General features: G+C 40.9%; 4 protein-coding genes across 7 annotated transcripts; all 4 read right to left on the reverse strand.

Annotated features, from left to right (window-relative positions):
* Positions 1-23,135: 23,135 nt before the first annotated feature.
* Positions 23,136-53,893, reverse strand: RAB8A (RAB8A, member RAS oncogene family). The gene is made up of 8 exons (XM_036738677.1): positions 53,304-53,893; positions 49,914-49,974; positions 48,123-48,183; positions 46,744-46,821; positions 35,784-35,873; positions 27,898-27,963; positions 25,802-25,852; positions 23,136-24,928 (listed from the first exon to the last, which is right to left on the reverse strand). The coding sequence occupies exons 1-8, from the start codon at positions 53,644-53,646 to the stop codon at positions 24,836-24,838; spliced, it is 843 nt and encodes a 280-aa protein (XP_036594572.1). The 5' UTR covers positions 53,647-53,893; the 3' UTR covers positions 23,136-24,835.
* Positions 53,894-59,541: 5,648 nt separating this feature from the next.
* TPM4 (tropomyosin 4) lies at positions 59,542-96,330 on the reverse strand. Of its 4 annotated transcripts, none has more exons than XM_036757683.1 (9): positions 96,048-96,320; positions 87,169-87,294; positions 77,952-78,085; positions 73,738-73,855; positions 72,765-72,835; positions 71,454-71,529; positions 67,733-67,795; positions 67,579-67,648; positions 59,542-61,209 (listed from the first exon to the last, which is right to left on the reverse strand). In XM_036757683.1, exons 1-9 carry the CDS (start codon positions 96,159-96,161, stop codon positions 61,127-61,129), a joined length of 855 nt encoding a protein of 284 aa, XP_036613578.1. In that variant the 5' UTR covers positions 96,162-96,320; the 3' UTR covers positions 59,542-61,126. The 4 variants fall into 4 exon arrangements, with proteins under 4 accessions (XP_036613578.1, XP_036613590.1, XP_036613583.1 ...); XM_036757688.1 differs by lacking the exon at positions 59,542-61,209 and adding an exon at positions 65,586-65,840 and having other exon boundaries at positions 96,048-96,330; XM_036757695.1 differs by lacking the exons at positions 87,169-87,294; positions 96,048-96,320 and adding an exon at positions 86,418-86,763.
* Positions 96,331-111,740: 15,410 nt separating this feature from the next.
* LOC118832919 (olfactory receptor 1361-like) lies at positions 111,741-112,682 on the reverse strand. The gene has a single exon (XM_036740314.1). The coding sequence runs from the start codon at positions 112,680-112,682 to the stop codon at positions 111,741-111,743; it is 942 nt and encodes a 313-aa protein (XP_036596209.1).
* Positions 112,683-143,165: 30,483 nt separating this feature from the next.
* Positions 143,166-144,107, reverse strand: LOC118833404 (olfactory receptor 1361-like). The gene has a single exon (XM_036740759.1). The coding sequence runs from the start codon at positions 144,105-144,107 to the stop codon at positions 143,166-143,168; it is 942 nt and encodes a 313-aa protein (XP_036596654.1).
* Between the last annotated feature and the right edge of the window lie 72 nt (positions 144,108-144,179).

Below are 144,179 nucleotides of genomic sequence, written 5' to 3' on the forward strand. Positions count from 1 at the left end.
ATGTTTCTTGAGGGAAGGAATTGTTTCTTTTTTGTGTTGGCATTCATTAGTATCTGGCACATGATAAATACTTAATAAATGTTTGTTGAATGAATGAATAAGTTAAAGGAGTTTTTCCATATGTCTTCTCAAAGGAGTCCATCCAACATGTTGCAATATTCTCTCGTGGGATACTAGTGCAATATGCTATCTGTCTCTTATTTTCATAACACACTGACTAAAACAACATGTAGTATCTCTTTTTTCCTGCCTCTTCATTTTGTGCTTGTTCTATACAAATTGGCTGGGCTCATCTAGGCTCCCACCTGCGAATGTACAGGTGGGAGGAAGAATCTTGGCTTTGGAAAAGGAGAAAGGGAATTCATATGATACTTGCTGCGTGGAGATGAACTGAGGGGAATCACCCAATCAATTAAAAATTATTGTGCTCCTGGCAAATGCCAACCACAGTGTTAGTTGCTGGAGATAAAAAATGAAATAGTCCCTACCTTTAAGGATCACGGACTTGGGCGCAGGTGAACAGGGGAGCCACAAAAATGACTATTATTAGCATGGAACCAGCTTGCTTCTTATTCTCCAGTTGGTTTCCTGTGACTTTAACAGCTAGGCTGTGTGCTCTTTGGACAAGTAGAGAAAACACGCAGAGCAGAGCTGAGGGCAAAGAGAGAGATGGGGCTCCATGTGAGTAGGAATTAATTCCTCATCCAGATTTCCAGCAGAGCTGAGCAAAATCCACCTGAAGAAACTATAAGCAATTGGCTGGCCTGAATTCCTGAATCACCTCTTCTGGTGGAACCCTTACCTCAGGAGGTTTTGTGGTGAGTAGAAAATCCCAGAGTTGAACATCTCTGTAAACTTTCCATGGAAGTGGCTGGAGAACTGAGTTCTTGGAATTGGTTTTGCCTTGTGACAAAGGAGGGTAGTTACTTGGTTTTCAAGGAAATTCCAATTCTGGTTGCTTTGATATATTTGGTTTTATTCCTTTCAATGTTATGATTTAACAGCTATACCCAGTTTACTTTTGTGATTGATTTTAATTAAAATGCAGAAGAATCAGAAAAAAGGCCAGAGTTCCTAGTGGGTGAGGGCATTATGAACTATGAATCTTATTGCATCAAGTCAAACCTCAACTCACTAAGCCTGTGGTTTTCAAATTTTATATAGCTATTGTTTTCTTTTTATGGGAAAACAAAAAGATTGGGCCCACCTCACACTTTTCATAAAACTATCCATGCAAAGCACTTTCTCAGCCTTTATTTTATTAAAATAAAACTAAGCATTATAATTTTAACAACATATGAACGTATAATAAGAACATAACAGATAGTTACTGATAAAATATTTCAAAATTTCACTGTTTGTAACTTATCCAGATATGACACTAGGTGGCACTGACAAGCAAGGCAGACTGAGCTGTCAATCATCCCTTAAAGCAGATTACCAGTTTGAGCATACTCCAGGAATATGCTCCTCTCTCTTTGCATGAATGGAACTTCTCTAGACCCTCACTCCCCTTCTCTTCCAGAAGATGTGGCTATCTTTCCAAATACAGAATATTTTTAAAAAATGAATACCTCACTACACTCCTGTCTTTTGTCAGATACATTTTTAAAACTATCTCAATCATGAGTTCTTGAGCCAGGTTGTTAATGTTTATTACTGGTGCCCTCAATTTTTCCTAACAGTTCCAGCCCCAGGGTCCGGCCTTGTATCTTAAACAGGGGATACTCTCTCTCTGGAAAAGAGATTCCACCTTCCTCTCTCCCTTATCTTCTATTTGTACTTGTTGCAAGACTCTGGACTTCCTTTTCCAGAGTAAGCCTGAATACCTGGCGCCTAAGTCTTCTAAGGGTTTTCATGAGGGGACAAATATAGTCAGGCTTGCTCTGGAAAAGGGATAGCTTTTATTTAATGCTATTAGTTTGAGCCCCTATTTCAGGATATTCCCCCATAGTTAGCCACAAGTAATTAGCACCACATTTCCATTTAACCAATTAATGTCAATAAGATTTTTAAAAAGAATATTTATTGTGAAGATATAGCAAGGCCAGAATTACAAACATTCCCCTCCAACATCTGTACCATCTTAGTCCCTAGGGAGAGTAAACTCACAAAAATTAAAGTGATTTATACATAGCATTTGAACCACCAAATTCACTTCCAAATATGGCAGAGCCACTGGATACATCCTTGTCTCAGTTGTCAGTGGTCTGGATTACTTATTCAAGGTCTTGCTACTGAGCCCCTCATGGCTTCGCTTATGGGTGGGCTGGAAGGAAAACTGAGGATGGACTCTGGTTCCTGGACATCAGGTCCATTCTGACTGGTTTTTTGAGGCTCACTGGGTTGTAGTGGTTTTCAATGCTTCCTTATCTGAGAGCAAGAAAGAGCAAATACAAAGAGGCAAAGAACAGGGGTCTGAATTCACAGGTCACATGCTGGTTCCAGATGGGGAGGGCCAGAAGCTTTACTCCTCTTAGGGTTGTCTTTGGTGCCTTAACAGTAACCAAGAGAGTCACTCTGACTGGTTAACGCATTTTAGCATGCCATTTCTGGGTTCACAACCAATCAGAAAGGTTCTTCCTCACCACATGATCAGTGAAGTGGAAGCAGTTATGGAATGCTCGTGCATGCTCCAAATCAGGGCACAAGGCCCTTCCGTAATACATTATTATGTCTTCCTGGAAGCATGCTCCTTAGACTCTTCTATCTGGAGATTGCATTAACTAAGTACACTATGCCTGCCCACTAGCCACCTGTTATATTACTATTAAATAAAACACAAATATAACCTATATCAAATTGCTTGCCTTCTTGTTGAGGGTGGAGGGAGAGAATTTGGAACTCAAACATTTAAAAGATAATGTTAAAAATTACTTTTGCATGTAATTGGGGAAAAATATTAAATAAAACAATTAAAAATAAATACAACTGGATGCTCAGCTACTAATTTATGCTTGCCAGCAGATTTTTTTTTATGGTAAGTAAATAAATTATTAATTGAAAGTAAGAGACAAGGAAGAAAAAAGTTTGTATGGCTACTTGGATAAATGGAAAAGGATCAAAAGGATCAGTTGTCTTTCCTAGGAGGTGAAAGGGGTTGGCAGGTTCTCACCTCCCTGAGGCTGAAAATCTCAGGTTGATCTACTTTTTTCACTGGTATCTCCTTGGAACACAGAAATAGTCATGATCCTCCAGTACCCATCAGGGTTAATGTGTCAATAGTGGGCCTCAATTCCATATTGCATTTGTCTTGCGTGCATTTTTTGCCTGCATGAAATGGCTTACTCTTTGATTCTGCTTACTTTGTGGAGCAGTGAGTGCTGGCATTGGAGTCAGGAAGACTCATCTTCAAAGCTGACCTCATACACAAGTTAAGTGACCTTGGGCAAGTCATTTTACCCTCTTTGCCTCAGTTTCTTCATCAGTAAAATGAGCTGGAAAAGGAAATGGCAAGTTACTCCAGTATCTTTGCCAAGAAAACCCCAAATGGGGTCATGGAGAGTCAGACAGACTGAAAATGAATGAACAACAACAATCCACAATGATCAAATATAAAGGAAGGCAGATCTTGGAAGTCTGGGCACTGCCTATTTAGCTAGACAGGTCCATCTTTCCAAGTTTCCACCATTTTAGGTATATATGGCCAAAGTTAGCCTATAAAAGCAAAAAACATAATAATAATGTCACCACTGTAATGGGCAGACTTAATTTTGGGCACAAGGCAGCCAGGTGGCACAGTGGAAAGAGCACTGGGCCTGGAGTCACAAAGATTCATCTTTGCAAGTTTAAAACTGACCTCAGACACGTAATAGCTGTGTGACCCTGGGCAAGTTGCTTAAACCTGGTGCCTCAGTTTCCTCATCTGTAAAATGAGCTGGAGAAGGAAATGGCAAACCACTTCAGTATTTTTGCTAAGAAAAACCCAAATGGGGTCATGAAGAATTGGACATGACTGAGCAACAATAACAAAATTTTGACTGCATAGGTTCTCAGAACATGGTGTAATTGATATTACTAGTCATCGTTAAAAGAGATAATCAGGGAAACTACATTTTGCTAAAAATACCATAAACAACAAAGTAATATCAAAAATTTTCACAGAAAGTTTCTCTGATAAAGGCCTAATTTCTCAAATATATAAGGAACTAAGTCAAATTAAAAAAAAAAATAAAAGCCACTCCCCAATTGATAAATGGTCAAAAAATATAAATAGGCAGTTTTCAAAAGAAGAAATCAAAGTTATCTATAGTCATATAAAAAAAAAAACCTGTTCTAAATCACTAGTAATTAGACAAATGCAAATTAAAACAACTTTGAGGCATCATGGCATACCTATCAGAAATGACAAATACTAGAGGAGATGAAGGAAAATAGGTACATTAATGCACTGTTGGCGGAGTGGGGAACCGGTCCAACTGTTCTGGAGAACAATTTGGAACTACACACAAAGGGTTATCAAACTGTGCATGCCCTACGACCAGCAATATCACTGCTATGTCTGTACTCCAAAGAGATCAAAGGAAAAGGACCTATATGTACAAAAATATTTATAGCAGCTCTTTTTGTGGTAGCAAAGAATTAGAAATTGAGGGGATACCCATCAGCTGGAGAATGGCTGAACAAGTTATGGTATATGAATACAGTGGAATACTATTGTGCTATAAGAAATGATAAGTAGGATGCTTTCAGAAAAACCTTGGAAGACTTACATGAAGTGAGCAGAACTGGGAGATCATTTTACACAGTAACAGCAATATTGTAATGATGACCAACTGTGAAAGTCTTGGCCATTCTGATCAATGCAATGATACAAGACAATTCCAGAGTGCTCAGGATGAAAAAATGCTATCTACCTCCAGAGAGAAAACTGATGAACTCTGAGTACAAACTGAAGTATAATTTTCTCACTTTCTCAATTTTTTTTTGCTTTTTTTTCTATTTGGCTAACAAGGAAATATATTTTGTACAATTTCACAGGCATAATGGAAATAATTTTGCTTGACCTATCAGTGGGTGGGAGAAGAGTGGGAGAGAATTTGGAACTCAATTTAAAAAGGAAAAATGTTAAATAATAAAATTTTTAAAAAGAGGGGAAAAAAGAATTAGTGGGCCAAAGGATAAACCATATAAACTATTGACAATTATGTGAAGGAAAGTGATAATGATGAAATAACATACCAAAATTTCTGGAATACAACTAAAGCTATCCTCAGGAGAAAAATCATATCCCTACAAACATACATTAAATAATGGGGAAAGAGAGGATTAATGAACTGAATATTCAGTAAAAAATGAAAGCCAACAAGTAAACAAACCTAAAATAAACACAAAAGAGCAGATGTTAAAAATTAGAGGAGAAGTTAACTGGAAATCCAAAAAAGTATTAAAATGATGAATAAAGCTAAAAGCTGATTCTTTGAAAAGACTAATAAAATTGACAAACCTCAGCCAATCTGATTAAAAAGAAGAGGACAGAAAGTCAAATCAATAAAATAAAAAACAAGCAGGGTGAAAAAAAGAATAATTAGAACCCATTATTCATAATTTTATGTTAACAAAACTGAGAAAAGAAATAGAGGAATACCTTCAAAAGATAAAACTGACAGAAAATCAAATAGAGATCTTAAATTACTGAATCTCAAAAAAGGACTTTGAGCTAGCTATAAAGGAAATTAAAAAAAAACCAAACCAAAAAAACCAAACAACTGATGCTGATGGATTCACCAGAGAATTCTATCAAATTTTAAAATAATAGTTACTATCAATACTACACAAGTATCCTCAAAAATTGAGAAAGCATCTTATTAGATTTCTTTTATGAGACAAGCATAGTTCTAATACCCAAACCAGGGAAGGAGAAAACAAAGAAGGAAAACTATAGACTAATATCATTAATGAATATAGATTCAAAAATTTTAAATAATATCCTGTCAAACTGACTGTGGCAATTTATGCAGGAAGTCATTCATCATGACCAAGTTGGATTTATGCTAGAGATGCAAGAATGGTTCAACATTAGGAAAACAATCAATATAATTAATCGTATTTTTAAAAAAACAAACATCCCAAACCAAATAATTGTGTCAGTCAATGAAGGAAACACCTTTGGCAAAATATGACATTCTTCTATGCTAAAAAAAAATGCTTACAAAGTATAGATGTAGAGAGTCTTTTTTAGTATCATAAAAGTATTCTTTTATTTTTATAAATAAAAAGCAAATATCATATGCATTGGGGATATACTAGAATTTCTTTCAATAAATACAGGAGAAAAGTAAGGAAACTCAGACCCAGAAAGATCAAATAACTTGTCAAAGGTCATATAACTAGTAAATGGCAGACATAATTTAAACTCGGGTCCTCTGACTCCGATTCTAGCACATTTTCCATTGTACCATGTTGCTTCTCATTTGTATAGCACTATTTGTTTAGACACTCTTAAACTGACAGAAAGAAGGAAGGAAGGAAAGAATGAAAGAAAGAAAGAAAGAAAGAAAGAAAGAAAGAAAGAAAGAAATGTAGTCAGTAAATCCCAAGTTAAGTGGGCAGCTTCTGGCCATCAAAATTTACCTTCCTTTGGAGAGGAGGAGGAGAGGAAGAGGGAGAGGGAGGGAGAGGGAGAGGGAGAGAGAGAGGGAGAGGGAGAGGGAGAGGGAGAGGGAGAGGATGAGCTGAGTTACTCAACTAGCTGGGTCCCCATTCAGGCAGCTAGGTTTTTTCTTTTTCTTTCTTTCTTTTTCTTTCTTTCTTTTTCTTCCTTCCTTCCTTCCTTCCTTCCTTCCTTCCTTCCTTCCTTCCTTCCTTCCTTCCTTCCTTCCTTCCTTCCTTCCTTCCTTTCTTCCTTCCTTCCTTTCTTTCTTTCTTTCTTCCTTCCTTTCTTTCTTTCTTTCTTTCTTTCTTTCTTTCTTTCTTTCTTTCTTTCTTTCTTTCTTTCTTTCTTTCTTTCTTTCTTTCTTTCTTTCTTTCTTTCTTTCTTTCTTTCTTTCTTTTCTTTTTCTTTCATAAAACTTTAAACCCAGTTCACTCTGAGGCTCATAGACTGGATCACAATAGGTCCTTGCCCAGGCTCCACTTAATGGGTATTTTGGGCCCTCCAGTGTCAACGGTAACCGTTTCTCTTTGGAATAGCAACCCTGAAGGTTTTCCCCTCCTAGCTTGATTTTTTTTTCTTTTTTTCTAATTAAAAGGGCCCGGGTCTCTCATTACATCCTGGGTCATCTCCAGGCATCCTGGTGCATATCTGGTCACTGGATCCAGATGGCTTTGGAGGAGAAAGAGAGGCTGGTGACCTTGCACAGCCCTCCCTCATTCAAATCAAAGTCAACTGCAAGTCATGTCATCATTTCCCTGATGCCATGGTCCTCTGAAAATGAAGGAAAAACACCTCAATTGATAGGCACACCCTTTGTTTCTAGTTTTTTACTACAACAAAAAGTGCTGCTATGTTGTTGTACAGGGGGTCCTTTCCCCTTTTCTTTAATTCTTTGGGGGTGTATGCTTAATAGTGATATATCTGGGCCAAGGGGTATATACAATTTAGTTACTTTTTGGGTATGCTTCTATCACAGGGGTGCCTGAGATTGGCTGTTGAGATACTATTCTTTATGAACATGTCTAGTGAGTTTATTCTGTTGATTCAATCCTCATAGGAATTTGAACATATGTAGGCTTTGTTTCTTATCAGCTTACCACATGAAAAGGGGGTATATGGAGTGATCAAGTAGCACTTTTGGTGTAAGGGCTTGCTGAGCCCTTTTTAGGACTGCTCATTCACTTTTGGTGTTAGGTAAATTCCTAGATATTTTCAAAGAATTATAGAATTTGAAGGTTGGAAGGGACCTCAGTGGTCATTTGATTTAACTAAGATGTAAGAGGGCTCCTTACTGGTGGGTTGTTGTCCTTTGTTCTCAAAGAGGACCAAAATGACATCACTATGTTGGAGTCAAGGTATAGTATGTCTGACTGTGGTTGATGAGACCGATATGAGCTTGGAAGGCTCTACCACAGGTTGGGCATGAATATTCCACATGAACATTTGGAATGGAGATGTCTTTAAATTTGTGCATCTGACATTGCTTTTGAACTACTGCAATTCTGCTTTGCTCAGGGCACGCTATGCTGGGTGGTCCTTCGCCAGTGTCTTCCATGCTGTGCATTTGGTTTTAAAGTTCTTCAGAGAGACTTTGAGGATATCTTTGCATCATTCCTGGCCTCCATATGAGTACTTGCCTTGTGTGAGCTCTTCATAAAATAGTCTTTTAGGCAAATATACATTTGGTATTCTAACAATGTGGCCAGTCCATCAGAGTTTCACTCTCTGCAGGAGAGTTTGAACGCTTTGCAGTTACACTCAAGAAAGGACCTCAATGTCTTATACCTTATCTTGTTAGACGATCTTCAGAATCTTCCTAAGACATTTCAAATGGAAGCAATTCAGTTTCTTGGAACGGTGCTGGTAGACTGTCCAGGTTTCACAGGCATACAACAATTAGGCCAACACAATAGCCCAGTAGACACTCAGTATGGTAGTCAGTCTAATACCTCTTCTCTCCCATTCTTTCCTTCAGAGCCTCCCAAACACTGAGCTAGCTCTGGCAATGCGTATGTCAACTTCATCATCTATGTGGATATCCCTGGAAATTATGTCGCCAAAAGAAAGTGAACGTTCACAGCATTTATAATTTCTCCATTTGCTGTAACTGATGGTTCCAAATATAGATGGTGTAGTGCTGGCTGGTGGAGAACTTTTGTTTTCTTGGTGTTAATTTTTTAAGCCGAAATTAGCACAAGCAGCAGAGAATCGATCCATACTCTGTTGCATCTCAGCCTCAGGGGTTGCACTGAGTGCACAATAATCCATGAGCAAAAAAAAATCATATACCAGTTCTCCCTCCACTTTAGTCTTAGCTTGTAGCCTTTTCAAGTTAAATAATTTACCATCAGTGCAGTAGCTGACCTTGATGCCATTTTCATCCTTATTGAAGGTGTCTGTCTGAAAATAGACATAACAAGTAATCATCTAATCTCTACTCGAAGACCTCTGGGGAATGCATTGTGAGAGATGGGTAGAAGTTAGGGAAAGTTAGATTTCCACAGAAGAGTTAATTGAGTTCCACAGAATAATTAATGAAGTGTCAGCTTGAACAAAGAAGGAGTAAAAATTAACCAGGATGAGGGTCCCCAGTCAATGGGAATAGAGTTTGTGGTTTTGCAGAAACTGCAGATCTAGGATGTTGGGAAAGCTGGTCTAAACTGGTCAGATAACAGTCAGGGTTGAAGAGAAAACTGGGTCAAATGGCTACCACGCATGCTTAGTTGGCTAATTGAATATTACCTCACATACCCACAGGGAGGAGTTTTCCGCCATTTTTGAACATGGGATGTATGTTGAGGAGGGGGGAACATACCAAAGAGTTTCATGTTGGGGGCGTATAGGGAAGATTGTGACCTAGAAGGGAGCAGACCAATCCGTTCTCTGAAGGGAGGTACTGAGCTGATGGTGCATCAATCTATGTCAGTCTAACAGAATAAAGTTGGCCTCACTTCTGTACTCTCCACTCCCCCTTCCTAGAGGAGGGTGGAGTCTGCTCCTGGCCAGGAACATTTACTAATTCCTTTGAATTCCTCAATAATAATAAATTGCCCTTGATATCTGAATTTCAGTGTCAAGCATATTTCTAACAGCATCTGTTCTTAAAGCAGTCCATTCTACTTTTTAGCATCTCTAATTGTTAAAGTTTCTCTTGACATCAAGTCTAAATTGGTCTCTTCATAGTTTCTACCCATTACTCCTAGCTTCTGGGGCCCCAAAGGAAAACTTTAATACATCCTCTCTAATTCGGTATCAAACTCAAATAGAAATGGATCCCTGTAGGCTGCATATTTGCTTAGAAAATCTCAAATTAACATTATCTATGTCAGGGGTGGGGAACTTTTTCATGTCGAAAGGCTACATTAATATTTAGCTGTAATCAAATAAGGCCACATTCAAGAACTTCAATTAGATATACTTAAAAATGTACATTATTTTTGTAAAAGTCTAACCACTACATAATTAATAATTTCAAAATTGAAAATTATTTGTTAACTTTAATGTTAACTAACCTTCTAATGACTTTGTTGTGTCTGTTTTTTGTTGGAAAGGATTTGAATATTTGGTTGCAGCATGGAGGTCCACCATTTCAGTTAATCTTCTAGATGAGTATCAGTCATTTGTGACTTTATGGGCCTCTTGATTTGGGTTATGTAGGAGAATGTAGATTGTCAGCAATAAATGGTTGAAAAGCAAGAAAGCATTTTTTTGGGCATGTTGCTGAAAGTGTGGGTATTCTACTGCATTTTTCCATACTTCATTTGGATCATTCTTAGCAGCAAACAATGACTTTTAAATGTCATTTACTGAGAGCTCAATCAATTCCATCTGTAGTTCTTTAGGTACCTTGGTGATATCAACTATGTGAGACTGAAATTCTCATTTGAGTCTGATATCCTGATTCTTAAAGTCCATGAACCTTTCATTGGATTCTCCAATTAATAGGTCTACAACAACTGTGTATTCTTCAAATGATTTCCATATATCATCCTGCTAGCTATGGAAAATGTTCATCTGAAATTTCCTTTTGAAGAAGTATTTTGAAAAAAAAAGATTTTTTTTGAAATGCTTGGATTTTTTTTTGCCACATATATATATAGATTTAGTTTTACCTTGCAAAGAAATATTCAAGTCATTTTGATTTGGTATTATATCACACAGAAATGTAGCATTCCTATAGAAATCTTCTTTAAATAATTCACATTGCTGATTCTGTTCTTCATAAAATTTCACTATCTGTTCCTGCAGAGATAAAGTTTTGGCTAATACTTGTCCCTGTGACAGCCAACACACTTCAGAATGATATAGTAAATCCACATTGAATACTCCTTTATTCAACTTAATCATATTACGAAACTGATGATGCCGTGCTGCATTTGCAAAGATATAGCTAACAATACTTACAAGTTGTTGCAAAGCATCACTTAAAATAGTAGCTCTAGCACAGAGATTTTGCTGATGCAAGATGCAACGAAAAGAAATGAGAGCATCTGGATCTGTTAATGCTTTTTTTTTAACCTGTGCAATAAACCCTTCATGTTCCTGTCATGGAAGGTACACCATCTGTACATATAGTCACTAAACTTACCAAATTCAGTCCAAATTCATGATATTTATCTTGAAAGTTGTTGAAGATGTCGATTCCCCATGTTCTGTTTCCAAGAGTGCCCAAAGTGAGTAACTCTTTATAGCAAAGAAAATCTTCTGTTATGACCTGAATGAAGTATAAAACCTACACCAAGTCAGTAATATCAATTGATTCATCCAAAGGGACTGAATAATATATATTTTTCCTTTGAAGTACTGCATGGTCGTTCTGTTAAGTTGAAGGCTAATTCATGCTGCTGATCAGTTATGGTGCTCTTTGAAAGAGGCAGTCGTTTGTACTTTGGAAACATTATCAGGGTCTAAGCATCCTACAGCTTTGAAAATGCATTCATTCACAATTTCTACATCACTGAATGGCTTCCTTTTGTCCCCTCCCCCCCATCCCCTCCCCCCAGTATATAGCTACTTTATAGATAGTCTCAGTGGCATTATTTCCAGGTCTTACTGCCGCTTGAAAGAATTGTCTTTGCTTTTGCTTTTGATCTTTTAATTTCTGCAATACAACCTTTCATGCCTTTCCCTCTAATCTAAAATATTTGTGGCCTTTATGAGTGTTATAATGCTGATGAGCACTGAATTTCTTTAATGTTGATATTACAGCATCACAAAGCAAGCAAATCATCATATCTTTAGCAGAAACAAAACAATATTGCAATTCCCATCCTCATTAAATAAAAATCTATTTTCTTCCTTCAGTGTTCTCTTGCTCTTCTTTGGCATGATGGGCTGTTATGCAGAGGGAATTGAAAAAGCTGTGTAGCTCAAGCTGTGTACAAATTGCACTTCAAACAGAAACTCAGTGCACCAGTGTCAACAGATGATAACAAGCTGGCATACTAGAACCCCATAAACTCTCACCAGCCAGCTTCATGTGGTAGTGGCACCAGTCAGGTGGGGGAAGTTAGAACTAAATAATGAGCTCAGCAGCCATCAATTTAGCCTTTATGTCTTACTAATGTTCTAATTGTGCCAGTCAGTCTGGGAGGATTATTTCACTGAAACTTATTCTATTCTTTGGCATCTTAAAAATGTTCATTTTAAAAATAAAATATAAATATAAAAGATGAACAAAAATGTATTAATAAAAATAAAAGATTTTGTTCTGTAAAATTTGGATTCAATCAAAAGGCCATACTTACGGATTTAGAAGACCACACGTGGCCTTAAGGCTGCAGATTCTCCACCCCTGATCTATGTTGCATTGTATTTTTACTTGTTTTATTAAGCATTTCCCAATTACATTTTAATGTGACTCAGGTGGAATTCAAGAATTTTTTTGGCTTGCTTGAAACCTGTGGGCCATAAATTTGACACATCTGTTCTATATGACAGGCCTTAAAATACTTGAAGCCATTTATTTTGTATTTTGTAGTTGCTTTGAATGCAATTTATTTTTCTATCTCTTCCTACTAAGTTTTGTTGGTAATATACAGAAGGGCTAAAGACTTTTGGAGGTTTCTTTTATATCCTGCTACTTTAGTAAAGTAATTAACTGATCCAATTAATTTTTAGATGAATTTTTAGGTTTCTCTAAGAAAAAAATCTTGGCAAAAAAGTGATATATTTTTTCTCTTTAACAACTTTTATTTTATTTATTGTGACTTATTGCAATAGATGAGCTGGAGAAGGAAATGGCAAACTCCTCCAGTATCTTTGCCAAGAAAACCCCAAATGGGATCACAAAGAGTTAGATATGACCAAAACAATACAACAATAAATGTTCTGTAAATGATGTTTACTAGTTCTGCTTTAAAAAATTGTTTTTTTATTATTATCTGCCCTATCTCTGTGCCCCGATTCACAGTCAACTGCTCTTCAGTTTTCTTTCTCCATTTTGGCTTTCATAATGGTATTAAGAACATTTTTATATCATGGAAGGAATCCAATAGGATCTGTATGTTGCTATTTTTGCAGTTTATATAACATTGGAATTTTCTTTGAATGTTTGATAGGTTTAAGTTATTAATTCATCTGGTCCTGGTTTTTTCTTCTTCCAAAGTTCCTTTATGATATATTTAATTCTTTTTTTTTTTAAATCTGAGATTGGGTTATTTAAATTCTCTATTTCTTGCTCTGTTAATATGGTCATTTTATATTTTTGTAAATATTAAACCATTACATTTAAGTTGTCATTTTCCTTGACATATAGCTAGGCAAAATATTTTCCGACAATTTTCTTTATTTCTCCTTCATACTAAATTTTGCTCCAGCCCCTTATTTTAACTCTGTATTAATCTTGATGTTTCAGGGATTTTTCCCTTGTAAACAGGATACTGTTGGATTCTGCTTTCTAATTTGTTCTGCTGTCCTCTTCAGTTTTATGGGTGAGTTCACCCCATTCACATTCATAGTCACGATAATTGTGTATTTTCCTCCATCTTGTTCTCTTATACTTTTCCTTCTCTTTTGCTTCCTGGACTCCTCTTCACAAAGACAAAGTTGTGTGCACAGCATTAGTTGCTTGATGCAACCTACTTCTGCTCTCTCTCTTCTTTTCTCTTCTCTTCTCTTCTCTTTGTCCATATACTAATCACAGGTTCTTATTCTTCCTTTCTTTCAATTCCTCTTTACAATCCATTCTCCAAGGTTGGAGTTTGTTTTGCTTATAACTAATCCCTCCCTAGAGGAGGGAAACTGAGACATCTATCTCACTCTATTTCTTCTTGTTTTCCTGTCCTTCCCCCCTCCCCCAAACAATCTTTTTATTTATGTGCTTTTCAGGTTTCCTGAAAAAATAATTCTATATTTTATTGAATGTTTTTATTATGATTATTGTTTTTAATTGTTTTATTCATGCACTGAACTTTGACTCAGGAAGACCTGGTTTCAAATCATGGAGTCAAGATTCCCTATCCACTCAGACACTTTGTACTCACTCACTGTGCCCACGTCCTTAATGCTTTCCCTTACATTCTCTGACTAGGCAACCCTGGTTTCCTAAGACTCTGCTGAGGTTCTATCTCCTCCAGGAGCCTTTTCCTAGTCCCCTCCCCTTTATTGTTACCTTCCATCTACTCTATTCATTTTGTGTTGATTTACACATTGTCTTTCCCATTAGAATGTAAGCTCCTCAGAGCTCAACATAATGCCCAATATATAGCAAGTGCTGAGTAAATTCTTTTTAACTAATTGATTGTAGTTAACAGATTAAAATCAGGATCAATAACTACTAGTTATCAGAGGCAGATTTAAGTTTAATATGAAGAAGGCATTTCTGACAATTAGACCTTTCCAAGAATTAAATGAACTCCTTCACAAAATTAGAGTATTCCTTCCTGTGGAAGTATTCAAAGATACCACCCAGCAAAGATGTGCAGTGATTAACCTGTAAGGTTACATCCAATTCTATGGTTCATAATTATATGATTCTATCACCTGAAGATCCTTTCCTAAAAGCAGATTTTGCCTGAGGATTGGAGAGAAGAGGGAGAGTTTTAAGACACTGAATGCTTGAGAATAGTGGGGAAAGTCAGAGGGACTTCACCAAGTGCAGCAAGACATAGAAGCTTGGTCTAACACCTTGTCTATTTGATAATTGTGTCTTGACTCAGGTCTTATGCTAAGTAAATGGTTAAAACTTCTAGCAATTGTGAATATCCTTCATAGTACTACTGGGTGTGTGGTTAAGGGTAGAACACTGCTCCTCCTTATTACTATGCCTCTGCCCCCCCCCCAACTCAATGCATTGTCTTCTACCTCCCAAAATTGAATTTTGAGCAGGGTTTATGTCTTTAGCCTCTTAGAATTATAGAATAATACAGTTAAGGGACTCAAGAAGCCATTGATCCACCCCCTCACTTTACTTTTATAGAAGAGGAAACTGAACCCCAGGATGGTTATGTGAATTGCCCAAGGTCATATAGTAGCAAACATAAAAGGCTGGATTTTTCTTTAAAGTCAGGCAGTCAACAAACATTTATTAAATTCTGTCTTAGACACTGCAACAAGCACAGTATACAAAGAAAAAAAAGTCCTTACCTTTATTCTCATTTCCCTGTTGAGCTGAATTTATTTTTACACCATATTCTTTGTATGTATTTATGTTACCATCTTTTGGCTGGTTCAAATGATACCAAACCCCTTTCCCCCTTCCTTATTTATATAGTCCTGAGCACATAGTTTATGTGAGATAGTAAATTCCCTCTCCTTTCTTTTCCAGTGTATTTTTCCCTCCCTTTTGTTGTTCTTTTAAGATCATCAAAACATAACCACATTGGTCTCAGGACCTTTGTATTATTTACTCCTTCTATGACTTTTAAAGACATTAAAGTTCTGCAGAGATATTTGTTTCTTCTCCCCCTATTAGAATATAAACACTCCATCCTTGCATAGTCCCTTCCAAATGTTCAAATGTACTTACCTTTTTACATTTTAAAAAATTCCCATGCTTGCATTTCAATGTTTCTAACTCAGCTCTGGTTTTTTTCATCAGGAATATGTAGAAGCCCTCTATTAAAGACCAAGGGCTATAGGATTATCCTAATTTTTGCTGGGTAAGTTATTCTTGGTTACAAGCTTGCCCATTTTGTCTTTTGAAATACTGTATTCCGAGCTTTCCTCTCCTTGATTGTGGCAGGAGCCAAATTTATTATTTTAAATGTGGTACTTGAACTTTTTCTTTTTGTGTACACTTTTTTTTTTATTTGACCTGGCAGCTCTGGATTTTGGCTATGATGCTTCTCTGAGTTTTCATTTTTAAGTTCTTTCTGGGGTATATTTTATTATATTCTATTTTTCACTTTGCCCTCTGGTTCTGATAGGTCTGGGAAATTTTTATACATTATCTCTTGAAATATGATATCCAAACTTTTCTTTTCCTCCAGAAAGTACGATCATTCTCAAGATTTTTTTTTAAACCTAATTTCCAGGTCTGTTGTTTTTTATATGAGTATCTTTTATTTCTTCTACTTAAATTTTTTTTAACTTTGTTTTAATTTTTCTTGTTATCTCATGAAATCATTAACTTCTATTTGGTACATTCTAATTTTCAGGGAATCTGTTACTTTGGTAAAGTTTTGTACCTCTTAACATAAACTGTTAATTCTCCTTTCAAGTTGTTCCTATAGCTCTCTCATTTATTTCCCAGTTCAAGAGATCTCATTTTCATTTATCATTTGATTTTAAACTCTAGCTTCATTTCTTCCAGGAATTCTAATTGACTTTATGAACAGGCTGTGTTTTAATTTGAAGCTTTGTCTGTAGATATTGTCAAGTGGTTCTCTTCCTCTGGGTTTGTATCTCTGGTCATCTGCTGTCTCTGGTTCTTGCTCCTTATTGTGGGTATTTTTTTTTTTTGCTTACTCATTCATTAGGTTTTACTTTTCATATTGGAACTTTGTCTTCGGGCTAGGCTCTGTGCACTTCTGGAAGTAATGTTGAAGCTTTTTTGGTCTTGACTGGTATTTGGGGGGCTTTTGCTGCTGTTTTTATTGGGTATCAAGTGCTATTTTTTTTTCAAAGATCTCAGAGGTAGTTCAGACCAGGGAATTGCAATTTACCCTAAGCAGTCTTATCTAGGACAAAGACTCACTGCTGGCCTATTGATTTGAGCTTTTCAAGCTCCTGATACAACTGCAGCCTTGCCCTGGGTTGGAGTTCTAATAGACTGCTTCCGGATCCTTATTTGGATGCCCTGTTTGGAAGACCTGGCAGGTTCAGAGGGATAAGACTGCAGGTACTTCCTTGGTCTGAGCCCCTTGCCCTCATTACTCAGTTGTAGGCCCCAGCCTTGGTCTGTGGGTTGAATCACAATTCTGATTTAGGGCTAGAGCCACATAGATGTTGATCACTTTTTTTCCTTCTCCTTGCCTAGTACATAACTTCAGATTCAGTTCATGCTGGATGGCAAATGCCACCCACAAGTACTTTGCCTTGATCCACGGTCGCAAGCCTCTCTGAGATTTAGCTTAAGGATCAGAGAAACACAGCTACAAGTTGGTTCTTGTTTCTGCTCTTATCAGGGTACACAGCTTCAGGACCCACCTGTGCTAGATTGGGAACCTCATTTCTTGGCCCCCACCAAATCCCTGTGCTGGAATTCTTTGCATGCTCCTTCATGGATGGATTCCCAAGTACCTACAGGCCTCTGGCTATTTCTGGATACATGTTGATCTGGGCTGAAAAAATTCTTCAATCTGATTTCTCTTTGGATTCCTCAATCATTACTTGGTCTGGTGTTCTTCTTTCATCTTTGTTGGACCAGTGGTAGGAAATAGCTAGGTTTTATTGCTTCCTTCTACTCTTCTATCTTCATCGGTTTCATTTATTCTTTTAATTTTTTTCCCCAAACTCATTTTTTTATCTTTATTTTTTCCTATCTTATAATCTTTGCTAAGTCATTTGAAACAAACTAACAACCCTCTGAAGATCTGTTTGTAGTTGGGGGATTATTCTCTTCTAGGTTTGCCTCTTGGACTTCTCTTAATTCATCGTGCTAATTGTGTTTGGTGTTTTCTTCTGTTTACTCATGTTTGCAGCCTCAATTCTTGGTTTAGGATTTTGTGTTTGGGTCAGTCCTCTCTGGCACACTTGGAAGGGCTAGGTAGAACTTGTTTGGCCCTGTCTCCTTCATAGTCTGTAGTTGCTGACAGTCTAGATAAGGTGGCTGGTGTTAGGGTCCCCACTGTCTCAAACCTTGATCTCTGTCTCAATCCTAGTGGCTCAACACTGTGGCACCAGGCTTGAATTAAATCTCTTTCTCTGAACAATCCTTAATCAGGAGTTGGTTCTGTCCTCTGCCAAAGATTCTCTAACAATTCTGAATGATATGTTGGAGATTTTCTTAGGCCTCTTGCATAGCCCTCTGCAACGGTGGTACTCAGGTGTCAAATTGTTCTCATCATGGTTTCCAGTGTGATTGCATTGTCACATGGGCACACATTTTTTTTTTTGTTATCTCCTACCTGTTTTCTGATAAGATGGGGTTGGCATCTGGCTTCAAGAACTTGATCACTGGAGCTAGTGCAGGCTTATAGCATCCCTAAATGGCTGTCATATCTATTTGAGGGAGTTTGCTGGCTCCACTTCCTTTTCCACCTCTGCTAGGTCCTAGCCAGATTGCTGGAATTTGCTTATATTTCCCTAGTGCCATCCTCTTCTGTCCTGCCCCTTCCTTATTTACCTTACCTTGTTTACCAGTGACTTATCTAGTTTGATCCTTCACCATCTTCTGATCATCTTTTCATGCAATTGTAAGCTGAATGGAAGAAGTTATTTTTTGTTTCCTTTTGGGTTCCTTTTAGCATTGGTCTTTTCAGGGCCATATTAAAATATTTGCTGGAGCTTATGTGGCAGCTCTACAAACCTTCACACCATCTTAACCAAAAAGAAAACATACTTTAAAAGCTTCAAAGTGATACCTGGGCAAATTGAATTTGGTATCCATTCCTGAATTTTGTGGATTTGCTGCTTGTTCTTCTTTTTCAATTTCTCGTAAATTTTTCTATAAGATCTTCTGAACTATAGTAATCAGGCTTTACTTTTGTTGTCATAGAATCCAAAATCTTGCTCCTGTGCTCATTTTCCCCGTTTTTGTCGTTTTGTTTCGAACATTTTGTACTTTGATTAAATGGCTTTTCATTACAATTACTTTATATTTCCCATTGATATTTACGGATTGTTGTTTCATTATCTTCTTGGCTAAAATTTCTTAGTTGCATTCAGGCCTTTATTTCATCTCTTGATACTTCTGCTAATTTTCTTTGTTCCTTTGCTTATCCCTTATCCACAGCCTGTGGAATTTGGTTTCATTTCTTGTGCTTCTGTGGGTGTTGTTTGAATACTTTTTTCTTCTGGTGTTTTTGCTGCTGCTTCCCATTATTTTGGAACTTTTTTTTTAATCATTTGAATATTTTTATTTCTAAACACTTTGAAGATTTATGTTATTCCTTTTCTTACTTCCTTTCCTCGTTTCTTATGTGTAATATTGTGATACTAAGCCCTTCTTCAACCTCTTGCTCTTCTATCTTCCCAGAAGCCTAATAACTCCATTTTTAAAAACAAGGATAGCAAACTTATTAGCATAGGTTTTGAAGAATTCTTTGTCCCTTAGAAAACTGGAACCCACATTTACCCGTCTCTAGTCCTGAGGCATTCTGATTAAGCTGATTTTTTAAAAAGTCTAATGCTTTTTTCCCCCTAAAAAAGTTAAATAATCACACTCACAGATTCTTTCACCTCAGAGGATACACTTGGGATGTACTACCCTAGAAGTATAACCTCGTGTCAAAATCTTCAACAAAGGTGACAGCGCTGAACAATAGAGAACAACAGATTTGGCATTAGAGGACCTAGGTCTGAAATTTGGCTCTGCCAGCTATAATCTCTGCGATCTTGGATCAAATAAATCTCTTAACCTTCTTAGATCTTAGTATTGTCGTATGTGTAATGATGAGGCTGGACCTGACCTCTAAGGTCCTTTCCATCTCTAAATACATGATCCTAAGTATTTATTGATGTTTTTTCTCTGTGCCCAAGACTATATTGGGGGCACTGTGGAGGGAACAGAAGGTGGAGTTTTAAGTCTATTGAATAAATGAGACACTTAGAAGAGGGAAACTGCATAAAAATACAAAACCATATGTGCTCACCAAGCAAGTAAAGGCAGAGTTCAGAAGGAAGAAAACAAGGATTTTTATAGTGCCTATTTTGTTCCAGGCAATGTGTTAAGCATTTTACAAATATCATTTCATTTTAGCCTCACAACATCCTTGGGAAGAAGGTGCTAGTATTATATCTCCATTTTATAGCTGAAAAAACGGAGGCAGAGATTAAGTGACTTATCTAAGGTCACGAAGCTAGTATCTGAGGGTGGATTTGAATTTAGGTCTTCCTGACTCCAGGCCCAGTGGTCCTTGCATCGTGACACCTACATCTAAGGGGGAAAGATCACTGTGGATTGGTGTGGTGAGACTTCCTGGAGAAGTTTGAACTTGAAATGAACAATGAAGTATGGAGAGGAAGAGGAGACCATTTAATATGAAAGGAATAGATTTGAGTAAAGCAGTGGAAGACAGGATATGATATATGTGGAACACAGTATCTGTTTGGCTGTAGTATGCTATGTATAGAGAGGGAAGCACGAGGAGATAAGCATAGTTGGGACCAGACTGTACAGGCAAAGGAATCTGGACCTTCTTCTACAGGCCAAGAGCTGCTGACAGATTTTAAGCAGATTAAAAACCATCAGTTTCACCTGTGTCAAAGCATTCAGGTTCATTTTTAACCAGTGTTTTCCAAAGCCCAAATCTCCTAATAACTTTCAGTTTGCTGAACAAGGCCACCTGTTCCTTCAGGGCCAATGACCACAGGTGTAGCCCTGCAAAGGAGGGGGTGTAAATTATTCACCAGCCAGAGCACTCCCTCCCCCCTTACCTTTTGACCCTACCTAGTTCCTGGACAGCTCAGCCTATGTTCCACCAAGAGCTTACAAAGAAAACAGGTATACCTTTAACCTTATTCTATCTGATCGGGAGAGGAGGGCAGATAAGATTCAGCAGGAGAGGTAGAACAGGCAAAAAGCACTGTGTTGGAGGTCCAGCTTTGGCACTGAGCTAGATAGCTATTTGAAGTCTATTTCATCTATAAAATGATGCTTATAGGATGAAATAAATTCTCTATTTAATTTTATTCTTAGCTATCAGTCTCTTCCAGCTTTAACCTTCTATGTTGAAAGGACCACTCCCTTTTGTGACATACTGGACATGAGATGAGTGATTGAAACTGTGGCTGGTCTTGCTGTAAGCAAGAATATGTGCTAGGCAAAAACTGTTCGGAAAACTGGAAAATAGTATGGCAGAAATTGGGCACAGACCAACATCTTACTCCATATACTAAAATAAAGTCAAAACGGGTTCACAATTTATATATAAACGCTGATACTATAAGCAATTTGGGAGAGAAGGGAATAGTTTACCTGTCAGACTTATGGAGAAGGGAAGAATTTATGACTAAACAAGAGATAGAGAACATTATGAAACGCAAAATGGATAATTTTGATTACATTAAATTGAAAAGTTTTTGTACAAACAAAGCCAATGCAAACAAGATTAGGAGGGAAGCAGAAAACTGGGAAAGAATTTTTACAACCAGTGTCTCTGACAAAGGCCTCATCTCTAAAATATACAGGGAACTGAGTCAAATTTCTAAGAATACAAGTCATTCCCCAATTGATAAATAGTCAAAGGATATGAACAGGCAGTTTTCAGAGGAAGAAGTTAAAGCTATCTATAGTCATATGAAAAAATGCCCTAAATCACTATTGGTTAGAGAAATGCAAATCAAAACAACTCTCAGGTACCACATCTCTCCTGTCAGATTGGCTAACATGTCAAAACAGGAAAATGATAAATACTAGAGATGTGGGAAAATTGGAACACTGTTGCATTGGTGGTAGAGTTGTGAACTGATCCAACCATTCTGGAGCGCAATTACGAACTATGTCCAAAGGGCTATAAAAATGTGCACACCTTTTGACCCAGCAATACCACTTCTAGGGCTGTATCATACAAAGAGATCATACAAGGGGGAAAAAGGACCCGTATGTACAAAAAATATTTATAGCAGCTCTTTTTGTGGAGGCAAAGAACTGGAAATCAAGGGGATACCCAACAAATGGGGAACGACTGAACAAGTTGTGGTATATGAATGTAATGGAATACTATTGTGCTATAAGAAATGAGGAGCATATGGACTTCATAAGAACCTGGAGAGACTTAGATCTGATGACGAGTGAAGGGAGCAGAACCAGGAGAACATGGTACACAACCAAAGACACATTGCTTCTGTGATGACTAACTTTGATAGACTTGGCTCTTCTCAACAATGCAAGGTTCTAAGACAGCTCCAAAAGACTCGTGATGGAAAAGGCTGTCCACATCCAGAGAAAGAGTTATGGAGTCTGAATGCAGATGGAAGCAAACTATTTGCTCTCTTTTTTTTATTTTGGTTTTGTTTCATCTTTCTCATGGTGCATTTCATCGTTTATTTTTTCTTTTCAACTTGATTATTGGGAAAATAAGTTTAATGTGAAGGTATATGTAGAACTTATATCAGATTACATGCCATTGGTGGGGGAGGGGAGAGGAGAGGGAGGGAGAGAAAATTTGGAACCCCGAAACTTGTGGAACTGAGTGTTGTAAACTAAAAATAATTAATTAAAAAAAAAAAAGAATGTGTGCTAGGAGGGGCTATCCTTACCGAGGTAGATGCACTATGGCAGTTGCCCCCTCCATAGCCAAGACTTGTTTTTTTTTTTCCTAAACTCTATCCATAACTATGAATGACCCACAAACTTCCAATGGGGAACCTTGAAAGAAATAGAAACTCTGAACTTTTCCTTGATTTGCCAGCCAGCTATGCACGACAGAGTCAGAGATCACATGCCACTGCCTGGCATCCTACCTGTAGCTGCCACCACTGCCCAGTTGTGCCTCTGAGCTGCAAGGCCCAGGTACACATAAGCCACATGAGTACAGGATGATAGGGCTTCTTTGGTAACAGGAGAGGCGCAAGAGGGAGATAACTGAGACATTTAAACCGAACCACCAGCCCAAACTTTGACCTCTCAGCTACTTTTATGGCTGCTGCTCTTAGTTTATGGAAACCTCTGCTCCAACAACCAAGGGACTAGAATCACAATCAATGAATCAATTAACAAACATTCATTGAAATATTAATACTGTTTCAGAGAAGCAGCTCAGTGTAATGGAATAACTACTTGACTGGGCATCAGAAGACCTGGGTTCAAGTCCCTACCTCTTGGTAGCTACTTGACGGTGGGCGTGTCATTTGACCTTTCTAGACTTCAGTTTGCTCACCTAAAAATAGATACCCATCCTGCTTGCTTTCTAGAGGTGTTATTGGGCTCAAATGAGGTGAACAAAGTTATGTTAAAAATCCATTATGACTATTCTTAAAAGGAGACAACGGGAAATAAAGTCCATTAACTTTAAAATGAGCTTTAATTTCTTTTCCTTAAGTGCATTTATCAATGTAAACAGAGCATGTTAGAGATTCCAGTGAATAGCAGGATACTGTTGATATGTTTGTTTTAATTCAGAAACTATGGAACTATGCCAATGACTTGATTGAGACAGCAGCTTCTAAACAACTTAGTTGTTGACATTACCTCCAATCTAGTAAACTACTTTCAATTGTACAGGCTCTAAGCTGAAAGCCACTAGCTGTCAAAGAGAACCTAATAATGATAATTAAAAAACAAAACAAAAACCCCAACCCCAAACTGTTTTACTGTTAGTATTTCACATTGGAATGTGTTGTGTGTCACTGCCACACATGGAGGTGGGAATGGGGCCTGCGGAGAGGGCTCCTCTTCCTGCCACGGCCATTTGGAATAGCAGACTCCCCAATCGTCTGTACCTGCTCTTGGAAATCAAAGACTGAATCACTTCATGGCACTAAGAATTTAAAAAATAAATCTCTGCTAAAAAGGACATCCCATTTGGAGATAAGGGTGACCTGCTGCCTAGCATGGGGCTGTTTGTGTTTGTATACATGAGGAAGAGCATGTTTTACCCACCTAATACCCCCGACTGGAGGTGGGGGAGGAACATTGGCCATTCTAGTTTTTAAAGGTTAGAGAGGTAACCCCTTCCCCCAAATCATAGGCAAAGAAGGAAGTGGGTAGAGGTCCCTGGGGTGATCTTTGTTTCCTAAGTCATGTGAAGATCACCATCAGGAGTTGCTTATACCGCAGCTGGAAAGGCATTATTTTAGACAGTGAAAGGTCAGAGATCACAGATGCCACTGAGGGGCCTGCAGATAACAAGAAACTTCAATGGATTATGGACAAGAGACCGAAACCCAGGCACCAAAGAGGAGAAAACCAGTATTTCCCCCTTGAAACACTCTCCAAAGAATTCAATAAATTCATGCTTCACTTTGGTTTATTTTTATAAAACATTTAAAAAATGGATTTGATTTGGTAGATTGTCCAGAACTATGAATGTAGCCTTGTGACCGAATAGTAAAGCGTAATTTGGAAAGGCCCAGGTTGAGGCTAATATATTCCCCACTCTCAACAGTCAGCTCACTGCTGCTTAAATGAGTGACTTTTGTAGTGGGTCCTGAGACAGAAATGCTTGTGAGATAAATGCCTGAGTCCATGACTGTACAATGGGCGCATGGGGATCATGTATACAAACACCTTTAATCAGTATTGGCATTTAAGTGCCCTCATGAGGACTCTTCTGACCAGACTGGTTTTCTTATTGGAGTTTAGACGTGTTCCAGATACAAAAAAATAAAAAGAGACAAAACACACCAAAACACCAAACCACCCTCAGAGACTGAATCCTGTTAGAAAGGTGCTATTGTTGGTCAGTTTTCAACTGTTTCTCTTCACTGGTCAAACAATGCTGGAGCCGATATGGCAAACATTACAGGAAAAATAGTAAATTCTTAACTTATTCCATCTCCAAAGTTGGAAAAATCAGACCGTTACTAAAATAAACAATTTCTCAATTTCGTTCCGGCAGCTGGGGTCCCGCAGCGGCCACGGAGCCATGGGGCGGGCGTGTTGGAAGGTGGGAAGTCCACAGATAGAGGAAAACTCACTCGGAACGGGCACAGTCCAGTTCAGCTGAGCACAGGCTCAGGTTAAGGCGGTGTTCCTCACAGAAGAACACATCGGAAAAAGCTGCTTTTCCTTTGTGGGTCGGGGGTGATTTTGACGCCTTGGTTGTTGCCTTGTGGACTATTACCCTCCTGAAAAATAGAAAGGATTTTTCCCACAGTGAAAAAGGGTGAGCTAGAAGAAAAGACACTTGAGTCAGTATAGATGAGAACATACCCCTAGTGCTCAAACAATTCTTCCTGCATGTCCCCATAAAGAATTCACTCCCACCTTCCATCTTGGACTAGTTCAACCTCCCCTCTCTTTGAAATCTCCAGGGGGCACACCAAAATGGAGTCCAAGTTGGGTATGGGGAAGCCAGAGTGGTGTGGCACAGAGAATAATGAACTAGGGAGAGTCAGGAGAAAAAGGATACCAGATCAGGGAAAGAGAGTTGGGCTGAAATAGAACTGAAAGGCCGTCCAGGAGAGCTTTTCTTATTCTATACAGGAGGAAACTGAGGGCCAGCAAGGCTTAATGCCTTGAATCTGCCACTGTTCCCCTGGGTGACTTCTCTTTGCCTCACTTTCTTCATCTGTGAAATAAGGCATTTGGGTCAGATGATCTCTGAAGCACTGGATGGCCCAGACATCTTGTTCCCCAGCTCCGTCATTCTATGTTCCATATGTTGGCTAAGAAGGCCACAGCCTTGCTTACTTAGCAAGACGATGACGTAAGGCTGAAAAGTGAAATGGGAACCTTTTTCCCTGAGTTCTTACAGCAGCTGCCTATGGAATTGAACACTGTTATTACTTTCAGGTTTCTCTATTTAACACAGCAAATTCCCAGCTCAATTTTCCACATGGATTTGGCAAGCCCCAGTTAATTTTACAGGTAGTGAGGAAACATCTGCCATAACCAACACTTTATTGAAGAGAGAACTTGTCCCCAGGGGGTAAATGGGAAGTCTGTCATTATTTTACCGCAAATATACTTTCCATGATCTGGAATGAATCATTACTCACCAATTTTTTGTCCATTTTTGCTTTGATGTCTCTTGCAAGAGTGAAAAATGCCTAGAGTAGGAAAGAAAAGTTACTAACCATACTGCATAAACAGGAAGTTACAAATGACTTAAAATCCATTTGAAGACTTTCTGGTCTATCAGTTAAATACCATGTTCTTCCTCAGAGCGTAGCTTACATTCTTACGAAAATGCAAAACAAATTGTGATAGTTTAGGGTATGTATATTTACATTTTACAGTCTATTTCTTTCCAATCTCTAATCGCCTTACAGGAACAGGTCCAAACTCTGGTCTGGCATTCAAGCTCCACCACAATTTGGGTCCAAACTAATTCTATGGTCTTATCTCCTAACACTCTCTACAATGTACTTCATGCTCTGCCAAAATGATCTCTTCATTAAGTGTGTAACATGAACTATAATATTTTTCATTTTCATATCCCCAATGCCAGAGTCTCTTAAACAGTAGGTAAGCAGTTGAATCTATTTTCTTCATCTATGCCTTTGTCCATGCCATTCATTCTCCAACCCTGATTCTCCCTACTTCTATTCAAATCCTATCCATCATTCAAGGAAGGCCTAATGAAATTTCACCTCTTCCTCCAGGAAAGGCTTTTCCTGACTACCACAGTCCAGAGACATCTCTCCTTCCTCTGATCTGCCTTCAGCACTTATTCTGTACCTCTCATTGGTGGTTTCTTATTACTATTAATTATCTAGATGTATCTCTGATTTATCCAAATAGACCGTTAACTCCTTGACAGCAGCAATTGAATTATGCTTGTTTCCCTGGCAGTGGCTACAACACAGGACCTTAGAGGCAGCAGGCCCCAAGTGAATATTTGTTGACTGACTGTCTCCACGCCACTTTGCACCATTGTTTAGCTCAGTTTTCCACCTAAAGAACTGGCTTTAGAAAACACGGAATTTCTCAGGGCTATCAGAATGGAAGGACATATACTATACTACATACACTATAAATCACTTGGCCTGGACAAGGCTGGGAATCAGTTCAACGTCATTTGTAGCCACCACAATTTTATAGCTGTATTATTATTTAAGGGTGACAACAACATACATTATTGAATTTGATCTTGCAAACAACCCTAAGTCTGGTAAGAGGTGTTATTATCCCTATTTTACAGATAAAGAAACTAAGGCTAAAGGAAGTTAACTGGCTTACTTGAGACCAGACAGCTACTAAGCTAAGTTTACTCCGAATACTCTCAAATATAATATGTGTTTTCTCTTCTAAGAGAATGTAAGCTCTTTGAGATCAGAGACTATTTTGTATTTGTCTTTGTAACCCAGCCCCTAGCAGACTACTCAGCACAAAGCAGGCACTTAATGTATTTGCTGATCAAAGTGCCAGGGGCAGAGATGAAACAAGTCTCTTAAGGTCAAATTCAGGGATTTTCCCAATATACCCAAATTGCCTCATAAGTCAAAGTGTAGAGTATTTACCTAGAAGACCAAGGGAAACAAAGGGCAGTTCTACTAAACAGTGTCACACCGAGTGGTTGGAGCAAGAAGCCTTTATATATTTCTTCTAATCCATGGAGATAAGACAGATCAATTTAATCTCTTAACTCAATTTGTGTCATAGAATTAAGAAAACTGCCCCTTAAATCTATTAACTCATACATTGACTGCCAGTGAACAAGAGTCTGATAACAAAACCAGACTTTGGCAAATACTCTCTTCAGGTGATAAGACAGGAAACAGATTTTAGCCAAAACCCTAGGGTAAGTTAAATTCCTTGGCAAGCTCAGGGTCAACCTACAATACTAGCAGGGGAGGGGGTGGGGGTGGAGTACGGCAGCAGGCTATGGGTATTGGGGATGGGACAACAGATCAGGAACAGGAATTGAGTATTACACAATCTGAATATAATTCTTGAACACATCCATTTAGTAGAACCCCCACCCCCCCCAACCCCCACTGGAAATATGTCCCCAGGAATATCTGGCAGCTATTTTAAAAGCTATGATCATAAGTGATTAAAGGGGCTTTAGCTCCAATTTGGGTGTTTGAGTAAGGTAGGACAAACTGTGGTGGGCAGATTAATGTAATATATGACTATGTGACATACTCACACTCTCTACATTGATATTGGCCTTTGCGCTGGTCTCCATGAATTTAATTCCATAATCAAGTGCTAGCTGGAAGAAAGCCATAGAACACAAGACAGGTCAGTAAGCATTAGCTCATATTTCTATTAATGCTTTAAGGCTGATTGTGTTTTTCTTGTAACTTTGTAATGTAGGTGGTACAGGTATTATTCAATACTTCCACTTGAGTTATTACAGTAATCCTCATTTTACAGAAGAGAAAACTGAAGCTCTGGGAGATAATATAACAGAGACAGGACTCAAATTCAGGCTATGTGACTCCAGATCTGGCTGTCTCTCAATGCTCAAAGAAATATCCTTCCATATTAGAAATTAGATACAGTCAGTGAAAAATTCAACAAATGGAATGGAGGGGTTGCAACTTGGGCACAGATTTTTTTCCCCCATCATCCCTGACCAAAGAAAGGGTTTCAAAAGAGAAAGGAATATTTGGGAAATGAACAGTTAAAAAGATGGCATCTGAGAACAGGATTTAAACTTCTGGACCATAGCTTAAAATACTGGCTAGGGATCAGAAGACACTATGTATGTTGCCAGATCAAGCGTGGCCACTCATTTACCACCTTGTTAAACACAGGCATTTCTACTACCAGCCAACCAGATATAGTGCTATGTAAGTCAGCATGGTCCAGGTAATAGACGATGTCTGCTGTCCAAGAACCAGCCAAGCTAAGCACAAAGAGGCTCATCGCCAGAAAGCCAGACACTAGGTGATAAATTCTTTGATCATGGTTATCAAAGAGAAAAAGAGATGGCTTTCAATCTTTCCCATATGGTTCCCTTCTGATTCTGTGCAGCAGTGGTGGCAGAATAGGGGGAAAAAAAAGGGATGCAGAGAGATGGTGCTAAGAATACACAGATTTAGACCATGTATAAATAACTGTTGGTAAGTTCTTTAAATGTGAGCTCCGGCCCAGTAAGCAATGAGCTGACATACTACTAGGGGAGCTGGATTACATTAGTATTAACATTACCACTAAAAATGAAACCACAAGATACAAGAAGTTGTAGCTACAAGGAAGGATGGTTCAGAGGTTCTGCTAAGAGATGTGGCAAGTAAAGGTATTTATAGAACTGGTTTTATTGTGAATCCAACGGCAACAAGAACGACTTCATGTGACACGATTAGCCTATACTCCATTTCCTGTCTCTGTGCCTCCACACAGGCCAGTCTCACACTCAGAATGTACCTCTTCCTCACCTTGGCTTCAGAGAAACACTCCCTTCAAGAAGCAGCTCAAGCATCAACCACCTTCTAAAAGAGTAAAGGCCTTTCCTGCTCCCAACTGCTAGTGTTCTACTTCCTTCAAACTATTTCATGTAACTACCTGACACAAACACACATGCTGTCTCTTCCCATAGAATGAAAGTCCCAGACTGCAAAGACTGGTTCTTTTTTTGTCTTTGTATCTCCAGCATCGAGCACATGTTGTTGTTCAACCATTTTCAATCCAACTCTTTGTGACCCTATTTTGGGGTTTTCTTGGCTTGATTTTAGAGATGATGAAACTGAGGCAAAGAGGGTTAAGTGACTTGCCTAGGGTCACACAGCTAACATATGTCTAAGGACAGATTTGAACTCCTGAAGATGAATCACCCTGACTTCAGGCCTGGTGCTCTATCCACTATGATACCACTTAGCTGTCCTACATCTAGCATATAGTAGGTACTTAATAAATACTACTTGACTGGTTAATCCCTCTAAATAATGATTAATTCATAGGATGGTGAAAAAGATTAGATAATTTGGCTCAGGACCAAGTAATGAAAGAGGCCAAAGGTTTGTAGATTACACAGAAGCTGTAAACCTAAACATTCTGAATACTTTCTTCAAGAAGGTGCTGGATAGGGTAAGCACCAAATTATACCGACCCTACTCACCCCCCCAAAAAGAAAAGACAATCAATCAACTAGATCTTAGACAGAAAAAAAAATGATAATCAATGTGATCTTATGAATGTGTGTACTGCCAGACCATGACTTGTTTGATCAAAGATCAAAATCAATAACAAATCAGAAGAATCTGGAATTGAAGAAGTTATAGCACGCTACCAAAACAGATCCAACCTAACTGATATAAATAAGCTACTGATACTGAAAAATGGGACATGTATAAAGGACAAGACATAGACTGTTCTCATTTGCTCAGGAAGTTTAGCCAATATAAAGCAAAGCCAAAAGAAGCTAGAAAGTCCTTCAAACACTCAATCTCCTTGTCAAGCACAGAGTTGTGGCAGCCCAAGGCAACAATGGTTTAGAAAATATGAACTCTACTGCAAAATCTTATGGAAGATAGTAGAACACTAGGAAAACACTCTAGAAATAAACAGTGAAGTATTAGAGGCTAAAACAAGTTTGCAGAAAACTTAGCATGACTTTCCCCAAAGTATTTAAGGATGAATCTGGAAGGACAACATAAACTGATGAAAAATGGAAAAGATCTATTAACATTTCTATGACAAAGTAATCTTCTCTATAGATGGAGGCAGCATATTGGACCTTTAGCTGCAATCCATTCAGGAGGTGATAATGTTGAGGGATCTAATCTCAAGGCATCTGAAAGTGGAAACTATGGGAACCCCCCGCAGGTATTATTACCATCAAAAAAGGTCATCAAGAAGGCACTGACAACTACCATTCATATGTCTACTTTCCCATTTTTACAAAAGCTTTGTAAGAATAATTTATAAGTGTACTGAAGCCATTCTTGATGAAAATACAAAATGACATTTGTGATATTCTATAGCAGACTATAACTTCATAGTCATGCAACTAACAAAAGGTAGAATACAGGACACCACTGGGCTTAATATCTGACAAGTAAAAAAAATGTTTCATTTGGAAGAATGAAATTATATCTGAAAGGTTCTCTAACAAGATGTCTTTCACGCATGTTAAAATCAGATTACTTGAAAGGCACAACAGATAACTTTGTATGATGACCCTCTCAGGATTCATTGGATAACTCCAGTAGGAGTAGGGATGTAAGTGGTCATCATGCATCTGAGAGGGGGCTCTCCTGTTCTTTGGCTCATTCCTAGTGGAACCCCAGGAGCCCACTGGGATCTGGGCTACTGTGGGTAGACTGGGGAGGGGAAGGTCCTGGTGGGCTCCGTGATAGATTGCATAGTATTACCAATGAAGAACTGTAAGCAAGAAGTGGTGCAAGATACTAAAGAGTTATATAATCTCCTCTTTCCTAAAGGCCCCGGGCAGGTAGAATAGAGATACCAAGTAGAGATACGTTGTGCTACACTGATACCTGCATAGCATGAGGAAACCTAAGAGTATGCTTTGTGAGCCACTTTGGCAGATTTATGGATGGAAGGTCATGGACAAGAACTGTAGAGAATAAGGAAGCAAGGATGGGCTGTGATCTGTGTATGTGGAATGAGAACTCGCAGTGATCCATTCAAGTAGCAAAGATTTGCAAGGCCATTATACTAGCCATTCGATAGCCTCCCTAGGGCATTTTCTCTGGTGTCCTGAAAAGCTTTAGATAGCACTCTTCCAGATGTTAGGAGGCTGTCGTTGTTCAGTCAGGTCCCTGTGGACCACAGCACACCAATGTTGGCCATGGGGTTTTCTTGGCAAAGATATTGGCGTGGCTTGCCATTTCCTTCCCCAGTGGATTAAGGCAAACAGAGATTAAGCGGCTTGCTTAGGGTTACATAGCTAGTGAGTGTCTGAGGCCAGTGCTTTATCCACTGAGCCACCTAGCTGTCTCCTCTTAGGTTAGGTTATTTACCTCCTAATGGAGCAGCCCAGGGCAACGACAAAACTCTAATTCATTTGCTGCAAGAATACAAATATGTTGAAGATTTTACAACTGGGCAAAGTTAAAGGTGGTTCTTGGGAAAAAGATTAACAACAGGGTTCCATTTTCTAAATGAAAAGACTGAGCATTTTCTTGGCCATTCATCTCTCCCAATGTCTCACCTCTGGTAAAACTATTCTTTGCTCACACTGAAACCTGGCATCAGTATTTTCTAAGGCTGTGACCTTTGCTGTGACTTCTCTAGTCCTGACCCCATGGTTAGTTAGTCCAACTCTACACTGTCCACGAACCTTGAATCCCTCACCCTGCTGCTCTACTGCCTCTTATCCCTTGACAAACTTCAACCCAAGACTATTGTACCATCTGCCTCCTCTGATCCTATTCATGTGCTGCTGAAGAAAGCTGGAGGAAGTCACACAACCATGCTAACTGGATACATTATAAATTCCCATAATATTATCCAACTTTATCTGGGCCCCCAATGCAGCAAGATACTCCTTTATTCTCCCGATTCCTTTGTTTGCTCCCCACAAAAAGCTTCTGCACTTCTTTTTTATTCTAAACTTAAAACACTGATTAAAACCAGCATTTCTACACATATTGTAGAAGATGACAGGATTCCATGTAAAACTGTGAATCTCTCTTAGGTAGAGCTTGTTTCTCAAGTACATAATAAATCCAACATGTAACTTTCAAAGTCATCTTGTTTGTGATTGTTTCTGTTCTTTTTTTTTTGGGGGGGGGGGTTGGAGGGAGGAAGGAGACCTCTATTGCTTTTTAAAATCCCCCTTCCAAGTTTAAAAGAAAATCATCCTACACTTTCTCAAACCTTCTCAATCCCCCCACGGAAAGGCCCCCTTCTCTCTTGACTGAGACACTTACTTTACTAAGAAAATTGAGGCTATTTACATATCTCCTCCTTCTCTGTCATCCTTACCCACCCCCACAGTCTCTGACAATGAGGAGGACTTTCTCCTGGGAAGGCCAGTGGCTCTACATGTGTACTTGACCCCATCCCTTCCCTTTTCCCATCCCATTCCTTCAGTAGATTACAACTCCAATCTCCTCCTACTCTCTAATATTCAACAGATGTACCCGGTCGGTGGTGGAGCCTTCTGAGCTTGTACTGGTCTGATCAGCCACAGTCCAACACACTGTACCCTGACCCCAACATGGTGATGTCATTTTGGTCCTCTTGGAGAACAAAGGACAAAAACCAATACTCAATATCTTCTCTATTTTCTTCCCCTTTGCCTTCAAACATGCCTAAATCTCTCTCATCCTTAAAAACTTTCATTAGGCCTTACCCTATATCAAACTATTATCCCCTCTCTTTTCCTTTCCTCAGATAACACTAAGGAAAAAGGTATCCGCCTTTACTTGTCTCCACTTCCACTCTTCTCACTTGATTCTAAACCCTCAACAATATGGATTCTTACCTCATCACTCAACTGACACTACTCGCTCCAAAGTTACCAATGATTTTTTAATTGCCAAATCTGTCTTATTTTAAGTCCTCATTTTTTTTTAACCTATCTGCTGCATTTGATACTGATGACCACCTTTTCCTTTCTCCCTTCTCAAAGCTTCTGGGCTCTGGTAATAATACTCTCTCCTTTTTCCTTCCCTAACCACTCCTCAGTTTCCCTTGATGGTTCATCATCCATATCACATCCACTACATGTCAGTGTTCCTCAAAGCTCTGCGTTAAGCCCCCTACTCTTCTCTCTATATACATTGTCTAGGTGACCAGAGCAGCTCCCATGGGCTTATCATCTCTATGCAGCTGTTTCACAGACCTACACAGTCTCTCCCCACAACTTTAATTCCACATTACCAATTGCCTAGTGTCATTTCAAAGTGGTTGTCCAAATCCATATACCCTAAACAAACCCCATTATCTCTCTTCCCAAAACCATATTCCTCTCCCTACATTCTCCATTTCTGTTGAAGGCATCACTATTCTTCCAGTCTCCCAGGTTCATAACTCTGGCATTATCCTGGATTCCACACTCTCTTTCATCATATCTTGCTATTTCTACTTCCATAACATCTCTTACGTCTGACCCCTTTTTCCTACTCAAACAGCTACCACCTTAGCTCATGATCTCATCATCTCTCATCTAGGTTATCGCAATGGCTTCCTAAAATTGACTTCTCTTCATCAAGTCTCTCCCTAATCCAGTCCATTCTCCAAATTGCTGCTAAGTTGATTTTCCTTGGGCAGTAGTGATACATTATTCCACTTCTTATGGTGGGAGCATTATCTTAGAGTTCTGTCACTGCTTATCTCCACCCTTAACTCATTCCCCCCATGAAAGTCAGGCTAATTTTTCCTTAAAAAGTATGGAAACCATCCTCAAGACTTGATTGGCTCAGGGGACTAAAGTCACAGGCCTCCTGTGTAAAGATACAGCCTCCTGGTCACCTAAATACAAATCAGCGACAAGGAGTTTCAGGTGCTATCTGATGGGCAATCATGGGCAACTCAGAAGCTGCGGAATTTTGCTCAGCTGAATCAGTTTACAGTGTCCTCACTACACATTCTTGTGGAATATTTTTCATTACTAAACTTAAGCGAATTTTCTTTTGTTAAAAACCAGTTCAGTGTCTCATTTCATCCCAATACTGAACACAGACTATCATGGGGTTGGCCTGAGTCACATCCAGCACAGAAACAAGGCCTAGCCCAGAATATACTTCCTTACTCAATAAACTCCAGTGGCATTCCAGAATCAACTGTAAACTCCTCTGTTTAGCTTTTAAAGTCCATCATAGTTTTTCCCCATCCTACTTTCCCAGCCTCATAGTCCATTACTTACATCCCCACCCTCTTTGTATTAGCCAAACTGGTCGTCTTCTGATTCTCACTCAATAATGTATATCCCATCTCAGTGCTTCTGCACTAAGTATTCTCCATGGCTGCAAGGCCTCCCCTCCTTCCCTCTACCTCAGAGAATCTTTTTGTTCCCTTGAGATGCAGCTCAAGCACTATTTTCTACCTCAAGCTTTTCCTGATACCTGAAACGGTTTCATTTATAATATCTGTGTCCCTAGCACATTGCCGGGCACAGAGTGGGCATTTAATAAATAAATGGCTTACTGAGTACTGATTGTTTGTATAGTAGATCCAACTGGCTTTCTGAGGTTACTCTGGCCTGTCTAGGTAAGTCTTGATTACTCATATAGAAATCAAGTTTAAAAATATTCATTAGTGCCTACTACACACATGTAGAACAGAGGATGGCCTCAAACATATCTGGAGGGTCCATGGAGTGTTTGTGGTAGGAGATGGAAAAGAATTCCATAGTATGTAATGGAGACAGATAATATTCTTTGTATCCAGAATGGCACAGCTAAAGCAAACTGCTCAAAATGGAATTTAAGCCCTAAAATCTTCAGGAGCCAAATGGTGATAATGTGGAGGTCAACAAAAAGCAAAGTGATGTGATATTTGGGAATCATCTGAAAATGTTAGTCAAAATGAGGAAAAAGGAAAGGATTTCAGTTTTGAAAGCAAGGCAAAGGTTTGCATTTTTACTTTTCTTTGCAGTTAATAACAATGAATACCATACCACTGGCAGTGCATAGGTATCTTATCACTTCCACTCCTTCATTTGGAGCTCTTGTGAGTTAGGCAGGGGATGTATGAAACACACATAAAGTGCCAAATAAGTGCTATTATTATTATTTTCCTTTCCATCTCCCTTATCCAAAGAAGGAAACTGTAGCTCGGAGAAGTGAAGAGGCTTTTCCATCTTCACACAGCTACTAAAAGGAGAGGTAGGGCTTGAGCTTAAGTCTGGTGCTCCTCTTACGTGACTACTGTAAAGACCTATGCTCTTGCATACATGTACACACACACACACACACACATATGCACAAACACACACACTTGGGATAAAGCAACCATCTTGCAAGCTTGTGATTGAAGTCAATAGATGGAGGACAGTTTTTCATTTTTAGGAGGTGGGGAAGAAAAAATAACTTTTAAAATACATTTATAAAAAGTCAACACAGCTCTACAAAAGTGTCATTATTTAAATGTGACAGGACAAAACATCGTTCCTACCTTTTCCCCTCGTTCTTTGGAAACTTGTCTTCTTTCATTCACATCACATTTGTTTCCAAGTATCATCTTTTCCACATCTGCAGAGGCATGCTAAAGGAGAAAAGAGCCAACAGAATCAGGTGAACATCAGTTTAGTCTTCAGACAACTTTTTTCAAGAATTCTAACACTTCAAGAAGGGAGATACCATAAAGAAATTGGGGAGCACGGAACAGTTTACCTGTCAGATCTATGGAGAAGGGAAGAATTTATTAACAAACAATAGACAGAGAGCATTATGGGATATAAAATGGATACCTTTAATTATATTAAATTAATAAATTTTTGCACAAACAAAACCAATGCAGCCAAAAGTAGAAAGAAAGCAGAAAACTGGGGAGAAAATGTTTAAAACATCTCTTTGATAAAGGCTTCATCTTTCAAGTATACAGAGAATTGAGTCAAATTTATAACAATGAGTCATTCTCAATTGATAAGTAGGATATGAACAGTTTTCAGATGAAGAAAACAAAGTTATCTGTCATCACATGAAAAAATGCTCTAAATTACTACTGATTAGAGAAACACAAACTAAAACAACTCTGAGGTACCACCTCACACCTATCAGATTGACTAATATGACAGAAAAGGAAAATGAGAAATGCTGGAAAGAATACGGGAAAATTGGAACACTACTGCACTGTTAGTAGAGTTGTGAACTAGTCCAACCATTCTGGAGAGCAGTTTGGAACTATGCCCAAAGCACCATAAAACTGTACATACCCTTCAACCAGAAATATCACTACTAAGTCTATATCCCAAAGAGATTTAAAAAAAAAAAGTAAAAGGACCAAATGTACAAAAATATTTATAGCAGTTCTTTTTCTCGGGGCAAAGAATTGGAAATTGAGGGGACGCCCATGAACTGGGGAATGGTTGAACAATTTGTGGTATATAATTGTGCTAGAATACTATTGTGCTATAAGAAATGATGAGCAGAATGTTTTCAGAAAAACCTAGAAAGACCTAAAGGAACTGATACAAAGTGAAGTGAGCAGAACCAGGAGAACACTGTACACAGTAACAACAATATTGTACAATGATCAATTGTGAATGACTTAGCTATTCCCAGAATACAAAGATCCAAGATAATTCTGAGGGATCTATGATGAAAAATGCTATCTACTTCCAGAGAGAGAACTGATGGAATCTGAACGCAGATCAAAGCATACTTTTTTTTTACTTTATTTTTCTTGTTTTTTCCTTTGTTTTCTTTCACAACAATTTTGTTTTGCTTGACTGTACATATATAACTTTGATCAAATTGCCTACCTTCTCAATGATGGGGCAGGAGGAGGATGGGAGAGTATTTAGAACTTGAAGTTGTCAGAAATGAAGGTTAAAAATTGTTTTTACATGTAATTGGGAAAAATAAAATATCAAAATCCCCCCTACCCAAAAAAAGGAATTCTAACTCATAACAGTGCTCCAAAACCACAACTGGCTGGGAAGGAACAAAGCTCTCTTCATGTACTCTTGAGTGTATAAAATGTATTTGTAGACTCTAATCATGAACATGTGTCAGATGCTTATCACTAAGTCTATTAAATGGCATGCATGAAGTAACGGAATTTGATTAAAACCAGTTTTACTCTTGATTTGAATAAAAGGGATGAAAAAAGAGAAAGCTACTGGCTAATATGAAGGCACCAGACCCATATGAATGAAAATTCAACATTTTATCAACTGGAAATTTCATCCAATATTGCTTCATCAGTATAGTGATGGTTAGGATAAAGATCTTGAGGCACTGCAATATAAGATGCCAAATGTATCTCAGCAAAGATAAATTTGGTTTAGTTTGTGCTGAGCATATTCTCATTGTTTTGAGGACTGGTAATCCATGGAAGACATATATGATTATGACTATGAAATGGATCGGGAAACTTTCAGAAAGGTGGTAAAAAGAGACACAGCACTTCTGTTTCTTGAAACCGCAACAGTAGCCTCCAATTATGGCACCAAGAAAGAGGAAGAGGAGGAGCAGGAAGCAGATTATACACCACCTAAATACTGAATCTGTAGAGCAACCTACAACTTTAAAAATGCTTTCACATATGTTATTTAATTTTACCCTGGCAACCCCTGGTGAGATTAAGGTAGGAATTATTAGCTAAATGAGGAAACTGAGGAGCATTAAGAAGTTACTTGTCCAAAGTCAAACTATCATTAAGAGGCAGAGCTAGGACTGGAATCCAATCCAGGAGTTCTGATGCTGGGTTCAAACTTAAGGATAAAAGCAAATACAAAGAATTAATGTTAGCAACTTCCAAAGGTATCACAGAATCATAGATCTAGTGATGGCAAAGCTCTCAGAAATCACCTTAGTACAGCCTCATTTTACAGATGATGAAACTGGGCTCAGGGAGATCAAATTATTTGTCCATGGTCACAAAGAACATTTAACTAGACTCAACAAACATTTATTAAGCATTTGTGTCAGGCAGAGTGCTAGGCACTAGGGATATATATAAGATGAAAAACAATAGCCTCTCTTCTCAAGAGCTTACAACACGTACACAAAAAACGATACAAAGAATGTTATATGAGCAATGGAGAGGTCCCAAAAAAGTGCTCTGAGAAAATCTGGGGGAGATTATTTTCATTGAGGTGGCAGAACTCAAAGAAAGCTTTAGGGAAGAAGTAACATCCAAGCTGGACCTTGAAGGAAGAGATCATGAAGAGCAAAGAGTCCATTTTGGCTGGAATATAGAGTATATAAAGGGGAATAAGGTGAAAGAAGGATAGAGAGGTTAAGTGGAACTTAAGTAAAAGCTATAATAAAAAGGCTATGAGCTGGCATAGTTTCTAGAGGTACTAAAACAGGAGTGAAGAATCTGAGGAGGAGAACTGAGGCAGCAGAGCCTGAGCAGTGATGCTGAAAGCTACACTAGGTGGCTGCAAAACTCTAACAGATGACAATTTCATAAGAGAAACTCAAGAACTTAGAAAATAGATCAAGGAGCTTCATGATTCAATAAGAGCACCAAAAGAGATAGGACACAAACAAATAGAAGAGAAGAGTGAAGAAAGCAAGACCGAAAGAATGTATACACTGGCTATAATTATATAAATAAAAGTAGTAATGAAATCTGGAAAAAAATAAACAGAAAAAGTTCAAAGGGGGACAAAATAACAAAGATGATTTTTGTTATTACTTTGTTAAAATTAATTTACTTAAATATTTTTTTTAAAAAAGCAAACTACAAATACTGGAGGTTTATGGTTTTAATTTTTTTGTTTGGTTCTTATTTGCATATTTATGTTTGTTGATGGTGGTTAAATTTAATTTTTAAAAAGGAAAAAACAAGAAGATGGAAAAGGCCAGCACTACAGAAACCAGATTAAAGAACATTTTCCAAAACTTATGGATGGCCTCAGACTGAACATGAAGAGGGTCACAAAGTCTCTTCTATGAATCATCCTGAAAGACAGCCCTCCAGACACTTACCTGGCAAGTTTGCAAACTTTAAGAGACAAAGATGGCATTTTCCAAGCTGCCAAGAAGAAAGGAGAGAACATTTAGAGATCTGAGGATAAGAAATGACTTGGGACATGCCCCAAAGACCTTCGAGAAGAACAGGACAGGGGCCAGTGTAGGGGAGAGGGAGAAACCCAGAAAGAGCAAAAGAGAAATAAGAGTTATCCCACTAATATAGTACCAAGCCAGAAGACACAAACAGATGACCTTATTTCAAGCTCATTTTTAGAATCAGAGAATTGCAAAGTGACTTTAGAAACTATTTCAGGACTTTGTGGAAATGAAGGAAATATTTTGTTAAAGTCTCACATCTACACTGATCAATAAAAGAAATTATGGAGACCTGAAAAAAGATGAGACATACTCAACATATAAAGACAGGAAGCCAGTGGAAAAAAAAATCACACAACAGTGTGAAAATGTCAAAGATAGAAATGAAACAAAGATATAGGGTTAGCTCCCAAAGCTAAATGCCATATTATCCCTATATAAATCTCAAGGTTTTTCAAGTTAGCAATAAAAAGCAATGGTCAGAAATAAAATATGTGCAAAATCATTAAAGTTAAAAATGTTAGAAAGTGAGCAAAGATTTTTTTGATCTGATTTATGGGAAATTTAAATATTTAAATTTAAAATACACTATAGAAACTGTGTAAAGAGAAGAAAAAGCCAAGAACAATAAAGATAAACTCACAGAGTGAGTAGAAACCTAATTTGATAGTAAATGGGCCGAATTCCCCTATTAAAATAACAGGCAGGGGGAGTTACTATTGGTTGGATTTTGTCTTTAACCTCAATTTGTTGCCTGTGAGAGCAATGGACTTAGATTCAGAAGAGTTGGGGTTCAGTTCTGGCTCAGCCACTCCTTTGTTGGGTGACTATGGTCAAAATCATTATCCTTCCCTATCTGAAAATGAGAGGTTTATATTGAATCTTTAAGGGTCTTTAGAATTACAATTAAGGCAGGAGTGACTAACAGATAAAGTAGACGACAGAGCAAAAAGCACTACAACACATATGAGGACACTGTAACATCAAACACTGAAAACCTAGTAATATTGAATCTCCCTGGTCCAGATGACACAGCAACAAAAAAAAACAAAAAACAAACCAGTAATGAAAGACTGTGCACTTTGGACAAAGAAACAGAGAGGAATATGATTGTAACTAGAGACTGTAATATTAGAAAATAACTTACCAAGTAGACAAAGAATTAATAAATGATTAGAGAGCTGAATAACACAATAAATAAGGTGGAGTTAATTGACATGATGAAGAGGTGGCCAAGTGAGGGAGTGGAGGGAACACTGGCCTGGCAGTCAGAAGACCTGTGTTCAGACTGTGCCTCTAATTTGCTGTGTGATCTTGGGCAGTTACTTCCTTTCCCTGGACCTTAGTTAGGAACTTGGACTAGAGTGATCTCTGAGGCCTCAGCCAGCTCTAAATTCTAAGATACTACACTAGGATATAAAAACATGCTTTGTAAGTGGGGAAAAAAAGGGCAGAAATTCTATACACTATATTTGCAGACTAACCTACATAAAAAATAGAAACAACAAAACACACGATTAAAAGCTACGAAGCCGCATGAAAATTTAAAAAGTCTTAATTCCTGGTCAAAAAAGAAAGACAGAAAGGGGCAGCTTGGTGGTACAGTGGATAAAGTGCTGGCCCTAAAGTCAGGAGGACCTGAGTTCAAATTTGACCTCAGGCACCCTGAGCAAGTCACTTAACACTGATTGCTTCCCAAAAGAGAAGGAAAAGAGGATAGCCAGATAACAACAAAATACTTAGGAAAACAACAAATCTAAATAACACATGAAGGTTTATAGAATGTTGTCAAAGCAGAATTAACAGAAAAATTCCTTGCTCTAAGAAAAAAAGAGCTAATGAATTTCCTGTTTAAAATAACTTTTGAATAGCACCACTTGACAAATCAAAATAAAATAGAAAAATTAAAATTAAAAAACAACAACTAGGAACAGCAATCTCTGTCCTTCTCCAGGGCTTAATTTTCTCACAAGGCAAAATGAAGGGGCTGGACTAGACAGACTAAAAGAGCAGCAAGGTAGAATGGAAAAAGAAGAATACTTGGGTTCAATTCTCAACTCTGACACTTCTTAGCAGTTTGCCCATGGCCAAGTCACTTCACCTTTATGAGCATTAGTTTCCTAATCCATAAAATGGACATCACATTTGTATTACCTACCTTCTCTGTAAATGGTAAAGCACTATAGATCCAGGCAGCTCTACCAATTGGGAAATGCTATGAATGGGGCACAGTGTTTTTGCCTTTCTCCATATCTCCAGGCAGGGCTTAGCATAGTGTCTGGCAAATAGTAATTACTTAAAAAATGCTTATTGGCTGACAAAGAAGCTCATTACCAGCTTGCCTGCAGGGTGATAAATTTTTTGGCCATAGCATCCCTGCAAGACCACATACTAAGTCCAGTGTGGAGACTATGATTAGTGGAATGTCTCAACCATTAAAACCATACATTTTTGAAGTAATGAGATACAAAAATACCAATGGAATTTTGAGGGATCAGATTTACGATTTCATCAGTACCTGCTCTACAATTTATAGTCTGAGTTGCCCAGGGCATCAAAAGATTAAGTGACTTGCACAGAGTCACAGAGCTAAGATGTGTCTGAGGTGGTACTTGAACCCAGGATATCCTGACTCTGAAAAGCCAGCTCCCTATCCACTACCCCATGCTGTTTCTCATTAACAGGTTACTCCCTAGAATTAGACAGCGATTGCAAAATGTATATAGGAGACTAAGTGAGCAATAATATTAAGGAGACATCTGGGAGGAAAAATGAGGATGGAGGACTTGCTCTGCCAGATATTAAATTGTCCTACAGAGTGGTAATTATTTTTTAAAAATATGTTATTAGATGAAAAGAGAATAGAAAATCTGGAATTAGAACCCAAAGCATACAGAATATTATAGTATCAGCAAAATCCCAGGTCACGAAATACTGGAGGATTCTTTACTTAAAAAACAAAACAAAACAAACTACTAGGAAAACTGGATAGCAGTATACCAAAAGAAACTTGGAATGGATCAACAATCTAAATGTTAAAAAAATAAGAAAACTGAAAGGTGTAATGGAATTACAATAGTAATTGTAAAGAGGAGGGAAATTCTTAGTCATCCAACAAATAGAAAAAATTATAGGAAACAAATTAGATGGATTTGATCATACTGACATTCAAACACTTATTAAGCAGCCACCATGTTTTTGCAGAACAAAGAGCAAGGTGTTCAGAATACGAAGAAAAGAAACAGAACAGGAAAAAATAATTTTGCCATAAATATGTCTGATAAAAATCTGTCATTCCAATTTACGAGAATAAGATTCTTTCCTCAATATGTCAAAAGGCAGAAAAAGGTAGCTCTCCAAGGGAAACTGTGCCCCCCCCCCCACTACTACCAATAATCACCTGAAAGTTTGTTCAAACATTCTAATAACCCAAGGAAATTTAAGCAACTCTGAAATATCTCAATTATTAAATTGTTAAAAGTTGATAAAAAAAATGGTAAAATTCAGTGCTAGTGGGGTTGTATAGAGAAGAAGGGTAATGGAATGGCTGGAGAGCTGGACTGGGGAGTCTGAAGGCTTTGGATCAAATCCCACTTGAGACAATTTTTAGTTGTGCAATGATCCTGAGCAGTCACTTAAATTCTCAGTCTCAGTTTCCTCATTTGTAAAATGGAGATATCTACAATAGCACTTATGTCATAGAGCTGAGCTGAGAATAAATGAAACATACACAAACCACTTTGCAAACCTGAAAGTACTTTATAAATGACAGTTGTCACTAACAGGCACATGATTACACTGCTGCTGGAGGCTAAGAATTGCCACAGTCTTTTTTACAAAGCTACAGAGCATTCCACAGAACTGTTTTGTTTATACTCTTGGATCTAGTAATCTTACTACTAAGACCAAATCTTAAAGAGGTTTTATTTTTACCAGAAGATATCCTGCAAAAGTGTGGAATATGAAGGCAACAGAAATATTATGCTATAAGAAATGATATTAATGAAGAATCCAAAGTACTATGGGGAGGTTCATATGAAGTTATGCAGAGCAAAGAAAGCAGAATCAGAACAAAGGGAAAAAATCCTATATATACAATATGCACATTTTTAAAAGATTAAACAGACATAGCTTCACAATCTTTTTATCATTATTTATATGTCAAGAATGTTTGTTTTTCTTACTAAGCTTATATTTTCCTTCCTAAGTTTATACTAAAATCAAAAAAGAAATGAAAGTTCTCTCTAAAGTCCTTTCCAGCTTTAGCATTTTATGTTTTTAGGGAATAAACAAATGGAAAGAACCCCACCCCCCACCAGCAAAAATGAAAAACAACCATAAATCAAAAGTTGATTCTTTGAGAAAAAAAATTTAAACACAACCCAATAAACCATTAGCTAAACTGATGAAGAAAAAAAAAGAAAATGTGAATTAATAAAACCAGTAGATTATAGCAAATACGAAAATTATTACAAAAATTAGAAAGTACAATTATTCTTCTCAGTCCAAGGTGGATACAACTGATAACAGAGTAGAAAGAGATGACTAGGTACTTCCCTCTCACTGTCTCCCCCTGCCCCATCCCAAGAAAAGAATTTGGCACTGATAAAGTAATAGAAAATAATTTTGGAGATTGAAGGTGCTTAGAGATGATCTAGTCCAACCCTCCCTATTTCACAGACGAGGAAAAATGAAGTTGTAATAAAAGGAGTTAAGTTGGTCAAGATCATATAGCTAGTAAAGTGACAGATCCATAACTAGAACTCAGGTCTCCTAATTCCCAAATTAGGGCTGAGCCACCTTGATTTGCTCCTCACCCCCCCACCCCCACTCTCTATTGATAAAGAAGAAATATTCCCCATTCTAAATCAATGCTTCAAAGATATCAAAAAGGTTACACAATATGATATTAGGAGCTAAATCTTATTTTAATTCTCAAACCTGACAAGGGGAGCAATGGAAAATGGCAGTTCAAACATACTTAATGCGCACACACGCAAAAATCCAAAGTAACATGTGGGCAAACAACATACATATTTACTTCAAACTACTACTCCCTCTGGCCAAACTGGCTTTCTCTCAAATGGAAAGCTCCTTGAGGTCAACGATCTCAACTCTTTCATCCTTACTTAGATCTTCACCAGCTGGCTATATGGACTCTGGCATTTAATATTTGCCTTTCAATGAACATAAGGCTAGTGTAGGTTATCATATTATTCAAAAACCAGTAAAAATCCTATCATTACCTCAACAGATAGTTGAGAAAATAGTCAAGAAGATTCAATATCTAATCATGATGAGAACTTTAAAAAAAAAAAGGGTATGGAGGATCTAGTCTCTTTAGAGGGTAATTAACTTTCTGTTCTCTGGTCTGTAAAATGAAGGGGCCAAACTAGACGATATCTTAAAGAGCCCTTTCATTTTTTGACATTTTGTGTTCTTGTATAAGTCTCCCTCTGACCCTGGCATGCTATAAGAACCAACATAATAATAATATAGATGCTAAATAGAACTAAGATAAACTATAGAACAAAACAGAAAAGTCCTAGGTTAATTCTCCTGAAAAACCAGCAACAGGTCAAGGATGCCCCAATTATCATTTGTATTTGATATAGTGGGGGCAGCTATAAGAGATCAATAATGGGTACAAACTGAGTTAAATTTAAAAATTACTTTTTGCAGATGACATCATTGTACATGTAGAAAAACTGGGGAAAATAAATTTTAAAAATCACTAGAAGTCAAAAGGGAGTTCAGCAAAGCTGCAGGGATAAAATAAATATACAAATCTCAATTCTAATACTGTTACTTTAGTGACATAAAGCTAGAAAAATGCAATGAAAATAAGAAATTCTACTCAGAAGTAACAAAAAACCATTAGGGACACAAATATTTTTTAAAAAGAGAAATTATTTGTAATGATAAATAGTTATAGAGTTATATGATTATAAGGCACTTTAGCTACATTATTTGATTTTCACACCAATCTTGTGAAATGTATTAAATATTATCCCCATTTTACAGATGAGGAAAACTAAAGCCTACAAAGGGTAAATGACTTGCCCACAGTGACAGCTGATGGCAAAGCTGGGATCCTAATTCTGGTTTCCTTACTCAGAGTCCTCTGTTCTTTCTACTTGCCCAATCTGCTTCTCTTAAAAAACAAAAAACTATGGAAGACTAACTGAAGAACCAAAGGAAGTTGTGAATAAAAGGCAGCAGAAGTCATTTGTTCTGAGCTAGAAAGCCTTTGCATAGAGGGGCTGATGACAAACTGTATCTGTTGTCTGAGGACCAGACTAGCTCTATCTGGACAAGTTCATCACTAGAACTCCAAGTGATGAATTTCTGTTGGCCCACAGCAATGCATGAAGCTGTCTGCTAAGGTGCAGAGGAACTGTCCTTGGCCTGAGTCAGGAAGCACCAACACTAGGATGCGGTTAAGTATTAAAGTGTGAATAAAAGCAACAACTAATCAGAACACTCCATTCCTTGGAAAATAGCCTTTACTGTACATGCTAGGATATGTGTTTTATTTCGGGAAAAACAGCTCTTCTAGTCAGCTTTTGACAGACCTACATCAAAACCTATTTCCTGTAGCCATACTCATTCACCTGTCTAGTTTATGGTCTGATGGAGACAGACATAGCGTTACGGCTCATCTACCTTGAACGAATGGACTTCTGAAATTCAACTATAAGTTAGTAAACATACTCCCCCCTGTCTAGTTGCAATGCATTTCAGCAAACTCTACATCCCATGAGCCTGAAGGAATGAGTGTGGCGAGAGGAAGGGGAGAAGCAGTAAGAATTTTCAGTTTTAAGGCTCCTATCAATAGAGATGTGACAATACTTTCCTGTGGCTTTATGACCGACTGAAGTCCTCTCACTGAACTTTAGGCCTGAGACACCTCCCAGTTAGTCATCAATGAATGCTAGGTGATATGCTGTTTCAAGGTCATTTCTGTCCAAGGGACATATTGTTCCGGGATACCAAAATTCTAGCTCTAATTTTTTGGACTAATAAAGTTTTATTGGGAAAAGAAAAAAGGTAGCCCTGCCTACACCAGGTAAAAGTAGCAGTTTATATTTTTATAATTCATTAAAACTTCAAAAGCACAAATATTAGCCTCATTGTACAAATGAGCCTCCAGGAGATAGGGTAACTTGCTAGCTGGTAGTGGAGCTAGAATTTGAACCCAGATCTTCTTACTTCAAGGCCCGTGCTCTTTCCACTACTCGACCCAGCTAATTTCCTCATGATCACCAAATAAAAGTACTAAGATTAGGATCCTAGTTTACGTGAAATCAGATAAAACTGAATCATTCATTGACTCACAAACATTTTAAAATCCCCATATAATTTAAATGTACCAGGAATTAATTAACTACCTCTTCGATGTTCCGAATCCAGTTCCGGATATTATCAAAAGATTTCTCATTGGTGATGTCATAAACCAGCATGATGCCCTATAAAAAGATAAATTAATAAATGCCTCTGTTAAAAAAGCTAAGAAATCTTGAAAGTTGAACCCATATCCCAATGGTATTCTATGACCTCAACCTAGTACTCACAACCCTCGCAGCCCTTCTGTAGGTGGAGATGGGAATCAGTGAGGAAAAAAATGGTTTATGTGGAGATATGCACATTAAACTGAGCTCAGGCTAAAGCAGAAAGGACCAGAAAAACTGGCTGTAATGAAGCAACAGGGGTTTGAAAACAAGCCAAATGGCTGGAATAAATAGGATATGGGCAAGTTCAGCTTGGATTATCTGACACTGTACTTTCATTAAAGAACAAAAGGGGATCTCATCAGCTGGGAAAAATCACTGTTTTGAATTGTTTTATTATGAATAAATCAATAATAGATAGGAACAGTAGAGTGTAGTGAAGAGAACAATGGAGTCAGGAGCACCAGGTTCTGGTCCCTGCTCTTGTTACTTGTTAACTATATAACCACAGGCAAACCAGGATTAGAAGAGCTCTAAGCTCCCTCCCAGCCTCAAAGCTTTGAGGCTACGATTTCAACTGAGATGCGGTTTCCTCACCTATAAAATGGAAGTAATAATTATAAGTTCCTGAAAACAATTCTGCCTAGCTTACTAATGGCTTGAATCTTAAATAACTACTTTGCAGTTTACAAAGTATTTCAATCCTGAAAGCCCCATGAGGTAGACTGCATAAATATTATCACCCTCATGTTACAGATGAAGAAACGGGTTCTGAGATAGGAAGTGATCTGCCCAAGGTCACACAGTGTCAGAGGCAGGCCTAGAATCCACTTCACAAGATCACAGGTTTAGAGCTGGATGAGACTTTAGGGGCTATCTCGTCAATCCCCTCATTTTATAGATGAAGAAACTAAGGCTTAGCAAGCTCAAATGGCTTGCCTGTAGAAAGTGACTAAGCTGGGATCTGAACCAAGGTGCCTCTGATTCTAAATCTCGCCCTTTCTGTCTTGTGCCACTCTGGCCTTCTGACTCCATGTTCAATGTTCTTTCCCAATTCTACTAAAGTTTCTTTACAGATTTAAAATGATTACATCCTTTTTCATTTTCTTCAAGGGTCTCTGTCAAGCATCACCATACTCTTGAGAACACATGAAAAAAAACACCCATACTCTCCATAGCTACATTATTCAAAAAGCTAATCACTCTATAGCCAATTCTTTAGAAAGAGGCTTTTTCTTTCTAAGCACAAAATATTCGGTAGTTTTAAGGTCTGTTCACTCAAAGATAAAAGACAATTACAATTTTTTTAAAATCCATACCATTGCACCTCTGTAGTATGCAGTTGTAATTGTTCGAAACCGTTCCTGACCAGCTGTGTCCCTAAAACACAGAGATTAGAGTTTTTTAAAATGTCCAAATATTCACTCATTTTCATGAGGAAGGGTTCAACAAACATTTATTAATCATCTATAGTATACAGAGAACTGTGTTAGCACTGAGAGCCAAGAGAAATTTTAGCTAATGGCCTTTGCCTTATAATAGAGGAATATGACACACAGCTAACTATAAAACAAAATAACACACAAGAGGGTACTAATAAAGGCTATCTGGGGTCCAAGAGGAAAGTCAATATTATAATATAGGGAAGGCTGGAAAATATTTTCATTGAGAATGCATTTAAGCTAAGCCTTAAAGGACAGGTTGGATTTCAACAAGAAGGGTGGGGAGATGGTGTGTTTAAGGGGTAAAGAACTGTGTATAAAAAAGGCACAAAGCAGGAAAGTGAGGGGGATGTAAAGGGGTGACAAACTGTCCGATTTGGCTATGGTAAAGAGTCTGTTGAGGAAAACAGTACAAGACAATGCTGGAAAAGGTAAGGCCCTGAATGTCAGGAAAAAGAATTTGATCTTTATTTGGCAAAAGGGGAGCTACCAAAGGATTCTGAGTAGAGGAGTGACATGACCAAGTCTATGCATAAGGAAGAGTAATCAGGCAAGAGTGTGAAGGGCAGAAAATTGGTGAAGGGACTGGGCTTGGGGATATGAGTACTCTGTTGTCTCACAAGAACAATATATGGATATTACTGAGTAATGCAAACCTGGGATCATTTATGTTAAAACTCAACCATGCTTATCTAGCACAATGCAGGTATTTAAAAAAATTCATCAAACTGAGTCAAATCAATCTGGGAAACCTAAAACTAACCTTGATCTGTTTGCAACATCTGTTCAGATGTTAAAATCTGAGTACTATTCTGTCAGAAATGTCCATTCTTGGCAGCAAAACAAAATGTATAAATCATAGGTATGCCTAAGTACGCCAAGAATTCATCTACAGTATTCTTAGGTCCAAGGTTTAGAGTCCTGGCCAATTTGGCACATTTTATTGCATTATGGGAATTCACTCCCAAAGTCCTGAAAATGAAAATATGTATTTTAAGCAAGAGATGTCTGTTTTTATACTTTGCTTTGGGATTTCAGGAAAACTGCAAAGTAATGTTTACATCAGTGATATTGCTCTCCTTGGATCTTCAACAAGAAAATAAAGTAGAATATGAAAAAGCCAGTCTATTATGCACTGATATGATCCAAACACAATGTGAGCTAGTGTTACTTCTCTACCCTGGTGAGAGGCAGATACAGGCTTTCCCCCAAATTAAACACAAGTAGACAGGGATGACAGTCCAAGCCCACATGGAAAGAAGGGTATATCCAGCTAGCTCTTGACAATCTTGGAATGTTATCCGATTGCAAAAGTTCAGCTTAAAGAAAACCCAAATGGAGTGCTCAAAAAGTCCCAGTAACACAAAGCCTGAGAGCCAAAGGGAAAATAGCTCCTTTGAGCTGGGTGTGAAACACAAGACTCTTTTGAAGAAAACCTGTTTGTTCAAGTGACTAGCCAGAGTTGTGTAAACAATTAGACTTGGTCAACATATTTAAGGGAGGGAGAGGGGGAAAAGGAGAAGCTCTGTAAGGGGTGCTGCCCTACTTCACTGACGCTGAATTCTTCAAATCAATATGCTGTAGAAATTAAAGGTACTAGCTAAATGCATCAGTAAACACAAGATAATTTTGTTTAAATAAGAGTATTAATCATATAAAGATTCTTACCATATCTGTAGTTTAATTCTTTTGCCATCTAGCTCTATGGTTCTAATTTTGAAGTCAATGCCTTAAAGAAAAAAAGTGACATTACTAGTACATTTCAGAAGTTCACTATTGCGTTTGTAATGTGTTTTCATTACAGCTTCCAAGCCTACTTTTCATCTCAGTGAAACCAACTGCACATCTCTAACTCAGCTATCCAAACTGTACATTTACAAAAGTCCCTGTGGGGCTATATGAAATGGAGCCTGAATGATGAGAATTGATTCTACGAGGATAAAGAGCCAAGCTTAAATGATAAGAGTCTTAAGGGTAACAAAAAGAAAGTATATATAATAAAATAATGGTAAAAACCACAGCAGACAATTAGTCCAAAGCAACAGAAAAGACTATCACATCATACTGCTAAAAGCAAACCACCCTCCCCTGCCTTCCATCATATTATAAGGTATGACTGCTAGATGCTGATTCTAATTAAACTCCTCTTCACTTTTGTGCCGAGAATCTAAGGGACATGTGATCAGAGGTGATGAATTTGTACTGCCCTTAAGGCAACACTTTGTTTCATACTTTTCTTCGGTTTTATTAATACCATAAGCTTAATTAAGAAGTGTCATTTATGGGGCTTAAGAATCAGGCCTAATTATAAAGTAAAGAGACAAGATAGTGTAGTGGATAGAGCTGGCCTGGGAGTCAGTAAGACTTGAGTATGAGTCCACCTCAGTGGGCCTGTCACCAAGCAGCTGTGCTCCTGGGCAAGTCTCAGTGGTCCTGGCAACTCTCTAAGACTATAAAAGCCAGAGTGTCAATCTGTACTAGTGGAAGGACTTTGCTTTTAGGGAATTCTCCAAAACTACAGAAATCACAGGTTCGGTTTCTACTCTCCCCTCTTCCTTCAAATTACAACCTAACAAACCTTCCTGCCAATACAGAGATTCAAGATAACAGAGAAACTAAACTTCATTGAGCTAAGAGTACCGGTATGTAGGGTCTAGGTTGAGCTTTGTCACTACTCTCTGGGTAACCCAAACCAAAAGTCATTCTCTGGGTGGACTTTGCATCAGTGAAATGAAGGGCTGGAATGAAATGCCCACTGCTGCTTGAAAACACTAGGATTCCTAAATGAAAACCCCAGAGTGGATCTCAGTAGCACTGGTAAGGAGCTGGAAAACTTCTAAGCTGAAGTCTTCAGGCAGTAAGTAGAACTGAGGTCTAGGTTAAGTACTAGCTATGCTACTACCACATATGTACTATTTTCTGACTTGCAGGGAAGTGAAGAGTCTTTAACTTCCACTTTTCAGATGGTTTTAAAGAAACCAGAATGAATTAGTAAGAAAGAAACATATGATCAGAATGGGACAAAAATCACTAAACCTTCGGTAATGCCTCAGCCTTTAAGAATAGGAAGTTTCAGAAAGTCCAAGAGGGCAGAGACCATTCTGTCACATAATATGCTTTGGAACTGGAAGGGACGTCAAAGGTCGTCTAGTTCAACTCCTTCACCACTTTTGGCATCCCTACCCCTTAGCACAGTGCCAGCTAGTAGTAGGTGCTCCATGTTTTTGAATTGAATACAGATGAAAAAACCCAGAGAATTAAAGTGACTTCCCCAGGGTCACACAGGTAGTTAAACAGCAAAACCAACCAAGATGTAAAGTCCAGATCATCTGACTCAAAAAGTCAATCTTTTCAATGCACTACTCTGCCTCTTCACTCAGCAAATTTCTGAATGGAACCAGCTCCATCCAAGTCACTCTAAAAGCTAGAAGTGCACTGCCAGCAGCTCCATATAAGTACCCACTATTCAATACCTTTCATATTCACATCTTTATTCAACAAGTCTCATTTGCTGTCAATGCAGGAGCTTTCTAAATTGAAAGTCCCTCTATGGAGTAACAGCAGGACTTTCTGAGCATGAAGACAGGGAAGTCTGGCTGAAGCTGATTAAGGTGCAGTGGGGTGCTTTTATCTGATAGTCATCTACTTTTGATGACACAAAGGAAGGTACTATCACTTCATCTTAGCTTCAGGACTACTTTAACCTTATAATAATGAGATGGCTGGAAACAGGAACTAAGGTTACTGGCTCTCAACAAATGTCATACATAAACCATAAAGGGCCATACAAATGTGAGCTATTATTAGAGAAACTGAGAGAACATTTAATCCAATCCCTTCATTTTACAGATGGGAAAACTGAGGCCCAGAGAGGGGAAATAACTTGCTCAAGGTCACAGAGCTAATGATAGAGCCAGAATTAGAACCCAGGTCTTCTGGCATTCTTTCCATTATATACTACTGCTACTTCTAGTGATCTCTTTGGAAATGGGGAAGTCAGAAGGGAAAAGCTGGGAAGTGAGAGGGGAAGGACACTACAATGGTATCTTCTGGGTTTCCAGGCTCTACTTCCACTTCTATTGCCAAAATATTTAACAGAAAACAGAACCGTGGTGCTCATAGGTGGAGTTCAATCTGAGACTAGTTACTGGCAGAAAGAGCTCTAGACTTCCAATTCATGCCTTGTAGGTGCTTAAGAAACCTTTGGGGACCTGGAAAGAATTAGCAGTCTTATGTCACTAGTCTCAGCAATGTCACTGACTACCTATCTCTTAATGACCTTGGGTAAATTATTCCTCTTCTCTGGGCCTCAGCTTCCCGATACACAAAATAGGGTCGGGTGGTACAGAATTGGACTAATGGATCTCAGATGCCAGATTTATCATAGTGTCTGAGGCTGGGGAACCCAGTGTAGAGAGCACACGGCATCCCTGGGGGGATGGGGATGGTGAAGTGTGCCCCTGGCTTCGTGTGGGCATGGGAGGGAGAGCCCTAAGGAAAGCAACATAAAAGCCCATTGTAAGACCCTCCTGTCCCCTCGGGTTGACTGGCCCCACCGTCAGCCTTTGAAACTGGGAAAGAGGGGAAAACTGATGCGCGATAGCTTCCCAGCTACTTGGTTCCCCTGATCCTGTCCCAGCCATCCCAGGTCCTACCCTCCCACAGCCAGTATCCCCCCAATTATGGAGAATGAGGTGGGAGCTGTTCCTCCACCATCACCCTAATTCCGTTGTCCCCCCTATCCCTTGCCAGTACTGCCTGTCCTCAGTCACATCGGTGGTTCCTTCTCAGTCGCCGCGGTGGTTCCCTTCCCAGCCCGCCCCTCACTGAGCCCCGGGCCCCTCTCCGTCACCCCGGACCTCTAGTTTCCCTGCTGTTCCCTCCCAGCCAGCGCTGTTGCTTCTCAGTCCCCACCCCCGGCCCTAGTTGCCCCGTTCCCTCTCATCCCCACTGTGGCTCCCCCTCGGTCACCCCCGGGCCCTGCCGGCCGTCCCCGACCCCATTCCCTCCCAGCCACCCGGGGCTTCACTTCTCGGCCCTTTATCCCGGCCCCGCTACCTATGGTGGAGATGAAGGTGGAGTTGAAGGCGTCCTCGGAGAATCGGAACAGGACACAGGTCTTCCCCACCCCCGAGTCCCCGATCAGCAGTAGCTTGAACAGGTAATCGTAGGTCTTCGCCATATTACACACTATACCTCCTCGACGGGAAGTGCCGGCGGCGCCTAGACACTGGACGCCGCCCTTGTCAATCTGCGGCGCGCCCGCCCACGATTGGCCAAGATCCCACTGAGCGTCACGGCAGCCACCGCCCACCCCTCGCCAGGCCCCCGGACTCTTCGGCGGGCTCCGGGAAGAAGATGGGGAGACGAAGCAGGAAGCAACCCTGAGCGTGCCTCCCATTGGCTAGGATCGCGTTCACTTCGACAACACGGCCTCAGGATTGGCCAGAGATACAGACTCGAGGTTCAAATGGGGACTGGAGTGAGATGGGGTGGAGGCGGGGACAGGGGGAGGGAGGGTGCCGCTAATTCCCCGAGCTGAGCCCAGAGACCCCGCCCTTGCCCTCAGCTGGGCGGGGGAGACCCAGCCTGGCTCCCGCGCCCCGAGGCGAGGCTCCGCCCCTTGTATGGGGCGCGGGAGGAGAGTCACGTGAGGGGAAAGGGCGTGGCCCGGGAGAGGGGCGGGGCGCTGAGGGGGGAGCTCCGGGGCTCGGAGCAGCCGTTAATCGTTCTCCGCAGCCGTTAACTGAAGCTGCCGGCAGGAGGCGGTCGGCCTCTCCTCGGCCCCCGCCGGGGCTGAAGGAGGGAGGAAGCGGGTTCTGGCGCAGGCTTGAGGCAGCCGGCAGTAGCCCCAACCCGTGGTCCCCGAGCCGTCGGCCGGACCCCGGAGACCAAGGCTCCTCCGCGAGGCCCCCGCCCCTCCGAGGGCGTCATGCATCTGTCCATCCATCCATTCATTCATTCATTCATCCATCCATCCGTCCGTCCCTTCATTCATCCATTGTTCTATCTTTTTTTCTTCCGCCTTTGGTTTCCTTCGAATTCCTTCCTCGACACTGTAGCAGCTTCTCTGTAGCTTATTCTCATAAAAGGCCCTTAGGGCACCGAGAAGTTCTGTGACCTATCCAGGGTCACATAGCAAATAGACTGCATGTCCGAGGCGGCCCCTGAACTCCTAGCCTGGTCCTCTTAGTGCAAGCCAGGCTGCATCTGAGGATTTTATATTCATTGCAGTGGAATGTTGAAGTCAGATCCTCCCTTCCTTCCTCCCTTCCTTCTCTCCCTCCCTCCCTCCCTCCCTCCCTCCTTCCTTTTCTTCCTTCTTTCCTTCCTTCTTACCTATCAGTCCTGCCCTCAATTCTTTCTGACCCACTAATGGTCACACCTCCATCCTCAGAGCTTCAACTTCCAGGGTGGATTTTTTTAAAAGGGTCATTCTCTTCAAACAGCTTCGGTGGTTGCCCATTCCCTACCAGTTGACAGATATACAAGTTGGCCTGGCAGGCCCTCTGTAATCTGACTTCCCCTTTTCAAATGAAAGGAGTTTCAGACATAGACACATAAGTGAAATATGTATAGCATCTCATGATAAATGCATTAGAGGTGCAAAACAAATCGCTGTGTGAGGGAGATTGTTGACTGCCCCCTCCCTCCCACCAGGGAAAGCTAGCTAGAAGTGGAATTTGATTTGAAGGTGAAAGAATGAATTGTGTTGTGTCCCTGTTCCCATCCCAATTTGTTTTTAATGGCACCTGTGATTTCACTGGTATGAACTGGGAGGGAGGAAATGTGCATTTAGAGAGGCACCTGCTCTGCTCTGAAGTCTCAGGGAGGGGGCGCAGAGAGGTTAAGTGGCTGCCTATGGTGAAGCAGCCAGTTTGAACTGGAGGCTGTAATTGAACAAAGGTCATCCTGACTCAGGCTAGCTGTCTACAGATTACACCATTGTCTGTTTCTTTCGTCCCATACCCTCTTCCACCATTACTCTGTTTTTGTGTTGTGTCAGACTCTTACACCCTATGGTTTCACTGATATAAGGAACTCCCAAATGAGGGAACGCTCTCTACCAAGCATGTTGGCTCCTTTTCTGTAACTTAAAGTCTTAAGAGAGTTGACTAAAATATGGAGAAGTTGAGTCACACAATCAGTATGTATCAGGCAGCACTAGAACTTGGCCTTCCTAGCTCAAAGGCCAGAGCTAGCCCAAACTGCTCCACCCTGCCTTTCATATCTTGTAAAGTCAATAAGCATTTACTAGAGTGCCCACTGAGGCATGGGGCTAAACTCTGGGAATACAAAAAAAGACCAAAACAGCCCTGTCCTCAAGGAATTTACAATCTAATGGGGAGACCACGTGCAAACTATGTATAAATAGGACTATGTATAAATAAGATAGATATTGGAGAAATTGGAGATAATCTCGGAGGGAGGAAAGGCATTAGCATTAACAGGGAACCTGGAAAGGCTTTTTACGGAAGGTAGGATTTTAGATGGGACTTTAAGGAAGTTGGGAAAGCCAGGAGGCAGAGTCGAGGAGGGAAAGGATTCCAGGACTGGGGGACAGACAGCCAGTGAAAATGGACAGAGACTGATCTCTTAGGATATGGAGCTTTTTATTTGAGGAACAGCCGGAGCAACCTGCACTGTTAAGTAGACCAGTGTCACTGGATCACCTCTTTGGGGGAGTAAAGTAAAATAAGACTGGAAAGCTAAGAAGGGATCAGATGATGAGGGCTATAAAACCCAAACAGAGGATTTTATATTTAACCTGGAATCTGAATGAAGGGGAGGGGGGGTATGTGATGTAATCAGACTCTCACTTTAGGAAGATCATTTTGATAAATGAGTGTAGGCTGGGGTGGGGAAGGACTAGAGGCAGCGTGACCAACCAGAAGGCTTTTGTGAGGTGATAGGGACTTAGAGCAGGGTGACAATATCAAAGGAGAGAAGGGGTCTATATAAGAGATATGAAGGTAGATATTAACAGATTGGATGTGGGGGTGAGAATGACATCCGTATTGCAAGCCTGGGTGACTGGGAAGATGGTGGTGCCCTTGATAGGGAAGCTGAGAGGGAGGTCAGTTTGGGGGAAAGATAATGAATTAAGTTTTGGATACGTTGAGTTTAAGATATCTATGGGCCATCCAGTTCTGGATGTCCAGTAGGCAGTTGGAAATATAAGGAAAGTCAGGAGAAAGGTTAAGACTGGATAAATCTGAGAATCATTTACATAGAGATGACAACCGAACCCATGGGAGCTGATCACCAAGCAAAATAGTATAGAATTAGAAGAACCTTGGGGGATGACTGTGTTTAGTAGGCATGATGTGATCATTATCTTTGGAGAGAGTTGTTGCAGGCAAATGATGGGGAAAACCAGATTACAGAATTATGAGAGCAAGAGGAAAGGAAATAGAGGCATCGGTTGCAGATGGCCTTCTCAAGTACATTAGCCACAAAAGGGAGGAGAGATGGGATGATAACTAGGGAGGATGGACAGAACAAGTGATTTTTTTTTTTTGAGGATAATTGAGATCTTTGTAGGCATCGGAGAAGTCGCCAATGCATGGGGAGAGATTGAAGATTAGTGAGATCGAGGATGATAGAGGTAATAATCCGCTGGAGAAGGTGAGATGGAATGGAATCACTTTTGCATGTAGAAGCATTTGCCTTGCTTGGCAAGAAGGGCTGCCTCTTCATATGAGACAAGAGTAGAGAAGATAGTAGCAGAAGGCATCTGAGTGATGTGAGATGAGGAAGGGAGAAAAGGGTGTTTTTTTTTTTTAGTGAAATATGTGGCAAAATTCTCAGCTGAGAGGGTGGGGAGAGAAGCCACGAGAGGTGTGAGGAGGGATGAAAAGGTTTGCAAAAGCCACCATAGTAAGCAAACCTATTGATGAGGTGTAGAAGGCAGGGACAACCAAAAAGCTATTTCGATACCTTGGCAATCACCATGCCAAAATGAGGACCCAATTGTATGTACTTATACATGTACATACTTTCTCTTCAATAGAATGTAAGCTACTTGAGAAGAGAAACTATATCATCATCATTTTCTAGTGCTTTGCACACAGTAGGCACTTAATGTGGACTGATTGATAAGAATTCAATAGGCCAAGGGGGAAGTGAGATCATTCCAGACAAGGGAATTGAGAGCAAGGGCATGGAAGTGAGAGGGTAGGGTTGCTTCAGGAGACAAGGGGAAGAGTACCAGAAGAGGATAGAACAGGTGTTCATTTAACAGACAATGAATGCAGCCCTACGTTGTTCAAGGCACTGTGGGAGATGGAGGTGAGGGAAAAATGCTTATAAAGAAACTGTCTAGAATCCCAGAATCTCAGAGTTTGGGAAGGAACTCAGGGATTCCTTAAATCAACCTGGACCGGTTTCTTTTGCATGTACAACATTGCCGACAAGTGGTAATCCCACTCCAGCTGGAAGACTTTGACCTCTGGGGCACCCACCCACTGTATGGCCCAAGGCATCCCAATCTAGTTTTGCTCATTTCTCATCATTAGGAAGTTCTCCTGGTTGGGAAGCTCAAGTTTCTCTTGAACTTGAACTTGTTATCTGCCTGCTGGACTTCCAGGTGTGGAAGATACCTCTTAACATGTTTATAGTGCACTCACAAACTTTCCCCTTGAACTTGCCTATTGAGGTTTGTAATATGGAGTCATCCTGGACTATTTTTCTCTCTTTCATCCTGCCCTTTAGCTTTCTCCAGTCTAAACAGCCCCATTTTCTTCCACCAGTCCTGGTATGGCATGAATCCAGGCTTTTCATCATCTTGTCCTTTTCTGGAAGTTTTCCAGCTTACCAATATCCTTCCTAAAATGTGACATCAGAACTGAATCAAGTACTTTAGATATGATCTGTCTAGAGCAGAATGCAGCAAGTGCTTAATAATTGTTAACTGATACCACTTCCACAGTTCTGGACAAAATGCCTGTTTTTTTTAAACATTTTTATTGATATATTCTTTTTATATCACCTAACTTTCCCTATATATCCCTCCTTTTTCCTCCCTCCCAGAGAACCATCCCTTAAAATAAAGAATAAGAGAAAAAAAAAAAGCTAGTCAGCAAAACTAACACAATCAAGTCTGACATATGGAATGTTCTACACCCATAGTCTCCTATATCCATGAAGAGCAGTATTCTTTTTTCTTTTTAAGTACTGGCATCTTTAGTTTTTACATCACCTACATTTCTTAATATTTCTCTTCCTACTCCTTTTTCCAGAAAACCATTCCTTGTAACAATAAAAAAAAAAAAAAGTCTGCATTCATTGTGCCCCCACCTCTGCAAAGAAGGGAGGTGCATTTTCCTACCTCTGCTTTGGTGGTGTTTGGTCACTAAGTCTCTTTTAATGCAGTCCAAGACTGCATTAGTTTACTGCCATTATCACAGTGTTGACTCATGGGGAGCTTGCGGCCCATGAAAAAATATCTAGAGATCTTTCTCAGATGAATTGCTGCCTAGCCATGCCTTCCTTATGTTGTACTTGTTTGTGAAATTCATTTTTTTTTTATCTTTAGTGGAATATTTTCCATGTAAGCCCTATTAAATTGCATCTTATTAGATTTGGCCAATTTTACAACCTGTCAAGATATTTTGCCTTGACTGTTGTCACTTGTGTTAGGTATACCTTTCATAGAGCAGGGGACATGACGTTGAATTGAAATGGAAAGTGTTCCCCAGACCACTCCAGTAAATTTTGAGTGGTTCTGCCTGTTTTCATTTCTAAGCCATTTACATGAAAGATCACAACTCTTTGTAAGATCTGGCGTTTGATACATCCAATTGAAAGGGCTCTCTCCCTCCTCTGAACTCCTGTTTTCCCTACCCTTATCACATATTACTTTTTATTACTTTTTGTATCCAGGTATTTCTCCCCTATCAGAACATAAACTCCATTAGAGACCGTGTCTTCTTAGTACCCTACAGTTGGTGTTCCAAAATAGTTTGCAGAAGAGATGAAATAATGCATATTGGGCCTGTCATTTTGTTGTTTCAGTAGCGCACAGAGTAAGATTCCAAATAAAGATGAGAAGTAATTGTAAACTAAGATCTACATAAAAAAAAGCATTCTTGTTGTACTTTATTATCAGTTTTTGGTGTCTACCTAGCTGAAATGGCTCTTACATGAAAAAAAGTGGATATAGATGTTTTCATTTATGATTATAATTGATATTTCATTTAAAAGTGTCCATTGATAATTTAAGAATTCAGCATTTCCATGTATTTCCCCCACCACACACCCACACATACTACACCACATAAAAAAAAACTCAAAATAGTTTATGTAAAAATTTATTTGACCAAAAGCTAGAAAAAGTGATACTATTACATATGATACATTTGGTAAAGATCTAAATGAAAAGCACTGGTTTCATTCAGCTTCACATTTCCTAGTGTGTTTCTGGGTAGTGTGATGCTTAATAAATAGGAATGAGGACTGGGATTATATGCTAGAAGCAGGGTAATTTTGAATCACAACTGTAAACTTGAGTCTTCATATCTGTTCCACACTATTGTGGAATAAGGAATGTTTTAGCACTGAGCTGTACACAAGGAAACCGTTTAGCAACAACAAATAGGCACTGTCCATTTGATTCTCTGAATCCAGTTAAATCAGGAGGTTTTTGGTCTTTATTAACTTGGTCCCCAAAATAGGGATTAAAATCCCTCTGAAATAGAACACTCTTCTGTTTGCCATACTACGGCAGTCTAAAATAAAATTAAGACAATTCAAATTTTATTTCTCCCTTTAGTGACAGTGAGGCACCTTTAGCCTTGTATTTCTAGCCAACAGATTCATGGACACAGAAAGTGGCACGGAAAAGGGTTGGATTCAATGATAGGAAACACTATCATGCTACAACCATCGGAGAGACAGGCTGCCATATGAATTTCCACTGAATTGCTGGCTGACTTTGTTACTGATGCTCAGCCATACAGAAATCAGCGAACAGAACAAACATCGTTCCTTATTTGGAATGAGACTTTCAGTTGCTTTGCAGAAGTCAACTCCTAAATGAGAGTTGATAAAATAATAGTATTTTACTGGTATTTATAGTATTTATACTGGTCCAAATATAGGCCGATCTCCCCTAAAATCCTAAAATGATACCCCTTTTAAAGGAAAAAAAAGGCTAGGCATATAGTGAAAGTAACATCAATTGTAGGCCACATTTGGGTTTTTATACAAGCCATTTATATTTGGACCAATACAAAAATGGAGCCTCAAGTATTCATACAGAAAAAAATATAGATGTTGTCGATTATCTTTAAAAAGTATTTTCTCAGTGACTGCTCAGAAGATGTTTGCCCTGCAGTATGGAGTGGGAGGAAGGGCCACAATAATTAGGCCATTCTTTGTGGTTTATGACTTCCTAAAACAACCTTTTCACTACAGATGGAAAGTCCCCACCCGTTTTATGAGATGGTCCCTGCCCTTCTGTTAAAAGGCTCGGGGTGACTTGGAATGCTTGTGCTCTTAAATCAACCCAGGCATGATCCAGTAGCTCAGTTGGGTTCCCTGCTATTGTCTAGAGTGTAACAGAATGCCCTCAATCTTGGAGATTCTGGCCTAAGTTAAATACCCTGCCTGCCTAAGGAAAAAACAATGCAATTTAAGGATAAAAAAAATGCAATTTAAGGATAAAATTCAACTAGAAGCTTTAGTGTGCTGTTTGAAAGGAGGAACTAGATTTAACTGGTGCCCAAAGCCTCTCTGATAACAAATATTGGTCAGGTATTCATAATTTGATTGACATTTCCAGTAAAGAAAAGATGCAATAATAGAAGAAACTTCTTACAAGGGAAAGGGACAACATGGAGTTCTTGAGTTTCTGGCAAACAAAATTCTTCTTTTTTGATTCATATACAGTTAAGTTCGTTTAATGTTTGATCCAGTGTCTGATGTAAGCCCACGTTCTCTTCTTTGGCCTGGGCAAGTTTTTCTAGTAGGGATTAAGGATGGGGAAAAAAGAGTTAAAACATATTTAAAAAAATTTAAACCCACCCAAGCTTATCAAAAGACCTACTTGGGAAATCATAGCTGCCGTTAACCAGCTAAACAGAAACTCATGTCAACTATGTCACCTTCACTGCCAGACTGAACTTTCATCAGATAACTTTTACTACTTGAGTGATTTCAAACTTGGTCCTCCCAGGCACAATGTTAAACATATTTTTTTTTTTGCAGGGACCTGCAATATTTGTTACTTCTTGTTCTTTTGGCTAAAAAGCACAATCCTGTAATTCATTATTTTCTCCTTTAAGAGTACTGAAAATAGCCCTAGAGATTCCAATTCCAATTTTTCTCCACTGCATAGATATGTAGATCACTGCAAATGTGTGGTTCTCTGGCCTCTCTATATAACCTTCAATACTGCAAGGATGCATGATTTCATTGTTGCAGGCATCTTCTCCAACACAATAGCCCCTTTACACCTCAGTAGACAGTCTTTGTGAGTTGTTATGACAAAAAAAAAATCACTTGGTGGCTAGCCATCTGGTGACAAATGAGCCTTTCCATGCTTACTGATGCTGGTCATCAGGTAACAGACACAGAGTTTCTCACCAGTCCTACTCCAAAAGCCTTTCCAGCTTGGTAGGACCAGGTCCATTAATATAGGCTTCCAAGAGTACAGAGTTATCTCTCTACCACAAAAGGGTGACTTATTAGAAGGGTTAGCTACTGAGCAAACTAAATACAATCAACCCCCTCCTCCCCCAGCAAGACAATGCAATGACTTCACTTTTAATTATACCTTAGTCATTTTACTAAACTCCTAATTTAGTGACACAGATAAGAAAGATAGAAAATTCACAGGATTTCCATTTAGTGCTGTGTTAGAACCAGCAGGAAGAGATAAAACAGTGGTTTGAAAAAGAGGACGGAGAAAGAACATGGGCAAGGGAAACTTTGTAATGCCAGAGAATGTAGGCACATTACAGAAAAAGTAGGATCTGACTTAGAAGTTGGGGGAGGAGGGTTTTTTACTACAACCATTTAGACTTTCCAAAGGCTTTTGACAAAGCTCTAAACCAAAGGCTATTTAAAAAGTTGAGTCATCACGGGTTTGGAGAGTGTTGCAGAGGCAGCATAGAATACTGGAAAAGACTAACTACTGGATCTGAAGTCAATGGAGCCAGCTTTGAATCTTGGCTCTGCTTCTTATCATTTACATGATGCTGGTATGTCACTTTCCTTCTGTAGGCCTTAGTTTCTCATACGCAAAACAAGGGAGCAGAACTAGATGATCTCAATGGCCCTTTCTAGCTTGAAATAAATGATGCTGCTATGTTGGGTGGGCCCATGGTTTGACATTGGTTTGATCATGGTTTGACAGTTGACTTTGGCAACCGTCTGGTAAAGACTGCCTCATGTCCCACGTCAGGAGCCACCTTCCATCTCTAAGTGACTTCTTTCTTTCTAACTCCCTGCCTCTGTACTTCATTATCAACTCTTGCACATTGTAGGTACTTAATAAATGTTTGCCCAATTGAACTATGCCTTGAATTAGTTATTTTTGTATAGGTCTCATACCTATACAAAGATAAGAAAGTATTATTTCTGCTCATGGGAACAAGTTCTGAAATTTGCAGCAGAGTTCCAATTGTAGCAGCTTCCCTAAAATATAGTTCTTGTGAAGAAAGTACTGCCAGATGTTGAATTCTGCAAAGTGATTGGTCAGGTGTGACTGTACAGTTATTTCAAAGGGTAGCGTTTACAGATATCTGGAAAGATGGAAGACAAATATGTGAGAAGGGCGGGGCTGGTTCTACTTGGCTTTGTATAAGAAAAAACAGCAGCCAAACCCATCCCACTCATTAACTTGTCCAAATATACATACGTGATGGGAGTGGGTAGAACGTGTTAAAGGTTAGAGTGAAAGAAAATGGTTACCAGGAAGAGGCAATTGGAGCTAAGAGGTAGGGGTGTGTGCAGACATAAAAGAATTTGGGTTCATTGTAACTTCCGTTGCTATGGCACTTTAAGGTTTACAAAGCACTTTCCTACAAACCACCCTGTGAAGCAAGAATCCCTATTTTACAAAGGAGAAAACTGGTATTTAGAGAGGGAAAATGACTTTTGCTACTCAAGGTAGATGGGACCTTTAAGTCTAACCCCTGACAGATGAGGACATGAGCTCAAGATCACACAGCCAGGACTCAAACTCAGTCCTTCTGACTCCAAGTCAGGCTTGGCCAGTTGTCAGAAGAACTAGGGGAGGCTGCTCCGTGTTGTGGAAGGAGCTTGTACCCAAAAGCCTGGGTTTGAGACCCAGCCCTGCTGTGTTACTAGTTGTGTGAAGTTAAGTCACATCTCTAAGCTTCAAGTTTCCCCTTCAAGTTGAGGCTAATTCTCCCTGTGGTCCCTATGTCTTAGAGGTACTTCGAGGAAAGAACCTTGTAAACTACAAATCACTACAGAAATGGGAACCATCCTTGTTTTTATCTAAGTGGTTCTCTGAATATATGGGGCTTAGAAAGACATGTGACAATCTGATTCCTTAGGAGTCAAGAGGAGGAGAAAGCCACATTATTTTCCCTCCCCAAGGACCACGGTTATCCCTCAGAAGAATTCCATCCCTTAATTCCCAGCAGACTTTTTATTGGCCCCTCCTTATTTTCCTCTAGGGGCCAGGGAATGAATAGGTGAATCTCACTGGAGTCTTAATTTAGGAAATTCTGCCATCCAAGACTATGAGCAGGATTTATACCTCATTGCCAATTAAGATTTGTGAAGTGCCTTTTACTAAAAGTGTGACATGAATAAAAGATGAAGAAAAACAAATGAAATGAAACTGAAATATAGAACTTAGAATACAACCCCTTCCCCAGGGAACAATCTACCTCCAGGCTTAGAATCATGCAATGTTTAAGTTAGAAGCAACCCTAGATGGCCTAGCCCAGAGCTTTCAAATAACTGATCTGAGAACTGAGACTATCAGAGGAAGTGAAATGCTTAGTCACATAGGTGATTAAGAAGTCCAACTGAGATTCCACCCAGGCCCTTGGACTCCAAAATGGAAGCCTTACATAACTTCACAAAAGCAATTTTATGCCTGGGGGCATAAAACATCAAGCATACCCCTCATTTACTTGGAGGTGGAGACCCTAAGATACAGGGAGGCCACAGATGGGGGGAAGAGTGGGGCTGGGACAGGAAGGAGTACACCTGGGACAGAGGCAGAGGAAGTACAAGCCACCTGCTAGTTTCCTATTTTAACTAATTTGTTTTGCTAACTAGGCACTAAGTTCAGTTGTTTTTGGCAAGAGTAAAAGATTTCTGAATATGCAACGACCAAAAATTAATTAAAAATCAAACTATTGAATCTGAGGTGTTTCTGGCAGCGCTTGCCTGAGTTCCATCACGCAACTTCACTGCAGCCTCAGTTCTGAACACAAAGCATGCATGCGCACTTTGCACAGCGCATGCTCTCAAGCCACACAATGCCAACAGGCATGGGTGAAATGGGAAAAAGGGTTGCAAGTGGAAAAAGTTTAAAAAGCCCTGCTCTAGATATTAGGAACCTGATTCAAAAACCCAGTCACCCTGCCATAGTTACAACTGTGCACAGCACCACTGACCCAAGGCTAGAAATTGTGCTGTTTTTGTGGTGTCTGCTGTCTTCCCAATCAGTGCATCTGAAGTCATCTAGAGACTTAGGAAAATTATAACTAAATTTTACTTATTTAAAAAGATGAAAGAGGTAGTATAGAATAGTGGACAGAGAAGGCTGGCCTTGAAGTCCCTAAGACTTGGGCTCAAGCTTCCCTTATCTGGGAGTTCCTCATACCAGTGAAATCACAGACCCAAGTCCCTAATTTTAAAGAAGCTTTCTGTAAACTGTTGGTCTTTAAGCAAGACCCTTCATCACTGTAGCTCAGTTTCCTCATCTGTATACCATGGGAATGATGCCACCTGAAATATCAATGCCACAGGGATGTTGTGAGGAAAGCACCATTTCTACTCTTAAAGGACTATAGAAATATGAGTTACTCTTATAATTATCATCTAACTGCATCAGCCATAATGATAGAACCCTAGTAAAATTCTGTGTTTAGGGCCTTATGCAAACATGGTCTTGATTAGTATTTTGTCCAAAAACTAGGAAAGTGCTTTGTAAACTTGAAAGCACTATCTAAATGGGAATTGTTGGCTTTATTAAAATCAACTTTCAGATAAGTGGATTTGAAAAGAGCCCTTCTCTAAGAGGTCAAATTTAAATTTCCATGTGTACGAGCCATGGAGAGCTGGGGATGGTGCCAAAGTAGCAAGTGGGAAAATGGAAAAGAAGAAAGCTTAGAGATCCAGATTGCTTGTCTTTATTTTAATAGGCTATTTATAGACGTGGTCACTAGCGGATGATGTGAGTGAGCTAAGTAAAGATGGTAAAGGCCAGAAGCCCCCTAAGAGCCCTGGTCACAGTGAAGAGGCCAAATCCAGGCTATGTAGGACAGGAGGCATGGTGGTAGAGACAGAGAGGAAACGCCCTTTAGAGAGAGGTCATGTCGTTGAGTGCGTGGTCCAGCTCCTCACTGATCGCTTTGTATTTCAGTTTCTGGGCGTACAGCTCGTCTGCCGAGCACAGGGACCGATGGAGAACAAACAGAGGGAAGGAATGCAAGGGAGAGAATGCAGGGGTTGGAAAGAAGCGATAACAGATGAGCAATGGGAGAAAAAAAAGTGAGGAAAATGTGTAAATGAGAGAAAGTAAAAGAAAAACCAAGAGTTCATGAAATAATGTCTAAAACTGCTTAAAGTTGGATGGAGGATTTGGTCATTGGAACCATACATGCCTCAAACACTTAGGCCTCTCAAGGGGACAAACTTCACCCACCCAATTATTTTTGACTTCTAATGGCACCATTTCATCCAGTTATTAAAAATTATATTTAAGCTATATAATACTGAATATACTATATACATTAATATAGAATATAATTTAACATATAATATTTATATATTAAAGAGGTCATTCTCCTTGTCCAACTATGTATGTATCATCTAACCTTATTAGATTTTAAGTTCCCTAAAGACAGGGACCATGTTTTATTCCTCTAGCTGACCTTCTCCTTTCCACCCTCAGACATCAGAGAGCACTGTTGTATGATTCTCTAATGTGTTTGTTACACGCTATTTTCTAAGTCAATATCCATTTCTATTTGAGTTTGACACCCCTGCTCTACGAGACAGTGAGTTCCTTGACAGCAGGGATGATGTCTTGTTTAAAATCTGTGTTTCCCACGACCTGTCACAAGACTTTGCACATTGCTGATTGGCTGCAACCTGGTATCTTTTCCCATGCTCTGAATAAAACAGCCTGTGATAAAAGTGAATAGGGGACCAGCAAATGCTAGAGTTGGAAGGGACCCTGAAGATCACCTAGTCCAGCACCTCATGGATGGGAAAACTCAGGTTCTAAGTCACTTGACTATGATCCCATCTGTGAGTTAAATGGCAGAGCTATGCTGACTCTCTTATTCGCCATTTAAGTAAGACCTTAACTCTCTACCCCAGTTTTTCTGCCTGTGAAATGGAATGGTGGTAACAAGTACTATGATCTCTTAAAAGATATGTAAATTATGTAAACACACACACACACACACACACACGTATACACATATATTCATATAATATTATAAATACAAAGCACCCCTGAATAATGTATGTGTATGCTTAACACAATGCCTGGCATATAGTAGGTACTATATAAATGTTTATCTATAATTATTATTATTGAAAATCTAAGTAAGTTTTCTAAGAAGTCTGTTTTCAATTCCGTTATGTCTTTTAGACCTTAGAGATCATTTAATCCAAGGGTTCTTAACCTGGGGTCCACGAATTTATTTTAAAAAAATATTTTGATAACTATTTCAATATAATTGTTTTTCTTTGTAATCCTACGCATTTTTAATTTATTAATTTTAAAACATTATGATAAAAAAAAGGATTCATTATGATTCACCAGAATGACTGCCAAGGGGATCCATGACATAAACAAGGTTATCCCTGCTCTAGTCCATCTCTTACTTGACAGGTGGGGAAACTGAGGGTCACAGGCAGTGCTTTGCATATTGCAGGCATTTAACAAATGCCTCTTGAATTGACAAGAGTCACCTAGGGTCACTTAGGCAAAGCCATAATTCCTTCTGAGAAATGGTAACATAACCTTAATGGAGAAATCTTAGTTTGGTAACAGTCTATTAAGATTCTTATGAGGAAAATGCAGTCCCTCTGAGGACCTCCTCCCAACCTTCTAGTAAGGGGAATGGGGCATCTGAGAAGGGAACATATTTAGATGGGCATGTCATACCTTCCAGGTCATCAATGGTTTTTTCCAGTTTTGCAACAGTTCTTTCTGCAAACTCAGCCCGGGTCTCAGCCTAGAGAAAAGGAAGAAAACAAACCCATTGCAACTAAGGTCAGCATAGGGATAAACAGCAAGTCACTGTCATGAGCAAACTGACCTCTTTAAGTTTATCAGACAGAAGCTTGATTTCTTCTTCATACTTATCTTCTTTTTCAGAATACTGTTAAAAAAAACAAAACACAACACTTCAATGTGATTTTAAAAGGGCAAGAGAAAGGGGTACAGTTTCCTTACTCCATGTAGAGACTGGCCTCTGAACCAAGCTTATAGAAAGACCTGGAGCTAAGAAGCAGGGATGTGCTGAAGGCAGCTCTAACCTGCTGGGACTGTTAAATTTTCAGTGTGAGAGTTTATACCTCAGAAATTAGCAATCACTACAACTTAGAGCTTGACTTTTGACTTTTTTTAGGCTTAAGTGTTAATAATGCAGATTCAACTTAAAAGTACATGCATAACATTTCCCTCCCTAGAGAGTCCAATTGTTAAACACTGACTAGCACACCCCTGTATTGCTCTAGTCCAGGGCTGCCCAACCTTAGGTTTTTATTGAAACAATAGACAATATATTTTGATTTGCCATTTTAGTGAGAGCTCTGCGGTAGCTCAGCTTCACTAAAGCATTTATATAAATTTCTATGCTTGTAGGCGGGCTTCATAAATCGCATTTTGGAAAGCCTTGTTCTAGTCTATAAACATTGCTTGAGCTTAGCAGGAGGGCAAGAGAGAGCTCAAGGAATGAAGTTACCTCCAAACTACAGGCCTGGAGACTGCAGACTAACAATAATAATACTGATAACTGGCATTTATATAGTGCTTTAAGTTTGCAAAGTACTTTACATCCATCATGTCATTTGAGCCTGGCTAGAAGGGGAGACCTGAGAAGTCATCTAGTCCAATTCATCCCTGAACATGAATCCCTTCTACGTGCTATCTGAAAAAGCTCCATCCAAGGCTCCCTGTGAGACGAGCTGATCATGTCCTAAGGTGACCCATTCCATCTCTGGAGAGCACTCATGGTCAGGAAGCTTTTCCTCCTACCAAGCCTAAATTTGCCCCCTTGCAACTTCCACCCATGGCTCCTTTTGCCATCTTGGGCAGAGTAGGACAAACCTAATCTCTCTTCCACATGACAGCCCAAAGACCTGAAGAACCCTGAGTCATCTCCAGGCTAAACACCCCCAATTCCTACAACTAATGTGGTAGGAACCCAAGGCTCCTTCCCTTTCTGGTAACCCTCCTCTGACCCTCTCCAACTTATCAATGACCTTCCTAAAATGAGGCTCCCAGAGTGCTCTAGATGTGTGCTCCCATAGCACTGTCACCTGCTTCGTCCTAGACCTGACACCTCTTTTAATGCAGCCCAAGGTCACTTCCACTTTCTTGGCTGTCATGTTGACTGTTGGCTCATAATGAATTTGGAGTTTACTAAATCCCCTAGATTTTTCATTTTTTCAGATAGAGGGCTAGCTAGCTATGACTTTTTGATTCCTAGTGAATACTTTCTATTTGTTCCCTCATAAAATTAATCTTTTTAGATTTGGCCCAGTGTCAAGATATTTTACAGTGTTCCTTTTGTCATCCAGTGTTTGCTATCTCTCCCAATATCATGTCATTCGCAAATTTAATAAGCAAGCCATCTGTGTTTAAATGTCTTTTAACCAAACCCTGTTCTCCTTCGGATTTCTCTCCTTTTCCTTGTGGCAGCACCATTCACGTCTGGCTTCCGTGTTTGTAACCTTGGGATTATCTTGGACTCTAATCTCTCTCCTCCACTTCCATCCAATCAGTCACCAGGCTTTGCTGTTTCACCTTTGGAATAGCTCTCTGATCTGTCTCCTCTGTCCCCACAGTTACCACCCTGGCACAAGTTCTCATTGTCAAGTTTGCAACACTACACCAGCCTTTAGGGAGTCTTCCTGTCTCTACTCTCCCAGCTCCTTGTTGTTGTTCGGTTGTGACCCCATTTGGGGTTTCCTTGGCAAAGATATTGGGGTAGTTTACCATTTCCTTTTCCTGCTCATTTTACAGATGAGGAAACTGAGGCAAACAGGGTTGTGTGACTTGCTCAGGGTCACACAGCTAATAAGTGTCTGAGGCTAGATTTCAAACTCTGGTCTTCCTGACTCCAGGCCCAGCACTCTGTCCACTGCATCACCTCTATGCTCTTCTCTCCCAACCCCCAGCCCCACCCAATCCATCCTTCACATGCTTCCAGACCAAAATGAATCTTCACTCCACTCAGAAATCTCCAGTAGCTCCCTATTGTCTATTGAATACAGTTCAAACTCCTTTGCATTCAAAGCCCTCCATAATCTGAGGCCAACTTACCTCTTCAGACTTCTCAAAAGCTACTCCCTTCTAATTATGCTGTGTTTCAGGCAAGCTGGGTCATTTTCCATCTCCTGAACATATCCTACATTTGCTCGGCTTCACGCCTTTACTCACATTGTTCATAAGGCCTGAAACAGCTTTCTTTGCCTCCTGAATGGTGACCCATACTTTAATGCCACCACCTACCTAACACCTTCTCTCTTGGATTCATGGAATATAATGTGCCTACTGTGCTCATTATGTATTTAGTTGTGTTTCTTATCCTCTTGCTAGGCTATAGCTTTATGAGGCCAGGAAGGTTCCATCTTAACTTTGTGTCTTGCATAGTGCTTTAAATACTTTATAAATGTTTAATTAACCAGACAAAGAAGAAATGTTTTTGGAAGGTAGAATTTCTCTATGAAATACTTCAGAGCGAGAACATCAAGAGAAGCTCCCTCCAGCTTGTCTCTATGAAACTACCTGAGGGACATGATTGAAAAGGCTTCATTGAAGAGGTGGGATATTGGTACAGTCCTGGCTTTGTGACTCTCTAGCTGTATATGCTTGAGAAAAATCCTTAAGCTCTCTGGGATGCAGTTTCCCCATCTGGTGAATGGGCATATTAATATCTGCCTTGCTCACAGGATTGTTGTGAAGATAGGTGAAAGTGTTTTGCGGATTATAAAATTATAAAGTATTTTATGCAAATGTATACACACATACACACAATACACATGTGTACGTAGACATATGTAGGCATGTGCTGGTAAATTTTCAACAGCCAGCTCTCTGATACACTTATGTTTAATCTACACAGTTAACATTTTATCCATCACTTGCTTAGGTCTACAAAACCAGTGAAACAATCAATCAAGCCCTGATTTATAACGGCCAATTTTTGAGGTATAAATGCTCACACTGAAAATTGAACAGTAGGATCTCATGAGCCAGTGTGAGGTTGCCGACTATGCATGTACATACGTATACAAATGTATGTATATACACACACACGGCACTAACAACAGTGTGACATCCTGGGTTGGGATGATGCTGTAATACCTATTTTTGGTATTGGGATCATTGAATCTTCTCTCCTCCCCACTCCAAATCCTATTCCTGTTTGAGTCCCAGAGTAGTTATATCTATAGCAAAACAGAATTTCAAGGGACCTGTAGGATTCCACATTCTTCTAAGACCTTTTGGTCTTGGTGCTCACGGAATCCCTCTGTTAACTTCTCTCTTCATTTCAGCTTGCCTGTCTATTTGATTGCAATAGAAGATGGTGTTACACACCCAGACCATGGGAGATCCAGGCTTTGAATGCCCTCCTTTGTAAGGAGTGGAATGGAGGAGAAAATCCCATTAGACCTGGAACCAGAGCCATGCTCAGGGCAAGGTACAATTTCTAAGGCTTTGGCCCATTTTTGGATCCTAAATGTTCCCACAACCATCAATCAAATAAGGTTGAGATAACTCCCCAGGGGAAAACCAGCTGATTCCCTGACCTTCTCAGATGCAGCCTCCAAGGATTTCAGGTTGTTGGTGACATTCTTCAGTTCCTCTTCCAGATCGCCACACTTACTATACAAAGAGAGAAGCAAATCAGGGGCCCAGAAAAGCAGAAATAGATAGAATCAGATGAGACTGGTTCCAGAGAGAGCATGTAACCTCCTTTAGGGCAGGAACTTTCTTTTTTTGTCTTTGTATTCCAGTGCCTAGCTCATTGCCTGGCACATAGTAGGCACTATTCTAGGGGCTTTCTCACCCAGGGGAGCACTCTTGTGGCCAGGGCCCTGACAGGCCAGCCAGACACAAATTCAGCTACTAGCTAGAGTGTTTTCTTTCTTTCTTTTTTTAAAAAATGGATTTCCTGAGACATATTTGTTATACACTTATCAAAATTGTACCATACCATGCAAAGGCGTGGCAGACCCAGGAGTATTTCCAGGGCTTCCTCCACTTCCTTTTAAGGAGTTTTGGGCTCTTGCCAAGGGTGGGGCTGTGAGGCTGCCTAGGTATTGTGAAATCAGGACTGAGAAATCTCATCCAATGGTTGGAAATCAAGTGAGAAGCAAGAATGCAAAAGTCCAAGAATCTGGGGGACAATGGTCAGACATCTGGATCAGGTGGTTTGGAGAAGGCAGATCCTCTTGGGGTAAATTAATGAAACCAGATCTCCATTCATTTAAGATCCTGTGCTAGGCTGACACTCTTATCTGAGGCAAGGGAGGGTTTTTTTTTTTTTGGTTTTGTTTTTAAGCTGGCCAGATCTGGATCAGGCTTCCTGCTTCCCTCAGGGACCCTGAGAACAACAGAAAAGCAAATGCTGCCTGTCATAAGCTGGATCTGCATAGGCTGCTCTCCATAGACAGTTTTTTAGGGAGAAGGTAGGGCTGCCTGGCTGGGGCATCGAAGTAGTCTTCATTAAAGAAATGAGACTCTCTGGGAGGCTAGTCTGGATTCTTTATTCTCTATTTCCCAATCCCTTTCAGCAGAATCAGCACATGGGCTGAGCCTGCCAGGTTAATAAGCACAGACAGCCACGTAAACTACAATTAACAACACACCTCCTGGATTCCAATCTTGAGATTGCACCATTTCAGTATAGGGTTCAGTAAGGGGGAGGGGTAAGGTGAGAGGGACTGCCTATGCCGTGGGTGACCTCAGCTCAACCGGATGAACGCCAGGGGCTGAGGGGCCCTGTTCTAGGACATATCCGTTCACTTTGGAGAAAGACAGTTTGGTGGGACGCTGAAAAGCACCCAGACCTCAACCTTGGCCTCACGTGCTGGGACTCCCAGGGCCCTGGTACTCACAGCTCTGACACCTCCGCACGCTCTTCTGCTCGTTCCAGCTCACCCTCGAGGATTACCAACTTACGGGCTACCTGCAAAGACAGAAGCAAGGCTTTGGGCTTCTCCTCACCTACGTCACATCCAACATTTGCTCATTTTCCTAGGTACATTTTCATGATTTCCTTAAGTGGCTGAGAAGACAGCGGAGCTTTGTTGTGATTATCCTTAAAGTACAATTTTTAAAAAATGGTGGCCTTATTTTACAACTTAGTCTTAGAGAGTTGCCTGGGGGGAGGGGAGGGAGGGCCCCTCTGCACTGAGAGTTAGGTGACTTGCCCAGGTTATAAAGCCAGTATGTGTCAGAGGTAGGATTTGAACCCAGGCCTTCCTTTCTATCCGCTACACCACGCTGCCTCTCCTAGCACCATACAAACTGTTAACATCATCTGCTGAGTGATCACAGACATAGAGGTGAAGGCGCTTCAGAGGCCAGCCAGTCCAAAACCCTTATTTTGAGCATCGGAGATTAAGTGACTTGCCCAAGGTCATGGGAATAGTGTCAGAGGCAAGATTTGAACCCAGGTCCTCTGACTTCAGAGCCAGCGCTCTTTCCACTGGGCCATGCAAAAGCCCCTCAGATACTTCGCAATATTACACCCCCCAATAGCCCGTAGGTTTTATCCACAAGATGCTAAAATCACCAGCTGCAAAGTGGAGAATGGAACCAACCAATCCTCTGAATACCAGATACCAAAGGGCCGCTTTGGTGGAGTCACTCCACACCCCATCACTCTCACAGTGGCCAGCTGCTTTAGCCTCCTGTGGAAATGGGCTCCTATCCAAGTAACTATCTCTGGACAAACAAACATGAAAACATAAATGGCCAATCCAACTCACCAAGAGCTTCCTTTAGGAAGGACCCTTTGGGTTCTTTCTATCAACAGTTCCACTTCCCCTGCTTCCTGTGACACCGGCCCCTAGGCCTTGGCCTTACCTCCTCGTATTTGCGATCAGCCTCCTCTGCGATATGCTTGGCTTCCTTCAACTGCATCTCCTGAATTTCCATTTTCTCTTCATCCTTCATCGCCCGGTTCTCAATCACCTTCATTCCTCTGCAAAGAGCCAACAGAGATTCCTCTTTGTCCACGTCTTTTCCTTACACGATCATTTCAAACAATACCCCAGGACCAGAAATATACTAACTCAGAACTTGGTTCTAGTAGGTCATAGTGGAAATAGCAGGGCCTTTAGAACACAGTGTCAGAGGTGGGAGAGCACTTAGAACATAGAATAGCAGTGCTGGGAGATCCCTCAGAAAATAGGATGTCAGTGCTGGAAGGGCCCTTAGAACACAAGATTTCAGGGGTGAGAGGGGCCTTAGAACACACAATATCAGAGCTTCGAGAGCCCTTAGAACACAGGATGTCAGGGTGGGAGGACCCTCAGAACAGAGAATGTCAAAGCTGGGAGGGCCCTTAGAGAACAGAAATTCAGAGCGGGGAGGATCCTTAGAAGACAGGATATCAGAGCTAGGAGAGTCCTTAAAACACAGACTGTTTCAGATGGGAGGGACTCTGGAATGTAAAACCTACAATGTTATAGCCACAAGGAACTTTAGAATGTAGAGTTGGGATAGGAGAACATAAGAGCTGGAGGGATGCCATGACTCAGAATGTTGGAACAGAAGGGACCTGACAACAGAGGCTCATAGATTTGGCCTCTAGGGTCCCTACCAGCTGTATTTAGTCCAACCTCCATGTCTTATAGTTGAGGGAGATGAGGCGAGTATGTGACTGCCCATGGCTAAACAACCAGTTCAGTATCAGAGGCTGGGTCTGAATGCAGGTTTTCCTCATTCCCAGCTCACTACTCTAAACACATGAGCCAGAAGGGAACCTTTGAACACAGAATGTTAGAGCCAGAAGTGGCCTTAGAAGCCATCAATTCCAACATCTATGATTTTAAAACAGGAGGAGACCAGGTGAGAGAATCCATCTAGTCCCTCATTTTGCAAATGAGGAAACTGAGACTCAGAGAGATTAAACGACTTGCCCAAGGTCACAGAGATAGCATCAGAGGCAAGATTTGAATCCAGGCCCACTGACTCCAGAATGAGTGCTCTTTCGACTGGACCATGTGTGGAACCCAGCAAATGCTCTCTGATCCTTCATGGCTAATACCCCTCCAGCCTAGGTCCCTCCAACATAACATATGAGGGAACAGAGGTCCAGAGGGAGAAGTGACCAGTTAGGAAGTCAGCGGTAGCACTGGGATTATGATTCCACTCTCTTCTGACTACCGTCTTGGCGGGGAAGGGGCACCCTTTCTCTTCTACCATGGTGCTTTAGAGCCATTTGCAAAATTACCCGTTAGCCTTGAGCTCACAGCCTTGAAAAAAAAAATCAGACCACACTCTGGGCTAATAAAAATTAACTACAAAATAGAACAGCATGCCTGTATGGCATTATGCTTTTAAAGAACTACTTTGTATCCATTGCTATTAGCCACATCATCACTATAAATTTAATAGCTGACATTTACACGGCTCTTTTAAAATTTTCAAATTGCTTCACATACTATAGCAACTCTGTAGCAATCTATAAGAGATGTCCTAGAAGTATTAATGTGTCCATTTTACTGACGAGGAGACTGAGGATGAAAGTTGTTAAATAATTTGCCTTTGATCATTTGCTAGAAAGCAACAGAGGTGAGGCTTGATCCCAGCATCCGGTGCCCACACATTATGTCACCTTATTTCCCTGATATTAGGGCATCAAGAGGTTGATGCGCTGGTTAAGGTTTTTGGCAGACTGATGGGTTAAAAACTCTCTAGAAGATAGGTTCTAGAGCAGTGGAAAAACTTCAGTCTTTTCTATGACACAAATTAAGCAGGATGCCCATTTATTGGAAGCAAGGAGACAAACATTAAGCACCTACTATATACCAGGCACTGCGCTAATGCTGCCTCATTTGTTCCTCATAACAACCCTGGGGAAGTAGATGCTATTATTAGCATCCCCATTTCACAGTTGTGGAAACTAAGGCCATCAGATTAAATAACTTGTATGGGGTTATACAGCTAATATCAGAGGTCAGATGTGAACTCTGGTCTTCTTGTCTTGGGCCCGGCACTGTGTCTATTATGCCCTCTAGCTGTGTCCTACATGTTGGAAAAATCATTCCCGGGTCAAGCTTTCCAAATATTATCATCCCCAAATTATAGATCGGGAAATTGACGCTTGTAGGAGCATGGCCACAGGGACCCAGGTTTTGCAGATCCATGTCCAAGTCCAGGCACCTTTCCACCAGCCCTACCTCTTGAGAATCTTACTCATTAGACTAGGTATATTGGGTACCTAAGCATGGGAGCCATTTTCCCTGTATCTTTCAGATGGGAGGTGCTGTATTATTACAGAAAGACTTTTGGAATAGGAGTCAGGACACTTAGTATGGATTTCCAAAGCTGCTATCCAATGTATGACCCTGGGCAGGTCACAACCTCTCAGGACCTGTCTCCTGTGCCATAAAATAGGCAGATAATATGACAAAAATTCAGTCCTTAAAGAACAATGATGTGGATATACATTCCTGGAGTGGGTACTTGATTTCTCTGGAAATCCCACCTAGGGAGAGCCCTAGGAGAGATCCCATTTGTAATGGCAGATTGGGACTCTTTTGGTCATGGCAGAGAAATCAGATGTGAATGCTTTTTAGTTTGTCAGGCAGATGAGAGCCCTGGTGATGAAAGGTTGTTTCTGGATTTCAGACCTGAGCCACCCTCGACAAGGCTGATGTGGCATGGCTGACATTGCTCTTACATAAGGAACCCATTGAACATGACAAAGGTTTTTCCTTAAGTGAGTCACACAGCACAAGCCAGGCTCAGCCCCTCGACTCCCTGCCAACTGTATAGGAGAGCTGCTGAACGACTGCCCAGTATCGGAAGGAAACAGTAGCCACTTAGACTTTATCAAAGGAGAAATTATTAATGGGAATTAGCACACGTCTTCTCCAGTTGGCTGTCATAAGTTGCCAAAGGGCTATTAATAACAATTAATGTATGGTTTTTTTTTTTCCCAAGTAAAGGAAGAATTAGACTCATTTTGCTTGGCCTTGGTAGATAGAAATAGGACCAAAAGCATGTTACAATGGAAAGAACATTGGACTTGGAATCAGAAGACCCAAGTTTGAGTCTGCCATTTTCTGAGTATGTGAACATATTAGAGACACTTTACTCTTCTGGACCTCAATTTTCTCATTTGTAAAATGAAAAGGGAGGATGATAGCAAGATGACCAACACAGTAGACAGAGGTCATAACCCTGAATTTGGAGTCAGAGGACTGCAAATGGGTTCAAATCCTGCTGCTGCCACTTACTACCTATGTGACCTTGGGCAAGTCACTTAAAACCTCTGTAAAATGAGAGGGTTTAACTAAGTGACCTTTAAAGTCTCTTCCAGCTATATCATTTTGTGATTACATGAATTTGCTGGAAGATCCTTGGCCAAGAATAAGGGAAAACTACCATCAATAAGATCTATCCAACAACAGAGTGGATTGCCTCAGGATCACGGATCTAAAGTTAGAAGGGACCCCAGATCCCACTGAGTAGAGAAGAATCAGTTGCCCACCACTGGAGGCTGAGTGACTACTTTGCCAGGGGGTGATGCTGAGATGATTCACAGGTCAGTTAAGGGATAAGGTTAGATGGAACTTTGAGATTCAATCCAATCTTCCAGACCTGCCTCAGAATGGAATAAGTTTCTTGGGAAGTAGTGAGTCCCCCAACAACAGAGATGTTTCCTCTTTGGGGGAGGGGAGGAGGGATATGGTAGGACAATCTGATTTGGGGTAGGAAGTGGTCAAGATGACCTGTGAAATCCCTTCCAACTTCATTTCTGTGGCTCTGATTTCATCTGCTCTACTTGCCCCTCCATAAATTACAATATGTATAAGATTGAGAGCCTTAAGAATTCTAAGAAGAAAAGTGGGTGTCAGAGAACAGTGGAGAACTTTTTTCAGTGAACATTGAACTTTGAATTTTTGGCAGATTTTTTTCAAATGAACATTGGTTACAATATACAATTATGGAGCCAGCTCAATAGCAACATGCCTTTCATTCACTTTCTTCTCCTCCCCTTTGTGGGGAGCCCCGCCACCACCCCCATCCTGGGCTTGCTTTCTTGTAACATGCTGAAAGAGTCCTACCTCTCACTCTCATCAGCGGCCTTTTCCGCCTCCTCCAGTTTCTGCAGGGCTGTGGCCAGCCGTTCTTGGGCCCGGTCCAACTCTTCCTCAACTAGCTGGATCCGTCGATTCAGAGCTGCCACATCTCCTTCAGCCTACACAGTGGATACAGGCGCTTGGGTTAAAAAAAATCCAAACAAAAAACCCACCACTGGACTGGAATCCAGTTTCAGTAACCACCTCCAAGACACCCCTTTCAGCAAGTCCATTCCTGTTCTTGCAGTCCAGACTCCTGGGGGCCAGGCATGAGTCTTGGAGACAGGGGGTTTACCTACTGGGAGACCACAGAGGTGCTCAGGAATGGGGCACAGGGGGAAAGAGTGGGGTTAACCCCTGCGCTTCCCATATATAATAACAGCTCACAATGATATTGCATTTTAAAGGTTTCAAGGTCCTTTACATACACTGGTCCTAGAGCAAACAAACATTCCCCTCTGATGATGTTACAGTGGGAGTCACAGGTGTGAGGCAATGGACAAGAAAGCCTTGTGCTCTTCCAAAGACCAGCTGTTATCTCTGGGAACTCACAATGGACCTGCACAGTGTGAAATTAAGATCTTCCAGAGACTTCCCAGAAAATCGAAAGTCAACAATTGTCTCAGGGCCTGCTGCAAAATTCCTCGAGAGCACAGGCATTCCAGACCAGGCCCTGGCCCAGATCAGATGGATCTAAGCAGAGTCTTGGATGAGGGCGCCTACTTTGCTGCTGCCTCTTGGGAAGACCACAGATTCCTTGTGCTTGTACACAAAAGAAACAAACTTCCCTCTTCCTCCCTTTCCTTCCTCATCCTGATTTGTCCTTAATTCAATTACATTTAATAAGCATTTATTAAGCACCCAAGTACCATATCAGGGACTCATACAAAGACTGGAACAAACCAGGTCTTATCTTCATTACACAGATAAGTAAATGAAAAGTAATTTTGGTGGGAAAGGGGAGAGAGGGGCACTAAGTAATACCCTAGGGGTGGGAATTAGCCAAAGCTACAATTTGGCCAGAAGTGGTAAAATGAGCACCCTTTGCTTTCCCCTTCCCCTTAGATTTGGGGCAGCACAGAAGCAGAACAGTACAGTGGTAAAGAGCATAGTTTTGGATTCTGAAGACCTGGGGTCAATTCCCACTTCTGATGCTTACCACCTATGTGACATCAGGCAAATCACTTCCATCCCCCTGGGCCTCAGTTTCCCCACCAGTAAAATGAGGGGATTGGCTCATATGGCCTTTCCTTTCCAACTTGGAAGTTTGTGTTTGGATGCTAGAGAATGCAGGAAAGGTCACTGGATTGGGAGTCAGAAGACCTGGGTTCAAATCCTGGTTCTGCTACTTGCTATCTCTATGGTCTCAAGAAATTTACTTGCCCTATGTATGCCTGTTTTCTCGTTTGTAAAATTCAGGCCCTTTGGGTCCCTCCCAGCTCTAGATCTATGATCCTAGGACCTTGGTAGGGTTGTGCTTTTGTTTGTTAGTGTGGATCCTTGCTCCGTGGAAGCGGTTTGCAGCCCATTCCAGACTTTTTGAATTGCCTGGTGGTTAGTTATGAGCCAGTGAGGCTGGTCCTTGGTCCTAAAAGTACAAATTGTTGCTGGGTCTGTACTTGAAGCTTGGCAAGAAGCAGCAGAGTTTGCCCATAACTGGCATTGGCTTTGGGAAGCCAGGGCCAACCCTATGCCAAGATGCCTCAAAACTGGGTAGGCCTTCAGGCTTTTTAAAACAGTGTCCCCCTCTAGCATCTCATGATGCTAAGATGTGTTATTGTTGTTCAGTTGTGTCTGACTCTTCGTGACCCCATTTGGGGTCTTCTTGGCAAAGATACTGGAATGGCTAGCCATTTCCTTCTCCAGGTCATTTTACAGATGAGGAATTGAGGCAAACAGGGTAAAGTGACTAGCCTGGAGTCATACAGCTAGGAAGTGCCTGAGGCTGGATTTGAGCTCAGGTCTTCCTGACCCCAGGCTACCTAGCTGCCCTTTTTGATGTAGATAGCATAATACCATGTTTCTATGTCACTGTAAGGTTAAAAAGTGATTTCCTCCCAGTATAGGTATATGTTACAGTGCAAGTATCATTGTCCTCCCCATTTTATAGAAGAAGAGACAGGCTTGGAAAGAGAAAGTGACGTTCTCCAAGTCACATAGCTACGAAGTGGAAGAGCCAGCATGTGAACTCCAGTCTGCTGATTCACAGGCTAGTGATCTGCCCACTACACCCTGTTACCAGTCTTCAACACAGAGAGTGCTTGACCTGGAAGGGACTATGAAATTCTCACAGCTGGGAGATATCTTAGAATAGAGAGGATTAGAGTTAGAAACCTCAACTTCTGGCCAGGTAGGGCAAGTATTAGTCTCCCTATTTTAGCACCAGGGAAACTGAGGCACAGAGTCCAGAAGTGGCTCACTCAGAGCCTTGTGGCTTGTTTAACCAGTCAGCTACATATGTTTATCCCCAATTCATTCACAATAGCCCTCCTCGTAGTCCTCCTCATGGCACTGAAAGGACCCTGAGCTCCTGAAGGCAATACCATTGGACTGAAACCTCTCTAAGGACTACCAAGCTGGGTGGGCTTCCCATACAGGTTGCACTGAAAAACTGGACCAATCTAGTTAAATGTGGCAAGGTTCATCTCCAGAAGGTTGGCTCCTGGGTGAGAAATATTTTTGGTCCCAGCAACTCATGGAGATCATCACCTAGCAACAGAACCAGGCCTAGAATCCTGGACTTTCTGGGCACCAGGGGCCTAGGGATGGATTAAGGCCATTGTGGATTACCTTAGATATCCAATTGCTGGCAGTGAATTAAGGGCCTTATATGCATTATCTCATTTGATTCTCACAAAAACCCTATAGCATAGGTGTTAGTGATAGTCCTATTTTGCAGATTGGGAAACTAAGGCAGGGAAAAGTTAAGTGAATTGCCCAGGGTCAAATAGTTAATAAATGTCTGAAGCAGGGTTTGAATCTAGCCTTTCCTAACTTGGAGTCTAGCTCTTTAGCCATTCTGTTATCGTGCCTTATGTAGAAGAAAAGGTAGGTATTACAATGTAGCTCCAAGTTAGGGCTGGGTGTGGAAATTCAGAGAAAGAAAAAAGAAACTTTCAAAAAGTAGAATTTGGAGTTATAGGAGGAGACTATTGATGGAAAAGAGAAAGAGAGAGAGAGAGAGAGAGAGAGAGAGAGAGAGAGAGAGAGAGAGAGAGAGAAGAGGGGGTATCAAGAAGCATTTCTTAACCATGGGGCTTGGCTGCCCAATAGAGGGAAAACTCAATCCCTGAGAAATAGACAAGGGTTGTAATGTCTGTTGCCAGACACAACTCAGAACTAGCAGAGAGAAAGATGGTGATTTGACAGGTCTTTTCTGATTTTCTATTTCTACAAATCATTGATCCGAGGAAAGATTTCACTAAAACCACCAAATAGCTATTTTAAGGAACTGCTTCTGCCCTGTCAACTGGGGACTGGGCAGGAGCATCAAACTCTTGTCTTTCTACCAGTAGTTGAGACAGGGTTCCCTTTTCCCCCTTTCTTTCTTAGAAGTAATCAAGACGGTTAAAAAGCAAAGTCTTGCTAGCAGAGGAAATTCTACAGCTGAACTCTTTTCAACAAGCAGCAATGGTCTTGCACTCAGAGATGTGGACAAAAAAAAAACCCAACAAAACCCTCCCCCCACCCCAATCACTTTTAGTCACTCACTGCTAGTAATTTCTTGGACTCCACCTCTTCCTGCAATCAAAGCCTTCCACATTCTACAGAGGATTTTCCTTATATGGTAAAAGAGGCTCACTAAATCCAAGTGGTAAAGTAACAGGAAGATGTCGGCTAATCACTCAAAAATCTAAACGAAACCAGCTGTCTGGATGCAGTGTCTGCAGAATGTTTGACTCTCCACTTTCCTAGTGAATGCCAGAGTGGATTTTTTTTTTTCTGCCTGGGGTTCAGCTATATTTTCCCAGAAACCTCTAGGCTTTTATCTCCTCCCCACTGTGGGCTGCTTTTGCATGAAGTTTTCAAAAGTCATCAACTTTCCAAAAATATCCTTCCTTCCAACTGAACCTTCCTCCCATCCCTGTCTCTTGGCTTTTAGCAGAAGGCCATTTTCGGCAAAAGTCATCCTTCTACGGCTGAAGGAATGACTTGCTATGAGATCACAGAGGAAACAGGACTCAGGAGATTTAAGATGGTTGAAAGTTGGATAAGTCCAACTCTGCTACTGTTTCAGACTGAAAACGTGTTTCTAAATGTCCCCAGGGTAGCATAAAGAGGGGTGCCTAACAGTTGAATGCTTTAACCGAGACCAAAATGGAAGTACTCAAGTAGCCTAATAATAATTCTCATTAATTTTTTTTTTGTAGTATTATCTTTGTTTTACAGATGATGGGACCTGGATGGAAGGATTTATGGAACAAAGAGTGACATAGAAGGAAAAGGCATTGAATGGAACATAGCTTTTGAGGTCATCTCATCCGACTCCTCACTCCTATTTTACAGATGAAGATACTCAGAGCTTGAAAGGTTCAGTGACTTGCCTAAGATCACAAAGGTATTAAGTAGCAGATCTAGGATCTTGTACTTGTTCCTAACACCCAAAGTTCAGCATTCTTTCTACTATGTAATGCCTCCTCTACTTTGGTCTAGTACTCACATCAATGAAGTCACAGACGCATTGAAGAACTTATATTAGTACCTGTACAAATATTTGTGGAAATGATGAATCTGAGGTGAAGAGGAATGAAGTCCCCTGGGTTTGAATCCTAGGCCTCCTCCCTCCCAGCCTTGTTTCTGCTACCTTACCAATTTAGAAAAGACATTCCAAATTTCCCCTTTAGTTTGCCTTGGACTTGCTAAGAGTTAATACAATTAACACCTTCTCTGGCAGCTCAGCTACCAGTGGCATCTGTACTCTGGCTCCTACCTGCTTTTTTTTAGTCTCAGCTCACATTACTCCCCTCCACTCATTTCAGCCACACATGTGGTGCCTCCTGCCTGATACAGACTCTCTGGCTTATTTCTCCTCTTTGAGATTTTTCTGTACTTTCAAGGCCCAGCATATGTATTCCCTCCTCCAAGAAGCCTTCTTTGATTACCCCTGCTAGAAAGGATTTCCTCCCTCCTAAATCTCCCAGGTAGCACCTCTGAATTCACTCCTATCAACTAATCTACAAGCATTTCTAAAGTACCTTTTATGGGCTAGGCACTGTGTTAAATTCTTAGGTGCTTAACCATTTCTAATTTGTATGAAAGTTATTTGTGTCAGTATCAAATACCTTGTTAGATAATTAGCTCCTGAGAACGTAGACAATTCTCCTTTCATCTTTAGAGCCCTATTGTGCTCTCTTGAACACTATACTGAATAAATGACTGTTGAATGGAATTCCCCAAATATCATGGTTTTCAAAGGCCTAACTTGAAAATAAGGTTAGGAGGAACTCAACTTCCTAGGATTTCCAGATGTTCTTATTATTCCTTTACATTGAGTTTTCTAGGCTCCAGTAGCTGGTGGGGTTCCTTTGAAAAAAGATGAGTCAGGAAGTAAGAATCAGAATCTCAAGACTGAAAGGGACCTTATGTATCAAAGAAGGTCAGAGATGAAAGCACGCTTAGAATCCTACAATCGTAGATTTAGAGTGGGAAGGTACCTCAGAGGCCATCTCTACAAACTTTTTATTTTGTAAAGGAAGATATTCAGGTCTATGGTAGCTAAATGACTTTTCCAAGGCCACACGATTAGAAAAAGAGCAGAGATAAATTCAGACCCTGGTTAGCATCCAGGTCCCCAATTTGGTGGGAAGATTATTGCATATACATTTGACTGGGAATATCAAAGTTGGAAAGGACTTCAGAGATGATCTAGTCCAAGTCGCCCTGTCCCTGTCCTTTTATAGAGAAGGAAACTGAAGCCAAGAGAAACTTGACTTGCAAGAACTGACATAGTCTGTTTGTGGAACAGCCAGGGCTAGAATCCAGGTCCTTGGAGTCCTAATCCCATGCCATGCCCAAACCTGGAGTGCAGCAATCTCCTATAGTGATTCTGCCCCAAAAGGTCAGCAAGGGCTCAGAAGGGAACTTCTGGCAGCTAGAGACAGTGTTCTGGAGATTGGCTGTAGATAGAAAGCAGCAAGGAAGAACAAAGGGGAGTGTGTGTGTGTGTGTGTGTGTGTGTGTGTGTGTGGAGGGGTCAGGAAAGGAACCCCCAAGAAAGATCAAGGGGAAGATAAACATCACCACTATCCAGGAGAGCGATAAGATAATCTGGAGAACACAATGGAAAAAGCCCAGGATTTGGAGTCCAAGGGGCTGGGCTGGAAGCTTGGCTTTGCTACTAACTACCCATGTGAGGCCCTGGGCGAGTCACTTAACCTGATCTGTAAAACAAGGGGGTGGGACTAAATGGCCTGATCTCTGATTACTTTCTTCCTGTGTAGCTTTGGGAAAATCATTTAACTTCCTAGATCTCAGTGTCCTCGTTGGCCCAAGATCTGCAGGTGATCTTCTGGGCCTTCCAGCTTGACTATGCTACATGTGGGAAAAAGCCTCAAGTGTTCACCCCTTATTATGTCTGAAATGAGATGTGTTGGGACTGTTGGGTTTTCCCATATGTACCGGGTGGGGTGATGCTCCTCTCCCCCAATATGAATCTGAAACCAATCAGGTAAAACTAGGCGGGTGTCCCATCTGTGGGGAGGAGATGAGTGCTTTGGGGCACACCCAGGCCAGTTCTGAGTCAGAGGGAAGATGACAGCCCCTGAGTCAACTGCCCTGCATCTGGTGGTGGCACCTGGATTTTTCCCAGGTGGTGTCTCACCTCCTGTGTGTGTAGGGGGGTGGAGTGGTAGTGGGGAGGAAGGAGGGCCCAGAGTTGGATAAGGGTTTTTCCAGGCAGGTAGGGAGTCAAAGGGAGATAGATCAGAAGGCCCTTAGTTCCCTATGGCTTCCCCCCTTAGATTCCAGTACTACTTCATCTTTCTCAAGTTTCCCATAACCATCCTGTGAGGCAGCATTCCCCATTTACAAAAGAGACAGGTGTAAAAAGTTGAAGTGACTTGCCCACAAGGAGCAAGAAAATGTCAGAGCTGGGACTTCTACCCAAGTCTAATGACTTGTAAGTCCAGAATTCTTCCCAGTCCAGTCTGCTGCCTGGTATACCCTACTACCTGGGATCTACGGGTCCTATCAGGTGCCTAGGAGACACCTGGTCAAGCCCTGCTTCTCTTTGTCCATCCCCTCCCCCCTTGGCCCTATTCTCTCATCACCCGGTCAAGTCCTGCTTCTCTTTGTTCATCCCCTCCCCCCTTGGCCCTATTCTCCCATCACCTGGTCAAGCCCTACTTCTCTTTGTCCATCCCCGCCCCCCCCCCCCTTCAGGCAGTTAGCTTCTAGGCTAGTTTCTGGTGAGAGCCCTCCCCACTCCCAAAATCCTACTGGGATTATTAGTTCTGCACATTTCCCAGCTCTGGGATGCTGTGTATGTGGGTGGCGGGAGGTGAGTGGAAGGAATGTGCTCAGGGGGTCAACTCGGATGAGTGACCTCATGAATCAGTGGTTAAAACTGCTGTTGGATGTTGAGGTGACCGACTGTGGGTCCTGGGCAGAGGCAGAAGGAAGACCAAAGAGAGACGGAAACAGAGCTGGAGAAGGAGCCAGGCAGACGGCAGACGGGGCTCCCGGGATACAGTCCTGGAGGGCAGGCGGGCTCCCTCCCGGCAAGAACCACCTCCAGCCTTCAGAGGGAGCGGGAGAGGAGAGAGAGAGAGAGCGGGAACGGGAAGGGCGGGGAGAAGTGGGGGGGAGGGAGGGAGGCAACTGGGGATAAGGGGAGTGAAAGGAAAGAGAGGGAGACAGGAAGAGGGAGGGAGAGTCAGAGAGGGGAAGAGAGGAGGAAGAGGGGGGAGGGAGGACGGGAATAGACTGTACAGGACAGGAAAATGGAAAGAGGGAGGGAAAAGAGAGTTAGAGGAAGGAAAGGGGGGTGGAGAAAGGTTGAGGCGAGAAGAGAGACATGGAGGGAGGGAAGAAAAGATAGATGGAGAGCAGAAAAAGAATGAAGGGGGAGAGCAAAGAGAGATGGAAGGAGAGGAACGAGATGGAGGGAGAGCAGAGAGAGAATGAAGGGCAAGAGAGCCCACAGATGGAGGGAGAGGAGAGCAAGAAGAGGAGAGCAGAGAAGGATGAAGGGAGAGGAGAGCAGAGAGAGACAGAGAGCAAAGGGAGATGGACGGCGAGCGCACTGAGAAGAAAGGCAAAGTGAAGGAGGAGGGTCTGAAACAGGAAGGGAGGGAGGAGCAGAGAAAGAATGGAGGAGAAAAAGGGTAAGAAATGAGGATAGGCAGTGCGGAGAGACAAGGCAGAGGGCCTCGGGGAGAGGGGAGAGCTGGGGCTAGGGCAAGTACAGGAGCAAAGGTAGAGGGGCAGGGGCAGGGGCTGGGGGGGTCTCACTTTCTCCCGCTGCTCTCGCTCGCCGTCCAGCTCCCGCTGCAGGCTCTGGGCTCGGTCCTCCGCCTCATCCGCCTGCTGCTGCAGCGCCTGGATTTTCCTTTTCACCGCCTCCAGGGAGTTGAGGCCGGCCATGGGGACTAGGGGGCTCGGGGCACGGGGCACGGGGCACGGGGCAGGACGGCCTGGGAGCGCTGGGGCTGGCGGGACTGGCGCCGCTGGTCTGCACTGGGGAGAGGAGCCGCCGCCCTGGTCCCGGAGCCCCCGCCTCCTTCCCACCCCTTGAGCTGCCGGGCGGCTTTACGGTGGGGGGGATGGATGAGGTCACCGCGGCTGGGGGCGGTGACGTCAGCACAGCTGGGGGAGGGTCGGTGACGTCAGCACCGCTGGCCGCAGCTGCTTGGAAAATGCCCCTTTTCGGGACTTATTAGGAGAAAGATTGCAGCGGGGCTCCTCCTCCAGCCTCGAAGCCCGCCTTTGGGTGGAGGGGAGCGGAGTGGCCACGGTGAGATGGGGCGGGGCGGGGCGAGGTGGGCCAGGGCTGGGGGCGCGGAGGTCTCCGGCCTGCTCCAGCCTGGCTGTTCCAGCCCGTCTGCCCCAGGACTAGAGGGATGTGGCCACGCCGCCCCTCACCGTGGGGCCGAAAGCTGGCCACAGCGAAGCGGCTTTGATTCCCCGTCCGCCAGGGGGCGACACTGTACAGCGAGAGATTGGGGGAGGTGTGGGAAGGCGGGGGACGCCTGACAGTACATACATCGGTGGCCTTTTTGTCTGTCAGCTCTAGCTTCTCCTGGGCGTCCTTAAGGTCTTCAGAGTACTTGTCCAGCTCATCCTCTGTTCCCTTTAGCTTCTTCTGCAGGATCACCAGCTCCTCCTCCACCTGTGGCCAGGGGCAAAACCAGAATGAGTATGCTCAAGAGGGCATCCTTCTTTTCTGTCAATCAGCATCTCCATCCCCCAGGCCTCACCTGGTCCCTGGTTTCTTTCCACCCCATTCTCATACTCCATGCACACTCCCGTCCCTCAGGTACACCTACCCCCACATTCCCCAATCCTTACCTGGTCTCCTCTCAGCTTTCTATCTTTACCACCTCCTGGATTCCTACAAACCTTCAGTTGCCCCTTCTATCTAGACTTCATCATAACCCCTACCTCTCAGCCCACCATGGTTCAACTTTACCATCTGTGCCCCAATCCTATAATTACACTTATCCAGATGTCAGTCCTTTCTTACCCCTTCTGTTATCCAACATCCCTCAATTTTCATGAGACTCTCAATCCCTCAGGCCCCCATCAGAGCCTCATTCCTCAGTTCCCCTCTACCAATTTAATTACCTATCCAGGCTCTCATCCCTTATTCACTCTACTCTTACATCCCACTTCTTCTGTATCTTCACTTCTCATCACCTCTCCTAGATTTGAAGGCAGGTCCCTGGCTGGAAGGGCCCTAGACACAGTCAGACTAAGATCAGACTAGAAGGACCAGGAAGCCTTTACAGAAATGTGGGGAGAGGCCTTCCCACTGTCTCTCTCCTCATCCCATTTCACCCCCACCAAATACCCCTACCTAGTAGGGGCCGGGGACAGGTCTATACCACTTACTCTCCCCAATCTGTTGTCATACACCCCTGGAGTGATTACACTTAGAAGAAATTACACCAAAGGGGAGCCCAGATAAAGAGAAGGGAGCAAATCAACAGGAAATGCAATTTGTGCACCTTGGGTGCCCAGCCATGTGTTTATCCCTGTTGGGGAGTTGGGAGGAGGAGATACAATTGTTGCCCAAAGAAGCTCACAATCTCATGGAGGAGTTAAGGCAAACAGAAAAGATGAAGAGAAAATGTGAGTGTTGCTTAAGTTAGGAGCCAGACTGAGGCGGGCTGTTAGTGCTGTGGGAGGTCAGAGGAGAGGGAGATCAGGATGGGTTGGGGCAGTTAGGGAAGGCTTCCTGTATGTCTCCACCACCATCCTTAAAGGTCCCTCATCTTTAAAGGGCCACATCTTCCAGGAAGCCTTCCCTGACTGCCCCTGCCCAAACCTTGCGGGACTTATTCAGCCACTAAAACACTGGGTTCCTTCCCTTTAAGAGGGGCTTTGTCCCTAGGAGGTGGCTAGTCTGAGCCAGACAGATCTGCCCTGAGTTTTTCAGGCCACAACTCCATATGTAAAATCCACTGCCTTGTACTGTAATTCATACATACTCATACTGAGACCTTCCCTTCCTCCCATCCTCCCACAGCCCAGTGCCTCTCCAACTAACTTCCCATAATGCCCTATATTCTACTCCTCCCTACCTTCCACTGTCTTCCCTAATACTCACAATCCAGACCCTCTCCTTCTTAATCTGATATTGTCCCACTAAACACCCACAGTCTCATCCCTCTCCTCTCTCTTAGAAACATACATAATCTAACCCAATATAGCCTGCCTGCATTGTCTCCCCAAATATGCAAATATACACACTGCTCCTGCTCTTCCCATTTAAGTCCATTCTGTACACCTAGACCATTGGCCTTTTTTCTTCCCCTTGCAAACACACAGAACATGGGCCCTTTCTCTGTCCCTAGAAAAAGACAGCACAGCATAGATGTCTCTTCTCTGACCACCCACATTGTCCCTCCCAAACTCAGATCTCTTTTCTGCTACCATAATGCCTCTCCCCTACAAAAAAGTACCCACAGCACCCAGGAAAAGGCCTTTCTGCCCTCCATGCTGTTCCTCCCAAAGACCCAGAGCTCAGGCCTTCTCTTTTTTGTCCCTCACTCATACTGTCAGAGCTGGAGAGCCGTTGGAACCAAAAATGTTAGAACTGAAATGTTAGAACATAGAATGTTAGAGCTGGGAGTCACCTTCAGGATCAGACAGACCTCTGAGGTCTGAGATGAGAATGAACTTGCCTGATCTAGCCAGTAAGCAGCAGAGTTAGCATTCATAATCTTGTCCTTGGACCCCAAATCCAGTGTTCCTTATGCTAGCTCTGGGCTGCCCCCACCTCTACCTTCATCGAATGTTTGTTGAGTGAATGAATGAATGGAAACATGCTGGTTTCTGCATGGCTGCAGGCCAGGTTAATTCTCCCCTCCTGCAGCCAGTTCTGTTGGCACTAATGGAACCTAAGGTTCTGTATCTGCGGGTTCTGCCTGGTTTCACTTTGGGCTGCAGTCTGCCTCAAGTCTGTTTATGTCACCTTTATGAGAGGGCTTTATCCCGAGGAATTTCCAGGATCACGTTTGTGTTTGGCTGATAAAGTGGCCTGGCCTTGGTCCTGGCTTTGGCCCAGCAGTTTCAGCTGAGTGCCTTGGTCTTATTCCTACATTCAGCACTTTGGGTAGGGAGTGATTTAACTCAGCCCTCAGTAGGCAGAGCATCTGTGGCCAAATAACTGTCCTAATGCAGAATTTGATTTCAGGCAGAGACTTGAACAACTCACTTTAACGTCCCTGGTCTTCAGTTTCCTTGTTTGTCAAATGAGAGAACTGGATAAGAATGATCTCTAAAATTCCTTCCAGTTCAAAATCTCATAGTGTATTGGCAAGGATGCCACATTGGAAGTCACTGGTTTGGAAGTCAGAGGACCTACATTTACATCCCAGTCACACAGGGTGACGGCCAGTAAGTGTCAGCTTGAGAACTTGAACCTAGACCTTCTGATTTCAAGCACTTTCCAATGTAATGTGAGAATGAGCGCTCTAAGCCTGTTGTGTGTACTCAAGAGCTAGAATTATAGCTCTGTCTCTAGGTGTAATTTGGTGTAGTTTTGGAGGGGAGGGGTTGGAGGTAGTCATAGAAGGCTCCATGGAGGTAGCGACACTTTGGTTGTACTTTGAAAGAGGGACATGATTATAGGCATGAAGACAGAAAGGAAAGGGAAGAACTTCAAGGCAGGTGAGGGAGGAACAGATCATGTCATAGAATGAGAGATCTGGAACTAGAAAGAATTGGAACAGACCTAAGTCATCTAGTCCAACTCTTGCTTTTCAGATGAGGAAACTGAGGCCCAGAGAAGTTAAATACTAGCCTCAGGTCACCCCATTAGTAAGTCTTAGGTGGGATTTGAACCTAGGTCTTATGACTCCACAATCAAAGGTCCTTTCTCTATACCACAATGCCTCTCAAGGAGCTCCCTTAATCCTTTCTTTGCACCTCCTTGATGACACTTTGGTTGTACTTTGAAAGAGGGACATGATTATAGGCTTGACCTCTGGATTGAATGTGATACGTTGGGAATCAATACATGTTAATTCTGTAGTTACAAGATAGTCCTGTTTTTACAAGAGAATTTCTTCAGAGATCAGCTTGTTCTTGTGATGGGGAATAGCTAGTTTATTTTACTGGGGACCCACTTATGAGTTATTGCCAGGCATAGTGTCCTTGGGCTGGGGAGAAATGTGATTTTAAAGCTAGGGAGAAATGTGGTTTTAAAACTGGGGTCTAAGCACAAGTACCTAAGCACTCCTTCAGAATGAATTAGTATAAATTGCCTCCTATGTGGCCTTCCTGCTTTAAGTGTTTCTCTTCTCTCTCTGTCTCTCTGTCTCTGTCTGTCTGTCTGTCTCTCTCCCCCTTCTCTCTCTCTTCCCCTCTTCTTTTTTTCTCCTCCCTCCCTTCTTCCCTTCTCCCCTTCTCCCCCCCCCTCTCTGTCTCTCTCTGTCTCTGTCTCTCTCTCTCTCTCTCTCTCTCTCCCCTCTCCTCTTCTCTCTTTCTATGTCTGTCTTTCTCTTTTCCAGTCTTGTATTTTCACACCTGCCAAAATCAGCACAGGTTTGGGCAGACTGTGCAAAAACAAAAAACAGAAACAAAAACAAATCCTTCCGAGGCTGCTATGGGATAACATATAGACTCTTCTGCTTGGCACTGAGGATCCTTCTCCATCTGGCCCCAGCCTACCTTTCCAGGCTTCTCTATCTCTTCTTGCCTTCCTGCACTCTCTGTTCCCAACAAACTGGACAAGGAGCTGTTGGCCTGATCTCATGCAGACTTCTCACACCCCAGTGCATTCCTGCAGGTTGTCACCCTGGCCTGGAATGCAATACACTAAACCATTCTCTTCAAGACCCAGCTCAGGTGCCACTGACCAAAACCTCCCCGCACCACCTCCTCCAAGTCCCCAGATAAAAGGGCTCTCTGCCTTCTCACATTTCTTAAAGCACATCGTCTGCGCCTCTCCCAGCTCTTCACACTCGACTTTGGGTAGTACTTGTTTCGGAAATTTAGTATCCTTTCTGTTAAGGCAGCTAGGTGGCGCAGTGGATGGTGGGAGAGCTGGACCTGGTGAATCAAGAGGACGCCAACACTGCCTCAGACACTACCAGATCGCTCCCAGACTGTGTCCTCATCTGTAAAATGCAGAAAATAATAGTACCTACCTCAGAATTGTCGTGAGAATCAATGAGATGGTTTAATAACAATATCACGTCATGTTTTATTATTATGTCACGTGTCATGTCATATAATATCGTGCCATGTCATGTTGCATCATAGTGCATCGCATCACATCACATGACACAATTTAATATGACATAATTAAACATAAAATGACACAATATGACATGGCAACATAATATGATATGATATATGACACGGCATGACATGACATGATATGATGTGGTATAATAGCTATAAGGTGCTATTATTATCTTGATTTTATAGATGAAGAAACTGAGGCCGACAGCAGTTAAGTGACTCGTCCAGGATCACAGAACTCCTAAGAGTCGGAGGCTGAATTCAAACTAAGGCTGTTGTGATTCCAAGTCTAATTCTCTATCTATTGTGCCACCTAGAGGCCTAGAAGTGATATAGATAAAGGGCTATTCTATATCCATTGCACCACCTAGAGACCTATATGTGATAGAGACAAAGTACTTTGTGAACTTTCAAAGAAGGCGACAGACTGGATCTGTGATTTCATTCTATCCCTGGGTGAGGAAACCCTCAGTGCTAACACATGATGACACTTTCCGTGCAGCTCAGGAGATTGAGGGGTTAAGTGACTTGCCCCAGGTCACGCAGTCAGTATGTATCAGAGGTAGTATTTGAACCCGTGTTCCTGGCTTCAAGGCCAGCTCTCTAGCCGCTGCCCGAGGTGGCCTCTCTTAAGCCTTAGAGCTCATAATAAAAGTTATTTTTATTATTACTGTCAACTACCTGAAACCAAGGGGCTGTGTCCTCTTTTGTATTCTTCCTGCTGGAAGCATATTGACCTCTCTGGGACCTAGAGGCTGGTGTTGGTCAGTTGCTGCAGCTAAAACATTTGTCAGTCTGCAGCGAATGCAAGGATGAGGCTCTCCAGACTTAGCTGTGCTGTTCAACCCCTCTCAATTCAGTTCAGTTCAATTTAGTTAGGCCAGAAGCCTGCCCAGCATGATAGGACCTGCCAGACTTTGTGCTTTGCTGGTATAGAATCTTGGTGAACCTTGAGTGACTTCCAAACCATGATGAGGACCTTAATGGAAGCCCTTTCACACAGTAGGTGCTTAATGGATATTCATTAGATTGAATCGTATTGAAAGCCCCTTCCAGCTCTGACATTTTGTGTTCTCAGGGCCCTCCTGGTTCTGACATTCTGTGCCATCCTACCTTTGTGGGTGCTCACATTATCATACACACACCCTCCACACTCATCTATACAAATTCCCAGGTATGTGTATGTATAGATGTATATATACACATGTATATATGCATGCATTTATATATACACACACACACAAACACATTCACGTACTCCAACTACCAAATACAGACAAAAATGAACACACACAACTGCTCTGTCACTCATGTAGTCAGAGAGAATTTACTAAGTGCTTACATTGATCAGAACCTGAAGATACCAAAAAAAGGGAAAAGATTCTTTGTTCTCAAGGAGCTCACATTCTAATGAAGGATATAACATATATGTAACTAGGCACATACAAGATTTATTGCTCTTTATGTAAGAGAAGATTGAGGGAAGGCACCAGCTGTGTGCGTATGTGTGGTTGTGGTATGACTTGGAAAGGTGTCCTGCAGAAGGTGGAATTTAAGCTGACTTTTTTTTTTGAGGCAGTCAGGGCCAAGTGACTTGCCAAAGTTCACACAGCTAGTAAGTATCAAGTGTCTGAAGCCACATTTGAACTCAGGTCCTCATGACTCCAGAACCAGTGCTCTATTCACTATGGCACCTAGCTGTCCCCTTGAGCTGACTCTCGATGGACACCAGAGAAGCTAAAATGCAGAGGTGAGGTAGGAAAGCATATTAGGCACAGGGGCACCAAGGCAGCTGATAGAGTGTTGTGCCCGAGGAACAGAAAGTAGGTCAGTGTGATTGGACCATAGAATATAGGAATGGGAGAAATATAAAAGAAAATGGGAAAGGTAGCAAGGGGCTGTGTTATAAAGCGTATTTGCCAAATAGAAGATTTTATAGGTGATCCTGGAGGTAACAGGGAACCCCTAGAGTTCACTGAGGAATGGGTATGACATGGTCAGACCTGCAGTCTGGGAAAATCATTTTGGCCGCTGAATGGAGGATGGATTAGAGTGTGGAGAACTGCGGCAAGGAGTCTAATGAGAAGGCTATTGAATAGTCCAGGTGAGAGGTGATTAGGGTGCGCTCACACGCGCATGCACATGCGCACACACCCACCCACACACCCACCCACTCCTTTACACAAAGTCATAGCTAGACAATCCAATTTCAAACATATATTCATACACATTCATAGATGTACACTTGTGTACAACTTTCCTCCTTACAAAAGTCTAGGGTATACACACACACACACACGCACACACACACACACACAAACACACTCCCAATACACACGATCACAGGCACACACACAGAACACATAGACACATATTCATAAGCATACACAGGACTATATATACAGCACTATATATAAAGTTACTGGTGTGTTCAAAGTCACAGCCTCACAAACACCTCTATAAAGAGGTGTGTATCCATAGACTCCTGTACAGTTGTATGTAGTCAATGTCTCCCTCTTATATAGATATACGTAAAAACATACATACATACATACGTATGTACATAGTATGTGCATGCAAACCACACTCCTAATATACAAGATTACAGATACACACATACAATGGCACACATGCACACCCTCATACACAGAACCACAGGTATGTATACACATGTCCATATATAGTCACACACACAGCCATGTGCAGTAACAAGCAGACACTCACCGCCGCACCATGTACAAAGTCACAGGTACATACACATATTCACGTACTCACAACCATGTCTACATCGTCTATACTAAAAATCCTAGTCCTATTACATAGAAATATGAGAAGGTTGGATGAGGTCAGACACGCACACACAACCTTATACACAAAGCCACAGCTAGCAACATAGTCTTATAGATACCCAGATGTATATATCACAGTCTCATGTATGTTTTCAACCAGTTCCCACCCCCTGTCCCACATAAGTGCAAACGCATGAACACGTTTCTAATATACAAGGTCACAGGTATATACACAAATACAGCCACAGAAATGTACACCTTTATACACAAAGCCACAATTCCACAGTCTCACACATAGATACATATATACCATCACAAGTATATACTCTCATACACACATTCCTATACGCTCAATCACACATTCATACTTAGGTGTGAACACACACGAACTTGGCTACACGTATTCACACATACACATACAACATTCAGATACCCAAGAATACACCCACACACCATCTTACAAAAGTTACAGGTACACAAGCTTACACTCACAAACTCACACACACATCCTATATACAAAGTCACAATATTGTTGCATAGAGAAGTGAGAAAACGGGCTGAGTATCCCACATACATACACTCCCCTAATACCCCTCCTCCCCAACGGTTCCATGAATGAAGCCATTGGTATATACAACAAAAGATATATTCTGTACACGAAACCACAAATATGAACCAGGTAAACATGCACACATATGAACATTAACAGGCAGGTGCAAACACACATCCAGCTCCCACACACAAAGCCATTGTAATTCAGTACAAAGTCACAGTTTATGACACTCACACTTTGACCGGAATCTGCAAATACTCATACATGCCATTTACCAGACACATTGTAACAAGCATATGAGCCTTCCTTTGCTACAGCAAAAGGCTTTACTTGAGCTAATTCTCCTTGACTGCAGCCAGAAGAAAGGCCCAAAGACAGAAGCTTTATCTGGGGGAGTGGAGGAAGGGAAGGAGGGAGGGCTGTGGATTCCCCACCAAGGGAAGAGAATCGATGGAAACAACAGAAGAGAATGTAAGATACTTAGGGACTATCCAGTGGTTCTTAACCCCAGGAGCTACAGCCTGATTTTTTGTTTTTAGTTTTGATAACTATTTTGATATGATTGGATCTCATTTGTAATTCTTTGTACTTGATTTTATGCATTTATGAATATGATTCTGAGAAGGGGTCCATAGGCTTCACCAGACCGACTGCCTAAGGGGTCCCAGACACAAACAAAGTGAAGAAGCCCTGGACCCATTCGCCTTACTCACGAGGAAGGTGAGGCCCAAGGACTTACCCCAAATTATACAGCAAGCCAATAGCAGGGACAGGAGAGCTCTGTTCTCCTGGGCCTGCATACTGTGTTCCCTGGGCTACCTGGCTCACCTGCTTACACTTGTCCTCCGCTGCCTTCTTGTCAGCTTCGGCCTGCTCAGCCCGGTCAATGGCATTCTCCTTGTCCAGCTTCAGCATCTGCATCTTCTTCTTAATGGCTTCCATGGTGGTAGGATGAGTTGGCTGCCTCTGGGTGCAAAGTAGGGATGGAGAGGAGAAGCCTGACTGGCTAGCTGCTGGTGTGTTCCAGGAGACCAAGTGCAAGCTGGCAGTAGCAGAAGGGGGGTTTTTAACCTCCCAGGCCCCTTCCTGGGAAGCCTGGAGGCTGCCCAAGTTCCCAGGGCCCAGCAGTTACTTTCCTCCTAACCTTTCTAAGGAACAAATTGGCCCCAGTTCCCAGGCTGAAGCTTCAGCTGGCTGCCCTCTCCTTATTTGGGTAGTTAGGTTTTCTTAAAGGAAAAAAAAAAGCCAATCATCTTGTTTCCATTTTTAACCATCTGACAGACTCAGGAGTGTTGACACATGAACACAGAGATGGGAACAAAGCTCATTAGTTACCCATCTATCCCAAGGAACCAGAGAAGGGAGGCTGGCCTGGTCCCAGGCAGGAGACAGGCCCAAGACTTTCCTGTTCTCTAGATGGTAGAAGGGAGAATCTTTTTCTTAACTAGAGGTTCGTAACCCAAGATCCACAAAGGGTCCATGAACTTGGATGGGAAAAAAGTATAGCTTTATTTTCACTAACCTGTAAATGAAATTTAGCATTTTTTTCATCATGAATGCAGGCAACAAACATGATTCTTAGAAAAGATCCCTATGATTTTTCAGACTGAAAGAGGGATCCATGACACCAAAAGGTTAAGAACCCCTGTTCTAGATGGTCCAGAGTGTACCAGAAGCCTAGAATGTGAAGGGACTTCAGAGACCACCTAGTCCAGATCTTTTTCTTCCCAATAAATAAACCCCTTCTTCCAACAAATGGTCATCTAGTCTGTTTGAATACCTCCAGTGATGGGGAGTTCATTATCTCTCAAGGTAGCCCATTTCACTTTGGAACATCTCAAACTGTTAAGAAGTTCTTCATAGTCATCCCAAATCTACTTGCTGGTGATTTCCACTCACCTGTGCCTCTAGTGTTTGCCCTTTGAGAATGGGTGTAATGAGTTGTTAAGAGTTTGAAATGGGTTTTAGGCCCCTGGTTGGGGTGTCCACATTCCCCTCCATGTCTTCCTCCTTACAAGGTTCCACCCCTTCCAGAAAGCATCTGATTGCTATGACTGATGAAAGGGTTTGGGTCTGGTGTTAGGATGGTGGCCCTGGTGGTGATTCCATAGCCAGTGAACCACAAAAAAGCAACCACAAAAAGCTTGATCAGATTAAGATGTCTCTAGATGACATAATGAAGTTAAATAAGAAGGAAGAAAGAAGTAAGCAGAATTTCCCAAGATTGAGTAGAAAACTTAAAATACTGGCACCTAGTGATTCAGGATGAGAGAGGAGCCAGATGGCGTGGCCTACAGCAGACTGATGGAGCTCATGTACCACCTCCTGCGGGGAGCCTTCCCTGATACCCCCACTGCTAATGCTTTCTCTCCCAAACTACTGAATTGAGCTATTTGGCATATATTTGTGTTTATTCACTTTATATTTATGCTACATGTATTTTTATATGTACTTCTCTCCTCCACTAGAATGTAAGCTCCTTGTGGGTAGGGATTCTTTTACTTTTTTGTACTCCTAACACAGTACTTGTCGCATAGTAGGTGCTTAATAAATACTTGTTGATTAATTGATTATAGTAATCCTTATTAGTCTCTTCTCCTCTGAGCTGTGGGATATGCAGTAGGAGCTAAGTGTAAGTGACAGACCCAAGTCTCTCCCAGGTTCTGGATATGATGGAGGTGTGTGTAGGAGTGTGCTTTTTGTAGTTGATTTACAGAATCCCAGAACTCTGATCCGTGGACCTGGGTTTGGCAGTTTTGTTGTTCAGTCGTTTTTAGTTGTATGTTCAACTCTTCATGACCCCTTTTGGGGTTTTCCTGGCAAAGATACTGGAGCACTTTGCCATTTCCTTCTCCAGCTCATTTAACAGATGAGGAAACTGAGGCAAACGGGGTTAAGTGACTTGTTCAGGGTCACGCAGCTAGTGAGTATCCGAGGCCAGATTTGTAGTCAGGAAGATGAGTCTTCCTGACTGCCGGTCAGATACTCTATTCACTGCACCGGCTAGCTGTCTTTACATTGTTATTTAGTCATTTTAGCCTTGTCTGCCTCTTCATGACCCCGTGGACCATAGCACACCATTGCTGTCCATGAAGTTTTCTTGGCAAAGATATTGAAGTGGTTCGCCATTTCCTTCTCCAGTAGATTAAGGTAAACAGTGATTAAGTGACTTACTCAGGGTCACACAGCTAGTAAGTCTGAGGTTTCGTTTGAACTCAGGTCTTCCTGACTCTGGGCCCAGCGCTTGGTCCACTGAGCCACCTAGCTGCTTTTAGACTAAAGGCTACGATGTGCTAGCATGAGCTTGTGTAAGCAGCTGAAACTCCTGGAACGTTGGGCAGAAATGCCTTCCTCTTTCTGGTCTCAGAGACTCTTTCCTCTTTTGAGTTTCCTCATCTGTGGGAACTAGAGGGGGCGATGGAGGAGAGGAAGATGTGACTGGATGATCTTTAGTGTTCAGTCCAGTCCTGATGTTCTCTAATTCCTTTTCTGTAACATTTTAGGTGATTTGATTTTTGGTTACTGGGTCTGCCTTACACCCATGACAAGGTGCTTATTATTTCACCTAGGATACGTATCTTCGTGACTTATTAGAGTTGAGACCTATTCTTTTTAAAAAGCATCTTCTGCTTTTCTTGCTGTTCTACTGTGCCATTGCTAACTTTTTAACCTCTACAGTTTGATACTATGGTAAGAATGATGGATTTTGAGTCAGAAGACCTGGGCTCATATCTTGGCTCAGCTACTTACTAACCATGTGACCTCAAAAGAGTCATTCCTTTTCAGTGTCTCAGTAGCTTCATATGTAAAACGAGGGAGTTGGACTGGATGACCTCTTAGGCCAGTCTTCCAGCTCTAAATCCAAATTGGGAATATAGCTTTGGATTCTTCAGTGCACTCTAAGCTTTCTATCAGCTTTGGATCAATGCCACTATCCAAATACAGTGCTTTCCCCTGCCTTCTCCTCTTGTTTATCTTCTCGAGTTGTCTGAAAACTTTCGTATCTTTCCTAATGCCCCTTGTCCCAGTCCTCCTGCTTGGCGCCTATGCCAGTCTCCCCCTACTTCCCCCAGACACCCACTCTACTCTTTTGGCTTAGAATCCCTCCTATTCCATCCCTTCTTGGATGATATAATGTCTAGGCGATGCCACGCTAGTTTTGCACACTAGTTCAGATTTCTGTTGGTGGGAGGTCCTTTGGGACAGGCCCACCCTCACCAAAAATATCTTCTTAGAAAACTGCTTTTCTCTTTTTCAACCATGGCGTTCAAACAAACAAACAAACAAACTAACTAACTAACTAACTAACGAACAAAGGAGGAGGAGGTCTGTAATGCTTACCTTCCAGCAGCAGCAGTGAATAATCCCAAGGTTAGACTAGAGCACAAGGAAGATGCAAAGTCAATTAAGACCCTTCCATTCTCAGCTCTGCCACTGATTTATTGGGTGGCCTTGGACAAGGCCAAGTTACCTGCTCTGGGGTTTGGTTACCCGTGTGAAGTTGAGGAAACACTTATTAATGCCAACCTTCCTCACAAGGAGGGTGTGAGATTTTGTTTAATTATAGTCTTTGACTCTTAGGTGGTTCTCCCTTCTGCCTCAAAGGATTTATCACTTGGCTCAACGTCTTTCTCTTTGTCCCAACCCTTGCCATCACACTTTGGGACTTTGATTTATAAGCTGATGTCCTTTCGAACACCCTAGCCTCCAAGTTCATGAACTTCTTCACCCCCCATGACCTGAACTTTCACTCCATCTCTCTCATTGGAGAGGGTGGAAGGTGAACATGAGAGAGCTCCACCACCATTTGGAGAAGGTGCCCTCATCATTTCTCACGTGACCGCTCTCTTCATGATCTCCTGTAACTGATCATCTTGCAAGATGACATCAACTCCGAAATGACAATACCTCCCCAGTACCCCCTGTACCTCTCTGCCTCTGACTGGAGATGGTGTAGGGTGGACATCAGAGAGCTCCTCTCTGATCCTCCACCGTTTGAGGAGGAGGCCCAAGGTATTCACCTTATTATTTCCAGTCTGGCTGCAAGACTTCATTATGACTCCACCTTGGCCTCCCTTCCCACCCACCCACCCTCTTTTAGCTTTTTTATGTTGTCTTTGCCCATTAGATTATGAGCCCTGAGCTCCTTGAAGGCAGGGACTGTCTTATGCCTTTTCTTTCTGTATCTCCAGCACTTAGCACAGGGTCTGGCGCACAGTAGGTGCTTAATAAATGTTTATTGACTGACTCTGACTTCATCCTAACCACAAGCAAGGATGGTCACGATCATTTCCTTTAAGTGTTCTTCCTCCCTGATTCACGACTCTGAAATTCTTTTCCTTCACCACAACCTATCCTTCTGTCTCTCCCCATGCCTTGATATTCCTAAATCTATACTTCATCCTTACCTCAACCTTCAATCCTTCCTTTCTGACTCCAATATTACCCCTGTTCTGCACTCTCCTTCCTTCCTTCATAATCTTGACCCTATAGTTACCCTGTTCAACTGTACCCTGTCCTCTACTGGAGAATCTTCTGCCCTCTTCATCTCTCTTTGTTATGCCATGCCATACCATACCATGCCATGTTGAACCCTGATCCTGAATTTCCCTAACAGCATGCATTGTTTACTTCTACAGACATGTCACTGAATGTTGTGGGAGGAGCTATGATGACTGGGTCCATTACATACAATTTATTTTCTTGTCTCAACTGGGCTCTCTCTGTTGCCTAGCAATTCTTTTATTTGTCTCTAATTAACTCTCTATTGCACTCCCCTAGCACCTATTCCAAACTTTCTCTTCTCTCTTCAAGCCTTCTACATAACCCTCCATGGAGGATCTCACACCCCTCCCCCCACCCGTTATATTGACAGAACAGAAACTGTTATCTGTGAGTTTCTTCTCCTCCCTAATTCTACGTGTCAGAACCCCTCAACAACATCCTTCATTCCTCCTCCTTTGCTCCAGCCTTTGGCAAGGAGGTAGCCCTTCTGACCAAGGCCAGGTACTCTACTTAGGCCCTTGATCCCATTCCTTTCTTTCTCCCTTGGAAGCTTTAATAATGACCCTTTTATATCTAATCTTCAATCTTTCCGTATCTATTGGCCCCTTCCCTACAAACATGGTGGGGTCTTCTCTATCCTTGAAAAAAAATCCTGCACCTGACCTTATTATCCTTTCAGGTAATATTGTCATATGTCTCATTAGAAAAACCAATCTCACTCATCGCACCCCCTTCCTCTATTATTTTACCCACTTCCTCTATTATTAGTCACTTTTCAGTCTCCTACCTTCTGGCTTCTCTGACAGATCAATTGAACTGCTCTCTTTAACATTACCGACAATTTCTTAATTGTTAAATGCAATGACCTTTCCTTTTAGTCCTTATTTCTCTTGAGTGTGGCAGCATTTGATGCTGTTGACTGTCTTCTCTTCTTGAATTTTTTCCTTCTCCTTGATTTTTGTGACATTGCTCTCTCCTAGTTCTTTAATTGCTCCTTCTCAGTCTCTTTTGCAATCATTGTGTTCCTAACCACAAGTACCCCACAAAGGCTCTGTCCCCAAGCCTTCTTTTCTCCTCCCTAAACTCTTTCTCTTGATGACCTCATCAGATTTTGTGGGTTCAGTCTTCATCTCTATGCCAATGCCTTCTAGATCTTCATATGTGGCCCTCGTCTGTTTTCTGAATGTACCTCAGCTGTGTAGCTAACTGCCTGTTGGACATCTCCAGCTGCATGTTTTGTAGATATCCAAGGCTCAACTTGGTCAAATGCAAACTCTTTATCTTTCCTCTAAAATCCATACCTCCTTGAGGCTTCTCTGTTTTTGCTCAGAGCCTGATCAGAGGGAGAAAGCATGGCATAAACTTTAGGGCATGGGTTCTGAATTTGAGTCCTGTCTCTACTATGTACTAACTGGGTGGACCTGGGTGTCATTTCACCTCCCTAGACCTCAGCATGCAAAGTGAGGGTATTGGACTCAATGATCTTGAAGGTCCCTTCTCACTCGCCATCTATTGCTATGTGTTCTTTGCAGTCACATGGAGCCTTGGAGTTCCCAACCTTGGAGTCATCCTCAACTCTTCCTTCTCTCTAATCTTAACCCACCCATGTCTAATCATTTATAAATATTTGCTCCTACCTCTACAACACTTCTTGCACCCATTCCCAGCCCTCCCCTCACACAGCCACCACTCTAGGTCAGTCTCTCTTACCTCTTGCCTAGACCATTGGATTGCTTCTTAATTGGACTCCAAGATGCCAGGCTCTGCCCTCTCCAACCCATCTTCCACATAGGTGTAAATATAATCTTCCTAAAATGCAGGTCTCATCATATCCCTCCCCCCAAAATCTTCAGGACCTCCTTATTGACTCATGGATAAAATAGCAATGCTTCTATTTGGCATTTAAAGCCCTTCACAGGCTTGCTCCAGTCTACTATCCCAGGCTTTCTTTATATACCTTCCCTTCATGTAGTGCATGTTGCAGCCAGACTGTCGTATTGACAGTTCCCTGAATTCAGCATTTTATGTTTCTTCTCCATGTCTCCGCCCAGGCTGTCTCCCATACCTTAAATTTATTCCTCCTGACCTCCACCTCTTAGAATCTCTGGTTTTCTTCCCAGTTCATGTATCCTAGCTTCCTTTGGGAAACTTTTCCTGATCCTCCTGTTTTTTAGGGCTCTCTTCTTCCACAAATTATTATGTATCCATTTATCTGTTTATAAATTGTTTATCCCGTGCAGAATGTACTTCTTCAGCTCAGGCATGGTTTTATTTTGTGCTTTGCAAATCTTAAGGTGATAGTTTTATTGTTATTACTATTATTATAATATCCCTCAGCATCTATCACGGTGCCTAGCACAAAGTATATAACTGATAAACGTCTGTTGAATTGAGTTGACTTTGAAAATGGTGACAGTTTTGTCTGGAAAGATTTTTTTAAGAGAATGGAAAGTCATTTATTAAGTACTATGTGCAAAGCATTGTGCTAAAAATACTGGGGATACAAATAGCAAAGCAAGAGAGTTCCCACTTTCAGGAAGCTCCAATTGTAATACACATGAAGGTTTCAGCTACAAGCCATGTGGAAAGGTCCCATGGTCTTTAGGGTACAGCAGCAAAGCAGATGGCAATTTATTTTAGTTATGCATCTTCTTCAGTTAATTGTGCACATAACATCAGATTCATCTCTGATGTTAGATCGTTTGAAGGTGCTAAGGACTTAGATGTTGAGAACTTTCTTTCTGGGGCTTCAGTAGCTACGGCTGCCGAGGAGGTGGGGACTGCAGAAGCTGTTGCTGTGTTGTATGTTCACGAGGTAGATTCCCTTCATGATGGCTACAGGGATTAGCCTGGAAGAAGGGCCAGTGATCTGGGGGGTTACTCCTTGGGCTCATCTGCCCATTGGTGGCAGCTGGTCAGAGCTTGGTGCTGGTGGTGATGGGCACAGTGGGTCCCGACTCCACGACTCCCCTGGCGTTACTTCTCTTGATGATTCCTAGCAAGTGTGTGAAGTAGGATTTGAGCTCAGGTGTTGAAACTAAGTCCAGGGAGTTCTCCATCACATCATACTACATAGGACTTAGTCTTTCTTTGGAAGAATGTTTCTTTGATCATTTTTTTCCAACATAGCTTAAAAATATAAGACGAAAAAGATCCCAGTGTGATTAACCTTTCTAGTGCTGTCTTTTCTCCCCACCTCAGTGCATTTAGGGAACAGGAAATTAAGTACACTCAGTGGTGTTGATTAGCTTTGAGATAACGGAGAGCTAGTAGAATTCCCCTTTTAAGGAAGTGAAACAGAGATGGTATGAATAAATGCCAAATTTTCCTGGCTGTATGAACTACCCAGCATCCTGCAGCTAGGATGCTTTTAACTCTACACCCAGAACCTTCCCTCTGCCCCTCTCTGCAAAATCTACCTGAAGGGCACAGAGCTCTATCAGATTCACGTAAGCTTGATGAGCTCTTATAAGGCCAATTGCATAGCAACCCTTCACAATCTAGTCACTGCTCCCAGAACACGCCTTGGAACTTACAGCCTCCCTGTTGTTGCTTCTATCTTTCTATCCACATTCCCCAAAGCCTTCTTCACTTCTCAGTCTGTCTCACTCCTCCTACTCTTCTTGGCAGGCTGGGCTTTTTTTTTTCTTTGTCTTTAATCTCCCTCTTTCTAATGGTTCCTTCTTCTTTATCAGTCTAGTTTTTAAGTATCCTAAAAGAGCTTTGTTGCAACCTTCCTACTACTTTGAGCTTTTTCTTCTGCCCCTTTATTTTTCCTCCCTTTCACTACCAAACTGTTGGAAAAAGGTGTGTGTGTGTGTGTGTTACAACCAATGGTTCCATTCCTTCATTACTAGCTTGGGCTCTCCTCTGTCTCTGTGGCCATCAAACTCATGGAACTTCTCTCTTGAAGTTTCCAATGACTTTCTGGCCACCAAACCCAGTGGCTTTCCCTTAGTCCTTTACAACCTTGACCTCTCTTAAACATTTGACCCAGCACTTTCTGGACCAGACCTCCAAAAGCAAGGTCCCCAGTTCCTTGATTTGCTAATCTACTCACCTCTAGAACACCTGTCCTGGGAGCTGAGCAGAGTAGATTTGTAAGTGCGTGAGTGTGTCCAAATTCACCCAGCCCATTATATTTAGCTGGGCCCAGAGCAGATCAGGCTTCATATTCCTGCCAGCCATCTACCTGGAATATTTTGCCAGTTGTTTTTATCATGTTCCTCATTCTTTTCTTTTCCTCTAGGCACAACTAGTAACCAAAATTATCATTGCTTCTGAAAAAGGTCTATTAATCTTATATATATATATATATATATATATATATATATATATATATATATCAACTCACCTACTGCAAAATTCTCTCCTCTGCTTATCATTCCCATATGTGCATTGACTCCCCCATTAGACTATCAGCTCCTGAAAGACATGGACTGTCTCTTTTATATTTTATTCCTAGCACTTAGAGTAGTGCCTGGTGCATTTTGCAGCCAATAAACGATTGTTCATCCATCCATCCACCCATCCATCCATCCACCCATTCATCCACCCATCTCCATCCATCTCTTCATTCATTCATTCCAGCAGTCCCTTCTTTTGCATACTTTCTGTTCCCTTGGCTTCAGAGACACTAACAGAGACACTTTCTGGGTGTTTTCACCTCTTTAATCCTCAGTCTACTTCTCTGGCTCCCTTGAATCCAAGATGTGAGTGTTGCTTCAGAGTCTTGGCCTGTTTCTTTCTCTTACATGCTTTCTTTTACACTATCTACCTTTGCATTTAATCTAGATGCACAAGGGCACTGAGACTTTTGGGGCACCCTGCAGTTGCTCTGTATTTATTTGTCTATGTGCAAGCTGTTTCTACCAAGAGAATGTAAACTTCTCGAGAAAAAAGATTGCTTCATTCCTTGTATTTGTATCCCTGGTGCCTAGCCTAGTGTCTGGCAGCTAGGTGGTACAGTGGATAGAATATTAGACCTAACTGTCAGGAAGAGCTCAGTTCCAATCCTGCCTCAGTCATTTTCCAGTTATGTGACCCTGGGCAAGTCACTTAACTACTATCTGTCTCAGTTACCTTATTTATAAAAGGGGGGTGATAATTTAGCACTTTCCTCCCAAGATCATTGTGAGAATAAAATGAGATAATGTGTGTAAAGTGCTTTGCAAACCTTAAAGTATTAAACACTGGCTAATATTATTTCTCCTTTGGCAATCTCATTCACAATCATAGCTTCAGCTTCTATCAGATTTACACCTTTAATCCTGAGCTTTTCCCTGAGCTCCAGACTTCCATTTCCAGCTGCCCACAAGGCATAAAAGAGATTAAGGCACCTTTTGGAGACCAAATGGACAGTTATCTAATGTATCTGAATGACAAGTATCTCTGGATGGCCACTTGTCAAGTATGTTATAGTGGGAATACTTTTCAGGCATGTTTTGGACTAGATGGCTAGTGGGAGTTCCTTCCAACTCTAGAAATTTTGGATGGTTCCTCTGTAGAGATGAGATGTGGGTGTGTGTGAAGAGAAGGAGGTCACTGGGAGAGTGGGCACAGGACCTTAGTGTCACATGTGAAGATATAATCCTTCTTGGGGATTTTTTTTGAGGGGGGAGAATTAGATGGTATCAGACAGCAGAGTATGCAAGGGATAGAGTACTACATTTGCAGTCAGAGCACCTGGATTCAGATCCCAGACCTTTTACTTCTACTGCCTTTTTAGCCTTTGGTTTCATTTGCAAAGTGGCAATGAGGTGGTGGTGGGGGAGGGGTTGGAATAGATCCCTTCAAGTTCCGAATCATATAAATATGATTTGTAATAATTTATATAACATACATTTATATAAATCATGTGAATTTATATAAGTATTATAAATTTATAATAATTTATATAATAATCATATACATTTATAATATTATATAATTAATGCTATATAGTAAATTCATAATAATTCTCCAAGTTGCCCTGGTGAGAGGGGGTAGGTGTGGGATCATCTCTCTGTGTTCTACTTACATCACAGGATTGTTGCAAGAAAAGTATTTTGTAAACCTTAGGCTCATAGGATTATAGACAGAGAGTTGAAAGGAATCCCAGTGGTCATCTAGTCCAGCCCTTTCATTTTTGCAGATAAAGAGATGGACACTTAGGGAAGCCAAGTGACTTGCTTTAAACCATTATATGGTGACACAGTGGAGGAGTTGGATTTTGAATCAGGAAGACCTGGGTTTGAATCTCATCTCTGACACTGACTAGCTCTATGACCCTGGGAAAGTCACTTATCGTCTCTGAGCCTCAGTCTCCTAATCTGTAAAATGGGGATAACAACAGCCCCCCACTTCCCAGGGTTGTTGTTAGGATTAAATGAGATCATGGAAATAAAATGCTTTGCAAACGTCAAAGTGCTGTATCCATAATAATTATTATTATTTTCATTATTAATTGTTATTATCTGCAGTGATGGGACTTGAGTTTGAATCCTCCCAGCTGTGTGACCTTGGGCAAGTCCCTTCTCTTGGGCCCTTAGTGTCCTCCCTTTCTAGAATGAGGGAGTCTGATTAGGGGAGTCGAGAGTCCTTTCTGACTCTGAATCCTACTTACGATTCCATATAAATGTGAATTATTATTCTGATGTCCGTCATTCTGGCAGAGCGATGTTAACGGGGCGGGATTTTCCTCTATGACTCTCTTTCATAGCCATCAGTGGGTGAACTGCTTCCCAGCGCCCAGCTTCCTGGGGGGAAGAGTCAGCCTCATTCAGGGGTGGCTCAAAAGATGGCCTCAGTGACTCAGGCAGGTACATGAGGAGTGTTTTAGTTAAAATGAATAAATGAATGAAACTGAGCCCAGGTACTGACTCATCTCATTAGTATGAGAAATGCAAACATGTTGCTCCCAACAAGGAAGTACAAGCCTCAGAGGTAAGTAGAGCCTGGGCCTAGAACACCCAAGTGGAAATTAGAGCAGTCCAAAAGCAAACATAGTAGTTATCTTGGAGGGAACACAGAGTTGGCAGGATCCTGTACTCTAAAGATCCTTGCTTCATGACAGAGTTTGAGCAGCTGGTGCTTTAAGGAAACTTGGCACAATGGAAAAAGTCTTGGGGACCAAGGTTGCTCCCAGTCTGCCACTAACTGGTTGTTTGATCCCAGGCAAGACACCTTCCCTATTTGAGACTGTTTCATCCTTTTATAAAATGGGGTTGGAGTGACAGATAGAACTAGACATCCCTCCCACCTCTGACTTTCAATATTCTGAGGAAGGCCTGGGTTTAAATCCTGCCTCAGGCCTTTACAGCATGACTATCGAAAAGTCACCCAAGTGTCTATTTTTTCTTATTTTATAGTGAGAAGTAGGGGTGGAGTTGATGAACTCTATGATCCGTTCCAACTCTAAATGCATGATACTATGTCCCTACCAACTTTGATTTTCTATGTTCTAAGGTTCCTTTCAGTTCTGACATCCTACATTCTAAGAGTCCTCCTAGCTCTAACAATTTTTTCTCTGAGGTCACTTCTAGCTATAACATTCCGTCTCAGGGCTGACTGTGATAGTGATGATGGATTTTAATTATTTAGACATCTACTGGAGCTCTCTCTCTTTCTCTGTTAAAAGCAGAACAGAACAGGCCATAACTTCCTGTCTTAGTTCAGTGCGAATTTCATCAGTTAAAAAAATCAAAAAGGGGAAATTCTATTTTTATCTGATTCTCACCAATAAGGAAAAACTGGTTGCTGGGATGCAAAAAATGATGGGACCCTTAAGAGAAACTGACCACTCCCTCTTAGAGTTTGTGATGGAAGAGAAGAAAGCCTCTGGAATGAATTCTCTGGCCTGCACCCTAGATTTTGAGAGAGCAGATGTCAAAGGGTTCAGAGGAAGAATTAGGTAGGATCCCATGTGACAAAAATCTGCAAGGGAAGTCAGCCTGGCGGGGGTGGGGAGGGGCGGGGGGGGGGGGGAGTGGAGTGGGGTGGAAGACTCAGAATGAAATTCTGAACGTGCAAAGGGAAACAAATCAGAAGATACAGATAAGGATGTGCGGAGAAATAGCCAAATACTTCAGATTTAAAAAGACACATACAGTAGATTTCAGCAATGGTGGGTGATGGAGAATGAAAGCAAAAGCATGACCAACTACCACTGTAAGAATAGTATTGGGGCAGGCAAGCAGAGAGGTGGCTCAGTAGATAGAGCACTGGTCCTGGAGTCAGGAGGACCCGAGTTCTAATCTAGTCTCAGACACTCGATACTTAGTAGCTGTATGACCTTGGCCAAGTCACTTAACCTTAATTGCCTCCCCCTACTCCCTCAAAGAAAAAAAGAATAGTATCGGGGAACTAAAGTTCAGAGGGAACTGAGTCTGGTGAAGAAAGATAATGACAACAAGAAGGGTCTTTTTTCCCCCTCTTGGTAGCACTGGGGAATAAGTTGGGATCAAATAAGGATAGTACTGTACATGGGGGTGGGGTGGGGTGGGGATAGACCATAGTAACTAACAACAGAGAGAAGAAGGCTTTGCTCAATTCTTATTTTGTCTCTGTTTTCTCTGCCAACAACCTTTGGACTGCAAAGGACAGAACTCAGGTGAGCCTTGAGCTGGAGGGAACTCTAGGGGAGGTGACTAAAGGTGGGGCTTTTGTTTATAACAGTACTTCAGAGTTGCATGGTGCTTTGCCATCTCCTAAGGGTCTTTCACATACCTGATTTCATTTGATATTTGCCACAGCCTTGTGAGGTCGGCAGGGCAATGATTATCCTCTACACCCTATAAATGAGAAGGCTGGAGGAGGGAGGTTGTTTACCCAAGTTTACACAGTGAGTTTGTGGTAAAGCTCTGTCCTCGGTTCCATACTGTGCAGCTTCCTGGGGTGGGCCATGGCAGCGTCCAGGGGAGCTAGGGGCAGGAGCCTAAGAGAGTGGGAAGGGGAAGGTGTCAGCAGAGGGAAGAGGGCCCCAAAGCCTAGCTTTGCCGGGCCGTCCTAGACGTCCCCAGGGCTGTGACTCACTGGCTATCCCGAAACCCAAGTCAGTGAACAACCTGGGCAGAAATACACTGGGAATGGTATCCCTCCCGCAGGAAATGGCCCAGGTTCACTCCATGGCCTTGTATGGTCAACCTGGCTTGGGGAAAGACGAATGTCCAGGGAATTCTCTGAGATAGAATCTGATTCCTCACTGAGCTAATGAGCCTTGCAGGGAAGGCAAGGATAGGGAAGCTGGAATTGAAGGCTGAGCCAATCATAGACCTCCCACTTTCCAGACCCCATCTCTGGCTGACTTCCAACTCCTTGAGCCTTGGCTCTCCAACTGAGGAACCCCAGTTTATTATGAGAGCCCAGCTGTGTGGCTACATGGTGCCCCCTCTTTCCTCTCACTCCTCACTGGGTCATGGGGCAGTGGCCGAGATGGCCAATCAGGCTCATAAAGGCATTTTAAGGTTCAGATGGTCAGATTTCTTCTCACAGGTCTCTGGGGACAAGGCCCAGCTGTCCAGTGAAAAAGGGCAAGGTAATGGGAGAACACAGCAGGGAGAAATATGAGGCACCTAACTGGGAATACTGAAGTAGTCAAATAATAATCACTAACACTTCTGTAGGACTTGAAAGTTTATGAAGCACTTTAAAACAGCCCTGTGAGGTAATCAGTACAAGAAACACTCCTATTTTACACCGAGGGGCAAATATCTTCGTGGAGGTCATATGATTTATAAGTGATTTGAATTTGAGCACAAGTGTCCTGAAACTGCCCTGGGACTGAATCAGCTTAAAAAAAGAGATTTTTAACTCAAGGTATAATAATGCAGTTAATACCTTCCTGGCATCTCTGCCACCAAAGGCGTGCACGCTTTAGCTCCCATCTGCTTTTCCAGCCTCAATTCACAGTGCTTTCTTCTGCTCATTCTCTGTTCCAGCTAAACTGGACTCCTTGCCACTCCCTGGCCCTGTCCTGCCAACTTCTAAATCTCTGTATTTGCACATACTGATCCCCACCCTGCCTCTTACCTGGGATAGACTCCCTGCCTCATTTCTCACTCTTTGAAATACTTTCTACCTTCAAGTCTCAACTTAAATACTTTCTCCTCCAGGATGCCTCCCCGATTGCTAGAATTACACCTCCCTCCTTGAATCACCCAGGAGTTATTGTATTTGTGGACATATCTCACTTCTCCTACTGGACGATAAGTTCCTTAAAGGAAGGGGTTGTGTATGATTTCATCTTTGTATTCTTGGAGCTATCAAAGAGCTTTGCACAGAAGGCTTATTCATTTATTCCAAAACCATTTATTAATGCCTAATATATGTTAAATTGAATCATGATTTTATAGATAAGGAAATCAAATTGGGAGGGGGTGTTGTATAACTATTTGTCAGGGGATTCTTATTCAGGTGGACTAGATCAGAAGCTCTTAACCTGGGGTTTGTGAACTTGAATAGAAAAAACCTTCACATTTTAATTTTCACTACAATTTTTAATTGAAATTTAGCATTTTCTTCAATTATGAATGCAACAAATATTATTCTGAGAATGAACCTCTGGGCATTACCAGACTGCCAATGGGGTCTGTGACACAAAAAAGGTTAAGAACCCCCCACCCCCCCACCCTCCCGCCAAGGCTAGAGGATCTCTGAAGTTCCATCATGATCCTATGAAACTGAGACCCAGAGAGCCTGAGTGATTGAGGCATGTCTTGAATCTAGGTCACAGAATCCTAGACTGGCAGAGCTGAAAGGAATGCACAAGATGTAGTCTAATCCCTTCATTTTATAAATTAGGAAACTGAAGCCCAGGAAGATTAACTGATTTTCTCAGGATCACATAGGTAGGAAGGGGTAGAATCAGAACCCAGGGCTCTTGGTAATTAGTTCAGTATGTTTTTCATAATGCCATGCTGCATCTTGCATAGGTCAAGAGGGGAACAGATTGACTTCAGCTCATTGCAAACCTTCTCCCAGGGCACTAGGGTTGTCATCTGAGGCACAAGTGCCCAAGCCCAGGAAGATATCTCAGAGTCACAGAGCAAGGCCTGGTTTCCTGGTGAAGAGCATCTTCAGGGCTCCTTTCATGTCTTTGTTCCTTAGGCTATAGATGAAAGGGTTCAGCATAGGTGTGACCACTGTGTACATCACAGCTGCTGCTGTGTCCTCTTGGGCTGTATGGGTGGATGTGGGGCTGAAGTACACTCCAATGAGTGTTCCATAGAACAGAGAGACCACAGCAAGGTGGGAACCGCAGGTGGAGAGAGCTTTCCACTTCCCACCCACAGATGGGATCCGTAGCACGGCCACGAAAATACGAGTGTAGGAGATCAGGATGCCAATGAATGGGGTGATAATTGGCAGCGCTCCCACGGTATAGACCATCAGGTCATTGATGAAGGTGTCTGAGCAGGCTAACTTCAGCAGGGGACTGAGATCACAGAAGAAATGAGGGATTTCATTGTGACCACAGAACGAGAGTCGGGTCAGCAAGACCGCATGGGTTAGAGCATTAACGAAGGCTGAGATCCAGGACACCATGAGCAGAAGGGCACAGACCCTCAGAGTCATGACTGTGCTGTAGTGTAGTGGGGCACAGATAGCCACATAGCGGTCATAAGCCATGGCGGTGAGGAGGAAACTGTCTATCCCAGCAAACCAGATGAAGAAGAACACTTGTGTCAAGCACCCAGAATATGGAATCATCTTATTTCCAGATACATGATTTGCCAGCATTTTGGGTACGGTGGTGGATGTGAAGCAGATGTCGACCAGGGACAAGTTGCTAAGGAAGAAGTACATGGGAGTGTGGAGGTGCGAGTCAGTTCTGATGGCCAGTATGATGAGCAGGTTCCCTAGCCCAGTGATCAAATACATAAGCAGGAAAACCAGAAACAGGATCCTCTCCTGTTCTAGCTGGTCTGAAAGGCCCAAGAGGATGAACTCTGAGATTCTAGAATGATTTCCTTCTTCCATAGGTCTATTGGGAAGTACATGTGGGAAGGAGATGAATAAGGAATTTAAAACATTCAATTGAAAAATGTCGTCATGGATGAGGTATCAGTTTTAATTCACTAAGTTTCAATTAATCAGTTAATTAATAAGCATTTATTAAGCACATACTATATGCCGGCCACTGGCGACACAAAAACAAGAAACAAAACAGTCCTGGCTCTCAAGGAACTGACATTGTTTTAGGGGAGACAAATTATTCATAATGTATGTACATGTTTATAAAAGTGAGTAAAAATAAATGTAGGTGTTTGGTTTAATATAAGGTAGTGTGGGAGACAGGCCTCTAGAAGTTGGAGGTTCAGGAAAAGTTTTGTGTAGCAGGTATAGAGCAGGGGCTTGAAAGAAGTAAGTGATTCTATGAGGCAAAGGTGAGGAGAGAGTGCATTCCAGGCCAGTGCAGACACAGAGGGGAAACTGAAAACCTCAGTGAAAGGGAAGGTCAGTTTAGCTGGACTGTAGAGTATAGGAAGGGGAGTAATGTATGCTGATGCTGGAAAGATAGGCTTAGGTCAGATTGTGAAGGTCTTTCAATGTCAAATAGAAGGTTTATATTTTACCCTAGTGTAAGAGGTATGGGGTATGCTCAGCTTGGGAGGCAGCTAGGTGGCTCAATGGATACAACACTGGGCCTGGAGTCTGGAAGACCTGAGTTCAAATGTGATTTCAGATACTCACTAGCTGTACGACCCTGGGCAAGTCACTTTGCCTTAATCCACTGGAGAAGGAAACGGTAAACTACTCCAGTATCTTTGCCAAGAAAACCCCATGGACAGTATGGAAGCACTGTGATGCGTGGGGTCATGAAGAGTTAGACAGGACTGAACAATAACAATGATGAGATTTCTCCTTCCTGGAGGGAATGGATATACAAGGCATGTCAGGCTCCAGTCCAACACATGGCATTTTGGGAGCCAGTTTCTGGCTAGGGATGATGGAAGAACTTGACTTGTGTGATAATAAAGAGGTTTGTAATTGGATGCAGGTCCAGAAGAAGTGATGACTCAGGTGTTGCCAAGCCAAAACTGAGTATATAGAAGGGGCAGCTGTCTCCTAGGTCAATATTTTTTCTTTGTGTTGCTCGGTGAGGCAGGAGTACTTTGAGTTGCCATCCTACAAGGCAGAAGGAATTTCCTGACTTTGATCTAACCAAAGTTAGATACAAGTGCATGTCTCCACATGACTCCCTCTGACTCTTTTGTGCTTGCTCACTTGTAATGACTGGGCACTTTAAGATAGACGTGCTCATACAATGATTTTGTGAGTATTTCAAGGTCTTCCAATCTTCTAGGCATCCAAGCATAAAGGTGGAGGAAAAAAACCCCAGCAATACCTGACCAGTAGAGCAGCCCAGCCCAGCAGAGGACTGCTCTGGCTCTTCATAGGAGTGCATGCTCCAGCAGATCAGCTTCATCCATCAAAATATTGACCTGTTCAATAGAGATGTCATACCCTTTAAGGCGCCAGCCTAGCTGATCATTGGAGCAACTCATCCTCACTGAAGCCACGAGCCACAGTGAACTTCATGAGAAACCAAGGGAAAAAAAATTCCCTAATTTTATGCCTCAATATCATTGTATTTCAACTTGATGTCATCTCCCTATGGACTCTGTGTATATTTGTGGGAGAGTGTGCCCCATGTTTCTGGGGGAAATGTTTGTACCAGCTGTTCTTACTGTGTTATTGTTAAAGGCGTTTAGTCATGTCCGACTTTCCATGACCACATAGTTTTTTTTTTGTGGCTAATATAATGGAGTGGTTTGCCATTTCTTTCTCCAGGGCTCTCATTTTACAGCTAAGGGAAGCAAACAGGGGTTAAGGGGCTTGTCTAAGGTCACATAGCTAGTAGGTGTCTGAGGCTGCATTTGAACACAGGTTCTGATTCCAGGCTCAGGGTTCTATCCACTGAACTACCTAGCTGTCTCCTGGAAGCATTGCTAGGGATCATGAAATCTTAGGTAACAAACTGAAGACCTTTATGGCATAGGTGATGTTTTTATGCCTATTGCTTATTTATAATGAAGTCTAAAAACAGAAAGGTGGAATTGGGTTGTGTACTACTGGTTAAGATGGTGTCTGCTAATGGGATTTGAATTCCTAAACCAAGATTATATGTATATGTATATGTATATGTATATATAATATAATATTACACAATATAATATAATACCATATCACTTTTAGACATGATGGGTTCTTGGCCATGGACATAGTGTGCCTAAGAACCAATATAATATATATTTGCATAAGTCCTGCAAATCTAGTTCAGAGGGCTTTAAACTGAAAATGGAAAATTGAATTTGCCTTGGCCAAAGTATTATACTGATAGGTCATCTTGATATAGAAGTAACCCGGGGTTCCAAAGTTGTTAGATAGGATGAGGTGGCCAGGGATTTTTATGAGGATGCCAAATTTTAGAGGGCAATTACATTTTTTTTCAGTAGCATAGAAGTAACTGAGGTTAGCACCTAGGACATAAGAATGAATAGTTAACATAGAACACCACCAGGCAGCTTGAGCTTCCTTTCCTTTGGCTGCCTTATCCCAATTGAGCTCCCCTCAACTCTTCCCATTCCAGCTTTTCAAATGAATTTTCTTTCAAAAAGTCTATTTAAAGATTTTGAATGAATAAAATCAATGAAGCAATATCTATGCTGGGTAGTTTGCTCAGCTGGGCTTCCTTCTCTTCATACTTCAACTTCTGACTGCCAGGGCTACCTCTCTCTTCCTTCCATATCTAGCTCTCTTTTCTGCTGTCATGGGTTACCCCTCTTAGAACTACTTCTACTGACTGTCTGTCTTTTGGCCTGCTCCCTTATGGATGTGGTGTCGGCTACTGGGTGAGTAGCTTTGCGGGCTGATGGGGTAGAGGGGAGGAAAGAGAAAGACTGTCCTCCCTGGGTTCTTCCTGCATGAATTGTTTCTTCTCTGTTGACTGGATTCACACTCATTAAGCTGCTTCATGTCCTGACATTGTTTCCAGATTTGATAAGCCAGGTTTTAAAAGGCCAATTGTGCAATAAATAAATAAATGAATAAAAAAATAAATAAAAACATAAATAAATAAAGCCACAAATAAATAAATAGATAAACAAACAAACAAATAAATAAATAAATAAAATAAAACTTCAGCCAGTGGAGGCAATTGGAAAATTGCCCTCCTAATTGCATCAAGCTTGAGTGAAGACTTATTCACACCTCATATAAGGACAATAAAGAGTATAGACACATCTTGACACTTCACTGAAAAACCTTCTTACTTTCTGTGATTACATCAGCTCTGTGTGTGCGCGCACGCGTGTGTGTATGTGTGTGTGTGTGTGGGAACGCACACGTATGCACGTATGTGTGAAATTAACCAATCACTGGTAACTACTAGGTAGTTTTGGAAGGGAAGGCACTAGAAGCTTGAGGAGAACAGGAAAGGTTTCATGAAGAAGGCGACATTTGAAGGAAAACAGAGATTACAAGAGATGGAAATGAGAAGGGTGTCCCTTGCAGACATGGGGGACAGCTAGTGTAAAGGCATAGAGGGGCACAGAGATGGGAGATAGAATTCTGTGAGTTTGGAACAGCAAGTAGACCAAGGTGCCTAGACCACAGAATGTATGGAGGAAGTAATGTGTAAGAAATCTGGAAAGGTAGAAAGATTATAAAGAATTTTCAATGCAAATTTTCACTGATAAAAGTCTGGTGTATGACATGTAGGGAATGAACACAGATGTGTAATACCATGGATGATTTTCCAACAGCTAAGTGGTGAAAGGAAATGAACAGCTTTCAGAAGAATTTTAAACCACAGATGACCACATGAAAACATACCCAAATTCATGAATAATAAGAGAAATACAAATGGAGACAACTCTGAGATTTCACTTCACACTGTAAGTTGGCAAAAATGACAATGGTAGAAGGGATATATTGACATAGGCATGCCGATTGGGGAGACTGAAGTACTCCAACCATCTTAGATTTCCAATTGAATTTATGAAAAAAAGTGACTGAACTGTTCTTTTGACCAGTTTATTAGAAGTCATATTTCCTAAAAAAGTCAGAGAAAAAAAGGTCCAATAGGTGCCAAAATTATTCATAATATGCAAATAATTTTATATTTATAATTTTAATAATAACATATTATTTTATACATAGTAGCAAAGACCTGGGAAAGAAAGTAGGCACCTGTTGATTGGGGAATGACTGAAAAAACCCGATGCCATATACGAAGTATTATATCATAATAAATGATAAAGATAAAGAATTCAGAGAAAAGTGGGAAGATTTGCATGAACTGATACAGAATGAAATAAGCAGAACCAAGACAGAAATATACACATACCACAACAATGTGAATGAAAAGATTACTAAGAAGGATGTTAAATGCTGAGTAATGTGAAAACAAATGAAGGTGGTGGTACACTGTATGAAGATGGTACTGTGCTAGGATCTACAGAAAGCCAGACTGAGCACTCAAAATGTCAAGCAAGAGCAATGATGAAGAACACTCACAGAGCCTCTTCATTTGTCCAAGCCTGGACTAAAAGGATGCCAGAATCCTGGGGAAGCTCTGAGCAGAGACAAACTGGGGTAAGCAGAAGGTAGAATGCATAACATGTATGAACCCAGAGCAGAAGACAAGGTCAGAGCAGCACTAGTTAAGGCAGGAAGCAGCCTGCACCAGGACTAGAGCAGGAAGCAGGGCCAGACCAATATCTAGGTGGCAGAAACCCAGCAATCCCTGCCCAAGACACAATAAGAAACAGATCCAGGTCAGCACTTGCTGGATGTGTGACCCTGGGCAGGTCACTTTTAATCCTGTTTGCCTCAGTTTCTTCATCTGTAAAAATGCACTGGAGGAGGGAATGGCAAACCACTCCAGTAAGAAAACCCCAAATGGGGTCGCGAAGAATTGGACACAATTAAAAAGTGACTGAACTATAACAGGTTCTTTTAGACTAAGTGACTAATCAGGAGATATGGGTTGAAGGGTTTTTTATTTAGAGGTGGGCTGGACTAGATGAGCCACTAGGTCCCTTCCAGCTCTAAGAACGTTTTAATCATTATAATAGTTGACGTATACAGTATTTTAAAGTTAGTAAAACACTTAACCTTCTTTGAGGTTCTGCGAAACATCTGTGCCTTGGCACATGGATATTTCAGGTATTATTATTCCCATTTCACAAATGAAGACACTGAGATTTTAAGAGGTTAAGTGCTTCTCTCCTGCTTCTGAAGCAGTTCTTGTATCTGTCCCCTTCTTTCCATTTGCTAGCTTCTGCCCTGGCTCAAGAGCTCATTACTTCTTACATGGATTGTTACAATAACCTCCTAATTGTCTCCCCATCTCCAGCATCTCCCTTTCCAATCCATCCTCTGCACAGAGGCCAAAGTGTTAATCCTAAAATGTACGTTTGTCCTCCTCTACCCAAATATCCCCTATTACTTTTTTTTTACATTTTTTTTTTTTTGCAGGAGGGGGAAGGCAGGGCAATTGGGGTTAAGTGACTTGCCCAAGGTCACACAGCTAGTAAATGTGTCAAGTGTCTTAGGCCGGATTTGAACTCATGTCTGCCTGACTCCAGGGCTGGTGCTCTACTCACTGTGCCACCTAGCTCTGCCACCTATTACTTCTAAGATAAAATACAAAATCCTCAGCTTGGCATTTAAAACCCTCCACAATATGCCTCCCACCTACTTTTTCAGTCTTATTTCATATTATTCTCCTTTCATATTCTGGTCAAACTGACCTGGTCTCCCATTTCTGGGATGCAATGCCGTTTTACCTCTGCCATTTAGAACCCCTAGATCTCTTTAATGCACAACCCAGGTGCCACCTCCCATTTGGTGGTTTTCTTGACCTTGAAATTACTTTGTATAACATTACATATACTGGATATTTAAATGTGTGGCTTCCCCTCCCCCCAATAGAATATAAGTTCATTGCAGGCAGGGACTGGATCATTTTTGGAGCCTTTGTACATAGTAGGTGCTTACTGTTGTACATAGTAGGTGTTTACTCAGTTGAATTGAATTGCTCATGGCCATTCAGTCGGAATTATTCGCTGGATTTGAACCTAAGTCTTTCAAGTTTTAAATCCAGTATTCTTTTCATCATGCCATACTAACTCTAATCTTATGCTCTGAGTTTGAGAGGCTCTTATTGTTCCTCCCAAGGTTACAGTTACATGACTGTTGATTATAATGCTGATTGAACATGTGTTTGGGGGAATGGGCTTAAGCCTAGCAGAAAATAAGAAAAAGACTATTTCTCTATTCCTTTCCAGAAATTGCCTTCCTCTCCAAAATTTTAAGATTTAGGAAATAGAGGAAGAATTATTTAGGGGAAAGAACATTGGCATGGAATTCAGGAGGTCTGGGTTTCAGCCTTAGATTTTCAATCAATATGTTGTTTGACCTTTCTCACTTCATACATGAGATGGTTTAACAAATTGGATTTTAAGGTCCTTTCCATGTCTGATATTCTACTGTGTGAGTTTCCATCTTACTCTGATGTTCTAACACTAACATTCTATGATTTATTATCTCAAGTCCTTTCAAGTTCTAATATTCAGTGTTTGATGTTCTAAGGGGCCTTCAGGTATGAATGTTTGATATTTTAACGTTCCCCTCTGACCCTTACATTCTACATTCTCAGGATGCTTCTATCTCTTTCATACTATGTTCTCAAGTCCCTTTCATTTAAGAAACATCTTTATTCTAATGTCTCTCCTGGCTTTAAATTCTTTCAACTGAAATAATCTAATATTAGGTGCTGTCCCCTGATTTTGCAAATAAGGCCACTAAAGTCTTGAGGGAGTAGCTTCCCTGTGAATGGACATGTGGCAGCTAAGCCAGGTCTAAGACCCATTTATTCAAATTCCCTGCAGCCTACTGCTCATTTTCATGGCAATGAATCATTGCTCCTCTCCTTCTATGCTACTCTTGCTTCTTCTTCCCTGGATGGGGTTAGGCATACGACAGTTTAGCATTTTAGAAATGATCACATTCCTACATAAAGGAAACAAAGCAAAAAACTCTCCCAAGTAAATGATTTCTTTCATATTTCAATAACATATCCACAGGCATACTTGCGCTTAATGGCATATGTGACCAACAATCTCCAGCCTCTGTGCCTCTGCAATGGCTGTACCCCTCACCTGGAATGTTCTTCCTCTTCGTTTGTGAATCTTAGAAATCTGATTTTCTTCCTAAACTCAACTCAAACCATTTTTTTTTACATGGCACCTATCTTGACACTTCCAGCAGTTAGCAGTCTTGTCTCCTTCCTCCATCAATTATTTTGTATTTAGTTTGTATGTACTTATATATGTGTACGTTCTCTCCTAAGAAAGAAAGCTCATTGATGCAGAGATATTTTGATGTATTTTTGTTTCTCCAACACTCAGCTCAGTGTTTGGCATATAGTAATTTCTCAATAAATACTAATGACTGGTACGGTTATAAAGTCTGTCTTCTGGCATTCTGTGTTCTATGTTCCAAGTTTCCTTCTTTCTACTACATTCTAAACTTCCTCTTGGCACTACCATTCTGTATTCTATGTTTTAAGCTCCCTTCCAATCCCAACATTCAAGAATATATATGCTAGAGTCTTTTTGGGGTCCAATATTCTATATTCTATCTTCTAAGGTCTCTCCTAGTTTGAACATTTTGTGTTCTAAGATGCTTTTCAGCCTTAAGAAATTATGACCTTTTATTTTGAATTCTTTTGATTTCAAAGATTTTATATGTTAGGTTGTAAGATCTTTTTCCAGTGCTATTTAGAATCTATGTCCTTTCAAGCTCTGACATTCTGTGTTCCATGTTCCTAGGGCTCTTCTATACCAGACATTCTCCTACATTCTCAAGTCCCTTTTACAACTAAATTTCTAAGATTCTATGAGACTCAATTAAAATATTACTTTGTGTGAGAGCTCTACCTTGAGACGGATAGAAAATGCCTTCTGCAAATACACTTACTTGGGATTTTAGTCTGGATCTTTTGTTCTAATCCTGAGAAACCCAGCTCTGTTGCCTTCCCTGGTTCCCTTCTCACAGCTGAGAGTTGCAAACAGGCAGTTTGCTGCTGGCTCTTCTAGGGGGAAGAGGGTTTGAGACCTTGGCTGAGGTGGTATGCACAAGAGCAGGAATCTGCTCTCTCCCCTAGGAGGGGTGTGTGGGGATTATTGGAGGCGCTTTTACAGGAATTCCCTGAACCCAGGGCCCCATTTCCCTGAGGTCTTTGTTAGAAACAAACACCAAGTAATTGTCCATTCTGCGCTCTAGCCCCTTTGGGCCCAGTTTGCTTTGGCATAGAACTTGGCCTATGGTGTTCAATTTGGTTTTATAACATTGCTATATCAGGAATGCTGAGAACTCTTCAGTTTCTTTTTTTTTCCTCTAGGGAATGGGCCTTAGATCTTAGAGCATAGGACATCAGGGTCAGAAGAGGTCTTAAGAACAATTAGAACTGGGAGGGACTTTAAGACATACAGTATATGTAACCTTCATGTTAGAGGCTTATTTAAGACATAGCACCACACATCCAGAGCTAGAAGGGACCTTAGCCACCATCTGGTCCTATCCCTTATAGATGAGGAAACTGATGCACAGACAAGTTATGATGGTCATACAGCTAGGAAGCAGCAGAGCTAGATTCAGACCCAGAACTTCTGACATCCAAATTAAATGCTCTTAGAATTCATTGAAGATTCTAAAGAAAATATCACCAATGAGTAACTCTTCCTAACTATTCCTTTACTCTCTCAGTCACTGCACAAGGGTCTGCCCCTCCATTTTGGTGCTTCTTTCCATAATTCCTTTTATCATCTGTGGAACATTGAATTTTGTGCAATTCATACCTCTAGCAGCTCTCAACAGTTGTGGCCAGTGTTCCCTCCTATGGATCTTTTTCACTGTCCTCCCCTGATGCTATTGTGGCTTATGATTCTTGTCTTCTTCCCAATATTCCAGAAGGTGGCAATAATTCTCTTTCCCAGGAGACTAGATCTCCATCTCTAGAATCCTTGGCAGTCTGTGTCACAGCTTGAAGAGCAGCCTTTTCCAAGGACTGCCTCTATTTCTTGATGTCTTCTCTTGTGCTGTTGTCCTTGTGGCTCCTGGTCTCAAATGCAAGAATTCTCCTAGGAGTGTAGGGGAGATAAAGTCCCGTTGTACCTTACTAGTGACTTTCTCCAGCTCCATGTTGGGCGAAATCACAGTTTGACACCCTCTCTCCTTCAGGACCTAGATCACATATCTGCTCTCTGCATTATTATCTCCCATGGTTCATAAGGTTCGTACTGTTTCTCAGTCCACATCAAATCTCACTTTGGCAGTGGGACAAAGTTATTTTAATAATTTGGGTCTGCCTTCCAAAATATTTAAGCGTGTAAGGGTGCAAGTTATACTTCCTTCTCTCATTATTTGCCCCTCCTACTAGACGAATTACCGTATACAACATAGAAAGGGATTTGCATTTCCTTCTGTACATAGATTACCATCGCTGAAAGGGACCTGATAGCCAAGACCATGGAGTTTTGGAGTTGAATGGGACCTTAGCCCCCAAATTACTATCATATCATAGATATAAGAGAATGCTGAATTTCAGTGCTAGAAGAAAGAACACAGCTTCTGGGTAATGTGACCAACAAGTTGGAGGAACAGAAATTTTCTCTGATCTTTACAACCTCTCAGACCTCTTCAAAATTAGGTTATATAGTATGTAAGATAAAACAAATGAGGTTAAAAACGTGACAAACTAACAATAGAGGAGGCCAATAATTCCTAACCTCTAATATGCACACTCAACATCCCCTCTCTCAATGTCCATCAAGTCTTCGTTTCAAAAGGGCTGCACAGAGAGAACCATAGGCTTGCAACAGAACAACTGTTGCTGTTCTCAACACTACTCTGTTAACCCCTCCCAGTATCCTCAAGTTCCAAACAGCAGAATCTCATTCAGGCTGCTATCTCAGTGAACCAGTGCTCTGAGAGTTAAAAGAACTCAGACAGAGAACTGGGGAACAAAAGGAACTGGGGTAGCATATGTGTGTGTGTGTCTATGTAGAACTCCTGGAAGCCTGAGGGAAAGAGCCCACCACCTAGCTTGGGGCAGGTCTGCCCCCTAGAAGTCTTTTGGGGAAAAATCTCACAGAGTGAATTATCCACTGTGGGAGGAGGCTGAGGAGGCATTGAGATCTAGCCCCAAAGAAAGCTGCTATCAAAGGAGAGAAAATCAGAAAGTGAATAATAGGGGAAAATAAGGAAAAAAAGGACCGAAATTACTAAAGGTGGCAGAAGAAACAAAACTCAGTTAAAGACCTTATAAGCAGATAAGCCAACAGGGAAGATACTAGTAACAAAAAGGAATATGGGCTCCTGATTAGGTAAAAGAATTTGTACATCTGTGAATAAGTATTGCAAGACAAAGAAAAATGAACCAACATTTATGAAGCAGAGGAACCTAGAAATTCCCATGAGAGTATGGGACCACAGCAGGACATTTCCAAATAGTTTAAAGGAGAAATCTGAATTATGAAAACAGAATTTATGGCTTGCATAGCAGAAATAATTCAGAGAATAGAAAAACTTGAATCCATGGTGGGAAGTCTAATGAAAGAAATAAAGGAGAGAATAACTTATTGGGAATGCAAATATATGGAAGTGAAGGACAATTTAAAAAAAAATTAAATTTAATATATTTAGATTTCAACACTGATTTTCACAAGTTGGAACTACAAATTTTCTCCCCATTTCTACCCCCCCACACTCCAAGATAGTGTATATTCTGGTTGCCCTGCTCCCCAGTCAGCCCTCCCTTCTGTCACCCCACTCCCCTTCCATCCCTTTTTCCCTTCCTTTCTTGTAGGGCAAGATAAATTTCTATGCCCCATTGCCTGTGTATCTTATTTTCCAGTTGCATGCAAAAACTTTTTTTTTTGTTTTTGAACATCTGTTTTTAAAACTTTGAGTTCCAAATTCTCTCCCCTCTTCCCTTCCCACCCACCCTCCCTAAGAAGTCAAGCAATTAAACATAGGCCACATGCGTATCATTATGTATAACCCTTCCACAAAACTCATGTTGTGAAAGACTTACTATATTTTGCTCCTTCCTAACCTATCCCCGTTTATTGAATTTTCTCCCTTGACCCTGTCCCTTTTTGAAAGTGTTTTTGATTACCTCCACCCCCATCTTCCCTCCCTTCTACGATCCCCCCTTTTTTATCTTCTTCCTCCTTCTTTCCTGTGGGGTAAGATACCCAATTGAGTATGTATGGTATTCCCTCCTCAGGTCAAATCTGATGAGAGCAAGATTTATTCATTCCCCCTCACCTGCCTTCTCTTCACTTCCTACAGAACTGCTTTTTCTTGCCACTTTTATGCAAGATAATTTGCCCCATTCTATCTCTCCCTATCTCCTTCTCTCAATATATTCCTCTCTCATCTCTCAATTTGATTTTATTTCTTTTAGATATCTTCCCTTCATCTTCAACTCACCCTGTGCCCATTCTCTCTCTCTCTCTCTCTCTCTCTCTCTATATATATATATACATACATACATACACGCTCACATATACATATATACATATACATATATATATACATAAACACACACACACACACATATATATATATATATATATATATATATATATATATATATATATATGCATATTCCCTTCAGCTACCCTAATACTGAGGTCTCATGAATCATACACATCATCTTTCCATGTAGTAATGTAAAGAAAACAGTTCAACTTTAGTAAGTCCCTTGTAATTTCTTTTTCTTGTTCTTTTTCTTGATTACCTTTTCATGCTTCTCTTGATTCTTGTGTTTGAAAGTCAAATTTTCTATTCAGCTCTGGTCTTTTCACTGAGAAAGCTTGAAAGTCCTCTATTTTATTGAAAGGTCATATTTTGCCTTGGAGCATGATACTCAGTTTTGCTGGGTAGGTGATTCTTGGTTTTAATCCCGGCTCCATTGACCTCTGGAATATCATATTCCAAGCCCTTCTACTTAATGTAGAAGCTGCTAGATCTTGGGTTATTATGATTATGTTTCCACAATACTCAAATTGTTTCTTTCTGGCTGCTTGCAGTATTTTCTCCTTAACCTGGTGTTTCAACAATCCGGCTAGCAGCTTCTGTGGGGGTGTAAGATCCACCCACAGCTAGCATCCGGAAAGCTGCCTACAGCACAGGTTCTTTTGATCTGCTTAACTAAGGAAAGCAAGGGGTTGACAAGTTTACTTTAATCCAGCATACAGACAGCATTCACTTAGTTCAGGGGAAAAAGCCAGCACCCTGAACTTCAGAATAAAATACAAACAAATTACAAATATCAACAGACAGACCCAATACAATTCATAGTTACCAACATCTAGGTTCACCCCGGGAGCTCAGAACGAGGGCTGGCCCAGAGTCACATGCGCCACCACTGCTGCGGGAATGAGCTCCAAAGAACAGACAGCCAACCCCTGGTTTTTATATCTTTTTCAGCGTCAGGGGTGAGTCACACATGCGACTCACCCACGTGACCTAGAATTGTCACAAAGAGGCAGACTTAAACCCACGTGGTCTAAAAGCCTCTGCTCTCCCAGACCTGTAAACTAGACCCTCCCTGGAGTTAACCCCTCCTTGGGCCCCACCTTAGTTTCCAAACTGCACCCACCAAGGTTTTACACTTATAGGGGTTTGGGCCTGGGGCTTAGTACCTAGTAAGGCTCAATGAATTACTCAAAGGTAACAAAAGCCAAACTATTCAAGGGCACTTGTTGGACTAAGTGCTAAGGAGCCTATTTTGCTTACCAACACACCTGGGAGCTCTGGAATTTGGCGACAATATTCCTAGGAGATTTCTTTTTGGGATCTATTTGAGGAGGCGATCTGTGCATTCTTTCAATTTCTATTTTGCCCTATGGCTCTAGAATATCAGGACAGTTCTGCTTGATAATTCCTTGAAAGATGATATCTAGGCTCTTTTTTTGAACATGGCTTTCAGGTAGTCCAATAATTTTTAAATTTTCTCTCCTGGATCTATTTTCCAGGTCAGTCATTTTTCCAATGAGATATTTCACATTGTCTTCCATTTTTTCATTCCTTTGGTTCTGTTTTATAATATTTTGATTTCTCATCAAGTCACTAGCTTCCACTTGCTCCAATCTAATTTTTAAGGTAGTATTTTCTTCAGTGGTCTTTTGGACCTCCTTTTCCATTTGGCTAATTCTGCCTTTCAAGGTGTTCTTCTCCTCATTGGCTTTTTGGAGCTCTTTTGCCATTTGAGTTAGTCTATATTTTAAGGTGTTGTTTTCTTCAGTATTTTTTTCAGTATATTTTTGGGTCTCCTTTAGCAAGTCATTGACTTGTTTTTCATGGTTTTCTCGCATCCTTCTCATTTCTCTTCCAAATTTTTTCTCTACTTCTCTAACTTTCTTTTCCAAATCCTTTTTGAGCTCTTCCATGGCCTGAGACCAGTTCATGTTTTTCTTGAAGGCTTTTGTTGTAGGCTCTTTGACTTTGTTGACTTCTTCTGGCTGTATGTTTTGGTCTTCTTTGTCACCAAAGAAAGCTTCCAAAGTCTGAGACTGAATCTGAGTGCATTTTCGCTGCCTGGCCATGTTCCCAGCCAACTTACTTGACCCTTGAGTTTTTCAGCGGGGTATCACTGCTTGTAGAGTAAAGAGCACTGTGTTCCAAGCTTGGGGGGATGTGCCAGCTCTGCCACACCAGCACTCCTCCTTCCCCAAGAACCCCCAACCTGGACTGGACTTAGATCTTCAGCAGGCTCTTCACTCCTGCTCTGATCTGCCACTTAATTCCTCCCACTAGGTGGGCCTGAGGCTGGAAGCAACTGCAGCTGTAGTTCTGTAGCTGCCCCACCTCCACTGCCCCTGGAGCAGTGGCCTAACCGAGAACTCCTTCTTTCACTCTGTCCCCAGCAGCTTTTCCCACTAACCTTCTCTGTTGTCTTTGGTGTTTGTGGGTTGAGAAGTCTGGAAACTGCCACAGCTCACTGATTCAGGGCGCTAAGGCCTGCTCTGCCTGGCTCCTGGTTTGGTTGGTCCGTGAGGCTCTGCTCTGCTCCACTCCCAGTTCCGTGCGTGAAAGACCTCACTCAGCAACCATACAGGCTGTCCTGGGCTGGGGCCCTGCTTCCCTCTGCTATTTTGTGGGTTCTGCAGTTCTAGAATTGGTTCAGAGCCATTTTTTATAGGTTTTTGGAGGGATTTGGTGGGGAGCTCACGCTAGTCCCTGTTTTCCAGCCGCCATCTTGGCTCCACCCACAGTGAAGGACAATCTTGAAGGACAGAAGCAAAAAGCAATCACACTAAAGTAAGCATGATCTTTATACAAGTAAAATATTGATCTGGAAGACAAGATAAGTAGAGACAGCTTAAGTACTTTGGGTTTCTCAGAAGTAAAAAATAAAAAAATCTGAACACGATAATTCAATGAATAATACAATAAAACTGTCCAAAATTTCTGGACACAGAAAACAAAGTTCTGATTGAAAGATTCTACAATTTACTTCCAGAAAAAATCCCCAAAAACTCATGTTTCAAACTCCAAGACACACAGTGGATAAATTTAACAGTTCCACCAACAACAACTTTTTCCAGTGACCTGGTGTATTAGGAGGGCAGAGTTTATAATTTCAAAGAGGATCATATATATGTCTGAAAGGTTCCGAACCACTGGATATAAGAAACTCTCAAAGTAGGAGGCAGAAGAATCAAAGCATATATTTAGGCTCCACAGTAACCAACCCATGAACCAGCATCCCCATTTTGATATATTGATCAAAAGCTTCCAGGCCCAATAAGTACGCCTCGCAAGAGTAACCAGGTGGCCAAAGAGAAGCATGATGGTGTACAGCAAAATCATATACATGCTTCCCCTCTATGGTAAAAAGATTACCCACTGGCCTCAAGTCCTTGTTCAGCTTTCTCCTGTAGGTCAGCTCTGCTACCGGCAGCTCCTGCTTCAGCTTCGGCTGTGGCTGTAGCTGTAGCAGCCTCTGGCTCCAACGGAAGCTGTTTTTAACCATCCGGCTTCTGCGGGGGGTGTAAGGTATGCTGGGGAAAGCACAGGTTCTTTCAATCTGCTTAAGCAAGGTGAAGGGGTTGACCAGGAAAGCACAGGTTCTTTCTATCAGCTTAAGCAAGGGAAGCAAGGTGAAGGGGCCGACAAGCTTACTCCAATCCAACATACAAACAGCATTCAGTTCAGGGGAAAAAGCCAAACTAGTCAAGGGCACTTGTTGACTAAGTGCTAAGGAGCCCATTTTTGGTTACCAACACACCTGGAGAAAGAATTTCAAATATAAAGGAAAAGAAATTAAAATAACACAAGACTCCTTTGCACTCACCAAAGACAAGAGGAGAGGATGGAATAATGTATTCCAAAGAGCAAAGGAGGTCAAGAGATCAAGGTGACTTACCCTACATGTTTGAGCCTAACGATTAGTGAAAAAAAAGGATGTTCAATAAACAGACGTTTAAAATATTTGTAGAAGGAAAATCAGACCTGAACAAATTACTTGCTTCTCAAACACCACAGACAACAGAAATATAAGAGGAGTAAACAAATACAGCCACCAAGGATATCAGTGACAAAACAATAGAGACCATCAAGAGACTTATTTCAAAATGCATACAAAAAGACAGGAGTGAAAGCAGATGTTAAATAGAAATGTTGGTGGAGAAATAGTCCTGAAACTTCATGAAGGAAGTCTCACAGCACCTCCTGTAGAGGTGAATCAATGATTTTTTTTTGCAAGACTAAATTACAGAATGGGAGGGTGTTTAAAAGAGGGGAGAGGAGGAGATAGATATGGGGAATATGTGATGTACCATAATCAAGGCTTACAATGAACGTAAGATAGTAGTTAACTGAGAGGGGGGAAAAAGAGGAGAAGAATTAAATAACTAATAAGATAAAAGCAGCCAAGAAAAAGGAACTAATAAGAAAAACTCCAAAACTAGGGAAAGGAATAACAAGTGGGGCTTGGGGTGAGAAGAGAACTGATGGGAATAAAATAAACTACAGAATAAGACAAACTAAAATAACTACTGAGATATAGTACTGTGTTTACAGAGGTAGAGGGAAAAATCCTAATTTGGAAAAAAATTCAAGTAGATGGAAGAAAATATACACTTAACACTCACAACTTTAATCCCATAAAATGAGAAAAAAGTGAGACTGAATTTTAAAAAATCCTACAATCTATTATTCACAAGACATATATTTAAAAAATAAAATACACATGATATAAAAATTAGAATCTGGACAAAAAAATCCACTATGCTTTAGGTGAATCTAAAAAAGCAGGAGTTTCAATCAGACAACAAAAATGAACATTTAACATAAATATGGATAAATGAAGAAACCAAATTATCCTGAAAGAAACCATAGATAGCAAACAATATGAACCTTTAACTTATATCCTCCAGATACCTTACCATATAAATTCATAAAAGAAATGTTTACTGAGCTACAGTAAGACATAGAGAGTATCAGAATAGTGACTTGAGATTTCTGTATCAATATTGATCCATATGCTCCCAATGCATTACCAGCTAAATTGATAGAGGAAACTTCAACTGAACTGAAAAAAGAGATTTCAATGTCACTCTATCAGTTTTGGATAAATCCAACAGAAAGATAAACAAAAGGGAATATATAGAACTGAATGAATCACTGGAGAAAATAGAGCTAATCAACCTATAGCATTTTCTAAAAGAATGCATGCATTTATAAGCTCTATGTGGAACTTTCACAAAAACTGATCATGTATTTGGGTACAGAGATATTTCAAAGAAATATAATGTCAAAAATAATAAATACATGTTTTACACACATAATGCAATAAAATAGTAATAAGTTCAGGTAGCACAAACAAAAGACACAGACCTAAATGAAGATTTAACTATAAAATGCTAAACAATGAGTGAGTCAAGGAAAGAAATCATATAAACAATTACTAATTTGGTAAAAGAAAATGATAATGATGAAACAACAACAAATTTTTGGAATGCAGCTAATGTAGTCCTCAGTAGAAAAATCATATCCTTCCATCCACACATTAATAAAACAGAAAAAAATAGAGGATTGATGAACTGAATATGCATTTAAAAATTTAATTTTTAAAAATTAAAGGAGAAGCAAACTATAACAAAAACTATAAAATGATAGATAAAATTAAAATCTGACTCTTGAAAAGACTAATAAGTTGATAAATCTATAGCTAATTAGAGTAAAAAAAAAGGCAGAAAATAAAATCAACAAAACTGCAAATAAACCCAGTGAAATCACAGCAAAACCAAAAGAAACAAAAAAGAATAATCAGAACCTGTTATTCACAGTTATATGCTAACACAACCAAGATCTTAAATAAAATAGAGGAATACTTTCAAAAATATGAAATATTCAGACTAACAGAAGAGCAAATAGAGATCTTATATAAATTAATTTCAGAAAAAGGAAACAGGTATAAAGGAAATATTCAAGGTATTAACTTCTGGTCTTGAGGGATTTACAAGAGAATTCTATCAAATTTAACAATTAGTACCAATACTACACAATTAATTCTCAAAAATTTAGAAAGAAACAACAAAATTAATTATATGAGACAAATAAATTTCTAATACCTAAACCAGAGATAGATAAAACAAAGAATAAGAACTATAGACCAGTGTCATTAATGAATATTGGTGAAAAATTTTAAAGTAAAATCCTGTCAGACTACAGTTATTTATCCAAAGAAATCATTCATTATGATCAAGTTGGATTTATACTAGGGATGCAAGGATGATTCAACATTAGGAAAACAATCAACATAATTAATCATATTAAAAAAATCCCAAATCACATGATTATCTGAACAAATGTGGAAAAAACCTTTGACAGTACAACACTCATTTATGCTAAAAACTTTATAAAACATAGGCATAGAGAGACTTTACAAAGAAACCTCATGCAAACTATCTAAAACCTAAAGCAAGCATAATATGCATTGAGGTCACATTAGAACCCTTCCCAATAAATACAAGAGTAAATCGAGGATGCTCATTCTTCCCATCATTATTTGATGTAATTCTCAAAATGCTAGCAATAACAAAAAGACAAGGGAAAGAAGTTAATGGCATAAAGATTAAAAGGAGATAAAACTATCCCTGTTTGCTAATGACATGCTGGTTTACTTTGAAATTTCTAGGGAATCAGCAAAGATACTAATTTGAGGTAGTATTTTCTTCAGTGGTCTTTTGGACCTCCTTTTCCATTTGGCTAATTCTGCCTTTCAAGGTATTCTTCTCCTCATTGGCTTTTTGGAGCTCTTTTGCCATTTGAGTTAGTTTATTTTTTTAACGTGTTGTTTTCTTCAGTATTTTTTTGGGTCTCTTTTAGCAAGTCATTGACTTGTTTTTCATGGTTTTCTTGCATCATTCTCATTTCTCTTCCCAATTTTTCCTCTACTTCTCTAACTTTCTTTTCCAAATCCTTTTTGAGCTCTTCCATGGCCTGAGACCAGTTCATGTTTTTCTTGGAGGCTTTTGATGTAGGCTCTTTGACTTTGTCAACTTCTTCTGGCTGTATGTTTTGGTCTTCTTTGTCACCAAAGAAAGATTCCAAAGTCTGAGTCTGAATCTGGGTCCATTTTTGCTGCCTGGCCATGTTCTCAGTCAACTACTTGACCCTTGAGTTTTTCATCAGGGTATGACTGCTTGTAGAGTAGAGAGCACTTTGTTTCAAGCTTGAGGGGATGTGCTGTTGTTTTCAGAGCTATTTCTATACAGCCAGCTCTGTCACACCAGTGCTCCTCCTCCCCCAAGAACCCCCAACCTGGGTTGCCACTCAGATCTTAAGCAGGCTCTGCACTCCTGCTCTGATCTGCCACTTAATTCCTCCCACCATGTGGGTCTTGGGCCAGAAGCAACTGCAGCTGTAGTTCTGTAGCTGCACCTCCCCTGCTGCCTCCAGGGTGGTGGCTGAACTGCGAACTCCTTTCACTCTGTCCCTGCAGCTTTTCCCACTAACCTTCTTTGGTGTTTGTGGGTTGAGAAGTCTGGTAACTACCACAACTCACTGATTCAGGGCTCTAGGGCCTGTTCTGCTGGGCTCTTGGTCTGGTTAGTCTAGGTGCAGCTCACACTGGGCTCTGCTCCCCTCCGCTCCCAGTTCCCTGTGATAGACCTTACCTAGTGACCATCCAAGCTGTCCTGGGCTGGAGCCCTGCTTCCCTCCATTATTTTGTGGGTTCTGCAGTTCTAGAATTTGTTCAGAGCCATTTTTTAATAGGTTTTTGGAGGTACCTGGGGGGGAGCTCACACAAGTCCTTGTTTTCCAGCAGCCATCTTGCCTCTGCCCCCCAAAGATACTAATTTGAGACAACAGATTCAGCAAAGTCATGAGCTACAAAATAAAGCTTCAAATGTCTACTGCATTTCTATGTAAAAATAATAAAATCCAAGAAGCTATAATACAAAGGAAAATCCCATTCCAAATAACCACAAAATGCATACATAATGGATCTCAAGATCAAATTACCAGAGCACACACAGATTTAATTCCAAAAGTGCTCCTTAAAGAAAATGACAACTAAAATACTGTGTATACGGTCCTTATGGGTAGGTCATGACAATATCATAAAAACAACAATTTTGCCACGGTTTATTTATACTTTTAGTGCTATATCAACTAAATTATCAAGGGGATATTTTTAGAGCTAGACAAAATAATAACAAAATTAATTTTAAAAGATCTAGAACATCAAAGGAAATTTAAAAAAATAGGGATGAAAAGGGTATAGCATTTTCAGACTTCAAACTATATATGAAGCATCAGTCATGATTGCTCTCTGGTACTGGTTTAAAAAAATAGACAGATCAATGGAATCAATTGTACAAGGGAGAACCAGAGATGGTGGAACTCAGTATTTCAATGTTTGATAAACCAGAAAACAGAAATCACTTAGGAAAGAACTTACTATCTGATAAGAAGAAAATTGTGAAAATTATAAAGCAGTCTGGCAGAAATTAGGCTTAGACCAATGACTTATACAATATTCCACAGTATATCCTAAATGGACACATGATCCTTTGTTTTTTAAAAACAATTTATTATTTATTTATTTTTAACATTAATTTTTAAAACTGTGAGTTACAAATTCTCTCCTTCTAGCTTCTTCCCCACCCACTGAGAAGGCAAGAAATATACAATCAATTATACATATGAAATCATACATACATATTTTCAAATTAGATGTGTTGCAAAAAAGCAAGAAAAATAGTGAAAAGAGTATGCTTCAATCTGCAATCAGTGTTTATCATTTCTCTCTGGGGAGGTGGAAAGCATTTTTAAATGTGAGTCTTTTGGAATTGTCTTTGATCATTGTATTGATTAGAGTAGCTAAGTCACAGTTGAGAATCATTGTAACAAGGCTATTATTGTATATAATGTTCTAGTTCTGCTCACTTCACTTTGCATTAGGTCATATAAGTCTTTCCAGGTTTTTCTGAAAGCATCCTGCTTATAATTTCTTATAGTACAATAGTATTCCATCACAGTCACATACCACAACTTGTTTAGCCATCCCCCAATTGACAGGCATCCCCTCAATTTTCAATTCTTTGTCATTACAAAAAGAGCTGATAGCAAGATTTTTGTACATATAGGTCCTTTTCTTTTTCTTTAGTCTCTTTGGGATACAGACATAGTAGTGATATTGTCGCATCAAAGTATAATGCAGTTTCATAGCCTTTTGAGAATAGTTTCAAGTTGTTTTCCAGAATATTTGGACCAGTTCACAAGTCCACCAACAATGCATCAGTGTGCCTATTTTTCCACATCCCCTCTCTTATTTGTCATTTTCCCCCCCTGTCATGTTAGGTAATCTGATAGGTATGAGGTATTACTTCAGAGTTGATCTGCATTTCTCTAATTATTAGTGATTTAGAGGATTTTTTTTCCATATTGACAGATTTAATTTCTTCTTTTTAAAACTTCCCGTTTATACACTTTGACCAGTTATCAGTTGGGGGATGACTTGTATTTTTACAAATTTGGCTCATTTCCCTATATATTTGAGACACAAAGCCTTTATAAGAGAAACTTGTTGCAAATCATACCCCCCCAACAGTTTCCTGCTTTCATTCTAATTTTGCCTGCATTGGTTTTGTTTGTGCAAAATTTTTTTTAAATGATCTATTTTACTTCCTGTGATCCTCTCTATAGCTTGTTTGGTCATAAACTCTTCCTTATCTAGAGATCTGACAGGTATATTTTTTCCCCTATGCTTCCACATTTGCTTGTGATATCAGTCTTTGTGTCTAAATCATATCATATGGTGTGAAAGGTTGATCTATGCCTAGTTTTGCCAAACTGCTTTTCAATTTTCCAGTAATTTTTGTCGAATTCTGAGTTCTTGCCCCCAAAGATTGGATCTTTGGGTTTATCAAATAGTAGATTACTATGCCTATTTACTACTGTGTTTTGTGTACTTTATTGATTCCACTGATCCCCATTTTATTCTTAGCCAGTACCAGATTGTTTTGATGATTAACTCCTTGTATAGTTTGAAATTTGGTGCTGCTAGGCTGCCTTATTTCATATTTTTCATTGATTACCCTGATATTCTTGACCTTTTGTATTTGCAGATGAATTTTGTTATTATTTTTTCTAGATCTATAAATAAATATTTGGTAGTTTGATTGGTATGGAACTGAATAAGTTAATCAATTTAGGTAGAATTGCCATTTTTATTATAATTGCTTGGCTAAGAATTTATCCAACTGTTTAAAGAAATATCACCAATATTTCTCCAACTGTTTAGATTTATTTTTATTTGAGTGAAAGGCATTTTGTAACCATATTCATAAGGTTCCTGAATTTGTCTTGACAAGTAGCCTCCCAAGTATTTTAGATTGTGTATAGTTCTTTTAAATGGAATTTTTCTTTCTATCTCCTCCTGTTAGATTTTGCTGATCATATATAGAAATGCTGATGATTTATGTGGGTTTATTTTATATCCTGCAATTTTGTTAAAGTTGTTAATTGTTTCAACTAATTAATCAACTGATTTTTTAGTTGATTTTCTAGGGATTTCTAATTATACCATCATATTATCTGCAAAGAGTGATAATTTTGTTTCCTTGTTGCTTATTCTTATTCTTTTAATTTATTTTTCTTGTCTTACTGCTGTAACTAGCATTTCTAATACAATACTGAATATAGTAGTGGTAATGGATATCTTTGCTTCACCTCTAATCTTATTGGGAAGAATTCTAGTTTATCCCCTTTACAGCTAATGCTTGTTCGTGGTTTTAGATAAATACTACTTATCATTTTAAGAAAGGGTCCAATTATTCCTATGCTTTCTAGTGTTTTTAAATTAGAATGAGTGTTGTATTTTGTCAAAAGCTTTTTCTGCATCTATTAATATAATCATGATTTTTGTTGTTTTTATAATTGATATGGCAAATTATACATGTAGTTTTCTTAATATTGAACCATTTCTGCATTCTTGGTGTAAATTCCACCTGGTCATAGTGATGACCTTTGTGATATATTGCTATAATCTCCTTGCTAGTATTTTATTTAAAATTTTTTGCACCAATATTTATTGGGGAAATTGGTCTTCAGTTTTCTTTCTCTGTTTCTACTTTCCCTGTTTTAGGTATCAAAAACTTATTTTTGTCATAGAACAATTTTGGTATGATTCTTGCTTTACCTATTTTTTCAAATAGTTTATAAAATGTTGTAATTAATTGTTCTTTAAATGTTTGGCAGAATTCACTTGTAAATCCATTAGGTCCTGGGGATTTTCCCTTAAGGATCTCATTTTTGGCTTGTTCAATTTCTTTTACTAAGATAGTGTTATTTAAGTATTGTATTTCCTCTTCTGTTATTACTTTTAAAACAAAATATACCCCATTAAATATTGAATAGTTTTCAAATATTGATTTTTTAATGGGGGGAGGGGAGCAGCTAGGTGGTGCAGTGGATAGAGTGCTGGGATTCAAGTTGAGAATACTCATTTTCCTGAGTTCAAATCTGGCCTCAGACACCTTACTAGGTGTCAGATGCTGGGCAAGTTACTTAACCTTGTTTGCCTCAATTTCCTTGTCTATGAAAATGAACTAGAGAAGGAAATGGCAAACTTCTCCAGTATCTTTGCCAAGAAAACCCCAAATGGGGTCACAAAGTGTCAGACATGACTGAACAACATTTAGAAAAAAATACATTCTTTTAACAGCTCATTTTGTAATCTAACAGAGTCCAGATTAAAAGGAAAGTTATTTGTCCAAAAGCATTTCTAATACAATGGTTTCTAAGATTTCACAATATAAGAAAAAAAATGTCAGAAACACAATCATAACAAACACAATATATGTATTTAAAACATTAAACAAAATTTATTATCAGTCAGATGATGTCAATTCAGTCTCATGCATTTCCAAATTGTCTTAAATAAAAATTATTCATTTTATCACCTTTGGCATTTTATAGAGTTATTAAGTATGGAACAATTGCATCCAATTAAAATAATAATTATAACAATAGTCAACATTTATATAATGCTTACCATATGCCAGTCACTGTGGTAAGCACTTCACAATCATTATATCATTTGACCTTCATAACAACTCTGAGAGGTGGGTACCATTATTATTATCCTCTTTACAGATCAGGAAACTGAGATAAACAGAGATAAGATAACTAGCTTAAGATCACACAGCTAATAAATTCCTGAGGCAGGAGTGTAATTCAGGTTTCCCTGATCTATGTATTTTTTCCAGCATTTTTTTTTTTTTGCTTCTCATGCCACAATTAATAAAAGAACACATTTCATTATATCATAATTTATTTACAAGACAAATCTTAACCAAATCAAATCTAGATTTACAACCACAAAATCAAACTCTCAATTTTCCAGGGCTATTATCCACATTCACTTTAAAATTTAGAACCTAGAGTTAACAATTAGCTAATTGTCAAAGGTTCTCAGTAGCACTTTCACCTTTCCAGAAGTTTTTTATTTATTTTCTTTTAAACATCACCCAAAGAGCCAAATTAATTTCTTTTGTGTGCATAACCTAGCCCTGCCATCAATTTCCCCGAGGCTTTTCAGTTTTAACTCCCAGTGAAAGATAGGGACAGATTCCAAGTGGAAGCTTCACATTCCCATCCCCTTGCTTTGGAGCTCATAAGATTCTAAATGCTGGGCAATATGCCTGGAATGAATTTTCAGAGGCAAAGTATTGTATTTCCTAATCATATCCCAAACTACCTAAATAACTAATCTTTATTTCATGTATTTTTTTCCTTTGTAATTTAGCACAAAATTTTAGACAACCCCAATTAATTGCAATACTGTTACATTTCTAGTTTCCTAAGAACTTCCAAATACATGGTTTCTTTCTAATTTTCTGTGGTGACTTTGCTTCTAGTTGACCTACACAAATAATTCTGTTATATAAAGCTTTGAAAGTTCTACTTCAATTTTCCCCAAGGGCATTCCTAGCTCCTGATCTTCTCCTCCTCCAGCCTTGCCATTGCAAATATCTGTCTCTATTACACAACAAAGTCGGGGCCAAAGTGACAATGGAGGTGTAGTAGGGGTCCCTCCTCATGTGCCCTTTTTCTGTTTAAATCATCCTTTCTATTTCTTAATTTAAATTTACTCATTTTTAAAATTGCCCCCTGATTTAAACAAGCTTTGCTCTTTTCATGGTCAAGAAAAGAGGCAAACTGCAAACTGTATGCCTATTTTTTCCCCTTCACTTTGAGATTCCTTTAAACTAGCTGTCTCCTTCATTAGGCAAAAAAATAGTTCAAAGTATAAAATGGATAATTTTGATTACATTAAATAAAATATTTCTTGAATAATTAAAACCTATGCAGCCAAGAATAGAAAGAATGCAGAAAATTGGGAAAGCACTTTCATAGACAAATTTCTGAGGCAGAACATGATTAGGAGGAATGTTGCTATGGTGTAGGATATGATAAGCTGGTTGATTTAGAAAAATATGGAAAGACTTGAACTTATGAAGGAAGATGCCATCCACTTTCAGAGAAACAGATGATAGGTGGAAAAAAAGCATAGTATGGTCTTACATATATGTGCATGAGTGTATATGTGCATGTTTATAGATATGTATGTATATGTATATATATCTGTGCTTAATTGTAGCCTTCTTTAAGATGAGGTGGGAGGAGAGAAGGGAAAAATTAGAGTAAAAAGTGTGCAGCAGAAAATAAAAGAAAACCCATAAGGAAGCAAAGAAAAGCTAGGCAGCTTTGAAAACAATGTGTAGTATTTGCTATATAGGCTTTCTTGAAATGGAAATTTGTTTTATATTGAATCCTCTCATGTTCTGCTGTGTATGTGGCAATGTTTTTTTTCTTTTCTCATTTTCTATTTAAGTTTAAAATAAATGAGAAAATTGGCCAAAAAAGAATGGAAAGACACCAACAACAACAGCAAATAAAAATGATTAATTAATCTTCAGGGGAAAGTGATTTAAGTGTTTTTTACCCATGAAATTTTATAGAATTTATTTATTTTTCCTTAAAAAAATTCTATAGACTGCTACCTCAAAACTCACTAAGATATGTTAGGCTCCTGCTAATGTGCTTTATCAGAAAGGACAGAGAGAAGGGAGTGAATTCCTAAAATTACCCAAAGTCCTAGGAGTTCTCCCCTGCAATCTTAAAATGATTAATCTCCAAACTCCTTAATGATTATTCTCCACTCTTCTTAATCTCTAAACCTTCAAAATCTACTAAGATGTTTTTAGCAGTTCAGGTTTTTTCTTTTTAACTTAATCTCCCACTGAAAACCTAAAGTGTGGGTTAGTCTTGCTTACTGGACAGAGAATTTGGCATCCCAGAGAGTTTGGTATCACTGTTTCTAGTATGAAACTTCACTAATCTTCCCCAGCATACTTAATTCTTTGGCTACAGTTTTTCAGCAGTCTTTCTGGCTGGCTATATTTTGCCCTTAGAAATCTTTCAAGGTAGCAGAATCTACAAACAACACTAAACACAACACAAGACAAAGAAGCAAAAACACAGACAAAGCAAAAAAACAAAGATATGCTTGCTAGCCTCTTTAGCTCTTACTGAAAGTCTAGTCTCAAAGTCTTTAATTTGCCAATTTTAAAGTCCCCTCTTCCGGTCAATTTCAGGATCCATTTGGGTTTTTATATATTTTAGCATAATGTGAGAATTCCATCTTTTATTCACACTTCCCATCCTGTCTGGAAAGTTCGAGGCCAATAAGAATTTCCTTAACAGAGTGTCAGTTTAACAGCACACTATTTCCCTAGTCTCATGCCAATTTTTCCAAGGTGGAATCCTTGTATTTTACTATTACTGGAACCCATCACTCCCTTCAAAAGAGTAATCTTTTCCCAACCTGCAGTGTATGGGTAAATTTTCCCCACCAATGTGGGAGTTAACCTTACTGTAGCTCAGAAAAAGACTGCTATCACAGGGAGTTTGATCTCTGATGGGCAGTCTTGAGCAAAGAATTCCTTCAGTGGAAAATTAACCAGAGTAGTCTAGGGAGTTTTTCTAAAAGGCTGTTGCCCTTGGGTCAGAGTCCTAACTCGACCTGGCTAGTCTTACAAAAAACTGTGATGGGTGAAATCTGAAATGACTGAGGAAACAAAGTATGAGCTTCTGAGCATATGGGTTTATTAAGCAATGCCTACTAATTGCATAACAGATTGGGACCAGGCCTTCCTCAGCTTGTCTTTGGATCTCAATGTAGGGGGAGATAGATTTTTATGCATTAAAAGATAACAATAAGGGGGGGCGGAGCCAAGATGGTGGCTGGTAAGCAGGGACTAGAGTGAGCTCCGTTACCGAGTACCTCCAAAAACCTATAAAAAATGGCTCTGAACCAATTCTAGAACGACAGAACCCACAGAACAGCAGAGGGAAGCAGGGCTCCAGCCCAGGACAGCCTGGATGGTCTCTGGGTGAGGTCTATTCCACACGGAGCTGGGAGCTGGGAACCGAGTGGAGCAGAGCCCAGCCTGAGCGGCGTGGACCATCCAGACCAGAAGCCAGGTGGAGGGGGCCCTAGCGCCCTGAATATGTGAGCTGCGGCAGTTACCAGGCCCCTCGACCCACAAACACCAAAGACTGCGGAGAAGGTTAGTGGGAAAAGCTGCGGGAGTGGAAGGAGTTCGCGGTTCGGCTTCCAGCCCCGGGGGCAGCGGAGGTGGGGCAGCTACAGCTGTTGTTACTTCCGGCTCCAGGCCCACCCGGTGGGAGGAATTAAGTGGCGGATCAGAGCAGGGGTGCACAGCCTGCTGAAGATCTAAGCCCAGTCTGGACTGGGGGTTCTTGGGGAAGGAGCAGTGCGGGTCTGACAGAGCTGGCACCTCCCCCCCAAACGTGGAACATAGAACTCTGTAATCTACAAGCAGTCATACCCCACTGAAAAACTCAAGGGTCAAGTTAGTTGGTTGGGAACATGGCCAGGCAGCGAAAACACGCCCAGATTCAGTCTCAGACTTTGGATTCTTTCTTTGGTGACAAAGAAGACCAAAACATACAGCCTAAAGAAGACAACAAAGTCATAGAGCCTACAACAAAAGCCTCCAAGAAAAACATGAACTGGCCCCAGGCCATAGAAGAACTCAAAAAGGATTTGGAAAAGCAAGTTAGAGAAGTAGAGGAAAAATTGGGAAGAGAAATGAGAAGGATGCGAGAAAACCATGAAAAACAAGTCAATGACTTGCTAAAGGAGACCCAAAAAAATACTGAAAAATACACTGAAGAAAACAACACCTTAAAAAACAGACTAACTCAAATGGCAAAAGAGCTCCAAAAAGCCAATGAGGAGAAGAATGCCTTGAAAGGCAGAATTAGCCAAATGGAAAAGGAGGTCCAAAAGACCACTGAAGAAAATACTACTTTAAAAATTAGATTGGAGCAAGTGGAAGCTAGTGACTTTATGAGGAATCAGGATATTATAAAACAGAACCAAAGGAATGAAAAAATGGAAGACAATGTGAAATATCTCCTTGGAAAAACCACTGACCTGGAAAATAGATCCAGGAGAGATAATTTAAAAATTATTGGACTACCTGAAAGCCATGATCAAAAAAAGAGCCTAGATACCATCTTTCAAGACATTATCAAGGAGAACTGCCCTGATAGTCTAGAGCCACAGGGCAAAATAGAAATTGAAAGAATCCATCGATCGCCTCCTCAAATAGATCCCAAAAAGAATTCTCCTAGGAATATTGTTGTCAAATTCCAGAGCTCCCAGATCAAGGAGAAAATACTGCAAGCAGCCAGAAAGAAACAATTTGAGTTTTGTGGAAACCCAAACAGAATAACCCAAGACCTGGCAGCTTCTACATTAAGAGATCGAAGGGCTTGGAATGCGATATTCCAAAGGTCAATGGAGCTAGGATTAAAACCTAGAATCACCTACCCAGCAAAACTGAGTATCATGTTCCAAGGCAAAATATTGACTTTCAATAAAATAGAGGACTTTCAAGCTTTCTCAATGAAAAGACCAGAACTGAATAGAAAATTTGACTTTCAAACACAAGAATCAAGAGAAGCATGAAAAGGTAATCAAGAAACGGAAATTGCAAGGGACTTACTAAAGTTGAACTGTTTTGTTTACATTCCTACATGGAAAGATGATGTGTATGATTCATGAGACCTCAGTATTAGGGTAGTTGAAGGGAATATGCATATATATGTATATGTTTATGTATATATATGAGAATGTGTATGTATGTATATATCTATGTGTATGTGTATGTATGTGTATATATATATGTCTGTTCATATATATATATATATATATATGTAAAAGAGAGAGAGCAGACACAGGGTGAGTTGAAGATGAAGGGAAGATATCTAAAAGAAATAAAATGAAATTAAGGGATGAGAGAGCAACATACTGAGAGAGGAAGATAGGGAGAGATAGAATGGGGTGGATTATCTCATGTAAAGGTGGCAAGAGGAAGCAGTTCTGTGGGAGGAGGGGAGAGGGCAGGTGAGGGGGGAATGAGTGAACCTTGCTCTCATCAGATTTGGCCTGAGGGGCAATACCATACATACTCAGTTGGGTATCTTACCCCACAGGAAAGAAGAGGGAGGAAGATAAAAAAAAAATAAAAGGGGGGGGGATGATGGAGGGGAGGGCAGATGGGGGTGGAGGTAATCAAAACAAACACTTTGGAAAGGGGACAGGGTCAAGGGAGAAAATTCAATAAAGCAGGATGGGTTGAAAAGGAGCAAAATGTAGTTAGCCTTTCACAACATGAGTATTGTGGAAGGGTTATACATAATGATACATGTGTGGCCTAGGTTGAATTGCTCGACTTCTTAGGGAGGGTGGGTAGGAAGGGAAGAGGGGAGAGAATTTGGAACTCAAAGTTTTAAAATCAGATGTTCAAAAAAAAAATTTTGCATGCAACTAAAAAATAAGATACACAGGCAATGGGGCGTAGAAATTTATCTTGCCCTACAAGAAAGGAAGGGAAAAGGGGATGAGAGGGGAGGGGGGTGATAGAGGGGGGGCTGACTGGGGAACAGGGCAACCAGAATATAAGCCATCTTGGAGTGGGGGGGAGGGTAGAAATGGGGAGAAAATTTGTAATTCAAACTGTTGTGAAAATCAATGCTGAAAACCAAATATGTTAAATAAATAAATTTAAATTTAAATACTAAAAAAAAAAGATAACAATAAGCAGGATAAGAAATAGGATGTATAATTAGACAATCTGATTTCTAATTAAAGGAAAGATTAGGACCTTTCTGAAATGGGAGGGGGAGAGTAAACAGAGATCAGAAAAAAGTGGTGTCTTACTTTCCCCAAGTGTCTGTATTCAATCAAAGGAACATAGAAACAATAACTGATTGACTAGTATGGGAATAGTTTTCAGATAAGGCATATGGGTTGCTTGAGATTTATAATGGTGAGAAAACTCCTTGCATCAATTTTTGGATCTGACTGGGTTTCTGGTCAGTATAACCTATGTCCTTAGTTAAGGGTTTCTGATCAATAGGTGGAGGTGGTCCAGCTTCTCAGCCGTGCAGGGCTCATTTTAAACAATGCAATAAAATTTTCTCACAATTCCCATAATAGAATAATATATTCTCACAAGATAGAAATTGGACTAGGCCCACAGTTGAACAGAATGGAAACTGAGCTAGATCCAGAATGGAATCATAAGATGGAGTCAGTGTGGTTCACTCAATTCCCACAACTCCTTCAGTGGAAAAGCACTAGAATAAGGAATCCTGACAACTGGTTCAGTGTTCTACTCATCATGTTACACTGCCTCCTATGCAGGTCAAGAGGGGAACAGATTGACTTCATATGTTAGAGAAGACTCATTGCAAACTTTCTCCTGCAGCATTGGGGTTGTTGTCTGAGACACAGGTACCAAAGCGCAGGAAGAGATCTCATAGTCATTGACTGAATCCTGGTTTCCTGGTGAGGAGCATCCTCAAAGCTCCTTTCATGTCCTTGTTCCTTAGGCTGTAGATGAAAGGGTTCAGCATAGGAGTGACCACTGTGTACATCACAGCTGCTGCTGTGTCCTGTTGAGCTGTGTGGGCGGATGTGGGGATGAAGTACACTCCAATGATTGTCCCATAGAAGAGACAGACCACAGTGAGGTGGGAGCCGCAGGTGGAGAAAACTTTCTGCTTCCCACTCACAGATGAGATCTTCAGTACAGCCATGAAAATGTGAACATAGGAGATCAGTATTCCAATGAAGGGGAGAATTGTTGTCAGTGCTCCCACTGTGTAGATCATCAATTCATTGATGAAGGTGTCCGAGCAGGCCAACTTCAGCAGGGGACTGAGGTCGCAGAAGAAATGAGGGATTTCATTGTGGCCACAGAATGAGAGTCGGGTCAGCAAGATGGTATGGGTGAGGGCATTATTATAGGCCCAAAACCAAGACACTCCTACTAGAAGGGCACAGACCTTCCGAGTCATGACTGTGTTGTAGTGTAGTGGGGCACAAATAGCCACATAGCGGTCATAAGCCATGGTGGTCAGGAGGACACTATCCATCCCCGCGAACCAAAGGAAGAAGAATACTTGTGTCAGGCACCCAGCATAAGGGATCGTTCTGTTTTTGGATATGTGATTATTCAGCATCTTGGGAATGGTGGTGGAAGTGAAACAGATGTCAACCAGGGACAAGTTACTGAGGAAGAAATACATGGGAGTGTGGAGGCGGGGGTCAGAGTGAATAGCCAGCATGATGAGCAGGTTCCCCAGCCCTGAGATCAGGTACATAAGGAGGAACAAGAAGAACAAGACCCTCTCCTGTTCTGGCTGGTCTGAAAGGCCCAGGAGGATGAACTCTGAGACTCTGGACTGATTTCTCCCTTCCATGTGTCTGTTTGGAAGCAAATATAGAACGAAATAACAATTGAAAACAACCCATTCAAAGTTGATTTGAAAGTT

This window comes from Trichosurus vulpecula, chromosome 1 (genome assembly GCF_011100635.1).
Source record: "Trichosurus vulpecula isolate mTriVul1 chromosome 1, mTriVul1.pri, whole genome shotgun sequence".
Classification (NCBI taxonomy): domain Eukaryota; kingdom Metazoa; phylum Chordata; class Mammalia; order Diprotodontia; family Phalangeridae; genus Trichosurus; species Trichosurus vulpecula.

Excerpts from the sequence above, each read along its gene's own strand:
- RAB8A (XM_036738677.1), bottom strand. The coding sequence starts at position 53,646 with ATGGGAGGCACGCTCAGGGTTGCTTCCTGCTTCGTCTCCCCATCTTCT. Across the intron at positions 49,975-53,303 it reads CACCTTCATCTCCACCATAG|GCATTGACTTCAAAATTAGA; the intron begins GTAGCGGGGCCG and ends TTTTTCTTTAAG. Across the intron at positions 27,964-35,783 it reads CCAAAGAACGAGGGGAAAAG|CTAGCACTTGATTATGGAAT; the intron begins GTAGGAACGATG and ends GCTTTCTTCCAG.
- TPM4 (XM_036757683.1), bottom strand. The coding sequence starts at position 96,161 with ATGGAAGCCATTAAGAAGAAGATGCAGATGCTGAAGCTGGACAAGGAG. Across the intron at positions 71,530-72,764 it reads CGTGCGGAGGTGTCAGAGCT|TAAGTGTGGCGATCTGGAAG; the intron begins GTGAGTACCAGG and ends CTCTTTGTATAG. Across the intron at positions 61,210-67,578 it reads AACCATTGATGACCTGGAAG|AAAAACTTGCCCAGGCCAAA; the intron begins GTATGACATGCC and ends AATCCCTACTAG.
- LOC118832919 (XM_036740314.1), bottom strand. The coding sequence starts at position 112,682 with ATGGAAGAAGGAAATCATTCTAGAATCTCAGAGTTCATCCTCTTGGGC.
- LOC118833404 (XM_036740759.1), bottom strand. The coding sequence starts at position 144,107 with ATGGAAGGGAGAAATCAGTCCAGAGTCTCAGAGTTCATCCTCCTGGGC.